Source organism: Candoia aspera, chromosome 2 (genome assembly GCF_035149785.1).
Source record: "Candoia aspera isolate rCanAsp1 chromosome 2, rCanAsp1.hap2, whole genome shotgun sequence".
Classification (NCBI taxonomy): Eukaryota; Metazoa; Chordata; class Lepidosauria; order Squamata; family Boidae; genus Candoia; species Candoia aspera.
The window spans coordinates 75218986-75363164 of record NC_086154.1 but is presented as its reverse complement, the minus strand read 5'-3'; positions in this window follow the sequence as shown (position 1 = coordinate 75363164).

Genomic DNA, 144179 nt, shown 5'->3' with positions numbered 1-144179 from the left:
GCTATCCGGTGGCCTCTGCCCTTTGTGAATGCGGAGACATGCAGACAACAACACATACGGACACTTGTCCTTTGTGCCCTGATCAGTGCTCATTTGAGGATCTCATGACAGCACGACAGAATGCAATTAGCGTTGCCAGTTTCTGGGCAAGATCTGTTTAACTTTTATATATTTTAACTTTTATATTTTACATTTTAAATTCTATGTTTTATAGTATGCCTTATTCTAACTGTGATGCTTCTGACACAAATAAATAATAAATGTGATAGCTCTGATTGAAGAGCCAGTTTGGTCTAGTGGTTAAGGGAACAGGCTAGAAACCAGGAGACTGAGAGTTCTAGTCCTGCCTGAGGCATGAAAGCCGGCTGGGTGACTTTGGGCCAGTCACTCTCTCAGCCCAACTTACCTCACAGGGTTGCTGTTGTGGGGAAAATAGGAGGAGGAAGAAGTGTCAGGTATGTTCGCTGCCTTGAGTTATTTATAAAAACAATAAAGATGGGATAAAAATTAAATAAACAAAGCTATGATGGGCAACAGAGGTCAATATCTATTGCCTCATTGGGTAATAACCACTGCATATGGAAGATTAAGACTTGGAACATTAGAGTAAATGATAAAGTACATAAAATTTTAATAAAGAAAGAAAGAAAGAAAGTACATGGATAAATGAAATGAAATGAAATGAAGATGTGTGTCTGTGAAACTAAGAGAAAGAATAAGGAGGTAATAGATCTGAATGAAGGTGGTCTGATTTTGTATGAACTGGCATCACCTAGGCTGTTGAGCTGGCCACTAGGGAACAGGAGATCCAAACTGGGAATTGGGAGAAGGAAAGGTTAAATAAATTTTCCCTTTTCTTTCTGGCTCCTGATCTAGACCACCTTCACCCACATTTGCCACCTAAATATTTTAAATACACAAACACACATATTATTACTAACTGCATTTAAGATCATATTTAATTTGGCCCTCAATTACAGGGTTCTTTTTATACTATAAAAATAGTAATTAGGATTCTATACTTCATTGCCATTGTAGAAAATGACATAAATGCCATGTATACTAAATGAGAAGTTCTGCACCCACTCATATAAAGCTACAGATGGACATAATTAGTTTCCAAAATAATCTTCTGTCAGACGATCTGTTGTCTCCAAATATTTTGGACTACAATTCCATCTATGACTTTTGGCCATGCTGACTAGGCATATGGGATTTGCAAATTAATGCATCTGGAGGACATCAAGTTGATTATCCTAGCTCATGTTATTGAACTGCTGAAGCCTTAGGCAATGCAAATTGTAAAAGAGGGGCGGAGAACCTATGATCCGCCAGATGTTGTTCAACGGTAATTCCCTATATCCCTCAGTTGGCTGGGTAAGGCTGCTAAGAGCTATAATTCAGTATAATTTTGAGGGCTACATGTTCTCCATGTACATGTTTTAAAATAAGGAAAACACCTTTTCATATCAGCTTGAAGCAGGCAGCTAAACTGACTAGATCCAGTTGATACCATCCTTTTACATAAAATTAATTCTTCAATTAGAGGAATTCCTAACACAGTCACTACAATCGCTGATACATATTGCTCACAAATTCATTTCTTTATACCATCAAGATGTATTCCTAAGCCTTAAAAGAAGTCAGTTAACTACGCTCTTTTTCAAAACAATAAATATGCAAATTTAAATAAAAAAGCAAAGCAAAGCAAATAAAATAAAATCTCAGAGATCTAATCACACCAACTTGACCAAACACCAGATCACGGTGTGCTTTATTAGCAGCTTTCTTACACTATGAGAGAGTATATCCTTTTACTTGTGTCCCCTTCCTTAGAGGATCACAGAACATAAATGAATAATGGAGTTGGAAGGGACATTTAGGACAATGAGCCCAATTTCCTGCTCATTCAGGAATCCAGACTAAAGAATTCTCTAATGGTGCACTACACTCTCCCTGAACTTATTCAGTGAAGGGGAGCCCACAATCTTTTTGGGAAATTGATTTTTAAACATTGCCTCAATGCTTATTATTTTCCCCCTAACATTCAGCTGGCATTACCTTCTTGAAACTTCCTTTCACTGTTTTGTATTCTGTACTCTGGAACAATAGGTAACATGTCTTGACTTTCTTCTGTATGACAGTCTTTCAAGTACTTGAAGAGTACTATCATATCTTCCCTGTCTTTTCTTCCTAAAGCTAAAATCTCTGAATTCCTTCAAACTTACCCTTAACATTAGGTTATTAATCAAAATATCACAGGGAACTTTGTCAAATGCTTTGCTGAAATCAATATTTTATTTACTGTATTTTATAATAACTGTTTTATGAGATTTTAATGTTTATATTTTGCGCTTGATTTTATTGTAAACTGCCCAGAGTCCCTCTTTTGGGGGAGATGGGTGGTGGCTAAATTTGATCAATCAATCAATCAATCAATCAATAAATATATATATATTTTACCTGGTCCAAAAATGGGATAAGGTTCATAAAACTTCTTGACAAATCAGTGCTGATTTCTAGCTATTATCACATCATTTTCAAGGAGGTTGATCTCCTTATGATCTCCTCAGGAATTTACCTATATAACTAAGTCAGGCTGACTGGTCTGGGTCTTGTCTTTTTCTGTGTTTAAAGACAAAGTCATTTGCTCTCAAGACATCTGGCACTTCACCCATTCCCCAGACTTTCTCAAATAAATTTCAGTCAGCCAGATCCTCACTAGCATAGTTCAGTATCCTAGGAGGCAATTCATTTGGTCCTGGAGAGGACACACCTTCTTGAGGGAGAGACCTGAGCAAAAACTGGAGTTGAGTAGCTCTGCCTTTTCTTTGCTACTTGTTACCAGGGGGGTGCAAAATTTTGAATCTGAACAGTTTTGAACTCAAAACACCCCATTACAACGTTTCAAGTACAAAATAATTGTTCTGCATTCTGCTGTCCTCTTGGTTTTTCATAATTATAATTGTTTGCAATTGTGCCTTTTGTATTTCTGTATTAGAAGACCCCACTAATTGTATTTTTGTATTAGGAGACCCCATTAATTTGAGTCAGTTAACTTTTCTTGCTTACAGAATCCTACTTATCATTGCTCAGTGTTGATTAAAATCAGCTTTTTTGAAGTCCAAGGTATGCATTTGCCTATATACAAATTTGGTTTCCACTAAAATTGAGTCATTACTTAGTTACATTCCTCCAGTGTTACTGCTACTCAATTTCCTCAGCTAAGTTAATAATTATTTGGTCAGGCACAGATACCTACTTGTGCCTTCCTCCATTATCTGATGGATAAAGCTATCAACAAGACAAACCAGGGATTTCCCAGAAGGATCATGCTTGTCAGAGTGTCTCTCAATAGATGTTGGGATAATAAATTATCAAGTTGAGATAATTAAGTTCTTAGTGTACAGACTATGGCGGCCATGAAGTTTATGAAGTCTACTCTACTCTACTCTACTCTACTCTACTCTACTCTACTCTACTCTACTCTACTCTACTCTACTCTACTCTACTCTTTGAATTTAGAGAGCTGCCCAACTCTGTAAGACTCTGGGCAGCATACAACATTAAAAGCAATAGAAACCAAAACAGTAAGAAAAGAGCAATGTACATTTTGGAAGGAAATATTCAACTAGCACATTAAATCTTAAAAGAGGCTTGCTATCCACCCCAACCTAAGCCTGAGGAAAAGCTAGGCTTTCAAATACTTTTTAAAATTAATCAGGATGGGTGTCATACAGATCTCTGGGGATGCTGCTGCAGAGGGCAGGCACCATGATAGGGGACACCTACTTCCTGGGTCCCATTAAGTGACATTGTTTAATCATTGGGACCTAGAGCATGCCCATTCTATCTGATTGTACAGGACTGACAGAAACTATCGGACATCTGTGTGCCACAGATACCCAAGACCTATGACATGAAAGGCTTTATAGGTGGTAACCAGCACCTTGAATTCCACCAAAATCTAACTGGCAACTAGTGCAGTGCAGAGTGCAGTGGTGTTACATGGGCATACCATGTTACATGGGCATACCACTGCCACGTTCTGGACCAGCTGCACCTTCTGAGTAGTTTTCAAGGGCAGCCTCAAGTAGAGTACATTGCAGTAGTCCACATGTAAAGTGATTTCCATACTTCCCAAAAAGTGGACTTCAGCAAAGGATTGTTACCTTGCCGTGGTGCTGGAGCTTGAGCACCTCAATGATGCCATGAGCTAAACCGTGAAGGGCCACCCAAGACGGGAAGGTCATGACAGAGAGGTCAGACTAAATGCGATCCCTGGGGAAGGTAATGGCAACCCACCCCAGTATTCTTGCCGTGAAAACTAAACGGATCAGTACAACCAGAGATATGTCGGTATACCATCGGAAGATGAGAACCCCCAGGTCGGAAGATGGTCAAAATGCTACTGGGGAGGAACAGAGGATGTGTTCAACTAAGCCCCAGACATGATGACGCAGCTAGCTCAAAGCCAAAAGGATGGCTAGCGGCCGACGGTGCTGGTGGTGAACGGCGAATCCGATGTTCTAAGGATCAACACACCATTGGAACCTGGAATGTAAGATCTATAAGCCAGGGCAAATTGGATGTGGTTATTGGTGAGATGTCAAGATTAAAGATAGACATTTTGGCCGTCAGTGAACTGAGATGGACTGGAATGGGCCACTGCACATCAAATGACCACCAGATCTACTACTGTGGACAAGAGGACCACAGAAGAAACGGAGTAGCCTTCGTAATTAATAGTAAAGTGGCTAAAGCAGTGCTTGGATACAATCCAAAAAATGATAGAATGATCTCAATTCGAATTCAGGGCAAGCCATCTAACATCACAGTGATCCAAATATACGCCCCAACCACAGATGCTGAAGAAGCTGAAGTAGAGCAGTTCTATGAGGATCTGCAGCACCTACTGGACAACACACCTAAAAGAGATGTTATTTTCATCACAGGAGACTGGAATGCTAAGGTGAGCAGTCAAATGACACCTGGAATTACAGGTAAGCATGGCCTGGGAGAAGAAAATGAAGCAGGACATAGGCTGATAGACTTTTGCCAAGACAACTCACTCTGCATAACAAACACTCTCTTCCAACAACCTAAGAGACGGCTTTATACATGGACTTCCCCAGATGGACAACACTGAAATCAGATTGACTACATGCTTTGCAGCCAAAGGTGGCGGACATCTATACAGTCGGTAAAAACAAGACCTGGAGCTGACTGTAGTTCAGATCACAAACTTCTTCTTGCACAATTTAGGATCAGACTCAAGAGATTAGGGAAGACCCACAGATCAGCTAGATATGAGCTCACTAATATTCCTAAGGAATACGCAGTGGAGGTGAAGAATCGATTTAAGGGACTGGACTTAGGAGATAGGGTCCCAGAAGAACTCTGGACAGAAGTTCGCAACATTGTTCAGGAGGCGGCAACAAAATACATCCCAAAGAAAGAGAAAACCAAGAAGGCAAAATGGCTGTCTGCTGAGATACTAGAAGTAGCCCAAGAAAGAAGGAAAGCAAAAGGCAACAGCGATAGGGGGAGATATGCCCAATTAAATGCAAAATTCCAGAGGTTAGCCAGAAGAGATAAGGAATCATTTTTAAACAAGCAATGCACAGAAGTGGAAGAAGACAATAGAGTAGGAAGGACAAGAGACCTCTTCCAAAAAATTAGAAACATCGGAGGTAAATTCCAGGCCAAAATGGGTATGATCAAAAACAAAGATGGCAAGGACCTAACAGAAGAAGAAGAGATCAAGAAAAGGTGACAAGAATGTACAGAAGACCTGTATAGGAAGGATAACAATATTGGGGATAGCTTTGACGGTGTGGTCAGTGAGCTAGAGCCAGACATCCTGAAGAGTGAGGTTGAATGGGCCTTAAGAAGCATTGCTAATAACAAGGCAGCAGGAGACGACGGCATCCCAGCTGAACTGTTCAAAATCTTGCAAGATGATGCTGTCAAGGTAATGCATGCTATATGCCAGCAAATTTGGAAAACACAAGAATGGCCATCAGAATGGAAAAAATCAACTTATATCCCCATACCAAAAAAGGGAAACACTAAAGAATGTTCAAACTATCGAACAGTGGCACTCATTTCACATGCCAGTAAGGTAATGCTCAAGATCCTGCAAGGTAGACTTCTGCAATTCATGGAGCGAGAATTGCCAGATGTACAAGCTGGGTTTAGAAAAGGCAGAGGAACTAGGGACCAAATTGCCAATATCCGCTGGATAATGGAAAAAGCCAGGGTGTCATGTTCACTGTTTCAATGTATAGTATACATCGTAACGTTTCACATGCCATGGCGCTGATGCACGTTTCTGTTTGGGAGGGAACTGCTGTGAAACCTTGTACCAAGCTCTGTATCTGTGTTCATTACAATGGAATGTGTTTGGGTTATGTTCTCTGTTCAAGGACTTTTCCCGCAGACCATCAGAAACCATTAGGAGCACCTGGGATTGTGAACTTGGGAAGATTCTATGGGGGGAGGGATCTCATGTACACCGAGGGTTTTTAGTTTGCATTTGGTGCACTTTTATCATTCTCAGCTTTCTCTGTGGCCCTGCATACTATTCTTTAATAAATCAGATATCTTTGAATTCCTGCTCATGAGTCTGATAGTGTTTTAAAATAGGCAACCATTACACAGGGAGTTTCAGAAAAACATCTATTTCTGTTTTATTGACTATTCTAAAGCCTTTGACTGTGTGGACCATAACAAATTGTGGCAAGTTCTTAGTGGTATGGGGATACCAAGTCATCTTGTCTTCCTCCTGAAGAATCTGTATAACGACCAAGTAGCAACAGTAAGAACAGACCACGGAACAACGGACTGGTTTAAGATTGGGAAAGGAGTACGGCAGGGCTGTATACTCTCACCCTACCTATTCAACTTGTACGCAGAACACATCATGTGACATGCTGGGCTTGAGGAATCCAAGGTTGGAGTTAAAATCGCTGGAAGAAACATTACCAATCTCAGATATGCAGATGATACCACTTTGATGGCTGAAAGCGAAGAAGAACTAAGGAGCCTTATGATGAAGGTGAAAGAAGAAAGTGCAAAAGCTGGCTTGCAGCGAAACCTCAAAAAAACCAAGATTATGGCAACCAGCTTGATTGATAACTGGCAAATAGAGGGAGAAAATTCTGAGAGTGCCTTGGACTGCAAGAAGGTCAAACCAGTCCATCCTCCAGGAAATAAAGCCAGACTGCTCACTTGAGGGAATGATATTAAAGGCAAAACTGAAATACTTTGGCCACATAATGAGAAGACAGGACACCCTGGAGAAGATGCTGATGCTAGGGAGAGTGGAAGGCAAAAGGAAGAGGGACTGACCAAGGGCAAGATGGATAGATGATATTCTAGAGGTGATGGACTCGTCCCTGGGGGAGCTGGGGATGTTGACGACCGACAGGAAGCTCTGGCGTGGGCTGGTCCATGAAGTCACGAAGAGTCGGAAGTGACTAAACGAATAAACAACAACATGTAAAGTGACTTGGCATGAGTCATGGAGGGCTCATGGCCCAGGAATGGGCACAACTGATACATCAGATAAATCTGTGCAAGGGTCCTCCTGGCCAGAACTGCAATCTGCTCTTTGAGCAGAAGGTGCAATTCTAAAACAACCCCCAAGCTATGCATCAGTCTCAAACGTGGAAGGGTTGCCCAATCTAGGACTAATGATGGAAAGTTTTCAGGGTCCACAGCTTCTCAGTCTTACTGGGATCTACTTCTCCCCATCTGGACCCTATCAGCCTCCAGACACTGAGGCAAGACTTTTGACAGCATCATTTGGTTGACGCAGTGATGAGATACTCATTTGAGTGTCACCTACATGACCTCACCCAGCAGCCTTATGTGGATGTTAAACAGAAAAAGAGAGGGTTTTGAACCTGAGGTCTCCCACAGATTAGGGCCCTTGGCCTCAATCTCTCACTCCACAGCCAACACTAGAACCAACTATAGAGAAAGGAGAACAACCACTGTAGAACTGTGCCCTCCATTCCTAATCCCATAGGCAGTCCAGAAAAATACCATGGTTGATGGTATTGAAAACTACTGAGAGATCAAGGACAACCAGGATGGTAGGATCACTCCCATCCAACCTCCACAGAGGTCATTCACAAGTGTGATCAATTCCCTTCTCTCTCCCTCTCCCTCTCTCTCTCTCTGAAAAGCTGAGGGAAGGGAGGAGGGAAAAAGGTGGTGGGCGATTTGATAGGTAAGCAGTGGTCTGGGTGATTGCTAGCAAATAGCTTTGAGAAAGAGGTAGAGAAAGTTAGAGCCTTTCCAGGCAAGAGGGAGGAGGAGACTTTCTATTGGGAAGTCTGGACAAGCTGCTGTAAATAGTTCTGTTTTTCCTTAATTCCTGTAAATATACTTGTACACTGCAAAAGAGCCAGAAAAAGCCTCCATGGTTTCTGTCTTTGAGAAGCAATTGTTCTACTTAAAGTCACACATACACACCCAGCTGTAAAAGGACCATTAGTCACACTGTGACACATTTCCTCTTCCTTCTACATTGTATAACTCTTTAACAGACTTTCTTACTTCAGGGTTTCCAATCCCTACAGGATTCAGTTTGAAACTCTCTTGATCAAACTCACCAGAGATCCAGGTGGGTCCCACCCTGATGATGTTCTGACAATCCTTGAAAACCTGCTTGTCCTCCCAGACCTTGGGATAGGGTGATTGTTGAACCCCTGGAGGTTGATTTTCTTGTTGCTATATATGGTTTTCTCTTCTGGACATGTACAATCTGCTTGTCAATCTTTATTGTCTCCTGTTTTTAAAATGTAAGCTGCCCAGACTCATTTGGAATTAGGCAACCTCTATATTATATACATTATAAATATGTAAGATGTGTTGGCTGAACTAATTTCTTTTCTAGTCATAATGAAGTGCAACCCATCCTCTGCCAGCAGTCTACTACCCAGATATCTCAGAGTACAGTCCTGGAAACATAATCTCTCTAGTTGGCATCATTTACTTAGTCCTTCACTTGCATCATTCTATCTTCCATTTTGGACTGAAAGAAAAATGAGAATTCTAGCTTAGCCCCCAGGTTCTTGAGTGTTCTTTCTTGATCTTCAAAAACCACAACATGTGTGTCTCTGTATCTGCAGTATCATTTGTCCAAACATGGATTAGCAGGAAGGAATAATTGTGAGTGGATTAGATAAATCTTGGATGTTGCTTTCCTGATTTGTATTCCTGGCAAACAACCTACTGTTTACCAACTACTAGAACTTGTCCTTTAATCATCTTGCAGAGCACAGCCACATTCCTCGTGCAGGGATCCACCATCCTATCTCTGTGTCTGTTCTTCTCCTGAAGACTCAGAACTTGTTTCCTCAGCAATGGTTGGAAAGCTGTTTCAAAATTCCAGTGGTGCAGAGTACCTTCTACATCCGTTGCTTCTGATTATCATTCCCATCTACTGGGCTTACTCCTTTATCTGACTGTCTTCCTCTGTCCTTCTGTAGTGCCCTCTTTTTGTGATCTGCTAGTCTATGCTATATATGCATTTTTACTTCATTATCAGTTAGATTAGGGAGACAAGGACTATGATGCCACTGCCAGACTTTCATTCTCTGATACCTGGCTTGAAAATAACCAAACAGGCACTGTGACTGGCATCATGAATTAATCAGTCTCTCCTGGACTTCTGTAAAAAACTGGTTTTGCCATCACGCCTGGGGCAGAGAGGGGAATAGTCATTCTTGGGGATGGCTGGCGCCCTAGAATGGCCCCTTATATATTCACGGACTGAAGTAGAACCTTACTGCCATCTGGATTTTATTGCATTTTATATTTTTATCTTCTATTTGCATCTATATTTAATGTATTATTTATAGTTTGTTCTGAATTTTAAACTTTGTTTCTATTGTAAACCGCCCAGAGTCCCTCCTTAGGGGGGAGATGGGCAGCAATAAAAATTTAACAAACAAACAAACAAACAAACATCATCAGGCCTGTTTTTCATCCCAGCATGCCCAAACATGCTGCATGTACAAACATACATCCATGTAAACTCATCTTCTTGAAAATACTTTACCTGTTTTGCTCTATACTTGCCACTTTGGTTGTAATCCTTGTTGATTCATATCAGAGCACAATTAATAGGTCATTGTAACAAACACAATGATTTGGTTAAGTGATTAGCTGCAGACTTCTGGGATCCACAACAATCTGTCTAATGTGCTATTCGATGCTTTACAAGTGTCTCTCTTGGGTTATATTGCTATATTCAGACAGCCAGTTGTGACTGAGCTTATTTGCTGGGAGAAACCCTTTAGCAAGTATAACATACAAAGTTTCAAGGAAGGTGATTTAAATTAACAAGTTGAACTGTGGCTACCCCTGCATTTTCTTCCCCTTATTTTGAGCACTATCACATACTACTTCCTTTAAAGGGTAACTTTTACTTCATTGGCCTTGTCTTTTCTGAAAATACAAGTGGAGTAATGTGGGCTACATGAAGACAATACCAAAAATGGACGAAGTTATAGGGACTTCTGTTTGATATCCACTTATTTATGTGAGGCTTAAGGTTGATAGTTGATAGTATAAACAAATTCTACTGGTATAATCTGACTGAATCAAGAGCAAAGAGTATAAGTAGAATTAAGATGAGAAATGGAATAGAATGATGATCCACTTTCTCTACTATCCTGTTAGCAGTGACAAGCCAACAGCTATGCCTTCCTTGTGCTGCTTCCAAAACTGAAGAATTACTCCAATATCACTGATGAGCCTCTGCAAGTTAGAGAAAACCTACCAAGCATTAAAAAAAAGAATGTAGTCATCTTGGAAAATATCACAGTTAATAAACCATTATCATCACTCCTTACAGGAAATGTGGCTAAAGGACTTTGTGATTAAGCACATAAGAAATGTTTTTATTTGTTTCCTTTTTTTCTTTTTTGTACAAAAGAAAAAGACAGTGAAATCTTGCAGCCATGCTGAAAGTTAGAGATTTAAGATGAGAATGTTTCCATTCTACTTCTGGGCTCCAGTCCAAAGCATCTCATTTGATATTTGCCAAGAACAGTACTTTATTATTTGCTTTCATACCAAAGGGTGAGCTTATGAATGAATGTAATGTATTAGTAGGCCTAACTATGCATTGCTCTCTTACCAAGGACAGATTATAAACCTATTATCAACCAATAGTATGTATTTATCAAATTCGGTGCATTCTAGTGCTTTTAAGAATTCTGTTTTATGGATTTGTGAATAAAAAATGGACCTTTGCACTATAGTAGTAGTAGTCTTTCTTGTGGTCACTAACCAGCACAAGGAAATTAGTATTCAAATATCCAAAATATCTGAAACTAAATTTGTAAAAAGAAGTTTGAAATAAAAAAATTCTTCTTTTCGCGAGTTAATGTATGCCATTCAATATATTTCTGTATTTCTATATTTAAGTCCTTTTTAAAAGGGAAATTCTCAGTGTTGGTAAATTGATTTGTTTTTTATATTCATTACACCTTTTTTGCCTTTGATAGTAGTAAAACTAAGAGATGTCAATAAACCCTTGCTGTTTTCACAGCAACAACTGCTTTTTAGTTGTGATTGACCAAAATATATAAAAGGTGGGATAAAATAACAACATGGCTCACTTACACCACTGTTTGTAATACAAACATTAAAAGAAATACTGTAAGGCATTTGTTTCACTTTATGATTCCCACACACTCATAGTGCTTTGCTATGGGATGGGGGGAAAGTGAGGAGTAAGCCACTGTTCATCCTTTAAAATGACAACAACATAATTACTGTATGCATGAGGAAAATATATTGCCATGGAGAAGAGAAAGGAAACTGTCAGTACACCCCCCCTCTCCCTCTCTCTTTGAAAAGTGTTATGATGCTACCATACTGGAGTAGGTCAAATGATGGTCTTAACAACTAGACCTACTCAGAACTAAGTCCATTGGAATTCATGGGTCTTACTCCCAAGTAAATGTAAATTGAACTTAAAGCTAATATACCTGAAAGGTTATTCAGTAAAAAATTGAAAATGTCACAACATGATATAGGCAGCAGGAATTCCCATTCCTCCTCATTTGTATCATACCAACATCAAATAGTGTTCATAACAACTGTTCAATGCATTTCAAAAATTGAACACATCAGTAACATATGTGCTACCTGAGGAACAAATGGCATTTTTCAGGATATAAATTGTAGAATATCATATGCTGGGAAACGGCAAAGTCAGTAATAATGGTCGAGCACTAGGGAAGCTTTATGGAATACTTCTGGACGATAGTCAATAAATGGGATTAATGTACTGGAAAGACAGCTTTCAGGTGCTAATTCTAGCATTTATGCAAATTGCATGATACAAAGAATACTGGGGAATTTTCAATGGTAAGGTAAATCGTAATACAATTATTGCTATTCTTTTCAGAAGAATAAGTAATATTGCCATTTGTTATTATCTGTTAATAATTAAATAAATCTCAAGATATCTCAGTAGAATTTGATCACATATATCTGAGCTACACATATATTTTCTATTGGAGTAAAGCCTTTGTCCAACAGGGACATACGTTTGGTTGTATGTAGAGGAGTGCTGCTCACAGTGACATTACTAGGAACCCTACGCATATGGGAACTTTATATACACCCTAGAGTAGGCACAGTGCTTTGAATAATAGTTTAATAGTTCATGAATTGATATCAGTACAGTCACCTGAGACCTAAAAATAGTAAACATATGTTCAATTGGTTGAAATTCAAATAGTTTGATACTTTTGAAGGGGCAAGTAGAATATAGAGACTGAGAATGAATTAAGCAGGATAAACAGTATGCAGGAAAGATTACAAAATAAAGTTACCGGGTAACCATCTCGTCCTGACTGCCCCTGTGATATTAAATAAAGAAAACATAAGATCAGTCAGTGGCACTTAACAGCATTCCAGCATTCTTTCACTCTAGTTTCATCTAGTCAATATCACAGTCAATATCAACATTTAGGAGTTGATCTGAAAGACAAACTAATGTTTGTAGGTTCCACCTACTACAAAATCTGTATCAGGACAGCAAAAAATAGGAGTTTGTGGCAGGGGTATCTCATTTTTAAAAATTTCATAACAATCCTATGACATAGATAAAGTAGAGAAACAGTTATCTCCACAAGGCCATTATTTAAGCATTATGCCTCAGCAAAATTCACTAATCCTCTATAAATAGCTTTTAAAAATAAATATTTTTCCTACTAAAAGGGAAAACAGACACATTTAAGAGCTTTTAAAAAATCTAAACCTCAAATGTTTTTAGCTAATGGAACCTTTATTTTCCCCATAACTCTTCTCATAATCCCTTTTCACTCTGCAGTCCATCATGTATTACTGTGTGAAGATGACTGTGATTGGATATGATTAACTTTAATATGGAAACATATAAGTTTATATTCCAGTATAAGTGCCTTTGCTCCATTGTAAAGTTATTCAATTACAGTGGGATTCTCGTTTACTGGTGAGCTTTGTTATAGCTTGTTGTTTGGTTGGCATCTCACTTTTTTTATTATGATTGAAGCATCTGTGGGCAGTAGGAATGGAATGACTTCAAGAAAATAAATTTCCTTCCCTCCTTCCCTCCCTCCATTATAGGGGTGCCCAATTTGAAACAAATCTGGGTTTACAACAAATTAAAACCAAGATTTTAAAATATCTTGGATAAAAATATTACAGGGAAGAACAACATGGCTGACTCTATATATTCCCTTAAATTGGTTTATGAGCCAATATCGTTGCTGTCTCTAACAAGAAAGGAGGTGAAAAATATGCTTTACTTTATCTGGTTACTTCTCAACTGAGAGATGAGCAACCTCCTCAATGGGAATTTCCCTTCTTCGTCTGCCTAGGGACAGAACCAATATTTGGGCCAGCTGTATAAATAATAATATAGGATTGAGTATATGATGGGTAACATATAAACCTCCTGTTCTCTCTACCTTAACATTTGAAGCATTTTGTGCTATTTGATATGGTCACTGCTAAATTATAATTGCACAGTAAATATTTTCTTCAGTTTGTGGAAGCTACCTACTCAACATGTGATTTAAGTATCTTCTGTAGCCAACTTTTTGGAGAACTTTGGACTTATTCTGCAAAGAATATGGCCAGTGATATGACAGCCAAGATACTGCATCACCAAGTCTAATATTGAAAACATGAACTAAATTTATGACAATGAAAAAGTAACAGGATGCTCTGGTGATACAGTGAGTGAAGAATGAATTTTTAGCATAGCATGTGGCTATAGGATACATGTAGTAATCAGTTCCTATGACTAAACAAACAAAAAAGAAACCAATAGTCCTAAACACAGAGTTCTTCAAATACAATGATACTGCGTTGTGTTTGGGGAGGCATTTTGACTTCAGAGGAACATTCTCAGGCCACATATATAAGGCTTAGAAAGAAAACATCTTTCATAAGGGAAAACAAGTCAATTTTATAGACCTTCTCTGGATGGAAAAAGCTCCTTTGCAATTTTATCACAGTATGGCTTATCTAAAGAGTCAAATATAGAAAGTAAAAAAGCTGAAATCATGTAAGAAATAGAATTGCCTCACAGTTGACAATATGACTGCAATCTACTGTAGCCAAGCATAAGATTTACAATATGCGGCTCCATGTGAAAAAAGAATAGTATTTTAATCAGAGGCATTGCTTCTTGTTAAACTGAACCCAATAAGGATATTTTTAAATTTGTTTATTGATATTTTAGTTTTATTATACCCAAAAAGTTAATGGGGCAAATTACAACACAACATATAATTATACCATTCAGAATTAGTTGACAGCTCTATTACCTAATACTCCATAAATAATTGATTCAAAACTTCCATTGTCAATTTAAATGAAAATGTGCTATGAACAAATACATCAAGTCTTACACTAGCTTTTATCATTTTTCTTCCTCTTTTGATCCATAAACTTCAGGAAAGTAGTTCTTTCTATTGATATTCCTTTGTATGCTTAATCTTCAAGATAAAGTGGCAAATTGTTTTCCAAATTGGGTCCTCTGACAATTCAATATAAGAAATAAGAAAACCCAATCAAACCTTAAAACATACAAAATCTGTATTGGTTCAAAACGGACAGAGAAGAACATTAAAATGTCACATTTTGTACAGTGTCTATACCATTTCACAAGTTTTTCCAGGTTCTACAACATTTAAAATGGTATGTCTCATTTAAATTTGAAAATTGAATTTAATTTTTGAAACATATCAACCATCAGGGTTTCATATTTGAATCTATACAATTTAGTAGAAAAATATATTTCAAAGACCAGGGTAGCACGATTTGCTGTCTCTGCTGATGTTAAATCTTCCTTTCGTTCATACCTCTAGAGATAAACTCTGGAGGAAACTTGTGTTACCATTTTAGAGCCACCTATTTTATATTTAATCTGGAAGCTCCATGAAAATACCTACTTATGGGTAAGATGACTGGCCATATACCAACACAAAAAGGGTTCAGACAAGCATATGCCATTGTACCGCTCTTATTCAGCCTCTGTATTAACTTGATGGACTACTCTGACCTGTGCCTATTGTTACCTGCCTACATTGGCTAACATACCCAGATGATGAGGTGGTCTTGTCTATTATACCAATAGGAGAGAGAGAGTTCTCCAGGCTCTCATTCCCTCTGTATTGCAGCCTGAGCATCTTTCATGACAAGACTAAGGTTATGATCTTTGCGAAGTGAGCAAGACAGAATAGCTGGCAAGCTGTTTAAATAGTTCGTACAACTGGCTCAAGGAAGGCACATTCTATCTATGTAGCTGAGAATACCCAGAGAATAATCACTGCCTTCTATCCTTCATCATGCAACTGGCAGAAAACATACGCCATGGAAACTTACAACATTTAAAGTAAAAAGTGCAGCTCAGCTACTCTTTAGTGCCCACCTACCTATCAGAACTACAGCCCACTAGGAAAGGTTCAATCTAAATTTTTGATTTAGATTTGAAGGTTTTTGAAAACGGTTTTACTATTTTTTTTTCAGATGCAATATTGTTTTGCTCTTAATTCTCCAGGATAGCTTTCAATTGACCCAGAAGAGGACCATGAACAGAAAGCTTCATTCATATTGTTGTACCTAGAATCTGTAGCTGCAATGTGATTTCACTAAGCCAAGACAATGATTAAGCAATAGATTAAAATCACAAATCAACATAGCAACTGAATCTAATGTCTAGTGGTCATCAGAAAAAGCTGCAGTGTTAACTGATAACCTTTTCAATCCCACTGTCTTTAATCAGCGGAAGGCCTTGTTATGACTCATTTAATGTTCTTTTGTCAATCCTTACTGAATTCACCTGTCAATGTAGTTCTGAGGAGGGAGAGGCAATGGACCATGAGTTGCTTGCTGTTCTTATTACAGGACTCCTTCTTGAGCTTATTTCTCCCCTTTTAGCCAATATTCAAAGTTGGACTGAAGAAGCCTAATTCTTTTACACGAAATTATTTAAGAAGCATATTAATAAAATGCTTATGAGTACCCTTTACATCTTTTATGTTTTGGATCTATAATAAATCATTGTAACAAAATCTTTGGCAATCAGATCTTTAAAGTACTAAACTGCATTCCAAACATTCATAGGTATATATAAATGCTAGCAGATAGAAGAGAGTGCTACAACTATATGCACACTTAACATTACTTTTGTGATCTCCCCAGTAGTATTCAAGAGAAATATATTCAAGAGGAGGATTCAAGAAAAATATGTTTTCTTTTGTGCCAAGATTCTATATATATTTTATATTTGTACTGATTTTTGCTTGATACTTGAGAATGAGCTTATTAATTTGAAAGGAATATTTATACAGCTAAATATACAACAGATGAAAGGGAGGCAGAGAGAGAGAGAGAGGAAGGGAGACTTTGTTGGTTAAAAATAAAGCTGTAGGAGCATTTTGACACATCCTCTGTAGAGAAGGCTGAAAGTGTTGTTTAGGATGCTGGCTGCCTCAGGTGAAAGTGAATGTGGGTTTGGGTGTGCATATGTGTGGTGGTGGAGCAGTTGGTTTATTGGAAGCTGGGATTGCTTTGTGCTGGGCAGATGTAACTGAAAGGGCCAGATTAGCTAACTGGTTGGATTGACTGACCTTGGATGTTGGATGGGGACCTGGGGGAGGGATGGCAAGGGTCAGTGGCAGAGGGTACAGAGCACGCAATAACACCACAGTGGTGATGGGCAGAGGGAGAAGGGGGTGGAGTGCCCTCAGTGCATTGTAACAATTCTGTGTTCCAGACCTCTGTACTCTGCCATGATGCCTGGTCATTGGACCTTCAGGCTTCAGTTACCCTGAGCAGTCTCCTGTTGCTGCTACTGAATGTCAACCTGCCTTCTTCATCCAAGATCTTATTCTGGATGAGAAATTTATTTGGCATGTATAACAAAGACCTGGCTAGGCACAAAATGGTGGTACCCCTCTTAGAAATGTATCCATTTGGGTTTTGAGTGTGGTACCAGCCATGACCCTAGGGTAGGAGTGGTGGAGTGGCTCTAGTAATCTGGTGGCTTTCTCCACAGTTAATTGGATGTGAGACCCTATTGGTGAAATTAGGCTCTAGGGATTAGATACTTGTAACGTGAGTGGGTGGCCCAAAAGTCAATTCAATTCAAGTCAAATCAAATCAAATCCATTTCCTTGGACCTTTGGATAAACTTACTAGGCAAAAATGAAACATTAAACTTGCTGCTGGAGAAGAACAAGGTTCACTGGATTTTTTTGCCATGGGAGAAAGTAGAATATTTAAACAAGCTCTGTATAGGCCTGTCTCTGGCAATCAGGAATTGTTTGCAGGCAGCCAGATGAGATACAGATTCCCATCTTCCATGACACTGGGAATCTGCCCATTTCCCTTTGCATTGTCAAAAGATATTGCTGCTTGAATCAAGACAGAGTAATCTAGGACATTATTATGGTGATTCTTGATTTCCCTCCATACTTCTTTTTGTTCATGCAATAGTAGCAAATTTGAAAAGAAAGAACATGAGGGAAAGTGGAGTGGGGATTAGAGGATTATCTTTTGGAAGTATATCTACAAGGTGCATTTGAAGTAACAAAAGTTGTTCGTTCATCTGGACAATCACAGGCTGTTGTAATCAGCATTTGTAGGATTTACTTCTCAAACAGGTTCAGAGACCAAAAAGCAGCAAGGCAATTAAATATTTATGAAAATAATAACAGTAGGACAAGCATATTTTTTAAAAGTTGAGACCAGCAACAAAAAAGCACATTCTTAAAAGGAAAAAAAAATGCTTTTACTAAGTTTAAAATTGCCACAAAACCCTCCAGGCAAAGAAATAAGTATTTCAAACTACTTTTTCCTCTTTAACTGTTTCCCTACATCAGAAAGAAAGAGAAAGAGAAAGAGAGAGAGAGAGAGAAAACAGCATCTGGTACCAATTTCTGGACCAGACCCACCTCTACTGAAAGGCCTGTTCTTATGAAATGAGACAGAAAGGAAAATAAATGCCTTAACTTTGTTGACTCATGACCAAGAGTAATGTCAATGTGACTTACTGGAGGACCTGAAAAACAAAACACAATACATTGATCATTAATTACATGGAACAAACAAACTAAAAACATTATAATACAAAGTATTAATTATGAAGAAGAGTCTTTGTATAGCAACTATTAAATACATAAAAGTAGTTCTGGCAAGGAAAGACTGCTTTAAAGCACATGATAATGTGATGTCACACTATTATATTATGGAGGTTTAACAAACCTGGAATTAGAAAAGAAGCACCCCCCACTTCTGAAAAGACAAAAAAAACAAACAAAGAAAATTGTATTGCAAGATTATTTAGCTGGAATAATACCAAATTCAAAATAATATTTGCCCATTGTCAAGATTTAAGGCTTATGTTAAAAGTAGGAGTAGTTATTGAATTTGGCCAAAGTTTGGATGATGAGGCAGAGTGTTCAGAACAGATTTTCATTACCAGGATGGAGAGGATGGGTTTTATTCTAGCTTCACTCATGATCTGGTCCTACTGTGGATATATTTTCCATCCCTCCCTTCCATTCCTAGTTTATGTAGAATGTAGTTGAGAGTATAGAACTGAGCTTTCAGTGGTTATTATCTGTGATAGCTGTATATTACTTCTTTTTTAAAAAAATACTTTTTATTGAAAAGTTTAACAATACTAAAAGAAAATACAAACTGAAATCAGAAGTAAAAAAGGAACTAGAAAGAGAAGAAATACAAAGTGCAAAAAAATGAAAAGAGAAGAGAAAAAAGATAGAAAAAATAATATTTAAATAAGTGTTTCTCGATATTCTTTGCAACAAGCACAGGCAAATCTGGATGCACCTGGTTGGCCACTGCATGACATAGAGTACTGGATCAGATGGGCCCTTTTCTTGACTGAAGTATCCATCCATCCATCCATCCATCCATTCATCCATCCAATTTATATAACCACCCATCTCATATATATGACTCTGGGTGGCTTACAAACAGTTAAAACAATGCAAAACAGCCAACCAATACAACAATTAAAAACAATACAAGAGAATTCAACAGCACACAAAAAATCATCATAAAAATTCATAAAATTCACAGCCAAGGTAATCACATCTAGCAATAGCATTCTGCACAGCCATTGTGTCAGTTCCACCACATTCCTGGGTCTCCCATGCCCATTGGCAAAACCATGTTCTCAGGGTCTTTTGAAAACCCAGCAGGGTTAGAGCCAATCTAATCTTTGGGGAGATGATGTTCTTAGGTTCTTACCTCAGATGTGACCTGGATTGGATAAAGCTGTTTCCAGAACAGGACTCTTTCTACAACCAAATTGGAAATACATGGGATTTAGAGGAATCCTTTGGAACTACTTTGAAACAAAGGATTCTTTGTCTAAGTAATTAAACCCCCATCCTGTATTCCATAGAAACAATATACAGTTTAATGTAGCCTCTATACTTTTTCCTGTACCATGAGAAAGCTAAAGCTGAACTGGAATCCATTCCTGTTCAAACATTGTTGCAATGAGGAAGGACAACATAACAGATGGCCAGTGATGCTGCCAGGGTGAAGGGCCCTTAAATAAGATACTTTATGTTTACAGATTACAGGAACTCCATTCTTCCCCCTCCCCCAATTCTTTCTTCTCTGTTCCTATGGTGGAGTGTCTTGGAACATGGGGAAAGAACAGGACCATTGTAGGAGAGATACCTCAGCCCAGGGGAATGGGGAAGCACGAGAAAGAGACTCAGAATCACTCCCCTTAATCATACTAAGTCAGTGTTTCTCAACCTTGGCAACTTTAAGATGTGTGGAGCACCCTGGCTGGGGAATTCTAGGAGTTGAAGTCCACGCAACTTAAAGTTGCCAAGGTTGAGAAACACTGCACTAAGTATACGGTGATCTGGAGAACTGCTTTAGCAGGCTTTCAGGATTCTGTTACTTTAGCAATAAAGATTTTCCCAAATGATCCTTATTGTCAGAGTTTGCCAGCCTCCAAGGTCTTGACATTTTTCCCCTTCCAGAGGGAAGAGCAAAAGCATGGGAGAAAAAGAGACAGTGCTTGTGGGAAAGATATGAATTAATTGATATGAATTCATTGTTTTTTTAATGTATTGTAAGCTGCGCAGAGTTGTATTTGAGAGGGGCGGTGGAAAAATGTGTGAAAGAAAGAAAGAAAGAAAGAAAGAGGTAGACCTTCATCTGAATTTTGAAGTATAAGGGATAAGTGTGGTTGATGACCATCATTACATTTTGAGGCAGTGAATTGCACAGATTAATTATGCACAGTAATTTGAAATACTTCCTTTTAACACTGAATTTCATGGAATGGTGCAGGAAGAAAAGAGAGAAGAGGATTTTTTTCCTTTTTATCTTCTTTCTACATATTGTGCATGATTTTATTCATCTCTCACCCTTTTTTAACTGGAGGGTCCCAAATGCTGTGATCTTTCCTTCTAAGGAAGTTGTTCCACCCTTTAATAAAACCGCTTGCCATTTTATGCACTTCTTTCTGCAGTAATGTATACTTTGGGGTCAACATGACCAGGACTGCACATGTGTAGCTGCACCACAGATTTAAAGATATTACAGTACTGTTTTATTTTTTATTTCTTTCTTAAAGATCTCCAGCACTGCATTTGTCTTTTTTTTAAATCACAATTGCAGTAAGTTAATGGACATCTTCGTTAAGGTATTCACAATCGCAGGAAGAACCCGATAGCTCAGATCCCATCAGTACATATGTCAAATTATGCATATTTTTTACCTTTCAAAGTCCATCATTTAACACTTGCCTACCTTTAATTTAATTTCATGCATTAGATTTATATCCTCCCTTTCCTCTGGGACTTTAAGGTGGTGTACATAGCATTCCCTCCTCCAATTTTCCCCCAAACAACAACCTGTGATGGAGGCTGGGTTGAGAGTCACTGGTCCAAGTCACTCAGGGAGCTTCTGTGGCTACGGATGGACTTGAATCTGGGCTTTCCCAGTCTTAATCTAACATTACACCAGGTTGACTCTCCCTGAATGTCATTTACTATGTTAATACTGTTATGGAGAGGTATTTTTAAAATCTTTCATTATCATCATTTGCTTTAACTGCCCTAAATAATTAGGTATCATCAATTTACTTCTAGTCCCAAGCACACAGAAATAATTCAGAAAACAACACTCCCAATCTGGATTGTTGGGGGACCTCACTATACATGCCCCCATTAAACAAACTGACCATTTATTCTTATTCTCTGCTTTATGTACTTTATTCAGTTACTGATGCGTAAACGGATCCATCAGGTCCACCTTACTGCTTTCAATAATCCTGAATATGAACTGCTGCCAGGTCCCTTTCTGCGGAGTTTAAAGATAATTATAGCAATTTTCATTACAGTGAGAATGTCCCATCAGAAACTGATACCACAGAGTGCAATTGTTCTCACTGTATAAACTATAGGCAGCAGCACCCACAGGAACTTGCTGCTTTCATCAGAATGATAAAAGCAGTGCTGTGCCGTTGTGCTGAAAACTCAGTGCCTTTTAGGCAAGCTTGCAATATCATGACATACATAGAAAAGGGGAGGGGCTTGCACTGCGACACTCTGATCCCTCTTGCCCTTTGCGTAGAGGATTGCAGCCTGAATCTTTTCTGGACCAGCATGCTGTATGGGAAAGATCAAACATTTGGATTCCACAGAAACAAATGTATCAAGAGCAAGACTGCCAACTGAATAGAAGTCAGCAGTATGATACCACTGCAAAAAAGGAAATTTTGGGCCGCATCAACAGAATATAGTTTCCAAGTAGCAGGAAATAATAGTTCACTTTTTTCCCATGCTGCTCAGAGCCCATCTTGAGTATTGTGTTCTGTTCTAGTCACCACATTTTAAGTAGGATTTGGACTAACGGAAACAGGTTCAGAGGAGAACAATGATGATAATCTGGTGAACAGAAACGAAATTCTATGGAAAGAAAAGGAAGGAATTGAGAAAAGAAGACTGAGACTATGATAGCACTTGTCAAATACTCGAAACTTTGTAAAATAGAGGGTGGTGCAGACCTGTTTTCCATCATTCCAGAATACAAGGCAAGGAATTATGAATTCAAATTATAGGAAGATTCAAACTAGACATCAGAAGAAAGCTTCTTATTTTAGTGTAAACCGCCCAGAGTCCCCCTTTTCCAGGGGGATGGGCAGTGATAGAAATGTGAATAATAAATAAATAAATAAACAGACAGACAATAAGAGCCATTTGGCTGTGGAATCAATTTCCTAGAATGGTGGTGAGCTCTTCTTTGCTAAATACGTGCAGGGGCCTAGGCAACCATCTGCCAGATACGCTTTTGCTTGGATTCTTATACTGAGCAAAAGGTTGTGCTCAACAGCCTTAATGGCCTCGTCTGACCCTATGATGTCTAGACTCTTATGATTACAGGTTAGCTCTCACTGGTGCACAATCATGCTCATTCCAAGGGCTACGTAGTTGGCGTTTCAAATGGTAGAGCTACGGACAAACTTAACAGAAACTTTTTTTTAATATACTTACGCTGGCTTTTAGTTGAGCAAAGTAAAATGCGGTATTTAGTGTTCTAACAATTTTCCCTTTCACAATGTTTCCAGAGAGTCTATCATATTAATTTCTTACAGAAATATATTCTTTAAATATTGTTGTTCACAAAGCGTCATAATTTGTGAATAGTCCACTTCATTATGGTGGATTCTTAATCTCTCCGAATCTTCTATACCCTTGTAAAGACTATGCAAGCAACAGAGGCAAGCATTTGGTCTGAACAGACGAACAAATCCATGTTTTACTCCTATTTAAAAAGGCTTTTTACACTCTTTTTAAAAGCTTCTTCATGCTCCATTTCCTATATGATTAAAACCAGAAGGATTAAATGTGGGAAAATGTGGGAAAAATTAAGGAAAAACTGAACTCCCTGGAAAACAATATAAAATGAAAAACATGCTATTTTGTTTCTGCAACTATCTTCAAACACTAAATCTATTTTAAAGCTGTTTCTAATTTCTGAAAAACAATTGTCTCAGTTGTCAACCTGAGGAATGGGATAATGATAATAATAATAGATTATGAAATCCCATGATTTCATTATGGCCTCTAGCATGGTCATGTTCTGATGATTCAAAGCCACAACTCAGAGTGGTGTGGAAATCCTTGTGTGAAAAGCTAGCCCCAAAGTTTTTTTAAAAAATTAATGATTACTTATATACAGCTTAGTGGTGCCATACATTTGGTGGTGGTGGTAGGGCAAAGGGAGATGTTATTTTTTCATAAGATCCTATTACTTTTTCACAAATTTAATATGAAAGTAGAAATTCAGTTATAGCAATATTAACTTAAAGAGGAAATTAAATATTTGGAAGAACTGGATTTTCTTGCTGAAACTTAGCTGGATAGTACTATCTTCACTTCAAAGAAGCAGATACTGTATACCTGATCATGTTGTCAGTGTTGCTTAGTTTAGAAAATGGAGAGCTTCTGCATCAAATGTGGAGGACCTGTAACACCAAGGATGTTGCTGATCTCCAGTTCTCATTAGCCTAGTGTTTCTCAACCTTGGTGTCCTAACAACCAGGAAACACACTGAGACAAGGAACTGGTCTCTAATATTTATTGCTAGTACTTAACAGGAATCCTAACAAACTGAAGAAGCGTGGGGAAAACCCAGACATATAACCCCCAAGGGTTAAGGCAGTCCCGATCTGTGTCTCTTTGAATGGCTGAACAATTCATCAGTGCTACGCATGCGCTTGACAGTCTGGATGGGAGCCCCCTGCTCGCCATCCTTACTCATGACACTTGGCAACTTTAAGATGTGCGGACTTCAACTCATAGAATTCCCCAACCAGCCTTGCCTTAAGTCCACACAGCCTTAAGTCCACACATGTTAAAGTTGTCAAGGTTGAGAAACACTGCATTAACCATTGCCAGAATATTCAGGAACGATGAGAGTTTATTGTAACAGTATCTAGTGGCCTACCATTTCCTGTTAGATGTGACTGCTGAAATGCAGTTTGTAAAGAGTCAAAATCAGAGCTTTTTCTCTTGATTCTTTATAACATTCAAAAAAGTTTATTTTTCATCTTACTTAGATTCCAGAGAATAATTTGGGTACTTGTAAAATTTGCTTCGTTTTCAATGTGCATTTTTTCCCCCATAAGTATTCCCAATTTTAGTTAGTGAAAAGAGAATAGTTTTCACTATTTAGAATTATAAAATATGTTGGTTAGGAAAAGGCACAATTGAGAGAACAAACCAGAAGTGTAAGATATCTGAGGAGACAAGGTCTTGTCCATGGTCACGTGCATTCTGAATCAACCTCTGGATCAATATCCATCAAATCCTTTTTTGGTGTAGTTTATGTCAGAAACCAAATTCACTCTTCCAGAGACTTCTTCTATATAACTTTGGCTGTTTACACTTTGAACTGCATTTCATGCTTTATATCACTGGGGTTTTTGATTCATGCATTTGCTCTGAACTACCTTCAATATCAATGTGGAAAAGTGTTGTGTACCCACTCTGTTATGGGGAATTTTTCCTTATTTTTCTTTCTTAAAATTAAAGTTAACCCAGGAATATAACTAAAGGATCTACTGCAGTGTTTCTCAACCTTGGCAACTTGAAGATGTGTGGACTTCAATTCCCACAATTCCCCATGCTGGCTGGGGAATTTTGAGAGTTGAAGTCTATCTTCAAGTTGCCAAAGTTGAGAAACACTGATCTACTGGTTTTGCTGCCACTACTGGAGTAGGAAGGGGTCATTTAGGCCACTGAATCCAACACCTTTCAGTGCAGGAATACAAATCAAAGCACTCCCAGAAGATAGTTGTCCAGTCTCCATTTGAACAGTTCCACCACTTTTCTGGACAATTAGTTGTACTGTTGAATTGCTTTTACTTTTAGTAAGTTACTTTCACCTTAACATTCAGTTGGAATCTGGCTTCCTGTAACTTAAATTAATTATTCTGTGTCCTTCACTCAGGAAGAATAGAGAACAGATCTTAACACCACAGCTTTGGAAACATAGCACTCCTACATTTAATTGCAGCCTTTTAGTGCTGCCAACATTAAATCAACCTTTTCAGGAGTTAAGAATGAGAAACTTGGTGCATTAGGAGGCATCTTACATTTTTAAAACGTGGATGAAAATAACTGCAGAAAAAACGTGATTATTCTTTCTAGGAATACCAATATCATTAGCAGATTACTAAAGTGCGTTATTCTGTAGCACCACCTAATGGGATGACGGTCCTTCCTTTCAATACATATTTGCATGCATTATTAATACGTGAAAATGGCCAGAGGTGATTGTTGTGATTCTAGATAAACTAATGCAGACTTTAAGGTGAATTGAGAAAATATTGTGCCAGGAACAAGCATATTATCTCTCTAGGCATATTATCTTTCTAGATGTTCCTCTCATCTAACATATGCAAATTTTGAAACCTAATAGATTGGTATAGTGGAGAAGTGGGAAGTGGACGGCGCATAAATTTGGAATGAGGCTCTTCATATCTTGATACATCATACTTTAGCAGGATGGCCAAATGTGCCCTATGGGTATTCAGTATTATGAAACAGCATGTTTAATAGTAATTAAGTTGCTCTTTGCAATCTTATTTCTTGTGAAAAGTGCAAATATAGGGAGTTCTAAAAGCATGAATTTGGACAGGACTGGGACTGATAGAGGCAGAAACTCAACTTAGATTCAGAGATAACCCTTTGGAAACTAGATGGGTGGGAGGCTCATCTATCTAGCATTATGGAAATGTTTCTACGGAATACGTTTATTAGGAAGCTTCCAGCAGCATTTGTTCAATAAATGCTAAATTGATAAATAAATAATAAATTTGTTCAACTATGTCAATAGAGTTTCCTTTGAATACCAAGACATTGTTAACCTATTCTATGCCATCAGGAAGAACAGACATCAAATGATTGTCTCTGTCTGTACAGATTATGATTTTGGATACTCAACTTTCGGCTATTGTTCCATACTTCAATTTGGTTTCCAGAAAATATATTTTCCTCTGTAGAATTTTTTTGCAACCAGTATTATTAACTTGGAATTCTCTGTCTTGTCTTTTTGCAGCCAACCAGCATCATCTTGTCATATGCCCAAAGCGTTTTATTTTCTTTTGGATTTTTCTTTGCTTTATGTACATTCCGGATGTTATTTCTTTGAGCTGGACAACTCTGCAATTTATCATTATCAACACTGAATATTTTCATGTTAATATTTAAATACTGGAAAGTGCCAAAAGGAACTTCAGGACTTTATGACAGAAGGTGCTTGATTCCTATCAGGTCTTTCCCCACAAAATGAAAATGGTACCTACCTGGCATAAATACGCGGGAGCCAACACTATCAAGGACATCATTGAGCTAATGCAGCCGGAACAATTCATGGTGCAACTTTATGATCAAGTCTTCCTAATAGGACCCAAGACCATAGAGGCAGCAGGAGAGATGGGTCAAAAGTTGGCAAATTTCAGGAGATGGTAGAAACCCACCAACATGATCACCCTAAGATATCCTTCAGGCAGGAGGAAACCCAGCCAATCAAAGCTAACCTGGGGCTGAACCACATCCAACACCAACAGCACCATGTCAAGCCATTCCATCTGCCACCATGGCAAGCTGTCTTTCAAATATGGAGAAGCTATATATTTCAAGAAAGTCTGCCCCAAAGTAAAGGCTCAAGTAATCCAATTTGAAGCCAGAGGTAGTGGGCCAGAGAAACTATTTGAGATCATTCTGAGTCTTCAGATTCCAAAGCTGAAGTGCTTAAACAGAATGAGCCTCAGATTGTGCCACAGGAATGATCAGACTGGTCCACAAGAATGATCAAGAGAGCACTCTTGAGAAGACACAGATCTGAGCTGGGAAAAGCCTTGAGCTAGGACCTAGGACCACGGACCACAAAGCTTGAGCTCAACAACACATGACAAATTACAAGGAAAAGAGCAAAGAAAGTCAACCCATCTACTTGAAAGAAGTGTGACTCAGCCAGTTTCTCAAGCTGATAGTCAAGGCTATAAAAAAGAGATGGCTTTGGTGACTAGTTCTTTGTGGCAAATAATGTCCTGATTTCCCACCTGTGATTCTCTGTTGTTGGATTAACCTGAACCTGAACTGGAAATTGACTATTCCTGGATCTTCCTGAACTTGAGATTTGACTCTCCAGACTCTATGCAGAAAGCTTTGAGACTGTAGCATGCTTTGCGTTACTTTGGTGAAGATTTACAACTGCACTTAATGCTTAGAGTTTGTTGGCCGTGTGTCTAACTGGCAGCACTAACTATTCCACCCATGAGCTCAATGGATGCAGTAATAGAATTTGCCATAGACTAAATGCAAACCAGTTAACTTAAACTACCTTAAACTACCTTCTCAATGGAAAGGCCAGAAAAGAGAGTGGAAGGCTGAAATATCATCTACTAATTATGAGTTATCTAGACTATCTTACCTTCCTCTCATTATATAGTACCGGTATTTCAACCTATTCACTCAGTTGTTTTAGCTAAGATATCTCTTATCTTCCCTTTAGTCAGTTGCAAATTGTTTCAGGACACTGGAACAACTGAAGATACTTGTATTATTGTGTTTTGTGCCAAATATATCTTAATTCAGGAAGAAACTATTTGAAAATAGGATACTGTTAGAAATAGAAAAATGTATATTAATTCTCTTTCAAGCATTGCAGTTAATTATAAAGGGGATTAACATGTTTATGATTTTATTTGGAAAACCAGTTTTTGAGATTTAGTAATTAAACAAAGATACTAGCATTTTCATTCTCTCTGTATTTTTTTTCTGGCTGCATTTTTTAGTATTTATATTGTAATGTCCTCTGGCTACAAAAAAATTAATGCTAGCAATATGTGTATTTTTATAACTTGTTTTGGCACTTTATTTTTCACTGTTTTAATATATGATTTTTATAGATTCTTCTTTACGTCTAAAAACTTACTTGTGTGCCTGGGTCAACTGTGAACAATTGTTTTGTACATACTGCTACTAACTTACCATTATGTATATTTATTTTTTCTTTTATTTATTTAATTCAATTTATTCAATTTAGAAGCCACCGGATTCCAGATGACCCCAGGAGCTTACATTAAAAAAATAAGAACAATTTAAAAAATGAGAAACAGATAAGGGACTATAATTTGATGGTAACATTGTGGTTAAAATAATTTCCAGGCTCTTCCTCTGTTTGAAAAGAGAGGAAGGAAGGAAGGAAGGAAGGAAGGAAGGAAGGAAGGAAGGAAGGAAGGAAGGAAGGAAGGAAGGAAGGAAGGAAGGAAGGAAGGAAGGAAGGAAGGAAGGAAGGACACATATAAAATTGCATTTTTAAAACTTACCACAAATGAAAGAATGAAACATACATCTGTATTATTCCTATTTTAAAAGATGAAAAATTCCACTGAGAAATGGCAACTTCTTGCAAATGATTAAATGTATGACTATAGTAGTTCAAGCTGCAGCTTCACGGTTATTCCATATGAAGTTTTTAAAATGCTGAGTTGATCATAGGCTGTTTTTAATTTTTTTTCTCCCTTTTGAAAGCCATTTGCCATGAGGCTATTTGAGAAAAGATGTCTAAAAGAACTTTGTAATTCTTGAGCTAATCTATTTATATGAATCCAGCATAATGAACATGTATGCCCTCATTAATTTAATTTATTAAAATTGTCAACCCTACAAAATTATTAAAGGAAACCACAGTTTAACCATCTTTAGAAAATATTATGCTTCTAAAATATATAAATGAGGAGGAGGAGGAGGAGGAGGAGGAAATGAAGAAGAGGAGGAGGAGGAGGAGGAAGTTGTTGTACAACCATGAAGTTCTGAATCCAGCTCCTAGCTACTGAACCGTATTAATTCTTCAGAAGAGTGGATGAGTGACAAAACTGGGACTGGAAACTTACAATAATTTTCCATTCAATTTTCTTTTTAAAAATTATGACTTACGATCCCATCCTGTTCTATGTCCTGCAGATATGAAAGGGACCAAGAGTGAAAGGATGAAAATTCTTTCCACAGAATTTGTAGCCCTGGAATACAGTTCTGCCAGCATTTAAAAAAGACTCAACTTTGCATTTGCTGGAATGAAATAGCTGAATAAAAAGTCTACAAGAAACTAGGAAAAAGACTGAATGGTAGTACTGAGAAAAACAGATGTGTACTGATTTGCTATCATACAATTATATGACTAGACATCCTTTAAACTCTACTTAAAATAAGTTACAACAAAATAAACAATTTACCATTCCTATTCCGTGTTTTTTTTCACGAAGATGAAAGAAAAATAGTCTGACCTTCTTGAGAAAAATCTGAAATGGAATGGGCATGTTCCATACTGAAGAAGGCTAACAGAAATTGAATCTCAAACATCTGTTTTTAGGCCAGACAGAGAACAAAGTCCTGTGAAGTTGATCCTCCCCACTTAAGCCTATTTAACTAATTACTTTTTGTCAAAGTCCATATTATGCACCTTCAAAACTGTACTACTTGCAGAGGCTACTTGGTTTTTGTTCATTTTCAAAAATACAGCTATATTTGGTGTTTGTAAGAAAACATTTGTTTTGTATGAGGCTGCAACATGGCTATGGCTTGGAATTAAAGGATTTGAAGTGCTGCCTTCACCAGTATCAAGCGCCAATATTTTGGGATTAGTTTCAGAGACTTTTCAGAGGATTACAGTTAGGCTTGTAGAGACAAGGACCTTCTCAATGGTGGTACATGTTAGAGAATTCAAATGCAACTGAAGGTCATGTACCACCAGAGATATTTAAGCAGGTTCAAAAGATCCACCTGTTTTAAATAGTTTTCTCATTGTTTTGCTGTTTGATTTTGTGCTACATACTTCAGTGTGGCTGGTGGGTCAGTTATTCTAGGCTTAATGTTGGTTCTGTTCTTGATACTGCAAATCACTGATATTTTATCATTATGATGCTGGTTATCATTAGATGCTGATCTGATGGATTTGACTGATACAATGTAACATGAACTGATATTAAATGACAAAGAAAGTTAAATAAAGTATGGAGGAACAATGAATAAAGGGTGGTGCAGGGCAATCTAAATTAAGCAACAACCAGTTCCTAAGCATGTAAGTGTGAAGCGAGCCAAGCAGATATAGGGAGGGCCAGAAGAACCAAAGCATACAAAAATGAATTCCCGTATGTGAAGTATGTGAGGGTCACATCTACTCCCGCTTGTCTTTCTGGCTGGTGGGTCAGTGGTGCCCTGCCTCATGCTTAGTTCCCAGTGCTTCTGGACTGGCAGTACCCAGTGGCTTCAGCAGGACTGTGTTGTTGCCCCTTTGCCCTTCTAAGTGCATTGCCGGTTATGTCCCACCTAAGGCCAAGTGAAGACAAAAAAAAAGTTAAAAGTTATTTCCAATGTGCCCAGTGTGATAAGCCTTAGATTCTGAAGCAATCTGGGAAGAACTGGGCTTTTTTGGTTTATGATCATAGGAATGATGTGAATCAATGCCCCACCTAGATGTATCCATTTTCATGGCCCAGGAGATGAGTTCAGGCAATAAAAGTACAAGTTTGAGCTTAATATTTTCCTCCCTTTGATACAGTTGCTTCCAACACAAGCTAATTTGAGAGATATGTATTATTTATGGACCCTATGTGTAAAACTAAAACATTATGTTATTAATGTTCTGGCTTGCATTTGCCCATCTGAACTTTTGCAGTCTTAAATGTACATAGGACTAAATACTTTAAGTTTTGTTAGATAATGTTGTACAGATAATTTTATATTGGGAATGTTTTTAGAAATCTGCTGAAGTAACAACATTGCTGGAAATAATCAACATTTTGGAACAGTTATGGTTTATCTTCCCAAGTTTCTGCATGCTACATGTATAGTAACATATACATAATCAAACATCTATTATGAAGTGCACCCAGCTAGTCAATGAAGTAAAAGCAGCATATCGGCAAGTGAAAGCAAATCACATTATATTCAGCAACATAGCGTAAGATTAAAAAAAGAAAGAACTAACAATTTTAAATTGATCATAAATACAAAAGCAGAGATGGGATAAAAACTCCTTTCTTTTATGGCAGACTCTACAAATGATTGGCTTTTTAACTTCCTGTCAAACTTTGGAACATATTAACTAGCAACAACTACAGATGTGCTGTCACTTGGCTCTCTATAGACTGCAGCACTAGAACTTCACCCTGGCTTTACATTTCACGCAATTTACTTTTCACTTTTTACATGGGAAAATCACATTTTTTCCTCAACAGCCGTTCATTTTCTGGATCTTCTGCTACAATCTGGATCTAGAAGCGAGGATCTGAATCAATGGGGAAGTGTCACAGGCAACTTAATATGTGCTGCAGATTCACTTCTGGAAACAGGACATTCTCTCCACTTTTTTTAAAGGATATATTGTGTGCATTAATTTCACATCCCTAAAATATTAAGTGATGTACTAAAACTATTTATGTGCAGGATTATATACAGTATAAAGCAATTCTGATCCCATGGTGCTAGTAAGATTATACTGTATCATAGGGCTATATTTTCATAAACTATTAAAGTTTAAGAATTCTTGCACTCACTAAAGTCCACAGCCTCAGAAGGTCACTGATCTGGCAAGTATGACATAATGTCTGCTGGGGATGCTCTAATTTGGATTCTTACACTGAGAATAATGGTCTAAATAATAACTTCAGACTTTGAGATTCCATAATATAAAACTAATTTTAAAACATACATACCTATCCAAAACCGTAAAAAGTTGAAAATGTACAACTGGGCCCTCAAGGACTTAGGCATCTGATACAGATTATGATTACACATATAAGGAGAAACATGTATTGTGATGCAAACCTTGATGTACTTCTGTCCCATGAGGACGCAGGAATGCAAGTCACAAAATGTCTATCATGATGCACTTTTCATATTTATTCCCTTATGCCACTGATGCATGTCTATGCTCAAGGAAAGTAGTTAAAATTACAATAAGTAAATAAATATTTAAGGCTTTTTTAAACTGGTAATGATGGGGATTGACAAGGCTCAGACAGCAAGATACTCCACGTGTGGAGCCACTACAGAAAAGGACCACTCTTCTGACAGTACTGTCAAACCTTTGCTTAGTCAAACCAGAAAACTCCTTTAATATATTGAAACAGAGTTGGTGTTAGCACAGAAATGGATATGATAGCCTTCCAAGGGGTCATTTGCAAATCTTGCTTATGTTCCCTTGTAAAATCAATTGATTTTAAGGAGGTGTCTCATTCAGAAGAGGCTAGTTCATTATACTTTGTGCACTCTGAGATTTACCACCCAACTGGCAATGCCTACTATTTTCTGATATGTGGAATCAATTACAAGAAGCAATCAAGTTAATACCAGAAATGCACAGAATGAGTTCATATGAAATCATATGAGATCAAGTGATAATGTATTTGGTGTGGAAAAAACACCCTTAAAATTAGTGATCTTTCCTATTAAAAATGAAGATCAAAGACCTGATGAACATTCATACTGAACAAAATGGACCCGAAGAAGCACCCAATTTCTAGCTTTATGTGGGCATGTAGTACTTTTAAATGTTATCTGCAGCACTCGTCACGTGGGCACTTCAGATAACCTACTTCTCTGCCTCCAGCCAATGTCACTGTACTGACATCAATTTCAGCAGATGTCCTTCTATTTAGCGTGGAAGGAAAAAAAGTCTTCAGCCATAGGAACACTGGCTTCCATGGTAAGAATGCAGGGACCAACTGAATATGCAATTGTTTGGCACAAAAGTTCTCTTCCCTGCAGAAAGGGGCACTGAACATTATATCCTGAAACTTCAAAATAACCAAATGAAGTTTCTCACCAAGGATTCCTGGAGCAATCATGGGGTATGAAGATGAGTCCTCTAGACTAGATCCAGATTAAACTGGAAGCAGAAAGGAAGAATAATACACATTTCTGACCATGGACTCCCCGCCCCATCAAAAAAAAGTTAAATACCAGAGGCTCAATAGATTGCACTGGAACTAATTAGGAGTGACCAGTAAAATTGCCAGGTTTCAGATGATATTGTTAGTGACAAAACTCGAAACAAATTAGACTCCAAAAAGTCCTTGAGTTTAGAAATAGAAAAAGACTTCATTTCGCTCTCTCTCTGAGCTTCTACTGTTTGCAAAGCGTGGTGGACTTTCCAGGAGCACGATGCAACGTGTCCAAAAGAAAAGCCACACCATACAATATTTCAAGTGTATTTTTATACATTTTCCTGTCCCGTCGCTCCTCTTTATCTGTTTCCCCATTGGCTGGGTACTCTCAGACTTACAATCTTCCGGCCGCCTTTGTTTTAAACCATTATCATATTAGGTGATGTGTTTAGCCGTTGCCCTGATAAGTTTAGCCATTACCAGATGATGAGTTTAGCCATTGCCATGATAAGTGATGAGTTTTCCCCACTATCTCCTCCTGACTTCGTGTTGGTTTAAGTATTTAACATGGCGTTGCTTTTGCTCACTAGCTTGAACTTATTTACACATTAAAATCTTTACCTCTCACAATATCAAATCATTCAAGACAGTGAAAATGTAAAGCGAACTACAAACACTTACACACACACAAACACACCCTTCCAAATTGGCTCTAGGATTATTTTTCTTGAAAAACTGAAGCACAGTTGCATGTTGGATTGTCACAAAGGCTTGAAAAGGAAGAAAAATAACGGACTGTTAAAGAACTCAGACAAAAGTGTAAGAGCAGTTATCTTGTTTTAAGTTAAATGTTCCTTAAAAACAACGATAAAATCCAAGTTGCTATCTTGGCTATGTTTGAGGGCAGTAGCAGCAAGAATATAATGGAAACATCCATCTCTTTTCTCAAATATTTGAGAAAAGTGTTGCTCGTTGTCCTGTTCAGACTATGCAACCAGGCAGAGTAATATCAAAAATACTCTTTATTAAATAACTATTTACAATAAGTAAGTCCTTGAAGTACGAAGAGCTGGGTTCAACAAGCTCAACTGAACCACAACAAAGCAGCAGAACAGGACTTCCTAATGGAACTGGGAGGCTGGGTCTCGAACTGGAACAGTACTTGAGTTGCTCTGGCACTGGAACACCAGGTGGGGCTGGTGACCCACACCAGACTGGAAGCCAATAACTGGAGTCTGGAAGCAAGACTACGAACTGGAAATGAGGCTGGACTCAACTAAAAACTCTGGACAAGGTTGGAGACTTGGAGCAAGACTGGAACTTGGAGCAAGGCTAGACTTGACTGAAAGCCCTGGACTGGACTGGATTCTCTGGACTGAAGACTTGGAGCAAGGCTGGCAACTAGGAGCAAAGCTAGACTTGACTGAAAGCCCTGGACTGGACTAGATTCTCTGGACTGAAGACTTGGAGCAAGGCTGGCAACTAGGAGCAAAGCTAGACTTGACTGAAAGCCCTGGACTGGACTGGATTCTCTGGACTGAAGACTTGGAGCAAGGCTGGCAACTAGGAGCAAAGCTAGACTTGACTGAAAGCCCTGGACTGGACTGGATTCTCTGGACTGAAGACTTGGAGCAAGGCTGGCAACTAGGAGCAAAGCTAGACTTGGCTGGAAGCCCAGAATTGGGCTGGATTCTCTGGACTGGAGGCTTGAAGCAAGGCTGGAAACTCAAAGCAAGACTAGACTGGGATACGGGTTCACAACAAGGTAAGTGTGAAACTCCAGAGCAAGGCTGAGCACTTGTAGCACGGTTGGACTGCACAGAAGGCACGCCGCCGGACTGAGAATCAAAGGCACAAAGAAACTGTGTGGAAGATTGCAGAGCTTCAAGGCTGGATGCAAGGCTGAGATCGCTGGGCACGATGAATACAGAATCCTTGATGGCAGCAAAGGCAGGATTCGAGTCCTCTTCAGAGCGGTGCAAAGGCGTTGATTCCTCTTCGGCAACAGACACTGTCTCCAGTGCAGGTAGGGACTCTTCTGCTGAAGCTGCAGGCTTGGAGGATCAGTTGTCTCCAGCAGCTCACTGTTCACATGTCTGCCTTTTATCCCGATCCTTTGCACACCTAGACCCTTCTGCAGTCAATCGGACTGCCTTCTCTTTCGCGCGCTTTTCTGCCCTCGTGCTGATTGGAGGATTCAAATCCTCCCCCAAATCCTGACCAATCAGCACCTTGGACTCTTCCTGCACTGCTGACTCATCCTGGAGTTTCGTTTTCCTGGTTTCAGCCTGGTAAGTTTCTATTTCCTCCTCTGACTCAGAAGGAGTTTCGCTTTCTGAGTCAGAGGCACTTGACTCTGACGCTTGTCCATATGGAATAGGAAAGCATTCAGGCCAAGTATGAAAAGTTGCAGAGGTTTTTTTCCCCATGATTTTTTCATTCCCTAGTTTGATATGCAGCCTATTCTGATTGTACAAAAATCCAGATTAAATACAGATCCTGATCTTGGAAAACCCTAATTTCCTACTACCAGAAAAACCACAAATCGTTTCAACTCAGCCCTTCATCTTCCTTTGATTCTTCTTCTTCTTTGTTGCTCATTTCCCTTACCTACATGCTGACCTTTACAGTAGATTCAGTGCAGATCTAGAAACTGATGCCAAATGGATCTACCTATCAGCATGGCATCAAAGCCACATCTGGCAGATCTTTATTTGTTGACCTAACTCAAAAGGAAAAATAATATGCATATGGGCAAGAGTTTACAGTCAAGTCTCTTCAAGAAGGGAACAGCTTTAGCAAGACTATTACCTCTTTCTGCCTCAGAAAGCAGCTGTGCTAAGTCCAAGGGGTGGTCGTTCCTTTCATGTTACAAGAAATCTCTCTTAACTTTCATAACCCTCAGAAGAGAAGATCTGGGGATGCGTAAGGGAACAGAAGAGGGGAGGAGATATTCCTTTGAGATGAAAACCTATTTGATAGGTGCAAATTGCTTCTTACCAATAAGATTAGGCTGTTTTCCTCTAACTATTCTGTCACTTTTTTCTTTCGTTAGCCTATACCTCAAAGTGGCTTTGAAGTTGAAGAGTAAACTTAATAAAATCTTCAAAAATACTTTTATCATTTATCTAACAGAAATTATTTTTAAAAGTATAAAAGTTTTTAAAAATCCAGGGCATTATTATGAATTAGATCAACAATGTATAGCTGTTCTCCTGTTCTAGAGAAAATAAAACAACATTGGTGTATAAAGACAGAAGTGAAGCATCACTATATAGAGGAAAGAAAGAAAGAAAGAAAGAAAGAAAGAAAGAAAGAAAGAAAGAAAGAAAGAAAGAAAGAAAGAAAGAAAGTTCAGACATAATTTCAATAGCTGCCAGAGCAAAGATCCCGCCAAGCAAAACAACTGTTGAATATTTGGCTCTAAGTCAGCCTTTGTCTGGAAGCTGTGAAGTTATAACCACACAAGAACCTCTAGGGAGGATGCAATCATATAAAGCAAATAAAAATTTACTCCCATTTATCAACTGTAGCAAAGGAGCAAGAGCTTGGTTTTCTGTGTGGTAAGGCTCAGAAGAGATTCACACACACACCCACACACCCACACACAATTTATGATAAGAAACCCTCAGCAGCTAGGCCAAAACTAATATACTGAGGTCAATCTCCTTTTCTCAGAGCAACAATGCAAAGCTTATATCTAACTGGAATGCTGTAATTAAGTTTTGAATTGGGGTGCCTCTGAGTTTGTCTGTTTATATGTTTATATCTTCCTCTGTTTCAGAAAGTGCTTCATCCTATTTTCTGCTGAAAAAACATACACTCTGCTGGCCTTCTGCCAAAAATAATTCTTTATTTTCCTCATCAGTAAAAGAAAAAAAAGATATAGTTGAATTAAATTAATTCTTTATCATTCTTCCTGTATTGGTAGTGTTTGCAATATGGTTCCAGAGAGCCTTTTACCGCTGTAATCGAAAAATAATTTTGTGGCTCAGGCAAAGAATAAAAAAATGTGAATTATATATGTATGGTTCTGTCTTAAACCCAGTTCCTATGTAATATTTGGTCTGTAAGACAGCATTCCAAAAAAGTAGAAGAAATTATGAACCCTACTGACTGAATACTGTAATAGATTTAATGAAAAATCAAATGATCAAGGTATTTTTAATTAACAATCCATATTAATCTTGATACTAATGTGGAAATATCTTATTCATAACTTCATTATAATCCAGAATTGCTTGGAGTTGCAAGATGAAAAAGCTATGATTTTTATTCTGTGAAGCAAAATTTCAGATGCTTTTAGATAATATTTGTCAAGATCAGTCATAACATTCAATTCTTTTTTTTTGTCTTTTTTTTAGTGGAAATTAATTCTGGAAAGGCCAAAAAAACCCACCAACCATTTTGTTACTAACATATCTTCTCTCTTCACTTGGCACATCCATTTGACAACATAGCATTCAACCTGCTGTTCAGACCCACAGCTCTGGCAATGTAATGTATTCTTTTCTCTTCTATAGCCAGTTACCACATTACTTCACCCTTTGTTGAATTACAGATACTTATGCTGCCTCCTCCTCCTCCTAGCATTTTCCCACTATCGCGGGGTCTGCTTTTTGGATCCTGAAACACCACTTTGCCCCATCATAGGCATCCTCAGGGTGCAGACCCTCAATTTGCATGTCCTTATTGATGGTGTCTTGACATCTCTGTTTTGGTCACCCATGTGGTCGCTGGCCATCAATTTTAAGATGGTAAACTATTTTGGCGACAGTGGAAGTTTCCGCTCTAAGGACATCTCCATACCAATGAAGCCCGCTTTCTCTCATCTTCTTACAGATACTTATGCATTCTTCTCTATATCTTTAGATTGCAGGACACAATTCTATCAGCTTGGAGGACTGCACCAGGTTTTGTGTGACATATTTGGGGCCACATTGAAAAGTGCATGACACTTCACAGAAAGCACAAATAATTGTCAATGGAGATCTAACAAAACACTGTAAGATACAAAAAGGGACAAGACAGGGATGCTCATTGTCTCCTCTCTCATTTAATTTAGATCTTGAAATATTGAATAGAGATATAAGACAAGATGAGAGAATTGTGGGAGTAAAGATTAAAACAGAAACCTATAAGTTAAGGGCTTTTGCTTATGACTTGGGTTTGGAGGATCCACTAAAGGGAATAAAAACATTAATGGGAAAATTAAAGGAATTTGGTACACTAGCAGGTTTTAAGAATAACAGTCAGAAGACAAAGATGTTAACAAAAAACATGAAAATAGAGGATCAAACAGAATTGATGAAGAAAACAGGTTTTAAGATTGAGAAAAAAGTAAAACATTTGGGTATTGCCATGACAAATATGAATTGTATGTTATTTCAAAATAATTATGTTAAGACATGGAATGAAGTTTAAAAAGATATGTTAAGATGATAGAAATTACAATTGCCATTGTTGGGGAGAATTTCTGTGATAAAAATGAATGTTTTGCCTAGAATGATGTTTTTGTTTCAGACAATACCAGTTTTGACAACTGATGCACCATTTAAATAGTGGCAAAAGGATATATCTAAGTTTGTATGAGAAGCGAAAAAAATCACGAGTTAAATATAAGATGTTACAGTTGCAAAGGAAAGAGGAGGACTGGGTTTACCTGATTTGAAATTGTATTTCGCAGCTTGCTGCTTTGGTTTGGATGAAAGAGTGGGTGTTGCTGAAAAATAGAAGACTTTTAGAGTTAGAAGGAATGAGATTTGGGTAGCATGGATATTTGTACTGCAATAAAAAGATCAATTTAAATTTGGACTTCCGATGGGGACATGGACTAAACAGCTGTGCCTGTGGGCTCAGTGGGCAGAACTGACAACACGGCAGTTTTTTCGGGCTCAGGCAGGTTTTTCCTGAAGCCCAGGAGAGTTTTTCCAGAAAAAGAAAACACCTGGAATCACTCCGTCTATCCTCTGGACAGCTGCTTGCAGCCAGAAGATTGCAAACAGCATTTGCGTTCAACTGGTAAGAGCTAGCCAGGATGCTGGGATGTCACCATTTCCAAGCTGCACTGTTGCCTTAAAGGTACACTAAGACCGGGCACCCCATTTCTAAATCATCCAATTTATATTTCTTTTAAGTGCATGTACCCTAAGAAAGGCTTTCTACAGCAAGGAGAAGCAGGTTCTCTTGGTACTTATCATTATTTTGGGGATCATTTTTTTTAAAAAAATCTTTTTAGTTTTGGACTTTGTTTTCCCTCCAAATATTAAGAAGGATTGAGAGTAAATAATTGTCTCACTGTTATTATTTTTGTACTAAATTTGAAAATATTAGCATTTTCCTACACACTGAATTGGCTGTTTTGAACTTTCAGTTTTCTGCTTCTACTTTCCTTGGGGAACTGTCTGCATATCTCACTTTCACTTAAGTAAACACATTTCGGAATTCTTTCATATCTTCGACTTTCTCTGGTTAAGCTCCTAGGGGGCGCCATAATCTACTGCGTAGGACATGGAGGATTTTAAACAGACTTTCTCTGACTTCCAACAAGATTTTAAACAGATTCTTCTGATTCCTACCAAGTTTTTATGCAAGGCATTCAGGACATTGTGGAAGATATGAAGTCTAAAATGTGTCAACTGGTTGGGGATGTTGTGGATGAAACTGAGGAATTTAACAGTGACAGAAATGTCTTTTCTAAGAGTGAGATCAGGGCTTCTGTTGAAATGCTGGATGAAGATCGGATAGTTGAGTTGAAGAAATATTAAAGGGAGAGATCAAGTTGCAAGCCATAAGTGATGGAACGCCATGGAAAAGAAAGGGTTATTATGTATGGGAGAAGTCAGAATTTTTTAGCGGGGCAATTGGGCTGTTCGATTTTTTAAAGAAAAAAGCTCTGTGCGCATTGTGGGGATATGTAAATGTTCTGGTTTATTTTGAAGTGCGATAAGGGTTTAAGAATATTTATCTGGCTTGCTTTCAGGGTTTGGCTGATTTCATTTATCTTTAACAATTTGGATTAAGATTATTAAAGTACAATAAAAATAATAATAAATGTCTATCTGGATGGTTTTGGGTTTAACATGATTAAGATTATTAAAATTGTTGTATTATCAAGTACAATGGCAGACAATTTATATGTTTTTTAGTTTGATCTTTATTATAGTAGACAGGAATGCATAGAATAATAGTAGGAAGGAAATAATTAAATAAATGTGATCTTTGGGGGACAAGTTGATTAGGAGTTTTACTTTATTTTTTCTTTTAATATAAGGGGCGGGAGCAACTGTATTTAGTGATTTTTTTATAATGTGCCAATGGAATAATTTATAGAAATAATGTGATTTTGGTTTAATATAGAGCAAGGGATTGATTATGGAAAATTTTTGCATATCCTTGCTGTTAAAAGTCAGAAGTCCCCTCTTTTTGTAATTTTGAAAAATTTTCTATTGTGTTTCTACACTTTTTTAGTTTTTTCTTTTTTTCTTTGTAGTTTTTTGTTTTTCTGTAGCTTTTATCTTTGCATGTTATCAGAAAGATTCAAAGTAGATAAAAGAATTTATGGTATTGAATATTCTAAGACTGACTTTGAAATGGAATTGTGTACAAATGATGAACATGTGATTGCTAAAATATATAAACTTTTATTGAAATTTAAAACAGAAGAAGAACAAGTGAAAGAATGTATGATAAAGTGGGCTAAAATTTTTGGTTATAATATACAGATGGAACAATGGGAGAATATGTGGCTGAAAGGATTGAATTTTACACTGTGTTATAATCTTCAAGAGAACTCTTATAAAATGATGTATTGTTGTTATATGACACCAGAAAAATTGTCTAGAATGTACAAAGGCACTTCAAATCTATGTTGGAAATGTGAACAACAAGAAGGGTCATTTTATCATGCTTGCAAAAAAGCTAAAAGATTTTGGATTCAAATGCATACACTGATTCAGCAGATTTTAAAGATTAATATACAACTGAAACCAGAACTTTTCCTCTTGGGACTGATGGATCAACAGTTGGAAAAAAGTCATGGCACTTTGTTTTTATATATGATAACTGCAAGATTATTGTATGCACAAATTCGGAAAGATTTGGCAATACCTACAACAGAGGGATAGTTGGTGAAGATGATAGAACTCGCTGAGATGACCAAATTGACCTGTTTGATAAGAGAAAAGACAACATCTACAGTATGTTTATTGCTGAGGAAGGGGAAACCCCTTATGGATTTTTACGTAAAACAGAAAAAAATGAACTTATGATCTATGGTTTTGACGATTAGATAGGATAGCTTATAGAAAGAAGAGAGTCACAATGTAACTTTAGAGAAAGAGGTAAATCTACAATTGTACTTATAATTGCTGTAAAGAAGATTGGAAGCCACTTCTTTTTTTCCCCCTTTTTCTTCTACCTTTTTTCCTTTTTTCACTTTCGCTTTCTCTTTTATTTCTTCCTTTTCCTTACTTTATTTTAGTCTGTATTAATTTTTACTCGTTTTAAAACTTTCAATAAAATTACATTAAAAAAAAGAAAAGTGCATGACTCTCCTTTTTTGCTTCATGTTTTATTTTAATAATCTTTATTTTTCTTACATTACATTTATATATTATTCTATTTATAGTATTTTATAGTATTTTTATAATGTAATTTGAAAATTTACAGCTTAAAATGTTACATTACTCTACGAAGACTTACAAGAGCAACATTTTTAAAAATAAAGGAAGTTGCAGTATTTTTCTTGATTCAAAGGGGGGTTATCACACTGAGACATTTTCATGCCTTTCTAATAACAGGAAAAATAGTTTTTTAAGTTGTTCCAGAAAAGGGAGGGGGTGGCAGCACTTTTTCTTTCATTAGCAGAGAAGGTAATGAAACAGGGACATTTTGCTGTTTCCCCTCTATTAAATGCAAAATTAGACAGAGAAGCTAACCTTTCTGCCAGTGAATGATTGAGGGAGGGTGGAGGGAAGGTTTGGGCAGGAGTTGGAGAAAGTGTATAAATGAGGAGGAAAAGCTTGGGCAAAGTTTGGATGGTAAAAAAGTTACAAAGCCAATTGGAAATGCAGAAGGTGGGAAAAATATGTAGAGAGGCCCAGGTGGGACCCGAAAAGAGGAAATGAAGAACAGTTAGGAGAGTAGAACTGGAAAAAGAATTTGGGGTCATGCAAAAGAAGGAAAGCTAAACACAAATGGAGGGAGATGGAGCGAGCAAGATGGAGACAAGGAATGGAAATACAGTGGAGCCTGGGTGGGCAATGCAGCAGGAGGGCACAGGGCAATGGTACCAGCAGGAAGGTTGAGCAATTTAGGGGGCCCAAAACTGTTGCAGACCACACTCAACTCGCCATTAGGCTGCACATGGGCTGAGACTGCAGATCTTGTGTTCCTGTCTTAGATAATGCTCTGATTGATGCTTTCATCATCTCCCCTGTCAATGATTGAAAGCTGCTTCTTGCCCGTCACACTTCAGTTCTCCTACTCAATCCCTGCTGCTAAAACAATTAAGCTCTTCTACCCTTCAACTCATCTGACGTCATCCTCAGATCTCTTCACTAGCTGCCCCTCCCACTTATAAGGAAAGCATCAACTTTACGCTTTCAGATTCTCTTGCATTCTTTGTATTTTAATGAAACCAGCAGATGAATCATTCTCTACAGAAAGAGGTACAAAATAGTTTTGTTGCATCATGGTACTAAATTTAAAAAGAAACAAAAGGCTCCACGCTCTTTCTATTAAAACTTTCTGAGGTCTTGGAGCAACGCTAGGACATTTAGCATCACAGCCTTACTCTCTGCTCCTTTACCTCTGCCTCTGCATATTCGGCTTGTTATTACAGCAACACGCACCTTCTTTCTGCTCCCAGTGTCTTTACACTAGCCATTTGTCCATCTGTTCAAGTCAAGTCTTCCTTAGCCCAACAAACAAAGCTCTAGGGAAGGCATGTTGAATTAAGATGGATGAAAATGGTGGAAAAATTTTGCTCCATGAAGGATGCTTGGAACTTTTGCTGAATTATTTGACAGCCATAATCTGATCCAGACTGGGGCTGCACTGGAAAAGGCATATGAGATAGAATAATAAACATTCTGTTCTGAAATTAATGCAGATAATGGAAATGACTCAAAATGAAGAAAATATAAAAAGATATGGACATGTCATTGATCTATATAAGAAGAACCATTTCCAGTAAATTGTTTTCCATTTCTCTTTATTTGGCTTATTCAGGTCTACAGTAATTGTTTTCTGCATGAAATGCTAGCTGCTTCCACATGTCATAGGATTTAATGCAGTATGTTTTTGATTTTGGCTTAGCATATTTTAAGAACCAAGTCATTATAGTTAATATGCCATGGTTCATATGGCAGTGCAATGTGTGAACCTTACCGACTGTGCTTTATTCAACAAACCATGATTAAGCAAGCTATGGCTTAACTCAATGCACTGGGTATAAACAAACCAATTGTTTAACTATAAACTTGATTCTCTGTTCCTATTTCTTCTACAAATGCATCATATAGGTTTCAAACAGTAAGCCCTAACTAGATTTAAGTAAACATTGTTAATTATAACATAACTGCATGTTATATTCAATATGTCGAGTACGATTTCCTGTTCTCAAAATGAGCATGGGGGTGGTGGTATAATATGATTTGGAGCCATGTCCCAAGCAGATCAACACTTTTCCTCTTTCTTCCTAGGCTGCATCTCCTCTCTCTCTGTCCAGTGGCACCAATCTACAATCAGAGGAAGGTACTCCTACTAACTGCCGCCTGGGATTGGAAGTTTTCAGAGGGAAACTAATAACTGGGAAAGAAAGGAGTAGCACTGCCCTTGCTGTGCATGACTATTTACAGGCTCACCCTATTAAAAACAATGAAGGAAAAAACAGCAGACTAATGAAAAAGCAAGCCACACTTACATGCGAAGTAGAAGCAACTTTTCAAGAGAAATACCTTATACTTTGTGTATATAATTTACCAACTTTACTTCACAAGGTGTACAAGCAAATTACCTGGTTCTCCCTGTCGTCCAGGCTTTCCTCTTCTTCCTGGAGGACCTGCGAAGGAAAAATGAGATTTATCAAACCCATTTCTTACTAATATATCTTTAACTAAAGAGTATTCCATTCAAACCCTGGTTAGACAAAGAGATTCCATGGTGTTAGCAAAATAATGGCATCATACATTCCGTTATTTTTTAAACAACAAGCCTATATCTAGATACAGATACAAATTTTATTTCAATTTATATGGCCACCCATTCATAACAGCCATATAAATCGAAATGAATGAGTGGCTAACAGTGTTAAAAGAAAATGTAAAAGTGTAAAAAGCAGAAAAACGAAAACAACACACATAAAACAGCAGCCAGGGTAAAAACAGACCTATCCATCAATGTTCAGGCTCAGCCCCACCTCCTGACCCCCAGGTGCGCTGATTCAGTTTTCCAGATTTCTTCTTTTTGAATATTCTATATCTTTAATTTGTACCAACACTAGGATAAAATAAATTAGGAATGGCAGAGAGTCTGCTGGGCTCTGCCGCATCATATAAATTAGAGTTTTCTACAGGGCCCTATCCAGGATCCTTACGTAAGTACCCATCACGTTGTTCTCTTTTGGGGTAAGCAATGTTATGCAAAGTGCAGAAAAGAAGTATGACATAGTAACCCAAGGAAACAGAAGCATGGGATAAGAAAACAAAAAGAAATAATTTCAACACTAAAGCCATTCTCTGTACCCCCCTATAACTTTCGGTCCTTAAAAACCTTCTTTGCAAAGCACTTATACACTGCTTCATCTGTTGCCTTTTGCTCCTTAATATTACCATCCATCTGAAGATCTCACTAATTCTATCCAGCCACAACTTTCTCAGTTTTCCCCTTTCTCTTGACCTCATGTATTTGTTTTGCAGTTCAACATTCATTCATTCCCTCTACTGTACATGACCAAACCATCTCTATATACCATCTTCATATTGGTCACTCAGTTTGGCATTCAATTCATATTCATTCAGCACTCATTGAACCTATCTCTTGTATTTTGACAAATATTAATTCCTTGCAATAAACCATACTACACTGTTCTACCAGCATGTGCGCATCTTGAAATGTCTGTATCCATGTTACCATTTTAGTTAATATTCTACCAAGATAAATACAATAATCTACTGCTCTCATGTGCCATCATTTTAATATGCAACCATTTTCTGTGTCAAACACCTTGGCACAATATAATTCTAAGATCCAGGCTCTTGTTACATCATAAAAAGCATTTGGTGCAGTAGTAATAGTAGTAGTAGCATTAGTAAAAGTAGTAGACTTTATTATGACCATTGACCAGTTCAAAAACAAAAAAAAAGCCACATCTGAGACACCAAGTAAAAACCACAGCAAAACCTAATTATAACACTCATGTGTCAAACTATGGCATATTTTACAAATAGTAAAACAAAACTGAGCCACATTCAGAGAAATAAAATCACACAAAGTAGATAGTTACAGCTGTAAATAAAATGGGTCTAGTTAGCTTGGAAATTTGACCAGAGGAGAAGTAATTAGCAATAAGGAACAAAAGGTATGTCAGAATTTACCTCCCTTATCATGCAGAAATACACACACACACAAACACACAGTTGGAGTCAAATTGTGGCTAGAGAATGATTAGACTTACAACTTCTGAGAAAAATCCATTTATAAATTACAACAGAAAATAAACATTTATCATAGTATTTTTTAAGATGAAAGGAAATTATTGAATCATATCAACCTGAACCAATGCACTTTGCAAGTAATGTATACTCATTTGGTAGATAGATAAGGTTGGTGGCCCTGCTTGTTTAGCAGGAATAACTGCCATCAAAAGCCAGTGGGAAAAAGTCAAGTAACAAGTGTGCTTCTTTAAAAATCATTCTAGGCGTAGAGCAGTATCACAGTTTCCGTAGTAATTTCTGTCTTCTAGCCTACATTGTTGTTAAATTGTTTTAGCAGCAGAGGAAATAATGCAAATGTTCTGGACTACAAAACATTCCCAGCCTATGAAATATTTGAATTGCCAAAAACGTTTCCATTCTACATATGTGACTTTATTACCCAAAGCCTGGAGATTCCATTTGAAGTACAAACAACACTTGGTTATAATCTGCATGCAATTCTCTCAAGAAGGGCAAAGCAGGATTCCTTTCTCAGAGAGCAAAAGGAGAACGTTCTTTGTAATCCCACAAGCCTCCACCATGGCAGGTCCTGTGTAGGGGATTAGCAGGAGCCTACTAAGGACACTTCCTGGCATACAAGTCAGGATACTCCTGGTTGTCTTTCTTTTCTAACCTTAATGAGCCTGCAAGATGTCAGATATAAAACGTTACAGAAATGCACTGCACGGCAGGACTGGGCAAATTTTCTGACAGATTCATTTCAGAATTCAGGGGGATACACAAATTATTTCTTTACCAACCGTTGAAGCAGCTGCGTCTTTTCAGGGATGCACAGCTGAAGGTAAATGGGAATAGTTTCAAAGAAGACTTACAAACTCCTGTGAGTCCTGAAACACCCCGTAGCATTTTTTAAAAAAAATAATTGGTAGTGTGCCCACTTGTCCAGCACTGCACCACCCTGTGGTTGCTACACCACAACCATTTTTATTACGACCAGATCACAGCATCAATATATCACAGACTTGATCATAAAATGGACTGTATCAGAATAGCAGTCCATATGATTTGGACATACTGTAGGTTCCCCCAACATATACGTAATTAACCTTATTTACAATTGCATGCAATATAGACCCTCTGTCTATTCACCATGTGAATCTCTGTAAGATTTGCATGAAGCCTTTGCATCTGGCTAAATCTAAAATTCTGGAGGTTAAAAAGTATGCAAGTGGTTCACACATTGCCTTATGATTCAAAACAGCTCCATTTTGACAGATGTGGAGCATCAAGCTTTGGAAAAGAACTGCACATGTCTTTGTCTAAAAGCAGTTGCAACACAATTGGCTGAAGTAGGGAAAAAAGTCCTCCTAAGTGAATCCATATGAAAGCCCCCCTTTTTCCCCCCCAATACAGAGACTGAGACTGTAGTTGCCGGTTGGTTCAAGAAATCACTAGCTGCTTCCCACTCACCCCCTACCCTCCTTAAGGCTACCTAAGGCCTAGATATGGTGGTGCATAGGCTATTTGAGACCAGAGGCCATAGAGCAAGTTTTAATACATTTTTGACTGAAGTTGTCCACATGTATAATATGGGGTTGGTTGGGGATGTGAGAGTAGGAAAGCCACTTTTGTATTCTGTAAATGTATAAAGCCCATCCCGTTCTAAATCATAGGAACCATGTTCTTGTTCTTAAATTGATTAGTGAAGGAATTTAGTCCTGTTCAACATTCCTTTGGTAAGTGTGTTTGCCAGTTGAAAACAGAGGTATTAGAGTTAAATTTGGTACATGTGTTCTGGACATTATTCTATATCTCAAAAAGAAACTCAACTTGATTTTTATTTCCATGTGGAGCAGAGATGTCGTATACAAATAATATGCGATTTTACTTGAAGACTGAGACTTCACGGTGGAAGTTGACATGTTGGGCCCTGCTCTATTTTACCATGAAAAAAGCCAGTTTGATGACATTCGTAATCAAGCACAACCCTTGCCCGTAGTTCTGTTTCCAAAAGGGCCATGAGGCTAAACACTGGCCATGACCTTGCATGATTCATTTGTAAGTTTCTCTTCTGGAAGCCTCTAAGTTTCAGTTTATACAGTTGGGAGAAAACTGTGACAGAACTGTGTGGAGGGACCAGGGTTAAGCTCCTTCCATCATTTGTGCAGGGAGGGTTTAATCAAGAACTAGATGATCTGCAATTTCTCTGAGAAAGGGACATTTCTACTCCTGAAAATCAAACCCTTCCCAAAGGCCTGAGAAGCACTACAAAGTTTCTGTTCCACATAATTTATGAACAGGGCTTTCTTCTCAGGGATGGGAATTCCCAGCACCCTTTTATTGAAACTTTCATTTCTATGCTGTTCGTCATCTGATCCAGATAACAGTCCTCTAGCTGCTTTGGTGTAGCACCTAGAGAGCTTCAAATATATTTATTTGTATCCATCTTTCTCCATGTTCTTGAGATGGCTTATGTAAGAATCTAATTTTATCTCCACAACAACCACCTAATGAGGTAGAGCGGGCTGTGAGAGTCACCCTGGGAATTTCCGTGGCAGAGACTGGACTTGAATCTGGGTCTTTCCTCTGTAATACATTAAGCATGATACCACCCTGGTTTCCATCAGATGGCTTTGTCCATCTGAATTAAGACACTTGGGTCTTATTCCTGATGACAGAATTATTATAGTCTTATGTTCCCTCTCTTTCTGCATTTCTTTTTGCCTGAACTCCCATGTGAAATGAAAAGCTTCTTTGATCTGGATGAGGCCTATAAAAGTGGATGACAAAAATGAGGGGATTAGAACACTTATTAATTTGCTGAAATTAAACTCCTAAGGGTAGAAGAGGAAAGAACATACCAACAAACTCAATATGAGCAACCTGGCTTCCCGAGATTCATTCAGCTCTCAAGCTGCCTATCTGTATTCCTTGGATCGCTTTCCAACCAAAGCTTTTGCAAGCTGATAATCATTTTTTTATTACTTTGAGGAAGAAATATATGAAAACTGTGGTATAAGCCCTAAAATCATGTTTTAGTTTAAGTATCAAGAACCCCCATTCCAATTCACCCACTTTGCAACTGTCAGCCTCAAAAGATGTTAAGTATCATCTTTGGCCATCAAAATAGAAGCTATTGAGTCAGGGCAGACATTTGGTGTCTACCAACATATGCCTGCCATCTTGATCTGTACTGATTATAATCCATTGCCATGCCATGCCATTCTCTTTGATCCCATCCATTCACTTTGCCTATTGTCTTCATCTATTGTCTTACACTTCTATTTCCTTCAACTTTTTTTTCAACCTAAACAAAATAATTTTTTCCAGTCAATCACACTCCCAAAACATTTGAATTTCTGCTCGCTAATCACAGCTTCAAGGAAGCAGAGGATGTTTATTTTGGTCCATGATGGATTGATTAGTTGTTCTCATAGTTGTCAGTGCCTCACTGCAATAGCAATTGGAAGACATCTATCTTCTTTCTCTCACTCTTTCTCAATTTCTAACTTTCAGAGCTGCACATGACCTGGAAACATCATTGTTTTAGCTATTCCATTATTTATTGCCCTAAAAATATCCTGATCCTTTATGATCCTGTCCAAGTTTGCCTTCCTCCCAAGGATCAATTTTCTCTTTACTTCCATAGCACACTGTCCATCTTTAATCATTCATGACCCCATGCCCAAAAGTATCTATGATATTCTCTTTGTCACTGTTACTGCAAGATCTTTAAACATGCCAGTTGAGATTTCCTTGTCCTTTTAATATTTGACATTAATTTAACCTTCTGATATTTATTTCCATAATGAACTTTCCTGAATCACCTTTGCTTTCATCTAAGAAAATAATGTATTTTGCATATCTCAAATTATTAATATTTCAACCTCTAATTTTGATTCCAGCTGACTTTTCTTCCAATCCAGGCATTCTTACTATATTCACTGTATAAACTAAAAAGATATAGGGACAATACACATCCTTGTCTCACTCCCTTTCCTCTTATGAAATGCTCTGTATCTCCAAGTTCAGTTGTTACTTGTTCACTGGAAAATAATCAGCTGCTTTTACCCTTAGTACATTCCACATTTTGGCACAATCTACCCAGTGAAAGATCTTGCACTAACTAACAGAGCAAAGCTAAATCTCCTCCATTACTGCCTCTTGTTAGCTATCTGATCTTATGTCCCTCTGCTTTTTCTGAAACCTGCTTACATATTTTTTTATTTCTGTTTCAGTGTATGGCTCTAATCTTTGTAAGATCTCAAGCAAACGTGTTTGATAAATCAATGCAAGGATATACTAATTTGCACATGTCTGGCATCTCCCTTTCTATACCCCAATCTTTTCCAACTTCTTGTTTCACAGCAATTGACAATGACTTATTAGTACTTGAACTGCATCTTCTCCTACAGTGTTAAAGGGATCAGTGGTGAGTAATTCTGAGGCTGTCTCTTTGAAACTGATATATTGCCTTTGTAATTCTGAATATATTCTCTTGTTACAATTGTTTCTAAAATCAGAAGCCTGGCAGCACCTTTTGAGACTAACATATTTTATTAACCAGCATATGTTTCATGAGCTGCTTACGCTTTTAATAAAATGTGTTAGTCTGAAAAGGTGCTGCCAGCTCCTCCTGATTTTTGGCTGCCACAGATTAACATGGCTCTTCTTCTGCAAGGTTGATAATTGTTTCTGTTATTCTATCATCTGGCATGCAAAGGTTTTTTTTAATATAGTCCTTCCAGTTTTCTTTAACTGTGATTACTTTTGAGTAGCCCTCCCTCAGCTTGTTCTGAAAGCTATTTGGATCTTTTCCTTTCTGAAATTTTCTCTGTGCTTCCACTTCCAAAATTTCTCTTTCACATAAGTTAAGCATATTAAATCTATTCCTTGCGTATTCCACCAGATCAAAACTTATGATTCTCCTTAACTTTCTAATTGTGGCCTATATTTTTGACACCAATAATGTATGGTGTGTTCCACAATCTGCATTTGTAAGTTCCCTGGCTTTCGCTTTTCCATCTTCTTCTTCTGATGGGTGATGATTATCATCCCATGTTGTTCATCTAATGATGTCCAGGTCTACAGTCTGCTTTTATGTTGCTTGAAGCAGATGTTGGCATCTTCTATTAACTTTTCTCTGTTACTGCACTTACCTATTTCAAATCTTCCTGCAATTTTATGTTCTTCTATTTCTTCAGCTTCTGCATCCTAAGCACTTGTTCCAGTACTCCATCCCTTTTAGATACCTTGCATTCAGCAGTTCTCTGGAGTTGGCCACAGAATGTCTTCCACTCTTGCATCTGTTGCAGGTACGTACAGTTACTTCATTTGCCACTGGCTTCTTCTGGGTTTCATTTTGGAATTACTTCTCTTACGTAACTTGGCTTCTGAATGCCTGCACAGCTCCACTTGTCCTTACATTTCTTGGTATTAGAGAGCAACTAATTTATGGGGCTTATCAAACCTTTCTTGTAACATTTCCAGGCTCTGAAATACTTCAGGTTTTCTTCTTTTGTTATTATTCATAAGCTCCCTGTTGTTAAGGAATGCAATTATTCTCAGCTGGAATGGGGTAAGATATTTAGGGGTAGGTTGCGTTATGCTCTGAATTTAGACTGTCCTCAGGGAGAAAAATGGAGAAAAATGTAAATAAAAGGATCTTGTATGTTATAGAATGTTCTCTGTAGGTTGAGTCATGGGAACTGGATTTCTTCCTTGTTGGTTGAAACGTTTCGCTGCTTGTCCAAGCAGCTTCTTCAGTAGGGGCAAAGGCTGGTGAGGGGACCCCATATACATCTTCCAGGGTGGCTGCATTGTCCCTGCACCTGAATGGCTTGTTAATTGTGCCATGGAGGTGTGGATTGTCTTTGGGATGTCTTACTCCTAAATCCCTCGCTCATCCCCAATTTAGGGATGCAGGGACAATGCAGCCACCCTGGAAGACAAATATGGGGTCCTCTCACCAACCTTTGCCCCTACTGAAGAAGCTGCTTGGACAAGCAGCGAATCGTTTCTACCAAAAAGAAAGAAATCCAGTTCCCATGACTCAACCTACAGACAATTCCACCTGGATGACTGAGAATCTTCATCGACATGTTATAGAATGGTTCAAAGGGCTTTGATAAAAATAACATTTGCTATATGATGACTTTAATGAGATAGAAATCTGAACCAGATTGGCATAAATGGATGTATCTCTTAATGTACATTAAGAGCAAATCAAAATCCTTCCCCCTTTTCTGGTTATGCAAATCATAACAAATCATTTCAAATCATAGCAAATAATTTCAGCAAGGTAAGGGCAGAGACTAGATTGCTTGCTTTACAATGTGACAAAAAAGTAGTAATGTAATGCCAGCACATACTGTATTTTCCTCCATGAGAGACACCTCCTAGTTTTATCCCTGACTTTTAGCTCCCTTTTCTACCTGTCAGGCAAAGAAGATTACCATGTAGGACTAAACCCAGCTCCACAACCAATGAATCGGTCTCGCATGAGTTTGTGTGTCTGCCTTTCTGGGTTACCTGATATTTGGCCAGTCTTGGGAGGCAGCTAAGACTTTTTTTCCATGTCAGAAGTACCTGCCAAGGTGCTTCTGTGTTGGAAGGATTTGCCGGTGACATCACTGTTGCCCGGGGGACACCTGAGGGGGCTCCTTTCATGCCCCTGTTATTTTCCCACCTAAGTGGTACCTATTCATCTACCTGCATTTGCATGCTTTCGAACTGCTAGGTTAGCAGGAGCTGGGAAAAGTTGACGGGAGCTCACTCCATCACGCGGCTTGTGCTCTTGGGTTTCGAACTGCCGAGCTGCCTCCCTTAATGGTCCTCTGACTCAGCTTCTTAACCACTGAGCCACTGCGGCCCTTTGTCAGCTAAGATACATTCCCAAGACAGCTTGGGAGCTGCTGGTTTCAGCCTTGTGTGTTTCAGCCTCAGAGAAAGGATGTCACACAAAAAGCAAAGACCTTCTCTCTCTTGTTTCATAACGTGAGATGCAGAGTAATAGGTTTAAGTTACAAGAAAGCAGATTTTGACTGAATCTTAGAAAAAGCTCCTTCGAAGTAAAAATAGCTTGTAACTGTCTATTCTACAGGCCATATGGAGATCTCCAGGTCACTAGATAAATGCCATGCAATCAACAATTGAATTTTTAGAAAAAAATGGAGGTAAAGAAATTGAGTAATATTCACCTGTGTTGTACAAAACATGGTGCCCCTGGATAAGGATTCTACCTCAATTTACTTTGCCTCCCCTACCCCACTTTTAAACTCATCTCATATTTTTATAATTAATGAAATAAACATCCAAATGGAAGGAAAATGTTTTTTCCCCCCCCAGATTTGGAATCTCTTCCAGAGTAATAATCTTTGACTCTGGATGGAATGCAAACTCCATTATAAAAGGTATTTCTTACTTGGCTCCAAAAACACCAAATCCAAACATTTCTCATGCAATGGCTAAAAAGAAAGTTACAAGACCATCAGCTAAATCTGAAGACAATTTGTGTAACTACGGTGAGACTGCCCAAAAGTTGGTTAACTTTTAATTTTGTATAAACTAATCTCTAAAATCAGCCAGGAAAACAGATCTTTCTATTTGTATCGATGGTATTTTATTTAATTAGATTGCATAGATTTATTAAAGAAAAGAAGTCTCTGCATAATCACATTTGATTTCTCTCTTGTTGTGTCCAGTATCACTGAAAACAGCTCTCCACTGGAAGTCAGCCTGTTGTGGCATAAGTGCATCATGGAGAGTGTGGAATTTGGATCTAGCAGAGAAATTGTTCTCATATATTAAAAAAAGAGAAACTTGAGAATATTTGGGCCCCTTTTATTTCCTCATCCAACCAATGGCCCACCATCTTCTCAGCTGTCATTTTAAAGAAATTGTTTTTGATGAATTGTACCTTTTTATTTTGTATTCTAAAGTTTCCCCTTTATGGGGATATAACTGCTTTAAAAGATATATAAATAAACACATTCCAAATAAACAAATACATTTCGTAGCATTTACTTCAATTTTCCTCTGTTAGTATTACATTTTTACACAAGCATAGCCTAACAGGCCAACATTTCCTCTTCCTTTTCATATATACAGTGCATGCCAAAAACATTGCAAACTGCACCTCAGAAGCTCAAGAACTTCTGTGAACATATGAAATACATCATTACAAGAATTGTGAACAACCAGTTAGTAACTGAGAACAGAAGTGTTGGTGGCTGAACAGTTCTCAGCATGACATGGAGAACATTTGGCTTTTCTAAGCATTTAGAATATCTACTTCTGCATTGGAAGTTATATTCTACTTAAGAAGATGTCTGCATATTTTTTCCTCTAGTTCCATCCACAGACATTCTCTGCTACCATTTCTTCCACCTCTTTGGAAATATAAGCTTGGAAGGGAAAAACTGGATTTGACATTTCTTTTAAGAACCACTTCTACACACAGAATATGATAAATTGTATAATCCATTATCATGAAATAACTTGGATCACTTTAAGGGGGATTAAGTAAATTCACACAGGACTGGTCTATTGGAGGTTATATTCTTGAAGATTCAATGTTATCTCCAGATTGGGGGTGTGTGTGCCTCCAAATAACAGTAACACCAAACAATGATGGGAAAGGGACACATCCCCATCTCTTGCACAAAAGCATCACAGGTTGACCACTGTGAGAAACAAAATCCTGGATTAAAGATAGGCTGTTCCTGTGTTCTTACAAGGCAAACTACTCTATGAACCAGGCCCAAATTCAGAAATCAATCAGAAACTAGTAAGCATCTTGCAAAGTCATTAAGAAATGTGTTTAAAATGCCAGCATTTTTCAGCTGAGAAATGACTATGTTCAGGGGTTAGAGAAATTCAAAACCAATTCATTCCAATATTTTATGTAGTTGCGTGACAATGAATGAATGAATGAATGAATGAATGTCTCTGTTTTATATATGTTTTGAAGTGGCTATTTTGAATGTCTGAGAGCACTAAATATTGAGAAGCATCCTTAGACTTTGTCTCCCTTTTTCTTCCAAAGTCAGAAAAACCTGGTCAATTATTCCAAAGGTCCATAATATTCATTACACTTAGTGGTATAGTTTTCGAATGCTTGTCCTTTGCAAAGTATTTAGCTAGGGAAAACTTTACACTATATACTTTCTGAAGATTAGGCCTCCTTCATGGTAGATGACAAGTTTTGACAAATCAAGAATTGCTTAGCTGGATCTATATTAGGGCTGCTACTTATCCAACAAGGTCTTAAAATTACTATGAGATAATTTTGATACAAGTGCCACCATTTAATTTCATTAAAAATGCACAGCTAAATATTAAACAATAAATCTGGAGCATCAAGCAGATAAGTCACGGCAATTTTAACACAGAGACATACACCCTGCTACTTCTGAGAAGTAATTAATCTATTTTGACTTTATGTAGAAAATGTGGTTGTGTACAATACATGAACCCAAGAGCTCTGGTAAACTGATACATTACATTAAGCACCTCCAGAAGCATTCCATCAAAATTCCCAAAGGATTAAACAAGCAAGGTGTCTAAAATGAATCCTCTCTGGGCATTTGACAAACAGTCAAGAGAAGAAGCATGTTTAGTAGCTACTTTACTCTAAAATCCTTTACCAACAGATGAAACATATCAGTTACAAAGCTGGTCTCCACTGAGCAGCAAGGGAAGAATTAGATTAGTTTTAATTGCTTAGGCAACATCTGGCTCTTCACTGGGGGAACATGAACAAACACTTCGATGAATAGATCCTGGAGGTAAAAGTCTTACCCAAATTGATGCCCTCCAGATGTCTCAGATTACAAGATGAGCCAATGTGGACTCAACTGAAGTAAAGCACCAAATATTATTATGTGTGCATTTATCTGTTGTGGAGTGGATTGAATCAATATAAAGGAACTCCTGAAACTGATCCTTCTACACATTAACTACTCAAAAGGGATGGCAACCCAATTGCCATGGGCTATTATTGGGCAGAGATGTAAAACAGAGGTGAGGAAAACATGCAGGAAATGGGTTGGCCTGCAGTTTATTACAGGAGATTTTGGACTGACAGAAGAACTGTACCATTGTGTCTTCATCTCTTCTTTCTAATTGGTACTTTCTTAGCCAGTTGTAACCAGATACATGTTGTTTGAAAAGAGAAGGAGAATAATTGTCTTCCAGTTCTTGTTTTGTCGGTATTATTATAATTATTCCTGCCTTTGGTTTTGGGCAACTCAAGGCAGTGTACATATCTAATGCTCTTACCTTCTATTTTCACAACCCTCCTACATACTGTTTATTTGCTTTTTGCAGTCAGGATGCAAATTAGAAAGGCAAAAACATTTCACTTTGTGAGAGATTTTTTATTCCATCTTGCCAATTTCAGACCCTCCAAGTTTTGGACATGTCCAGGCAGTCACCGAGAATCAGACATGATTGAACAGATTAAAAAAAAAGTTTTGGTAATAGTTTACATTAGCAAAAAGGGGAAAGGGGAATACATACCTACATTTTCCATTGCTGCCATGTAAAATCAGACAACTCCACCCTGCAGTTCTTGCATAAAAATACTCTATAAAGGAATCCTCTTTGGTTAACCTCTATTTGCTTTAGAGTTATTTTACTCAGTGTGGTAATGAAGAGCCCCGTTGAAGGATCTGCAAAGCCCTAAACTGATTATCTAAAGCTTTGCATAAAATTTTATTATATTTTCTGTCAGTCATACTTCCTAACAATTTTGCAACTGTCTGCTCTAAAATTATCCATTATGATTATTTCATAGAACACAGGAACATGCCTTATACCACATCAGACTGTTTATTCACTAAGACTAGTGCTTTTCTTTTTCAATCTCAACACACAGAATATTTTCTGCCCACCAAAGTAGTGGCAGAAATTAAATAATGGCAGTTCTTCCTCTTTCTGCTCCAGTGTAAGTAAACAAAACAAAAAAGATGCTAGCATCTTCAAGGTGAACCAATATATTACAGTCTAATCATTTGTAGACTGGAATCCATTTAATTAAATGTAATGTCTTCAACTGGCACCTGTTCAACACACACACAGAGATTTAAATAAGTGAAATCAAAATCATCATCAATGCCACAAGTACAGTCTGCAAGAACACTTTTCTATATTTAATGCTTTATATAATAATTCACAGGTTGTCCTTTTTGATATTACTCTCCTAGGAAGAGAGCATGTAGCACCCTATTTTCCATTAGCTGCATTCTGGAATTCCACAGAGATGGGGATTCCCCATATCATAGACAAATCTTATGAGAGGTTGTCTGCCTTTGGCCTGAGTCAAATGGAAAGAGCAGCTGAAGCAGAGTGCCAGTCCCTGGCTTCCTTCGCCCTGGCAGGAACTGTGGGCATCTTATGTTGCATCATTGTATGCAAAGTGTGCTTTGGGCAGCTACAGAATCGCCTCTTCATTTGTATATTATTTTTGGCGGTGTTACTACATGTTTTGTTGTTTATTCATTCAGTCGCTTCCGACTCTTTGTGACTTCATGGACCAGCCCACGCCAGAGCTTCCTGTCAGCTGTCACCACCCCCAGATCCCCCAAGGTCAAGTCCGTCCATCACCTCTAGAATATCATCTATCCATCTTGCCCTTGGTCGGCCCCTATTCCTTTTGCCTTCCACTCTCCCTAGCATCAGCATCTTCTCCATGGTATCCTGTCTTCTCTTTATGTGGCCACAGTATTTCAGTTTTCCCTTTAATATTCCCTCCAGTGAGCAGTCTGGCTTAATTTCCTGGAGGATGGACTGGTTTGATCTTCTTGCAGTCCAAGGCACTCTCAGAATTTTCCTCCAACACCACAGTTCAAAAGCATCTATCTTCCTTCTCTCAGCCTTCCTTATGGTCCAGCTCTCGCAGCCATATGTTACTACAGGGAAAACCATTGCTACTACATGTTAGAAGGAGAAAAAATGCATTAAGGCAATATATCCGTTTATAACATATGCTTCTGGATAATTACTCACTAAGATTTCCAAAATCAGTAAAGGAAAAAAAGCTACAGTATTTTGAGGGAAAAAATAAATTCTCTTCTAAAGATAAAATGTACATATAGGTTGATAATAATTTTCCTTGTTTATAAATATGTACCATTGGAAGTAACTTAACTACAGGTAATGTAGCTGAAAAATTATATATTTATCTTCTATTATAGTAAAAACCCAGGCTCTGATAGTTATTTTGGCTATTAACGACATAATACATTTTAGTCATTAATTTTTTTTTAGAATTCAGAACAATAATTTAATTACCTTGGCATTAGAGATTGAAGGCAAACCAAAAATGTTAATTGACTATACAGTAATCTGAAACTTAAACACCAGTGGGTGTAAACACCCTCAAATTTGTGAGCTGTGGCCCATCACTGTATATCAGTCAATAATACAGCTAATGAAAGGGTAACACTAATATAAATATGTTTCCATTGGAGCTTCTTGTTGGAAAGACAGATTAAAAATTAAGCAAAAATAAAGGGCCATACCCACCACTGTGTAAGCAGATCTCTGCTCACTCAGTGTAACTTTCCCTCTTCTTCCCTCTCATCTCCTTCCCCATCTGCTCCAAAGCATTTCCCATTCCTCTAGAGGAGATCTGAGGCATGTATAGCACATGGTAAGGAAAAAGTAGGATCTCCTTCACCAGTAATATCTAATCTACTGGCACAGATACCACAAGGTACAGATTGCATAAATTATACATGAACAATCTTTTTCTTTTTTCTTTTTGCTCTGCAACTAAAAAGATTTCCAGAGACAACTTAGACAAAACATGGGCACCAGTTCTTAAAATTACAAAGTTCTTAAAGCAAGGAGAACCTGTTGTTCAGCATGAAGACATTTAAGGGAGAGAAAAACTCAAAAAGGAACTGTCTCTTTGTGGAAAGATGAGGTGGCTTTCCCTTTCTCTCTTTTGCAAACCCAAATGCCCTATGTCCTCTGAAAAGCAAAAACTGGAAATCAATCATTATGGTAAATATTCCATTTAAGAGAGCATTATTTTCAATAGGAGTTATTGAGATAAATTCAGAAATTGTATTGATAAAGAAATTTGCCAATGTTAAAAGTATAAGTTTCACTTCAAGGTACACAAATGGATCAAGGTAATTCAGAAGACTATTCTTTTCCTTGAACAATTCTGGGGCATTTCTACAGGAGTAAGATGATAACATGTTTCATTCAAGATGTTAGACCAGCCTTCTATCATCTTTGATCACTGGCCATGGTGACTAGAGCAACAGGAAGTACAGTTCAAACATCTGGAAAGAATTACCAATACAAATTAAGAACTTCAGCATAATTATTGCCTCAACCTCACAAACAGAGTGAGTATCTAGGAAACTTATTAACATACCATCCATACAAGCAGATTAAATATATTTAGTCCATTGCTAATTCATTATAGCAAGTATGGTTCATTCATATTCATATGGCAAGTGATGAAAGGTCTCTGATGTTGACATAAATAGACATAAAGTGGAGGAAAGTGGTCATTGCTCTTGATGGTGAGTCTCAAATGGCTGATGCTAATATCTAGATCAGTGTTTCTCAACCTCAGCAACTTTAAGATGTCTGGACTTCAACTCCCAGAATTCCCCAGCCAGCATGGGAGTTAAAGTTCACACATCTTAAAGTTGCTGAGGTTGAGAAACACTGATCTAGAATATACATTAGAAAAATGCAAAGGATGTTCAAAGATGCAAACTTTCGGTTTCACAGTACAAGCAGATTCATATTATTTTAACATGATCCTTTCAACTTATTTGGAAATCTATTCTCTGTTGATTTATTTAATGTATTTCTTTTCTGCTCAAGTATTATCTTAATGATCTCTGCATATACAGTGGTCTCCCTTTTACCTTTAAAGTAGCAAAATACTGTAACAATACAAAAAATTAACAGCAAATACTTTATTTTAGAAGAAAGCATTCTGAAGTCTGATTCTGAACAAAATACTATTCCAAAAAATTTGACAGCGATGAATATACTTGTAAAGAAAGCTAATAGCAGCCTGTTAATTGAGCAGTGTCATAACTCTGTAACAGAATATGAACTGTTAAATATCTTCTACCAATTTCAAGGTACAGTAATTTATAAATTAAGTGGATCAGTCATTTGACATTATCATATTCTCAGAGCAAGTGGCAGAGTGCATATACAAGTTATTCATTTTAAGGATGAATAGTATCTTAGAGTGGTGCATTAAATATGAGAACATTAATTAAGCTATGATATGATAAGCAGTATATTATTTCTGATGAAGCCATGTATATATATGTGTATTTGACACATCCACTACAACTTTTTGAGTTAGAAAAGACTAGTAATACTAATCCTAATAGCAGTCATTTTAAACATAATGAATGAAATATTAGTTGCATATCTGTTGCTGAACTTGGGTTAAGGTGAGGAAGTTACATACAAAACAGTGAAGGTATTACAACCAAAGTTGGGTCACTCAACAAAATCAAAATTGTGATATGAAAATCATAACTTTGATGGAACTGAGCTTCAGATTTTCAGTGCATGGAGTCTAAATTCCTGGAATCTTCAGGCAATCTTTGACAAATTTCACAGCAAAATAGAACAGCCGTAGACTGTAGGGTAATCACTATAAAAGGTCCAGAATGTGCTTCTTAGGATATCCTTCTTAGAGACTCAGACTTGGGAGGAGATTGTTTGCTTGACGAATAAGCAATGTTGTGGTAGATTTTGTACAGCACTAGTATTAGTGAAGACTGAAGAGGCGAATAATCTCAGTACTCTAAGATGAGCTGAACTTCCCCAAATGGACATGTATTCAACTCAACTGTTTGCTTTTATGTTCCCAAATATAAAAACTTATTGGCAAATAAAATACATAATCTTAGCACACTATATAGCATACTATGCAAAATATGGCAGGTACCAAAGGTTAGATTCTTTATCACACTAGTAATGGATGGATATTTCTATTGTGTGGGCTCTCTCTTTCTCGTTCTCTCTCTCACCACCCATCTCACACATGACTCTGAGTGACATAAAAGGATTAAAACTCAGAGAAATCCATAAACTATGACCCCTCTCACAAAAAAAAAGCACATCAATAACAACGGAGCTCATCTACCCACCTGACCCAAAGGCCTGGGGAAACAGCCAGGTCTTCAATGCCTTGCGAAAGGCTAACAGGGCTGGGCCATCTGAATCTCTGTGGGGGATGCTGTTCCACAGGGCTGGCACTGCCACTGAGAAAGCATGACTCCAGGGTCCAACAGGATGGCATTGTTTGATAGAAGGGATTTAGATCATGCCCTCTCTACTAGGTCTGGTGGGGTCAGCAGAAACAATGGGAGAAAGGTGGTCCCACAAGTAGCCTGGCTCTATGCCATCGAGGGCTTTATAGATGGTGACCAGCCTATAAAGATATGATTATTCTCATATCAACACATAATTTCTCATATCTGATGTCATGACAAACACTCTCCAGGTAAACTTCTGTTCATTTTTAATATATCTCACATTTTTTATTTAAACAAATATTGTTGCATAATTAAGAATATCCCAACAATCACTATATTTTGTTTGTGTTCTTAAAGAAAATAAAAAAAAAATCTTTAAAAAAAAATAAATTTAAAAAATTGTTCTTAAATAATAAAAGAATAATGAAAAGTAGTAAAATAATGTGTACACTTTTCAAACATTTACAGTTTACAGGAATATCTCCAGTATATAATGTCTGATGAGTAGGTGGCAAATCACTGTAAATAAATAATAAAAATCATCTGTAAACCAGATCAAGCTACAGCAGGTTCAACTCAAGCAGCAAATGTTTGCATCTTCTATTTTTCATTGCTTGGAACATCATGTTTATAGTATGCCCAACCTATTTCCTCTAAGTCCCAGCAGTTTTAAAGAATCTAGCCTTTATTCAGAGCTCAAGCTTAGACCATCTTCTTTAGTCAACAACTGGCCATCTCCAACTTGGACTATTTATTTATTTATTTTAATTCCTATAGCCGCCCATCTCAACCAAGTGACTCTGGGTGGTGAACAATTATAAATTATTTTCTATCCCGCCTTTATTATTTTAATAAATAACTCAAGGCAGGGAACATACCTAATACTCCTTCCTCCTACTATTTTCCCCACAACAGCAACCCTGTGAGGTGAGTTGGGCTGAGAGAGAGTGACTGGCCCAAGGTCACCCAGCCGGCTTTCATGCCTCAGGTGAGACTAGAACTCTCGGTCTCCTGGTTTCTAGCCCAGCACCTGAACCACTAGACCAAACTGGCTTTTACACCCTAGCCTTCACAAACCCTTTAAGAGGTGATAGTTCCCTGATCCACTTGGTCTCCAAAAAGAAATGAATATCTATATTTTTGTAAAAGTGATGTGAAAAGCTGTTCCTTTTCAAATAGGCTATTACATTACCAAATTTCTTGAAAAGTTTATCATGCCTCAGCAAGGAAGAAAAAAATGATTATTATGGTTAGAAACCACTATAAGGTCTATTGTAGTTATAGCAACTATAATAATAATGTTTAAAAGTGTCTGAACTTTTTTCTTTTGTGAAATGCAATTTGATGTATGTTTATGCAGAAATAAATCCCACTGGATCCAATAGCAAGTACTCCCAGTTGTATAGCTTGACAAGCAAGTGAAAAGCACATAGAAATCTACTTCAAGATCATTCAGGAGCACAAATGCCTATTGCTTCTGTCTGCATTTACTACCTAAAGCTCATACTCAAACTGTTTATGTATACAGTATCAAGAAAATGTCAGAAGAGTCTAATCTAGGCATATAAGATTAGCCCAGAGTCACTTGCTGAGATGGGCGACTATGGAAATCGAATAAATAAATAAATAAATAAATAAATAAATAAATAAATAAAATTCTGATCAGAGATTCATTCTTCAGTGAATCGTGAGCAAGATAATATGTGCATCTTTGTCACCTTCTCCTATCTCTTTGTATATGATATGAGAGGAAATCTGTATAGGATTCTTGTTTGATTTTCCCACTACTGTTTAGAAGCACAGGAAGGAGGCAAGTGAGCTCAAAATGTCTTTGGTTGTCAGAATGAAGCATCTGCTACCCAGAAATGAAAGAAAAAAAAAAATACTGAGTGCAGAAAATAATGTCCCATACGCTTTACTCTGACAGATTGGGACCAGGTAAATTGGCACCTCATCTCTGGCATAACAGTCATTCATCTCAAATTAGAGATTATAGCACTGCATTAGATTGCTCAGTCAAACCTAAGCTATAAACAGCTGTTTGGCTTTCATTTCACATAGGAGCTTATACAGTAAAAGGAATTCTGGCCCAAATTCAAAAGTTGCATTTGTGCCTGAGTGGCGTGCTCATTTTATTCTTGATGATGGAATGAAATTTACAGTGAAAAGGTCTCGACAACAAACACTGAGAGAACATCGTCACCACAGATGTACTTTAAAGTTTTCACTCTGAACTTCGGAGCTCAAATATGGCTTCAAATTTTCAGTGTATTTAAGCAGCCTTCTAGCTGTTATATTTTAACAATTTAAATTTAATGTAATTACACAGAAGAAACACATTTGAACATGGGTTTGAATTAAGAATTAGTAAGGAAACTCCGGATAGTTAAAGCAATGGTGTTCCCTGTAGTAACATATGGCTGCGAGAGCTGGACCATAAGGAAGGCTGAGAGAAGGAAGATAGATGCTTTTGAACTGTGGTGTTGGAGGAAAATTCTGAGAGTGCCTCGGACTGCCAGAAGATCAAACCAGTCCATCCTCCAGGAAATAAAGCCAGACTGCTCACTTGAGGGAATGATATTCAAGGCAAAACTGAAATACTTTGGCCACAAAATGAGAAGACAGGACACCCTGGAGAAGATGCTGATGCTAGGGAGAGTGGAAGGCAAAAGGAAGAGGGGCCGAACAAGGGCAAGGTGGATGGATGATATTCTAGAGGTGACAGACTCATCCCTGGGGGAGCTGGGGATGGTGATAACCAACAGGAAGCTCTGGCGTGGGCTGGTCCATGAAGTCACGAGGAGTCAGAAGTGACTGAATGAAACAACAACAACAAAGGAAACTTTATCTCAGCATTTCTTCCAGTCTCATCGGATCAGGTATCAGAACTTGTAGCCTGCCTCTGAGTCATGTTTTGCAGCCTGCAACATTACATTGTAGACACTTCTTCCCCCAGAGGTGAGACAGACCCTTCACTCCTGGACTTCCGTAAACAATTAAAGACCTGGTTTTGTCACCATGCCTGGGGCAGGAGGGAGAATAGTCACTCCTGGGAATGGCTGGCTCCCTAGAATAGCCCTGTTTTGCTTGTGGGTTTATAGAGAACTTTTAGCTATCTGGTTTCCATCATATTTATATTTTATTATGTATTATATTTATTCTATAGTTTTATATCACATTGTTTTAATTGTGTCTTATTGTAAACCACCCAGAGTCCCTGCTCGGGAGGAGATGGGCAGTAATAAATTTGATAGATAGATAGATGGATGGATGGATGGATGGATGGATGGATGGATGGATGGATAGATAGATAGATAGATAGATAGATAGATACATACATACATACATACATACATACATACATACATACCAGACTGCTGATTGTGGAGTCCTTGGTGCTGTCTGAGCCTGTTTGTTTTCTTGCAGACATTTCATTGCCAGACTAGGCAACATCTTCAGATGTTGCCTAGTTGGGCAATGAAACATCTGCAAGAAAACAACCAGGCTCAGAGAGCACCAAGGACTCCACAGTTCAACCCTGAGCTACAGATATTCTCTTCCATTGCGACTGCTGATTGTCCTGAAGACACAGGCTGGGCCATGGAAAGCACTCCAGGAAGCAGAAGACATGGTAGCTCACCTTGGCCCAACCCTACAGGTCTCCTGGCAATATTAGGCTCTGGTTGGCTAGTTTACACAGTTAGCCCCCTGAGGCCTCTCACTCCAAGCAGCACTGCCCTCTGTCAATACCATCCTGTCTTGGACTTCAAGGGAAAAGCCAATCCTTTTCCCACCAAGAGAGTGGGAAAGACAGTGAGTAAGGCAAATCTCTGCTAGGAAAAGCAGGCAGGTCAGGCATCGATGCCCTACTGTGAGGGTCTCTCTGCCAGTTAAGGAGCAGGAAAGACAGTGAACAAGCAAGTCAGACCTCTCTATTAGTTGACGGAAGAAAGGAAGACTCTGTGATGCAAGGAAGAGAAGAGAGGAGAGTGTGAATGAGAAAAAGACCAAAGGAAAAAAAGATCTCTCTGCTCAGCAAGAAAAAGAAAAAGTAGAATTTGGGCAGCTCTGGCGTAGGTTTCCTGGGTTACATAATCCTATATTCAATCTTGAAAAATGTTATGTCTCAGCCTAGTAGTAAAACCAGATATTGGTGTTCTGGTTATCCTTGCCAGCTAAATAATAAAGGAAAATGACTGTTTTGTTTTGCAAGTTGCTCTCTTTCATAGTAAAGCTTTCTTATTCAAGAATTTTATGTTTAAATGGCACACCACAGTACTCCTTATCTTTCAGTTTTTTGACTCACAAGACGCTTTAGTATCAATATATGAAAAGACTTCAGCGTTGTGGCCTTTGGGCAAATGAGCTAGTCCTCATGTGGCCCTTGTGACAATTTGAGTTTGAGATCCCCACTTTAGATGGGCAGCTGAAATAAACAAAATAATTTGCCCAAAGCAACTTAGAATGTTAATTAATGGTGAGCTTTGAACCAAGAATTTAGGACTTAAAAAGTTCACAGCTTTAATACATAACTATAGTATGTATTTGGATTATTATTGTTGTTTAGACAATCTAGTTGATTAAAAAATTATGTGGTCTTAAGTATTCTGAGTGAACCTTTCTTGTTCCCATGAAATACGAAAGGAGAGGACTTAATAGTCATACCTGAAGACATGTCAAGACAGTAATATGCAAGTATACATACATATCAAAGCACTAATATGCATTCGTATCTTATATTTAAAATATGCACATGGTTACAAGTTCCTTTTCCATTATCATGGCTGTTGACACAAATGATATAGAGAAGATTTAGCTCCAACATGCTGTGTCAACTTGGTTCAACTGGGATCTCAGCTCTACCTGACAACAAGATGTTGGTGTCCGTTCAGTACATGTTGTGAAACTTCAGATTATACTGATGTAGTGCCAATTTCTACAAGTCTCTGAACTTTAAATAAAACCAAATTTAATTTTTTGGGCACATAACAATTTGCATTCTCTTCTGGTTAAACCCAAAATAAACTTTACAACAGGCTTACAGGTGGCATTGCCTTGTGTTTGGCATCATTCAGCCTATAGCACAAAAGAAAACACTTCAGCTAAACTTAACACAAATGTGGGTGCATTTTGACAACAACTTTTTTTAAAGAAGGCAATTGCTGTTCCTGCATATAGATATATTAATTGATGACATACTTTTGACTGAAACTTTCATATACTATAAAATTACACATCTCCTGTTATATATGCTTTGTAGGGATCCTACTTCTACTCAATAGAGGAACAGAATATCCAGCCTGATTTTCGATTTGCAGTCATTTTCAGTTTTAAGGCATGTCTGCAATAATATAAACATCTCTAAATTCTTTTTATGTACCAGCCGCTTATATAGCCAAATGAAAAGGAAATGTTTCTATAAGAACAGTAAGACAAATAAAGCATAGTGAAATAACCCTTGCAGATAAAGCAAAGCCAGCTTGTAATACTGCAGGCTGACCTGCATAAGAATTGTAACTGGAAATGCTATTTTAAGGGTCATCTATCATTGCATTACAGGCACAGAGCAACCAGAGATTAGGCTTTATTAGTGCTGGAACCCTGATTATGGAATTTTGTTTTAAAAAAAGTTTGCCCGACACTTATATCGTAAGTTGAACTTCATTTTTTTATGCAAGTTGGGCTTTCCCCCTGTGCAACTGAGAAAGCATTCTCTTTTTATTTGAAGATAAAAAGGAATGGGCCTGAGAACAGAAAACAAAAATGTCAAAAGCACACAGTCTATTCAACTTGGGTTATGGATCATGAAGCCAAAGACAGTTTCAAGGTTTAATCTCCAACATATGGTTTACATTTGCTTATTTATACGATGATTTACAGACCGCCCACTTCATAAGGACTGGAGGCAGCTTACAAGAAGAAGAATCAATAAAAAAAACAGACAACAACATAGTCTAAATTAAGTAACATGGCAGCCAAGTATTATCAGCGACCAAAAGCTGGATGGAACAAGAATGTTTTTAAAACCTTCTTGAAGATCAGGTGATAAAAGGTTGCAAAGTGCAGGGACAGCCACTGAGAAGGCACATTGTCAGTCCCCCACCCTCTCACCTTCGGTGGTACTGGGACCATCAGCATTCTTTCTCTTACAGATTGCCCAGAGCAGACCATGTCTGGCTGTGTAGGTATCTGGATGCCAAGCCATGCAGGGCTTTATCAGTGATAACCAATACTTCGAATTGGATTCAGAAGCAAACAGGTAAGATGTAGCACTAAACCTATTGCCCCAGTTAGCAGACAAGCTGCCACATTTTGGATCAGCTAAAACTTCCAAGTTGTCTTCAGAGTCAGTCCCATGTAGAGTGTTTCACAATACAATACTATATATATCAGTCACTGGACCTATGACATCTCAATTCAAAAAAAGCCTGTAATTGGTATACCATGCTGGACAAAGGTACCCTGTTCCTGGCTTCTACCTGCTGCTTGATCAATAGCCACAAATTCCCCAAATTATAGGTATGGTATCCCCAAAGGTATGGATGGCCCTGATCTTACTGGTCTTTTGTAAGGCACTGAAAACCTGGTTCTTCCCCTGGAATTGGGCCAGGTGGTGGGGTGAGCCCAACTTGTTTTGTTTTATACAACAGATGACTTGCCCAAGTGCACTGGCTTGTTTTAAAATTGTTTTGCTTTCTCCTAATCGGTGTTTCTGTTGCTTGTAAGCTGCCCAGAGTTATGTGTCAAGTGTGCAGCCATATATATTAAATAAATAATGCTTCTGAGAAAGTTTTTCCATGCAGGGGAAAGTATGAAACCTGCTATAAATTGCCACACAGGTGATTACAGAAGATGTTTATATTTTGTGACACTTTTTAAAATCTTCACTTTGAGAAAACATGGTATGCGATAAGACATCCTCATACACTCTCAGAGGAATCTGTCAGCAGTGCCCCTCTGGCTTCTACATAGGACAAATGAGAGAAACTTTGTGCAAAATAATTAATGGGCACAAATTTGACATCAGGACTCAAAATAAGGACAAAGTAATATCAGATAATTTCAGCCTCTCAGGATACTCTATGGCAGACCTCAAAGTGATTTGGAAAAGCAGGATTTTATTTCTACCATTGAATGAGAGGTTACTGAACCTGCAAACATCTAAAGGTTTCAGGCAGGTCTCAACAAACACAATCCGTCTCATCACTCTACGCTAAGTCAGCTACAGGTCACACAAGCAGGGCTGCCACTGGGGGGGGGGGGCGCAACTGGGGCATGTGCCCCAGGCACCGTGCTGGTGGGGCACCAAAATGAGTGCTGGGGGGGCGCCAAAATGAGCGCTGGGGGGGGCGCCAAAATGGGCACGGAATCCATGTTTGCCCTGGGTGACACAGGCCCTAGTTGCGGCCCTGCACACAAGCTTATGCCTTTAAATAAAATGTATTAGAAAAGTTATTGCCAGACTTCTCCTGATTATACTGTACATAGGCAGAAGGAAATCATTGTACTAGATGTCAAACAATGGACTTAAGAAATGTGTTCTTTGTTGATTTATTAAAAATGTCTTTATACTGTAGAAATTAAAAGATGGAGCAATGTTTTTTGTATAGTCAAGATTTAATATATTACATGACTAAGCTAATTGTATATTAATACTATTTTATTTATTTATCAAATTTTATCACTGCCCATCTCCCCCCTAAGGAGGAACATAGATTTTTAAAGGTTTTCATGTACTTTTATTAGTTTTACACATATTTTTAATTGTACTATCACCATTGTATTGTTTTTAATCTTAGTTCGTTAAATTTTATTAATAAAATGAAAACAGATTAAAGTAGTACAGAATTACCTTCTTTGCAACAGTCCAAGCTTGACTACTGGTTCCTTTACTGTTGATAGACAACACTAAAAAGCAGAAGCTATCCACCACTTCTGTATCTTCAAGGTCAATTCTAAGGAAGGTGCTTTCATTATTGTGGTCTTTTTTATAGTTAATCTTAGTCCCATTTAGTCCCTCTTCTAAAAAGTCCCTGAAATTTTTTGTTAAGTTCCTTCCCAAGATATTTGTCTTCCTTGGCTTTGATTTCTCCTCCCCTCCCCTCCTCTGTCCTCTCTTTCTCTTTCTCTTCTTGACAATTTCCATAATCTACTCTGACATCCAGTTTGCTTTCTTCTGTTTCTTGGTTTTTGACAGTCTCTTTTCACATTCATCCCTAACGACTTCTTTGATTTCATTCCACAGTTCCTTTGGTTCTGTATCTATGAGGTTCTTCCACTTTAGCCTGCCTTGGAACTTGCACATGAGCAGTTCATGATCTGTTCTACAGTCAGCCCTGGCCAGGTCTTTCCTGCTATAACTGAGCTCTTCCACCTCCATGTATCAATTTGATTTCTGTGTATTTCATCTGGTGATGTCCATGTATTTGGGTGTCATTTTAGTTGTTTAAAAGATGTGATAGCAATGAAGAAATCACTGAATTAGCAGAAACTGATAAGTCATTCTCCTGCTTCACTGCTGTTTCCTAGTCTGTATAGTCCAATTATGCTTTTTCCTTCTTACTACTTTTAACTTTGGGATCCCAGTCTCCAACCACAAGCAGCACATCTTACTTGCATGTTCTGTTAATTTCAGACTTGAACTTGACCATAAACCTTAACAACCGCCTCTTCCTCTGCATCAGTGGTTGGAGTATAAACTTGGATAATGTCATATTAAAGGGTTATCTGTGTACTCTAATTGATATTATTCAGTTACTGACTGCATTGTGCCCAAGGACTGTCTGCAATATCCTCCCTACTATGAAAGCAATGCTGTTCCTTCTTGGTTTTTCATATTCCAAGTAGTAAACAAGACGGTCTTCTGAGAAAAGTGTCCAATTCCAGAACATTTCTTCATGGTTCCTGTTCCAATGTTCCTGAAACATCATAACAAGTCTCCATGCCATGTTGGATCTGACATGTGTTGCTGAACAGGAGGGGGCTGCTGTTAGTTTGTACCAGGCAGAGAGATGGATGATGTGAGTACAAAGGAATTAATGTTTGGGCTATCTTGCCTGGCCAAGGTCATTACCCGGAGATTGCCAGCACCCGTTTGAACACCTGCAGAGGAATGGAGTTGCACTGAAAATGGGGGGAGGGGTCTGGGATCGCTTGCGGTTTAATTGGGAGAAATCCAGCGCTTTTAGTATTCTCAGCTTTGCCTGTGTTTCTGCATACTATTCATCATTAAATTAGATTTCCATAGACCTTTATGTGAGTCTGGTTATTGATTTGAATAGGCAGTCATTACAATTTCAATTCTCTGATGCCTAAGATGTCAATGTATAGTTGATTCATTTCTTCTTTCACCGTGTTGAGCTTTCCCACGTTTATTCTTACATTTCATATTCCCACTATAATTCTGTATTTGCAGCTGTACGTCAACATCAGCAACAAGACTCCAGAAGGCTTTAAACTAGCCCTGTCATAAACACCATTAGTATTTGAGAGATCCTCAGCTCCTCCTCAGTAACATGTTGAAGGCTGTCTATGGCTTTCTTGGTAAAATACAGGAGTGGTTTGCCATTGGCTTTTCCCATGCAGTAGGCAATTTTCCATTTGGTGTTGTCATCATAAAATGATTATCCACCTCCAGCATCTTATATTGCTGCTGCCAGATATAAAGCTTGCTTAAGCTGGGCAGCTGGGATGACATTCACACCTTGGGTGACCCTGCTGGGCATACAGTATATGCTGTTGGTGTATGCTCCTGGAATTCATTGCTCATCCCTCCCAGGAGTTTGCCCACTGCAATGTGGTGGCACAGTAGGACATGGGGGCAGGGGTGGTTCAAATCCAATACTGCTTTGAACACAGCTTTCACAGCTAAGCTTTCCTCCTCCTGCATGGCTATGAAAAGGAATACTAGAATTCCACTTCCACAGTTTCTGGGCTACAATCTGTCAGTCAGGAATTCTGTTTTAAAATAAATTATAGAGTGATTTAAAATAGGTTTTAGTTTATTGAACAATTCAAGGTTTATGACTGGATTGTTGAGTAACTAGCTAGAGTATGTTTTGAACCAAGAAGGCAGGAATTCAGAAACTGACACTATTATAAAAGAAAGAGAGGGGATGGGGATGAGTCTTTATGTAGCCTAAAATCTTCATTTGGTCTGCATTCCACGTGTTTACTATATTTGAACACTCCCCCTGCATACAGTATTTCATCTTTTGTATGTACATTATAAATACTTTAAGTTTTTGAAAGGAAAATATGTAAGAATGGCATTGTTGCCTGAAATATTTTTTTTATTCTCATTAAGCACCAACTAAACCACTCAATTCTGTGATAATCTTTATTTCTGAAAATGTCTCCTCCGCCTTTCCCAATTAACCCAACACCAACCCAAAAAGCAGCAAGATTTAATCCCCTTTCTGAAATATTTCCAAAAGATCACTTCAGTGGCCAAGATAAAGAGTCTATTTTCCTTTGTTTCTAACACTCCCCGCTTTATTGCTTGCCAGCTTCCATTATCCAACTGTAAATATATAAGTGTTTTAGAAATATATCCTCTGGAGAGAAGCTTATATTATTTTACAGTACAAATCCAAGGGACTACCAAACCAAGTTCTTTGAATAATATACACATGAGATATTGGCTCTGTGATTTCATCTATATTTGTTTTACAGAAACAGAGGATTTTTCCCTAGCCAAACCTGATGCACTGGGGATTAATTTTCTCACAATAGCTGGATATTAAACTATGGTGAATTTAAATAAAAACACACCTAACCCTTTCTATCCCATGCATCTTGGAAGAGTGTTCTTACCAGAGGCTTCCCTAATTTGTACCTTCCAAGACAGATGACTTAGATTACAGTTCTCAGGAATGCTGAGTTACCACTAAGACAGTTCACACGTAGCCCTTTCAGACATTCAGCTGAACTGAGAGATGGGAAATATGTGTCTGTGAGGGTGGACTCTACCTTGATCTATGTGCTTTCAACATAAAAGCTACACCCAAATTCTGTGTTCACTTTTTACATGTAGAGAATCATCTCTGAGAAACTGGGATATTTTTTTCCTATATTCATATTTATCTCATTTTTTCCTAAGCCTCTGCATAAACTCCTATTGAAGGAAATCTTACAATTAAAAAAAAATAAAGTAAATCTATGTTATATGACTTTCAGCTTTGTGGAAGCTGTGAAGACACTTCAGAAGAACTTTAATCTCCTGACTACGCTGTAGTTTTCTATGCTTAACTTCTTGATTAGTTTAAAAAATGATGAGGAGAAAGCTAGATTCTATAAATTGATTCCTGAATCAAAATAATCCATTTCGGTTATCAGATAACATCCCATGAACTCTATTTTACTAAAAAGACAAAGAATTTGTCAGTGACCTCCTTCAAAATGTTCCCAATTTATATATGATACCCAAGAAAAGGAACAATGATATGATAAAACTATCCTTAGAAAAAGGATATAGAAACATCTGGAATGTTAAACCCTCCCTCCCTTCCTCTCTTTTCAAACAGAGGAGGAGCCTGGAAATTATTTTAACCACAATGTTACCATCAAATTATAATCCCTCCTTCTGTAAAATAACAATAACAATAACATTTACATGCCACCTGACTCCCAGTGACACTCTGGGCAGTTTACAAATTATTAAAAACATTAAAAATGTTTAAAAACAAATAACAATACAAAAAAACACAAAACAAAGAAACAAGATGGCAAAGAAACAAACCTGGATGGAACAAGTGAGAAGAAGAAAAGGGCATCAATCGCCCCTCCCAAAGGCCTGGGAGAAGAGCCACATCGTTAGGGCCCTTCAGAATACCAGTAGGGTGGGAGAAATCTTGGGGGGAACCTCATTCCAGAGGGCAGGCATTGATACAGAGAAGATGTGCATCTGGGATCCTGAAGGATGGCATTGTATAATTGATGGAACCCTGAGTGCACTAACCCTCCAGATAGAACTGGCACTGCAGATATTATGGGAGACAGGCCCTAGGCCATGTAGGGCTTTATAGGTGGCAACCAACACCTTCAATCACACCCAGAAGCAAACTGACAACCAGTGCAGCTCATGAAGCAGAATTGTTACATGGGCATACCAAGGCATGCCCATTACTGCCTGTGCCACTGCATTCTGGACCAGTTGCAGCTTCCAGGTGGTATTCAAGGGAGCCCCATGTAAAGCACATTACAGAAGTCAAACCGTGAGGTGACCAGGGTGTGAATGACTGTCTAAAGGGCCCGTGATCTAGGAAACGATGAAACCAGTGCACTAGATGAAGCTGGGCAAAGGCCCTGCTGGCCACAGCTGCCACCTGCTCATTAAGCAAGAGGTGTGAGTCCAGGAAGACTCCCAAACTGCACACCACCCTTGAATGGGGGAGTGCCATTCCATCCAAGGTCAAAGTTGGATATCCATGGGTCACTTGGTCTTGGTAGGATTGAGTCAAAAATGGTTCTTCCCCATCTAAACCCACACAGCCTCCAGGCACTGGGACACCTCACTTGGCTGGCCCAGAGTCAAAAGTTATAACTGGGTATCATCAGCATACTGATGATATCAAACCCCAAACTGGTGGATGACATCACTGAATGGTTTCATGTAGATGCTGAAAAGTAGGGGAGACAGAATAGAACCCTGCGGCACACCACAAATGAAGGGCCTAGGGGACAATCTCACCCCACAAACCAAACACAGACTGAAACCAGCCTCAAAGAAACCACTTTAACATGGTGCCCCCAATCCCCAATCCATGGAGCCAGCTCAGAAGGATATCATAGTCAACAGTATCGAAAGCTGCCGAGAGCTCAAGGAGCTCAAGGATGGATGCACCATCAGCATACCGGCTCTGCCACAGGTCACCTACAAGTACAATGAAGGCTGTCTCAGTACTAAATCCTAGCCTGAAACCTGATTGAAATGGGTCCAGATAATCTGTTTCCTCCAGGGTTCTCATCAGCTGCAGACTGACCACCTTCTCAACAAGCCTTCTCAGGAAGGGGAGGTTGGAAACCAATCGATAGTTATAGAAGATGGTTGGGTCCAAGGATGGCCTTCTGAGGACTGCACACACTACCCCTCTTTCAAGGCTGGGAGAACTACCCCCTCCAACAAAGAGGTTAACACTACAGCATGAACCCAACTGTAAGGTGAACTCCCTGGCTTCATTCATGACCCAGAAAGGACCCGGATCCATTCAACAGGTGGCTAAGCTGATAGCACAGAGAGCCCTGTCCACTTCCTCAGGAGCCACTGGCTCAAACTCATCCCAATCATACCACCAGACCAAGCAATGTGGCCTGCTCTGCCCAGTCAGAGTCCAAGGCAGAGCAAATCTGAGCGATCTTATTCACCAGATAGCCAGAATAATCATCATACAGTAAAGTCTCTTCAGAGATATTTCATCCAGAATGGTTACATGTATCATGCATGTACACTACTATATACAATAATAATAATATATTACATCGACCCGGGCATGCAGAGAGGACATGCTACGGATCTCATCTGTTAAAGAATTTTGTCTAGTGGGATCGCAGAAGCGTGCCTTCTCTGCAATAGCGCCTGCCCTTTGGAACGTTCTCCCCCTGGAGTTGAGGCAGGTCCCCTTGCTCCCGGACTTCCGAAAAAAATTAAAAACCTGGTTCTGTCAACATGCCTGGGGCAGGAAAGAAAATAGTTCTTCTTGGGGATGGTTAGCTCCATAGAATTGCCCTGTTTGCTTGCGGATAGAGAGAATATCTTAGCCATCTGGATTTTATTATATTTAATATATTTATATTTTTATGTCATTGATATTGTTGTATATTATTGTATATTTATTGTGGTTGAATGTTTTTATTGTGAACTGCCCAGAGTCCCTCCTTGTGGGGGAGATGGATGGTGATAAATTTGATAGATAAACAAACAAACAAACAAATAAATATGTATTTATATATTAGTGTTTTCACATTGCACTAATATGGCAAAGGAACTACTAATATGTTTAGCATATGACACCTATACATGTGTTCTTCTGTTGGATACTGCCCTTATCTGAAGGAAATTCAGCGCCAGTCTGGTAATAGTGGTAATACAGTACACAGGTCAGAATGTTCACTTCCTTGGATATTTATATTCTCTTCTCCATTTGTGTTTATTTCCCCTTCATTTATTTATGATAATGCAGAACCTCAAGTATCAGCAAAAGTTTTTAGCCAAATTGGAAATGTTCTCGGTGTTAAGTCACTCTGGACTGGTTTTGGGAACAGCAAAGGTCAGCCAAAGTTGTATACTAACACACAGCATAAATAATAAAGATTAGGCACTTAAATATTGATTACAACAGGTTTTTTAAAGGTTTTACAACATTAACTTAAAATTGCTTTGAATTATTTGAACAACATGCCAAATTATGCATTCTTTTTTATATTTCTGTTTGTGATCCATGCAAAAGAACTGAGAAAAAACAAAACAAAATTGATACTTCTAATTGTCTTCCAGGTATAGTTCTGTTCTACCCAACAATATAATAGATGCTTCATTGTGCTGTGAAGATTTAACAAAACAGTAGGATAATTTTGGCTGATTCTTAGATATTCTTGCTACCAAGTTCCTTATGGTTCCTTTAACCTTATTTAAAAATTGCCAAAAGCAATGAAATGTGGTTAAAACAACCTCCCTCAAAAATTTAAGACTAGATGTACACTTTTCATGACTGCCAACCATTCAGAAATTCCCAAGCCAAGCATTTAAAATTGACAGGACTTATTTTGATTCATTTATTTTTACAGGGAAAATATTTTGGGGCTCCTTTTATGTGAATTCTACATTTGCAGGATACCCTTTCATAGATTTCTTAATTGTTACTAATTTGCTTTTTAAAATTCAAATAAATTTATGATCATTTTGTTATAATAAATATCTTCAAACACAAGGTATTAAGAATATCTACTTCCATCCAGATCAAGCACTACATTTTGCTTACTTTCAGATATTCACTTGCAAATAAACGTTGCAAAATATATATACACCCACATCTACCCACACATATCACAGAGAAATAGATGGCTACGTTAATGACCAAACATTTAAAATGATTACAGGGTTGTCAGAGGCAATAAGGAACATAATTCCAATATTTTAAATTGTTTTATACAAGTCAAGATGTGCAGGCTGGGTTCATATATCGTTCTGTGTCATAACCTTTTAAATTATGATTTGTTGAATAATTATTTGGCCAACTTCACACATTAGCCAAAACAAACAAATTATATTGTGGTTTAAAATGATTTTTAAAATCTATGCAATAATTATGGTAGCAGCACCAAATGAGAAAAAACTCCATTTGCTAAAATGCCCCTACACAATTTTAAAAGATCTTGTCCCCAAGAATCCTGCACGCTAATGTATCTGGCAACTGCAGCTCTGTTTATAGTATTTCTAGACAAGAAAGATATTTGTCATCCTGGGATCATAAAACATTCACATAAATTGACCCTCAGTGAAGGAACTGTATGTTGACAACATAGAAATGTCCAGTGAGGCCAACCAGAAGTCTACAGTGTTCTGAAATAAATACGATTGAAATAATCAAAATGTACTATCCATACTTTAACAGGCAGCAAGAAACCGTGGAAAAATGGACATGGAAATGATTCTAGATTTCTTCACAGCTGCTTTAAATAGAATGGCACATCATGTATTTGGTAACTATTGAACATAAGCAAGGCTTAAATGAAAGGCTAAGGACAAACACTAAATAAATATTTTGCTTAAATTTTAGGGACACTTTTCTGCTCTCATGGAAATAAAAGGAACTGAAGATGTAAATTGATATTTGTGGAGGAGTTACTATTACTGAGTAATAAAAACAAGACAAGACAAGACATATACAGTACCTTTGCCAGAATCCAAATGGCGTGCTAAGATGGGTGTTCTGCATGGCTTATAAGGGGAATGTTGTTTTCCACAACATAAGCATTTTCTAATTTTATTATTACTGTTATTACTTGTCTTTTTTTTGTCTGTTACCTTAATGTTAATTATTTATACTATGTACTTTAAGCCACCTAGAGTTGTGGCTGCCATTAAGGCAGCCTAAAGGTTTTATCAAATAAATAAATGGCAAATCTCAGTCTGTACTATAATCTGCATCCCGTGCTAGATATACAGGACCAGTAGTGTAGAAATCCAAGCCTTTCTCAGATATAATTATTATCCTTAAAATAGGAGAGGGAAGCTATTTGATGATTCTAGTTTAATGCCTTGCACCATTAGGCTTTTGTTATAAGACATAGAGGTTCACAATCAGCTGAGATAATACTTTTTGTAATACCAAGAAAACACACCATAAGTTGTTGGAAGGGAATGAAGCACATAAAGCATAAGAAATGCTTGGTGATGTCACCACCTGGGTGGCATGCTACCTCCACCCTCTGCCATCATGTTCAGAGTCACATTAGGTAAAATTCAGCATAAAAATGTGCACCATGGATTTCTGACATATGAGGCTGTTTTTAAAAATAAAATGAATCTGTTTGCTTCAACAGTCTTCAAAAGAGGAAATTAAATTTGAGAGGCGCACCCATTTTGGTGGTAATACAATTTGCACTTTCATGTAACTCACAGAACATAGCGACACAGAAAGTCATGGTACATAGCAGAATTAAAAATGAAAAAGCCAGATGTCAATAGCATATGCCAGTGCTAGAGCAACATTTTGTTTAAAGATGTTAAGGTTGTAAAAGTTCATTATGGATAGCTGGTATAAAAACTAGATAGGATTTAATGTAATAGTGGGTTAGGCCATCAAAAGATATACCATTTCAAAACAGGTTTGCAGTCGTCTGTCAAGGAGTGTGTCTTTTGCTTTGGTTCTGCATAAGATTAATCTCTGTTGTATTTCTATACGTTTAAGGTGTAAAGTATGAATAGAATTCTCCTAAACATCTTTGCTCTTAAGTAGCTTCAGATTTACTTTGACTTGAGTAGCTGAGCACATGTCCTGCTTACAGAACCAATCCACAATACTGTTTAACAATGGACCTGAAAATTAAGGGATTGTACTCATAATCTTATTTTAACCAATCTCAAGCCCTTTCATTAATAATGATATTGTTCCCTATCTTTTATAAATGGTCCCAGAGAAGGCTACCTAAGACATTAGAAAACCACTGCCAGCTGCAGTAGGTCTAGTTTGCTATCTGGCTCTTTGTTATAGAGCTCTGACAACCTGTTTTCATATTAGTAATTGGTCCTCTGGGTTTTCCTGAATGACAGAACTACCCTGGGAAGTGCTGAAATAAATATATAGGAGTTAATGCTGGCTAAGAAAAGTAGGAAATTAAAGAACTGGGTAAGATATTCCTGGAAGTGAGACAGTATTTTCATGCCTGTGAAGACATTTACATGATAACTTTTATTTAAATTACAGGGGCTATATTCTATAAACTTCAGTATAAATTCTATAAACACTGTACAACAGTATACAGCAGTGTTTCCCGACTCCCAGTTCTGGGAGTTGAAGTCCGCACATCTTAAAATGGCTACGGTTGAGAAACACTGGTATAGAGACTAACAGTATAACTTTACAAACTTAATTTGAAGACCAGCTCTCTGAAATGTTAACATGTCACAGTCTACATCTATATGATTCATGATCAGGACAGGGTTACCAGTTATAAATTTCATGAATGAGGAACGCTCCCTTTGCAGCACAGTGTACTTGTGATAAAAATTACAGAGTCAGAATTTACAACTAGTGTTTTCTGAAATAAAAGCCATATCTTTGAATTAAAACAAAAATAAAAACGGGTCCTTAAAAAAGCATCTTGGGAATTAGGTTGCATAGGTATACTGACATTAGGATGCTGAAACATACTCCCAATACATCGTATCAGGCGTTTTGTTTAGTTAAAGGAAGTAACTACTAATTGTGAACACTGTCAAGTGAACTGCACTAAACATATGCCGAAGTCATGACTTTTAAACAAGAACTCTGCTATGCATGTTAGCCAATACACTCGATTGGTTCGATACTTAAAGAACGTAGAGTAGAACTCTGCTATTTGGCAGGGTATAACTGGGGAATCCAAGACAAGACACTAAGGTGGCAGTGCAAGAGAAGCTTTGAACTGAGCAAAGTAGTCAGAGAAGTTTAGTTTATGTCTAAGCAACACTTTGCTCTCATTGAAGACTCAGGCAAGCTTCAGCAGCTCGACTGATGAGCAGTTGCATAACTGTAACTAAGTTGTAAGTATACAGGGCCTTCCCTTGTGGTGGCCCTAAAGCACAGCAAACAGCAGAAGAGTTGCCACCATGGATTCCACCATCAAAATCATGCTGAAACCTCTAGTAACTTACAGACTATAAAAAGAGATGGTAATAATTATTACATTTTTGGAGAAGACCTTCCTACCGTCACACAAAAACCTAAGATATATTTTGTATGGGAGACAGAATAGGCCATTTGTAGAACTACTGTCCCTTTCCAAATGTATTTTTTAAAGAAAAGTAGTTGCCATTTCTTAAGAATAATTCTGTACAAAGGCTATACTAAGCCACTGCTACAGCCTTGTAGGTGCTAATTGTGGCAGAAAGCATTTCCTCACCGGAATGCTTCAGTCATGAAGTTATAATCTACAGTGCAAATGCTGTTATTTAAAATTTGAGTTTAGTAAAATGCATTTTACACACTGCTGATTTTCACTAACATACTGATATTTCTTTGGCCAAGTATATTAAAAAAAGTATATTATTTTTCAAGGAAATACAACCTTGAGCCGCTGGAGGAATAGGAGATATAATACCAGAAAATGAAATGAAATGAAATGAAGTGGCAAAACTGCAAACACTTGTCCCATATATACATTCTATATTTTGATATCATATGGAATTTTTTTTTAAAGAAAACCACTATAGAATGATTGAATATGAAAACATTTTAATAAGCAAAACACATTGACCTAATGGTGGAAATCAGGCTTTCAGAACAGGGACCTTCTGCATCTTTCCCTATAGTAAATAAGACTGACAGTACTGAACAGGCACTTTCAGTTAAGGACCCTTCTCTGGAATCAATCAGGTGTCACTGTCAGGTCTTTGCAGAAAGACACAATGACTGCTTATTGCAAACATGTTCCTTTTTAACTTGGTTAAATGTCATACTTTTAAGTAAAACCATCAGGTTACAGACCCAACCAATTATTTGTCACATTTACATCTTCCCGCTCCTGTTTCTACTTAAGCAAAATAAATTGTTTCCTAATACCAGGCAGCTGAAGCCATTTCTTATACGCAATAAAAGAGACACATAATTTTTTTTCCATTACCTAATGCCTTCAGAAATCAGACTGCAGTAAGTTAAACAAGTTGATAATCTTGACATTTTCCTCCGCAACTTAGTAAACGTTTTTGGCTAAGGATATTCTGCACGTGACCACAACCATCAATCTGGAGCTCTCCAGATGTGCTGGGACTGTAATTCTCCTGGATATGCTGCTTAGGGAATTCTGCGAGTTGACTACCGTCACAGCTAGCAATACATCTGCCTATAAAAAGGTAAAAGGCAAACACCTCTCCATAGGCATCCATGGGGAAGGGGAGAGGGCAACTGAAAAAGGTACACTGTGGAGCTGCAACACAAACTCTGCCCCTTACGTACTTGCATGTAACATTTTGTCATTTTGGTGTCACTGTGCTCAAGAACAGATGTCTACAAACCAGTATTTAGTGAATTTCATAGCCAGTGTCTGAGATCCAACACTACCAATACAGATTCAGATAAGGAAACCAAAGATGTAGTTTAACTAAGTTCATTAATAGCTAACTAATTGACTATTAACTTTATCATCCATTCACAGAAGAAAATGTACTGCAGGTTTAAAGGTACTAGGAAGAAGAAATGGATAAATGCAAAGGTCATTCTCTCAAGCAACTATAAGGTACTCTTCACAACTTGAAAAGTAATCACTATATTTTATATTTTAAGAAAAACCTCAAAGCTAAATTACTACCATAGACTAAGACAAAAACTTCTTTTTCAATTTTTTTTCAGAGAGGATAAATGGTACAAGGTACATGGGAAAGGACCCTTTTTGTTGAAGGAGGAATATCTTCTCTCCATCACTTTTATAGTTTGATTTTAAACTGGAATAGTAGATTTGATACCTTCACTGTCTTCCCAATGTCATCCACCATTGTATCTCTCCCTCTTATTGTTTCCTTGTTTTTTTATGTTTTTTAAATCTTTGGGTGTTCTGTATCCCCTACCCACCCGCTCCCAAAGTGAGTACAATGAATATAAGTTTCCATGGGAGAAAAGCCTTTGAATGTACATATAACTGCCATATGTTGGCATTCATAGGAGCTGGGAAACTGATTGATACAGCAAAGGTTTTATTAAAGCAGTCTTGCATCAGGGAAACATCAGTCAAGTTCTCCTTGAGGCCTTGGTCTGAATGCACAGAGGTGGAGAGCAACATGCACACCACATTCCTTATCCAGCTTGAAGCTTTCCACATGTTCAGCTGAATAAGACTATAAACTAGTGCAGTGACCTTGACTCCTAACAAGTACAGGATCATATCAAAGAAGCCTTCTTAGCAATGAAGCAGAATCGATGCTATTACCTTCTTCTGGGATATTTTTCCAATTTCCCAGTTCAGAGTATAGTTTTGCAATTTCCTAGTGGTCTCCCATCCAACTACTAATTAGATCCAACCTGTGGATTAAAGTTATCTAGCTGCTGTCATCTAGCTGGGAAAATAGGGCTATTTTATCACCAGTTTACCTAGCTATACTGTAACTCATAATGCCCAGTCCATTGTCCCAAGTACTTTTTGTCAACAGTGACTTTTAAGACATCATAGTTAACATACACTCAATGCAAATTAATATCAAAGTAACCTTCTGACCAGTCTTTCTCATACATATAATTTTGATAGTGGAACCAATTATTTTGGGAGATGGTGGGCTCCCCTTTGCCTGAAGTATTCAGAGGCTGAACAGGCAGCTGCCTGGGATGCTTTAATCTGGATTCCTACACTAAATATGAAGTTGGGCTTGATGATTTAAATCTGTTAGTTCTATGACTTCATACAATTAGTAAATTTCTTTAATATTTTGCCAACAAGCCTGTGGCTTTAGATCTTGTTATATCCCATTTTTCTCATGAAGTACAACACTATTGAAATGTATTTCCAAGTTAATACTTTTTATATAAAATGCAGCTTTTAACAATATATACTGGCAGTGCAACTGGATTGTACAACATTTCATTACCTTTGTTTTTCCCAAAATTTAAAAAAAAGTTGGTGGGAGAAAAAGAATGCAGCATTGGATTTTTATTTACAGAAGGCTGGACTGGGAAATAAACAAAAACAAAGCACTTTGAGAAGGTAATGGAAAATGACTTTTGTACCATGCCCCAAAATTGCATGAATCTGTCTGGGTAAGTCACCAGAAGCAGAAATGGATCTGACCATTTTTTCACCCCAAAAGACAAAAAAAAGTTTCCTCCCGTTTTTTAAAAACAGAACTAAAACCATTTGTCTTGTCCAGAAGTACTATATATATTTCAACTATTTAATAGTTTGCCAACCAAAGACACGTGCAAATGAAATCTAAATCTGCAATAACACAAAGAAACGAAAACTAGATAGTTGTTTCAATAGGTCCTTCTTTTCCCTGCAACATTTTCTGTTATCAAGAAAGGTGTGAGGAATAGTGTGCCAAGCTTGCTTTACAAAGTCATTGTTGGAACTAATTTTCAAAAGTATATTGTAGCCTTCTGATATTCGGTTGGGATTTAAACCTGATTTGGGCACTGAAATTCTCTTAGTAGCCTTTTTTGCCCAAAGAGAGAAAATGAGACTACAATTCCAATTGATTCTCCTGGATCTCTCAGTGGCTTTCAGCACCACAGATCATAATAGCCCTCCCAAAATGGTTATCCAAACTAGGTATGGGTGGAACAGCTTTGCAGGCCATTCTACTTATATTTGGATGACCATCTCCAGAAGTTGATGCTTTAAATTTGAGATTCTATAAGACCTTACTTTATCCCTCCAGCCTGAGAATGAAATAATTCAGATTTAAAGTGCAGCGTCATAAGGTTGCTAATGACACAGAGCAGTAAGGAAAAGTAAGGCCAAGGGAAGGTTTGTAAACCCTTTAGAATTATCTGCAACCCTGCAGATCTTGTGGCCTACAATTTGATCAGAGCTTTGTCTAAGCCTATTAATAGATAAGAAATTCTGATTAAATAAACAATACCAGTATCTATTAGAAAGTCTGCCAAGAAATTCCTGTCTTTAGATTATTATTTTAAACCAGCAATTTCCCCCCAAAGATAGAAAGGATAAGAATCCTAAGTCTGCAGAACTATGGTGCAATATGCTTGTGTGAACACATTTATGGGTAAAGCAAGGGCAAAGTCATATTTCAACAACTCACTTCTCAACTGATGCACGCTGACTGAGCAGCAGCTGATAGAAACAGGTGCCTTACTAAATCAGGAATGTGTATGGTTTTCAAAGCCTTGTCTTCTCACTCCTTCCCCAGTACAGTCCTTTATTTTAAATTGTGCAGAAGCATTCCTTCTCTTAAGGCTAGCAGTGCCAGAACAGTAACTAAATGCATTGATAGAATCCCTGTTTGGCCAGCTAGACACACAAGTCTCCAAGTTAGATTTGGCAACGATTTTTCTAATTGCTTTAGAAGGGCAGTACAGTATCAGAGTAAGTCACGAGGCTATCTTAAAGCAGAACACATACCTCTTATTTAAAGCTGTTCATAGCTGTCTGCCCCGCAACTGTTGCTGGAACACATCGTTTTAGAAAGGGACACAAATATGCATGGTTATTAAAGTGCCTATTGGAAAAATATGCCTTTTTTCAGTATTCACTGAATTAATATATATGCATACATATACATGTGTGTGCCTATACCTATACTGTGTCTACATATATATATGCACACACGTACCAAATACTGTACAGAAATTATGGAAGAAAACAATTATGATGCTCTTTCAGATCTATTTAAATTTTAAGTTGGTAACTATATGCACACCTTCTCCAGGATACAGATGTAGAAATTTTTAAATAACTTGCATGATTTGTGGATCATAGTTCCACAAATGTGTAAGCATGTAAGCACAGAGCGAAAACAGCCTCCTAGAAGACCACTGATTTCTTGCTGGTGCAGGGATGTCCACAGGACTTGGTCAAAAAAGCCATGTGACAGAAGTTGCCCCTGGTTTTTACGAATGTTGTATGTGTGGCACATATAAAAACCATCACAGCTGCCATATGGACTGCTTTGCCCATACTCTGTGGACACCCCTGGGCGAATGCTTCTTCTTACCAGGTCAGCTTGGAGCACAGAATTTGGCTTCCTAGTCACCCCAAAAGTCACCTTTCCTGTCACCCCTAGTTACCTGCTTCTCTCAGAGCGGTGCATTGGGAATTTTTTTTTACTCCACAGATCCAAGCTCCATCAGGGCCATTTTCAATCTTGATCTTTCTTTTGCCAGTTGCTGATAGACAAAGGGCTGAGCTCCTTTATGTAGTCTCTTTCTAGCATTCCCTTAGTTTGGATGGAATAAGCACTCACTTCATTCATTTTTAACACACAGTAGCTGAGTCATACATAATCTACACTATAATGTTTTTGTTGCTGCTGTTGGTTTGTTTGGTTTAGGATGATATGCAGATCCACCCATTACAGTTTTGGGTACTAGGCTCCACAAATTAAATAACATCTTAATTGGAATTTGTAATTCTTCCATTTTGGGACTGGATTTGTCCTGTTCAGACTATGCAGCCAGGCAAGGTCTTATAAAACACACTTTATTAAATAACTATTTACAATAATTAAGTCCTTGAATATGAAGACTCAAATCAAGAAGCCCAACTGGGCACAACAGGCAGTGAAACAGGACTCTCACTGGACAGGTAGACTGGCTGCAACTGGAACACAGTGTGCTGGATGCAACAGATCTTGAACTGGAACAGTGTGCTGGAGCTGTTCTGACGCTGGATCACTGGCAATCTGGAACTGGGTTGGGTCTGGACATGGCAACTGGAGCTTGGAATCGGGACTTGAACTCGGGACACAAAGCTGGTCTTGGCTAGGAACTCTGGACTCGGGTGAGACTCAATGCAGAACTGGTATTCGGAGCAAGACTGGACTTAACTAGGGTCTCTGAACTAGATTGTAGCTTGAGGTAGGACTGGAACTTGGAGCAAGGCTGGAAACTCGGAACAAGGCTGGACTTGGCTGGAAGCCCTGGGCTAACCTGGATTCGCTGGACTGGACACGTGGAGCAAGGCTGGGAACTCAGAGCAAGGCTGGACTTGGCTGGAAGCCCCAGACTCGACTAGATTCTCTGGACTGGAGACTTGGAGCAAGGCTTGGAACTGGGAGCAAGACTGGACTCGGCTGGAAACCCCAAATTAGGCTGGATTCTCTGGACTGGAGATTTGGAGCAAGGCTGGAAACTGGGAATAAGACTGGACCTGGCTGGAAGCCCTGGATTGGACTGGACTGGAACACAGATCCAGAACAAGATAGGTGTGAAGTACCTGAACACGGCTGAGCACACAAAGTGCAGATGGACAGGAGCGAGAACACATGGTGGCGCTGGAGTTTCAAGGCACGAGGAAGCTGCTTGGAAGATCACGGAGTTTCAAGGCTGGAAGCAAGACTGAGACTGCTGGGCTCGGCGAGCAAAGGATCCTCGATGGCAGCAGGCACAGGATGCAAGTCCTCTTTGGAGTGAAGCAAAGGCGCTGGTTCCTTTTTGGCAACAGACGCCATCGCCGATGCTGGTAGGGACTCTTCTGCGGATGCTGCAGGCTTAGAGTATTGATTGTCTCTGGCAGCTTGGTCTTCGCACGGCTGCCTTTTATCCCGATCTTTGGCGCACTTGGCCCCTTCTGTAGCCAATCAGGCTGCCTTCTCCTTCACACACTTTTCAGCTCATCATTGGTGCGTGCTGATTGGAGGATTCGAATCCTCCCCCGAATCCTGGCCAATCAGTGTCTTGGACTCTTCCCACGCTGCTGGCTCCTCTTGGAGTTTCATTTTCCCAGTTTCAGCCTGGTAAGTTTCTAATTCCTCCTCTGACTCGAAAAGAGTTTCACTTTCCGAGTCAGAGGCAGGCTTGACTCTGACAGGATTCATACATCTCACTAAGGCAAAAAGTTGTGAATATAGCCAATTAGGATTTATTCTACTATGTGTGATTAAATGATATTTAAACTTACTACTTGTATTACACTAAAACTATTTTTAAGGAGCACAGAATTGATTGGCTTTTAAAACAGTAGTGTCAGCAAATAAACAAAATGTGCCTGTTATGTCAATATGATGTATTAGCTATCTCTTGAAGTGCATCTGGATTTTTACACACTGAGTTGCAGTATTTAGCTGAGAAAGACACTTCCAGAGAAACCTGACTATACTTTCCTAAGTGATCATATTAGTGACATGCCACTACTTCATATTTGTTTCTGTTGTTTGCTGATTTTGAACCCCTTCTGCAAATTAATTTGATCTTATATTTCATGTCTCTACTTCTGACCTTCCTTTCCTTTTCCTTCTCTTCTATACTGAAAAGCTGTATATATATTTTAAAAAAGACATGTGACATATAAATTAAAACACAGCATCCCTGAAAATGCGACTCCCACATACTCATAATGTTATGCTTATTCAAAAAAAAATCTGTCACAAATCAATCATATTAATGTTGGAACAAGATGCACTTGTAACATTTTATTTAAAAAAATGATTTGAATGAGTTTGATGCTTCTGGAGAAAAAATCAACTGAACCTTAGTTATGTGAGAATTATTTATCCACCAAAGCAGGGATTCTCAAACATTGTGATAACACAACTCCCTAAAATTATACATGAATTTGTGCAATTCCCCCTAACCAATGAATTAATGTATTGATTTCATATGGGTTAGGATTATGCAAGAAATAAATATACCACTTAATTTCAATAATTAAATTTTAAGTTGCATATGACGTTTTAAAATGGTAGAACCTTACAACTGTTTGCATGATTTGTTTACAGATGTTTTAATCTGATTGGCTTCATTATCTCAATGGGCAGCATCTCCTGATAAAGAAACACACAGAAGCCAATTTTCTCCACAACCACTTCTGAGTGGTAGGCATCAGTGGATCCATAATATGTGAAAACAGCCTGTCAATGATCAACACATATCAGTTGTTATTCTCCGCAGAAATGAATACTAAATCCCCCCAATTTTAATTACTGAAAATTACAAACTTTTATCAATGCTTTTGACATAACAGTGGACTATGATGGATGAATTTAAATATTTTGTAAAATATACAACAGCAAATTATTAAAGCAGTTCCTTTCAAAATAATGTTCAATAACATAAGCAAACATGTAATGGCTACAATATTGTTGGCAGTTCATGGAGCCCATGTGCTTCAGCTAAGAAAAGGAAGCAGCTGGACACCCAATTTGTAAGCTTAGTAATATTCAAAGTCTAGCTTTAATACCATACCTGAGGCAACCTTGAAACCTCCTCTAAGTTGCTTCCTGTCATCTGAAGGGGTCCTGTGCCACAGTGTGAGAGAACTCCTGTTCTAAGTAAAACTTTGGAAATGCTACACTTCCTTATTTTTTTATTTTAACTGCAACATTGAAGAAATCCCTCTAATATATAGGAATAATGGTAGAAGTAAAAGAACCTCATAGGAAGTGCCATAACACTACAGTAGTGCTATGTGATAGATGTCAGCTCTCTTGGAAAGGGATTCTACTTTTGTTGCAGCATTCGAATGCCACTTAGCAGTGAAAGGAGCACACTGTGAAAAATGATACTGAATTTAAGCCAATTACAGTAGCGGTAGTTAGGTTACACAGTAGTGAGTTCAAAGGCCAGAAGTATGGTTACCATCCAGCACCAACAACCTGATGTGGTTTTTGACTAACTGATACCCTATGTTTCCAGCAGAAGCATAATCTAATTTAATGGGAGGTTGCATTTCATCTTTTTCATAGTTTCAGTGTTAGAATATAATATGTATCACGTTGGGTACTAAGCAGTAGAAGAATAATGAACTTTTAAAAAGTAATAAAGTTACATATTTTAAACTGAGTCTAAATGCACTGGAATTTAGAATGTGCCTTTGTGGAGCCATAGCTAAGCAAAATTAAGAACAACAACAACAACAAAAAATCACATGTTTCCTCCCAACTTGGTAGCTAAACCCCAATAACAAATCTAATGTTTTGTAAATAAAAATATTTTTGCCTGTTTGTGGAAAGATGGGAGGAGCCACGGAGAAAGCTCTCTTGTGCATTTCCATCAGCTGTACCTTTGATCATGGTGAACCCAAAAAGAACCACTGCTAAACATCTATTAAATTCCAGCCTGAAATCTGACTGAAACAGGTCTAGATAATCCACTTCCTCATGGATTCTCATCAACTATGGACCAACCTCTTTCTTGACAATCTTCCCCAAAAAGGGAAGGTTAGAGACAGGAAATAATTATCTAAAATCATTGGGTCAAACGATAGTCTCTTCAGGAGGGGGTGCATCACTGCTTCCTTCAAGACAGGAGGTACCACCACCCCTTCAAAGAGCTGACACCACAGTGTGGACCCCACCACAGATAACCTCCCTAGCTGCTTTTACAATCCAGGAGGGGCCTAGATCCAGTAAACAGGTAATCAAACTGACAGCATGGAGAATCCTGTCCACTTCTTCAGGAATCACTGATTCAAACTCATCCCAGATCACATCACAAGACCAGGTACAAGGCACCTTGGCAGACCTGCCCAGGCAGAGTCCAAGTTAGTTATATCTAACCCCTCAAAAATTAAAATCATCCTGTGTTCCCTACCAGGCAACATGTATATACATTTATTTACCACTTTATCAGAGGAATATGTATGGGTGCCAGAAACTGCTCCATTTTTTAATCTCTTCTTTGTACCACCTATTTTATTAGCAGATAACTAATTTGCATTCAAGCAATTTGTAAAGTGCTTAAAGGCACCATACATATGCTATGAAGCTATGGTATGTCCAAAACCCTCTGCATTCAATTCACCAGCTGTGGGCTGGACAATCATCTTCATGTGAAACCCTAGTTTGCACCGAAATCTAGTAACCCTAATTCTAACTCACCCTAGAATCATACCCACTTAAAAGAAACAAAGCATTCAGAAACTCGAAGTGGGAATATCTTCCATTGTACCTCCAAACAAAGACCTATGGCACAAAGTTGCCTTCAAACACATACATGAAAAACACACTATACAAACATAAACACACAGTCAAAACTATTTGGCATATGGTAGAAAAAAAGGAGGGAAAACAATTCAGGAATTAGCCAAAACAATTACTTTGTTTGTCTGCAAGACAAATTCTTGGCTTAGTCTTAATATGAATTTAATCATAGCCTGTAACATCTCTGACTTATTCTCTTCTACACATATTAACTGTTGTTTGAAAGGGGGAAAAAAATATGCACAATGACTCTTGCCTATGTGAATTCTATGGGGCTTGACTGAAAGAGAACACCCAAAGATTTAAACTGAGAGGTTTCTATAATGACAACCATGTACAGAAAACAATATACACAAGCAGTCTATTGTAAATGCACACATACACTTGCCCTCATGGAGCAAGCCAATAATTGTGCTTATATTAAAGTGACATATGAAATTTACACTTGCTTGCAAACTTGGTAGTCAGCCAGTCTCAGTATTCTGGTTCATCAGTGTTCTGGACACTTCAATTACTCTTCTGCAAACAACTTTAGCTCCAAGCAATCAGACAACTGTAACCATTCCCAATTGCAGTTGGGACAGCACAGCTCTACACTACTAATATAAACAAAACAAACACACACTACAGATGTAAAAATTGCCCAACTCTTACACTTTGGTCTGATAAATTAGTTCAGTTTACCATATACAAGGTGACAACAGCCCTTAATTTTTCTCTCCAGCAATCAAATTCAGCTCTCTAATTACTGTTTCCCTCCAAATTTTCACATGCATGAAGTCTCTGTCCTTTCAAAGCTAAATTACTTTAGCCAGAGAAGGTCACTGTTCGACTCTGAACAAGTTATTATCTCCCAGTTCTACTGATGGTGGATAATTGGGAAGAAGGAATGCTACATACAGGCCCCTGACCTCCTGACAAGAACAAAACTAGAATATAAATCAAATTAATTGTCAAGGGTCTCCCCAAATATACCCTTTGAATGGGCCTGACAGGAGGACCAATTGTGATTCCAAGTCCATGTCCTGGTTCTTCAGCCAGAGTTGCCTTCTAATAGCCAAGTTGGCTGTCATGCCTCTACCTGAGAACCATCCCAGTTACTATTTGTCAAGAAGGTATCAGCTTTGAGTTTTTTGTTCATGCCATCCCTGGGAGTGTTTTGAGAAGGTCTAGTGATGAAGGTGTAGAATTTGGGAAGGGAAGGGAAAGGAAAGGAAAGGAAGGGAAGGGAAGGGAAGGGAAGGGAAAGGGATAGATAAAACTGAAGATCATGATTGAAGGAGTCCTGGTAAAGCCAATGGACATGTGGGCTGTCTGGAGTAATGAAGGGCTGGATCTAGGAAAGAAAATAGCTCCCTCCACAGAAAACTAAGCCTGTTAGTGGACTGAGTAAGAGTCACTTTCAAGCATCAAAAGCCCATAGGGTTATAGGACTCTGCAGTGCTTTCCACGTGATGATGTGAGAAGATAAATTCATCAAAAGACTCTTTTATCTGTTTAATGGACACCTCAGCAGATATTTGAAAAAGATGAGTGTCAAGACATCATCTGATGGGGTGAAGAGAAACAAGACTAGGATGCAGTGGCTCTACTGTACAACTCAATACTTACTTTCTACAATGTTTTTATTTCTATTATATCTTTGATTTAGCCAACATTTCTGATTTTTGTTTGCAGATCACACCAATAAAAATCTTTGTCTGTCTAGAATGGCCAACTGGGATGGCTGGGAATAGTAGCTGTCCCAACATTTCTCTCAGCAATTTTTTTTCTTCTTCCATGGCAGAAGAAAATGGTACTTTTACTATAGGAAAATTTGTTGAGATAAAAACAAAGATTTTTAAAGGTGGGTCAATAGGAGCAAGTATATAACTTGCACTGTTACCTTTGTAAGAAAAATATCTGTTCCAGGCTGGGAAAAGCCTGTACTGTATTCAGCACAGATTAAGCATGATGAATGTTGGTCTGACAGCCCTTGGCTACTTTGGCTATTTAGGATTAGGCAGGTACATTACCATGGGCAGGAAATGTCTCCTACCACCATGATTGTTTTGTGAGACTCTCTGCCTTTATCATCAGAGACTCATCAGTGCTCCTCAAACACAAAAACTTACAAAATTGTGACAGTGACTCACATGGAGATATGTCACCAATATGGGATAGCAATAGTTGCACACTGTAGAAATGAATAGGTTTTGTCAATGGTTTTACTGTTAGTAGCAGAACAGATTAAGATTGTTCAATGTTTATAAAAAGAGCAAATCTTAATCTATTTTAAATATTTTTTCATTACTACAATGGAGAACAAACATCTCAGTATGTATAAACAAACTATACACACAGAAAGGCACGCACACACACACACAACAAACTTTAGAAACTAGATTACATTGCAAACTTTAGAAGCGAGATCTTTTCTTTGAATATTATAAAAGAAACAGATGCTTCTCTTTCTGCTCCTTTTTATTTTCAGACATTTCTGGTTAAAGGACACTTTGTTCCACAACTTGGACACATTAGGTACAGGGGTTTGGAAGTGAAGTACCATTTTACTGTATTTGTTTTCTTACAGAGACTAAAAGCCATGCAGCGTGCTTAATTAGCTGAGATTGGACTGTTTTTCAGAAACCAATACAATATTAAGAGCAGACAATCTCCTTAGGACAAAAATGATGATGTAAATCATCCCCACATGATATAATTGTCTGGAAATCAAAGCTCTTTTGATTGGAATATGTCAATTACAACTTTTGTTTTTGGCCTAATCTATGCATCACTTGTGACACTGCAATATCCTGGACAAATGGACAGCAGATGCTAGTGTCTTTGTTATTAAGATAACAAGGAGATGTACATAGCTTTGGACTGTGGGGCAACAGATCTACTCCCACTATTAAAAATGTGAGCAAAATGTAAGTGATGTTTCTGACAATTATTCAATGTTAAATGTACAGACATTTAAAGTCACATGAAGGTCACAATGGGACTTGAACATTTCACTCTTCTTTATGTATAAAGTTCTCTGAATACGTTAAATTACTAACATGCTGATTATCACTACTGCTTGCCATATCACAAACTACTTCCCTGGAAAAGGTTTTTTTGGGAGGGTTTGAGAACCATGCAAGGTGGTGCAAATTAGCTTACATGTTTCCACTGTGCTTACTTTGATTCCCAAGAGATGTGCACATGAGGCAGTATAAGAACAGGTGATGGTCTTAAAGCAGAACAGATAGATATTTATTTGGTTCGTATTTTATTAGAGCATATTTCCAAATTCTAATGCATGATTCAAGAACAGTTCCTGTTAAGAGGAACACAGTTATGCACTCAAATCATTCTTAATTTCAAAATATGTTTTACAGTTTTAAAATTCACTAAATATGTGCACTAAATACATACATATTACAAAACAAAGCTTGCTAAAATCCACAAATTAGGGAAAAAGCATATGACTTTCCATTGCAGATTTTTAAAAAACTACAAACTCATGTGCAAATGGATTGGAATGAACTTAATCTTGCAAAAATCAGAAACTGAGCACAATCAATATTTTCTGTGTATTAGAAATATTTGTATACCACCAATCCTGAAAACTCTAGGTAGTTTACAACATGATATAAACCTCACAAATTCCCTCTATCCTGCATATTCCATGTCTGTATGAATTAAGAACAACTAACAATTAAAACAGATCGATATGGAAAAACCAAAAAGAGGCAATCTGATGCTACCAGCAATGTCCATTGCCCTGCCAAAACAAGATTCTTTTAACAGATTTATGAAAAATGAGTAGGTGGGGGCCAAGCAAATTCCAAAGGTTTATTTATTTATTTATAAAATTTATATGGCTGCCCATCTCACATGAAGTGACTCTGGGCAATGTAGAGCAATTAAACAAAACATATAAAACAGTCATTATTAAAAATACTAACCCCCAGGTACAGGAGAGAGTTATTTATTTATCAAATTTATATGGGCACCCATATAATTAATCAATTTCCTTTGTAGGGGCTGCTGTCATCAGCATCACCTCATTGTCCTTATTATCCTTATGATTATTATGCTCTTCCTCCCAGAGGAATGGAGAGGAGTTCTTTAACAACCCAGGATATAAAGGGAATACTCGGACAGAGTAAAATATCTTGGTATAATGTATTGCAGTTGGAGTCATGGACTAAGAATTGGGTAAAACAATATGGGAAATGGAGACAATTAACAAAATTTGAGGAATTAATAATACAATTAAAGCAGAATGGTACAGACAATGTAATAAAAGGGTTAGTAAGTAAAATTTATAAAATACTGGTAGAATGTAATTTAACACAACAAGGAATGAAATTTACTTGGGAGAGTGATTTAGGTATTAATATTACAGAAGAGGACTGGTCAAAGATTTGGACGTAAAGAATTATGAAAAATATGTCTGTTAGAATTAAAGAGAATTGTTGTAAGACAGTTTCGAAATGGTATATGACTCCAATAATGTTAAACCACTATAATAGAAATAATTTAAAAAATTGTTGGAGGTGTAAAAAAGAAATTGGGACTTATTTACATTTATGGTGGGAATGTGAAAAGATTTTAAAAAATATGGGAAAAGGTTTTTGCTGAGATTAATGAAATGCTATCTATTAATTTGCAAATAAGTCCAAAAATTGCATTATCGTTAAATTTTGGAAATATGAAATTAGAGTGGCAAATGAAAGAGATGACAATAATTTTTGTTACTGCCTTAAGATTAATAATAGTTAAAAAATGGAAAGTGGATTATGAGTATGAGCTTGAAGATTGGTTTAAAGAAGTATGGAATATTATTATTAATGATAAATTGACATGTGAACTAAAATATAAAAAGTGTTTGGTGAAAAGGAACGATTTTATATGGGGTGAATTTCTGGAATATGTTTTTGTTAAAGGGAAGGGAGTAAAACCAGATCAGTATATATTATCTTTTTGGAGAAGAGGGCTTATTAAGAATTATTAATAATAAAAATGTGTGATAAAAAGTAAAGAGATAAGGAGGGTTATAGGTCCCACGGGTGATGGGTGCACGTAGAGGTTAAGTTATAAAGTTAAATGTGTTATGTTTTGGTTGTTTGATTGAATTATTTTATGGGTTTTTTTTTGTTATTATTAGTTGTGTGTTTTGTAATTTGTATTTTAAATAATTAAAAAAAGGAAGGAAAAAAAAAAGAATGGCTGCCTTTGGGCCCTTGTCCCTTTCAACCTAATGTGAGATGGGAACCTTGAGCATCTCCTCCCAGTCCAGGTGCACAGGAGTGGTCAATTCTAGTTGGAGAAGACAATCCCTCAGATACTGTAAATGAGCAGTGAGCCACGTAAAGCTTTATAGCCCTTTGAGTTGGACTCAGAAAGTTATTGGTAAACTGGGCAGTGACCAAAGTAGCAGTATTATTTTGTTTGTGGACTCCCACCCCCACCCCTTCAGGAACAAGACCCTGTCTAGATCCTGTCTAACTTCAGGATAGAGCCACATTGTTGACTAACAACAGCACCTTCCTGGGAGCAATCTCATCCACTAGCCTTGTCTCCCAATTCCAGAGCTTGGTAAAGGGTACAATCCTCAAGTGCCTTCAGAAAAGGCTCATCAGGTATCTGGAACAGACCATCCTAAAAGAACCTCTACTCCTGAAGAGGCCAACAAAAAGCGTATTAAACAGAAGGTGATCCAATCATGGCAAAGGACTGATGATAGTTTCCTCTATTTTTAAATCATGTATCATCTGGTTTAAGGTGAAAAACATGTCTAATGAGTGTCTACCTATATGTGTTAAGCCCAAGATGACCTGGAACAAGTCTATGGTTGGCTAGGGAGGTCATGAAATCCTGAACCTATTTGGATCCCACACCCTGGGTGTGGAGATTGAAAACTCCCATCACTAGAAGTCTGGAGGAGTCCAACACCAGCCCAGCTCGAGATCCAGGAACTGAGGCAGGACCACTGCTGGACAGCACGGACAGATTTTCCCAGTCTTGCTGAACGTATATGTGGTTTGCATACTAACTCTTGGACTGAAATCCCTTTGTGATTCATAAATTTCAAAGGTAAAGTGATTCAACCAGTATTCAAAGTAGCAGCAAGGATGACTTTTCTATTTATCAAAAATTTGTTTTAGAAATTTGAAGAACAGACTTTGTTGTTCAACTGAGATCAAACCAAAGTTTGCCAGTTACAGAATTTGCCAACAAATTTCAGGCAGATGTCAGACCTCTTTGAGGGTAGAGGGGGATAATTCTTTGGTGTAATAAGGTAAAAAATTTTACACTGTCAAATGAGAGAATGTTAAAAGTGAAGTAGAACTGCAGAAGAAAACTGCATAAATCGTCTCTCCTTACCTACACAATGGTTCAAGAAAGCTCCTTTTCAAAGTGTGCTGCTGTGATGTCCCAAAACTTCACAGATACAGATCTGATTTGGATTGGTCTTGCTTTGTCCCAGAGCCCCAAATGTAAGGCAAAATTAAACCTCATTTCATGTTTGGAGCTGCAGTTGTCTGAATTTGCCATGCATGGATATCGTGATTTTTTTTCATATATTTTAAGTGTCCTTTTTTTCCTGACATATGCACATAATAAATGCTATTTTTAACAGGAAAAAAGAAAACAAGCAAAATAGATTATTCAACATGCAAATAAGATACCTGAGAAGTTGACCAACCACCTAGAAGATAATGACAGTCCTCTTCTATAACACTGTCGAGAGAACTGCAAGGATACAGTCACCATTATTCAGCTCAAGGGCATCTTTTTTAAAACGTTTCAATAGACATAAACAGGCTTTAATATTTACACCCTGTTTATATTTCCTTCACAATGAGTCACAGTCTAGCCCCGAAGTCCTTAATTTATCCTGTGGCCACTACAGAATCACTACAGTAAACAGTCTTCTGTTGCAAAACAGCATTGCATGAAAAAGCAACAATGGTATAGTTATTAACATAGTAAATTTCATTCCTAATATGAGTCATCAAGAATGAACAGCTGGCTTTTGATAGCTCTTTCAGCTCTTTCACTCTCTTCTCTGAAATTAACTTTTGCAAACTGTCATAATGCCAGCACAGATATTGACCTGCCAAGATCTGTAACCTTTCCAAGATTACTGACCACAGCATAATTTGTGATTCCCACTGCTACTGTTAGAAAAATATTGATTTCCTTTCATGTTAACTAAAATGGGCTTTTAAATAGCAGGGAACATATCTGCCCTACGCTGGTTTATCAGCATTTACATTTCAGAGGCAAAACATGGAATAAGAAGCAGTCGACATCATAAAAGCCACAACAGAACAATGCAACTACATTAAATGCTACAAAAAAAGAAATCAAAATATATAAATCTTGTACTGTCATGGAAACCGACCTCTTACTCCCTTTCTGCATTTTGTATAACATCACTTATTCCACAAGAGAACAGCATGCTGGATACAAGTCTGTACACATATGTACCATTAGGGGTGATACACACACAGGGAGATCAAGATAGCCAGTTTTCATTTCATTTTAACTGTCTAAGAAAGATGCAAAAAAAAAAAAAAGCAGAGTTTAAAAAGACACTTAGAGGCAGAGTGGTGCACATCATGACTGTACCACAGTTCAGAAAAAGAAGAGAATGGGATGTTTGGTACAAGAGTAAGGTTTCTGAAATCGTCTCCTTTCCATTTTGAAATTAAAAATCATAGCCATTTCTAATCTTTATGCAAGTATGCTTGAAAGCATATAATAATTCCTCCTAAAACTTCATGAAATTCAAGATGCTCATTCAGTGATTGGAGGCAGACCTTTGGGGATCATCAAAATTCTCTCTGTAATGAGAAGAGTTAGTAGAGCTAACCCAGTGTTTCACATGTGGGGGGACCAACATAAACCTGTCCGCAACTCTTTAAGGCAGCCATGTCCTTTTCAGGAATCACAGGGCAGCTGCAGAAGGCAGCTGAGTGATCCTGGCTGCTTAAAAGAGATGCTGTGTTTACCTTCCTATGCTGTCTAAAGCACTTTTCCCACATTCCTTGCAAAGCACCACATAGCTATAAAAATGCTATATAGTATGCATCTGTGCTTAATTTATGTAGGTCACAGAATTCAGATTTTTGTTTGGTAATGAACTATATAACCCCTAAAATAGGTTAAGATAATATAGCTCTGGATTCTGCGCTATGTTTTTTTTTCTTTTTTTATTGCCTCATGTCCTGAAACAGATGACTAAGGCTTCAACTTTATATGTAAGTTATCTGGCTCTAAGCCTTACTAAACTCAGTTTAGATTTAGTTTTGGACAGACATTTATAGGATTGCATAGCAGAGTTAATAATATTTTATTCCAATATGCATATGCCTTCATTTCTGGGCAGGAAACATCAAGATGTCAAACACAAATCAAACATAAATATTCAGTCATATCTAAAATCAGAAATGCAAGTGAGCTCAAAAACAATACAATAATACTATGTACCACACCATTCATCATAAGCCAATGCAACAATATTTTTCAATAACCTTAACCTTACAATAATAAGTATTAACTTAAGCAAATAAATTGTAAGAATAATTGTCTCCAACCGGAATGTCACAGGAATGCTATCAGAAAAATAGGCTTTCTGGAATGGTTGTATCCCACTTTCACATGGCATACTGACTTTCTAAATGATTTCTACAGTGATGAGGCATAAATATGATTGCAATTGCTTAATACATTTACAACAGCAAATGATCACATTTAAGTACTTATAATGGAAATATCTATATGGTGATTTCTGTCCAGCATCCTGTGAGCAGACTTTTACTTATATAATGAGATACTTTGGTCTTTTCTTGGCTGTACTTTTCCAAACATCTGAAGCAGATTTTGAGGGCAGATGCACATTGGGGGGAATCCATATACATGTGAATAACTAAAAAAGCAAAGTAAGACTGAAACAAAGAGATCCAATAGAACTGAACCATGCCATGCCATGCCATGCCATGCCATGCCATACCACCAATACAGAGGATATGCACAGCATGCTACACAATTCTCATATTCCTACTAACAACAATTATTCATAATATTGATCTTTAATGTTTTGGAGAGGCAAACCTGTCAGATTTAACAATCATCAACATGGAAATTCCCCTATTTCACCATCATTTGAATTGGGCACATATACTGACTCCACTCACAATTCCTGCACCATTTGTAAGAAAAGAGGAGTAAGTGCAAGCAAGTGAAAGAGATACAAAATAAGATGAGCCTTATTGTGTTTATCTAACAGTCCTCTGTCCATTCCTCTCTCCACCCCTATCGCTTTCCCTTCATTTATGACATTTGAAACAGTGGCTTCTAGCCAACTAACTATAGCTAGGAGTCCATATTCAACCATGAAATTTCAATTTCCAGTTAGTAGTAGAATACAATTTCTGTCATTGCACTGTTTCTGCAGTGAGATCTGTCACAGAAGAAGCAAGACTCATGATAATCATGTTAGGAATGAGACTATCAAGACTGGAAATATCAGTTCCCAGGCTTGAAAGAACCATTATGTCAATAGATCTGAGCTGCCTTCCTGAGCTTGGAAGAGAACAGTCAAATAGGAACAATGTTCAATCATTCTTTTGTGTGTTTCTTCTTCCTGCTCTAACTAATGGACTTCCCTACCTCTACCCCTATCTTTCTGAGGAAGGAGAAAGAATTTGAACTATGTGTTTTGGACTCTTGGCATGGGAGGGGCAGGCTAGAATACTTGACTGACTGGAAGAGATACCCAGACACAGACCAGTTGTGCTAAGTGGCAGAGAACACACACACAACACACCTCTTTTGACAATTCCATATTCCAATACCCAAGCCACCTGAGAGACTGTGCAATCAGGCTTTGGCACCTGCCAACATCTAATGAAGAGGGAGGAGGATTTGTTTGGGGAGGATGAGAGAGACATTTGTATGACTGATGAGAAAGAGGCAGACACTGAAGATGAAAAGGAGAGTTATGGAATGAGGGGAGTTCTTGACAAAGAAGTAGAAATGAAGATTTCCTTCCCTCCTGCTTTCTGGTGTTGCGGGGGAGATCTCTCCAGCTTCAGGTTAGAAGAGATAGAAATTTCCCACTCTTGATTATCCCCTTTCTCAGAAGTGAGGGGTACAGAAGATTGAAGGGAAAGCTTGTCAGTTCCATGCAATGAGGCAATAGGGTAGGGCAGAATGCCCTCCAGCTACCCATGACTAGATGGAGGAATTGGAAGAAGATCCTGCTACTTCCAGTCTCAGAGGGGGAGGAGGTATAAAATAGAGAAGGAGGTAGTGGTTGGAGAGACATAAACCAACAGTTTCCAGGCTTGAGAGAACTGTCATGTTAACAGAGCTCAGCTGCCTTGTGTAGCCTTGAAGAAAATGGCCAAATATCTTTTGACTCAAAAGAATGGGAGGAAAAAGGCTTAGGATTTAAGCCTCAGAAGACAGAGCTATGTCAAACTGTGGTTGCTGTGTAATGCAGTAGGCAGATCTTCTGTTGTTGATGGGTTCATTCCTGTTTGCAATGAAGCCACATCAAAGAGTCTCCTGTCAAATAAGCTTATTTCAAGATAATGGGCTGAGAGTCTGGAGAACCTAGATGTAGAGTCACACCAGGCTAAAGTGTGATGGATAAGAGGAAAATAATCAAAGGCAGTTTAATGAAACAAATTCCCATCCCACCCCAGGAATAAACTAGGTGTAGTTTACTCATTTTTAAAAACTTGTAATTTCCTCCTGCTTTATGGTGTTGGGGGGAGATTTGTGTTGGTACATATTTAGCTGTAGTAAAAATGTGAACCTCCTAAGTTCAAAACCTATGTATCATAATTTTGCTTTTGGGATACTATATGAAAGTTTCTAAAACTAAAGTACATTTAGCTATATTAAACATTGATCCCATTGCTATGTCTTAACATCAATGAAACTGGCATCTAGCCTACTCCACAGCAGTAGCAGCAACAGTACACATATAAATGTGCATTTTGGGCACAAAGATGAATCAAGTTGCATTTGAAAGCTGGCTACTCAGAAAATGACCAGCCAAGAGTTGAGGGGGAAAGGATGTGTGAGCACTGGGTTAGAATCATCCTCAGATGTTTCACAGAAAATGAAGTGAGACCATTTCATTCTTCATGAAAAAATGCTGTTGTCAACAAAGGCTTTCCAATGTGGCTATGTGGTCAGAAATGCACATTTCTTGTTGCAGCTGTACCATCAAAAGAAAGGTTTCCCACAATGGAATTGTGTACGTTGAATGGCAGGGAAAAAGCTGGTCTCCAGCCAAAACCACAGGATAGAATGACCAGCATACATAAAACAGGTTGTCGTGGAATTCATAACAATCCCGTTACTGCTAATAAGGACACGTCTCCACTGTATGCTTCTTTGGGTGGTTGCAGATCGGCTTATTGGTCCATCAACCTGCACAATGCTGTGGAATCACACCTTCTGTCACATTGGTTTTAGAGGTGACGAGACACAAACAGCAGGTTAATTTGTTCCAGTTCATATTTCCGAACAGGAAGGGACCTGTACAAGCTACTCTATTTCAAACTGTGAAGACTTAATTATTCTCAGCTGATCCCAAGAAAGTTCAGTTTTAGAGAATGTAATGATAACAGTGAAAAGATAGGAACCTATACATTTCAGAAAACTAAGAATGAGGAAGGTTTCTTTGAAAAGGATAGATCTTAACTGTCAATTTGACCAGTTTAGGATGAGAATCACTGACCTACACTAACACAGCAATATCAACATCTTAGCAGGTTGTAGTGACAAGCTTTTTTATCACATGAGGCTCAAAAGCTCTTACAAAACAAAGGGGGGAATGAGGTTCCCCCTGAGATCCAGATGGCTCCCATTCTGTTGACGTCTGAAGGACCATAAAGCCCAGGCCCTCAGCTAGGGTGATTGGTGCCCCCTCCACTTGATGTTATATGTTGGTGGGATGTTTTGGGGTTTGCTGGGTTTTCCATCTTGCTCTTCTTTCTTTTTCTTGTTTGGTTTTGTTGTCTGATGTTTCCATTATATTGTTTGATATTATTTGGTGTATCGTGAGCCACCCACAGTTGGGCAGCACCAAATCAAATAAATAAATGCAAGCAAGCATCAAACACAAAAGATGGAATACAATGTTGGTAGTATAGCTGTAGTATAGTGGTCCTTTCCTCTCTACAAGTTGTGAAAGCCTGCAATAGATTCTGAAACAATGAAGTTTTGGTGTGATGGCTGAAAATGGCAGTTGGGGTTCTCCAGAGAAGGAATCTTAACATTGGCAATACAATGAAAAACCCAATGTAAATGTGGGGATCCACAATGGGCCACAAGTGGGTAACTTCCTTCCTCAAGATGAGCCATAATTTTCAAATTTTCAGTTTTTATTAAAAAAAAAAAGTTTCATGCCCTTCTAGAACCAACATATGAGGCAAATGCATAGCACTAGCCTACACATTTTGTAAGAAAAATCTATTCCTATTTTAGCTGATAAATCAACAGTCCAAGCAATGGTATAGATAGATACTGTAGATAGATAGATAGATAGATAGATAGATAGATAGATAGATAGATAGATAGATAGATGACTGACTGACAGACAGACAGACAGACAGACAGACAGACAGACAGACATAATCCAGAGGAGGAAATCCTTAGTTTGTATATGTATAAAATCTTCCCTAGTGGAAAGTCATAGTATTTTATGTGGCAGCAGCTCTAAACAATATTTATTTATTAATTAAATGTATACACCACCCATCTCACTATAAAAGTGACTCTGGGCAGCTTACAAATAAAAGTCATAAAAATACAAAAAGGAGAAGAAGATAAAAGAGGGAAACTAAAAGGCAGAGAGAGTGTCTTTAAGCCACCAAGAATATATACTTTTGGTGTAGCTATGAGCTCAATACTACATACAAATAGACTTAAGTACTGCCACCATATCTGAGAAATACCAGTTGGTGTAACTTGTAGCTAAGATAGCAATGTCATAGTATATGTGAAATTTTATTACTTAGGGACCTTTTCAGTGTTCCAGGCTAGGCCTATGATTCTTATAACATGGTGTAAGACAGCTGATGCAGAAGGAGAAGAGGTATAAAAATGTGAGTTATATATATGCTTTGATTTGTAGAAACGAAAATATTAAAAGGGTGATGTATTATAATGGCCAATTTTTAAGTGATTCACAAAACAACCGTTTTTCAAAAACATTAAAAAAGAGTAGTAACATTTTCCAAGCGTTAGTTGATGATATCACCAGCAAGAAAGTGCGCAGTGTTCCACCCTGACTAGAGGAAAGGGGGTTTGGATCAGAAGGCAGGCATCTTCCATGGTTGGGTCTGTTCTATGCTTTCCTGGGAGATGCACTTGGCCCCTGCATTTCTGGCACTTAAGAAACCATACTTTTCAAGTGGACATTTGACAGTCTTACTGGACAACCTTTAATTATGTTTGAAGTAGTTTTGTTAATTTTAATGGAGATGGAGTTGGCAGGTTTTACTGGTTTTTATGGTAAATGTTTGTTGTATACCATCTTGCATCTTGTGAGAAGGCAGTACAAAAATGTTGCAAAATAAATGTAAAAATAAATAAAATATGGGGGCCACTGTATGAGATACTCCCATCCCAAGCTGCCTAGATGCCATATCTTGTTTATTTTTCATTACATTCTATTAGCTCTCTCAACCAGTAATTTATGTTCTCTACAATTTACTATGGATGTCTTTAGTTAGGCTGTGGGAAAATTGCACAAGAAACCCCCCCAGAAAGGATAATGATTCTTGGCTGACTTAATAATGGCTTTACAATGTAGTATGCTACCAGCTGTTTCTCCAGAAATGTTTAAAATGGCTTTTTAAACAAGGTAACATGGAGTGAAGCTGATCTGAAACTGATCTACTATCGATTTAAACAACGAAGGCCCATTGGAATAAGTCAGCTCACATAAAATGAAAACATGAATTTGTGGTGTCTATAGAAGTTCTGTTTACTTTCTAGGGTTAGAACCCTTACACGGCTTACCCATGAAAACTGGCTGAAAAATTTGGTAAACCCTCTATCACAGTGTTATGATTTAAAATATGCCAACCTTAATAAGATGAATCAGAAGACATATAATCTTCCATGTTGTTAGAAGGCAATTTAGAATTTTACGTGTGCTTGTGTTGACATGATGAAAATGAACTTAATGTAATGGCTGGTTACTACTCCCTTAGGTCTTATTCAGAGCCAGCTTCTCCAAGGGGCATTCCATGTTTTCTCCCTTTATTATGATTATGAAGCTGTGTGGGTCCACCAGCTAGCCTGAGAACATGGATTTGTAAGGGGGATATTCTGGAAAATCCTGCAGGTCTTTTTTCCTCCAGCTTATAAAGCCCAAATGCCTCAAACTTAAATTTTCTTCTGGAGAGTGAAGAAAAACACCCTTGGTGACTGCTTGTATTATGAATCAGAAGGAGCTTGGTAGCACTTTTTCCAACTAACCAATTCTACAAAAAGGCATACACGTGTAGCTGATGAAACCTTATGCCTTTTAATAAAATATGTTAATCTAAAAAGGTGCTACCCTTTTCTTTCCTTCTAAATTTTAACTTCTATTAATGATATACCAAGGACTATAAACATGGCTCTCCTCCTACAATGCTTGTACCATAGTGGCCAAGATGACCTAATTCTGAGGAAGGACACTTCAGAAGGAGGCCTTGAGGGGGACAGAATATGGGGGCATGCAGGTTGCAACAAATTCTCACACTTCTGGCAGCAAGGTATTTCATTTCACAATGACTTTACAACAGTTATTTCATTAAATATTTTAATTTCAAAGCAGACGTTGGGTATTATATGTGCGAAATGAATGTGACTTAATAACATCAAATACATATTGCTCCCTGTGTTGTAGAGCAGGGATATGTAACATATGGTCCTCCAGCTGTGGACTGTAACTCCTATTACCCCTCATCATTCATTCATGTTAAGGCAGCTAGGAGCTGGAACTTCTGGAAAGCTATACAATGCAACCCTAATTTAAATGGTAATGCATGTAAATAAAGGACAATTATGTCCTAAAGACAGCAATAATCCTTGGCACTTCCTTCAATCACTGGATTAGCTGCTAAAAATGTATGGAATCATTTTTCGAATTGTTAAGGTATCTGAGGCGGTGGCATTATAGGAAAGTAAACAGCTTGATCTAAAACATTGCTTGGAAGGCTCCAGTGGCAAACCACTTCTGGACTGCTGCTGCTGAGAACATGCATGATGTGTCCATGTAGTCACCAGAAATGGAGCTTGACTTGAGGGCATCTTTAACTTTAGTAACTGGTAACTGCATGGATAAATATATATTGAGTAAGATAGAAATAATCAGAATGTTTAAAGTTGAACATGGCTTTAAGAACTACAACTAATTAATGTTACACATTTTACTATTATATTTGATACATACAAGATTCTAGTCAAATTGGAAAATAAAACAGTTATTGGCATTATATTGATATTTGGACAAACTCAGTAAGTACAGATACTCCTGCTAAAAATGCTATTGAATTATAGTTTCCAGTTAATTCTTACATGGAAGCCCTTCAAGATCCAGAACATATCAAATCAAATAGAAGTACATTATACCAACAGACCTATAAAATACTAATTCAACGAGTTTTGATCCTAGCTGTTTTAACAGACTCAATAATTTATTAATGATATACCAAGGACTATAATCAGTGGCTTTCCTTTGCTTCTTCTTTGGATCTTATTGCATTGTGTTCTTCCTTACCTTTTCGTTGCCTGTTTTTTCAAATGTTTCTCAGTTTTGCATGTTAAAAAGAAATATGTATGCTTCCTATGTGTCCTTAATAGCCATAGGAGACAAGGACCTGTATATGAAGGTGAATGAAGATATAGAGTATCATGCTTCTCTCCTATGTCTAACACAGGTGAAATAAACACTTCCCTTTGAAATGCAGTTTTTTGTTTCTCCTTTGCTCTATTCCCCCCACACCTATAAGCTGTAAAGTATGTATGTATGTATGTATGTATGTATGTATGTATGTATGTATGTATATAGGCATTAAATTGTATTGTACTTTATACATGCAACATACATATGTAATACAAACACACACACATGTATCTCAAATCATTTGGGACTAATTAAAATGCTGAGTTACAGATATGTGGAAGGAGATAAGTAGCAATATGAACAACATACATAATCTAGAGAGAGATAATAGATTTTCACGTACCTTTCATGGCAGTTAAATTATTTTGCATATAAAATGGTTCAATCCCTATCTGCAACCCTAGCAGGATGCTGCAGATTGATTCAGAATATATTTACCCACTTTCTATGAAAATGTCTTCCAAGATACTTACTATTTTTCAATTAGAAGGCAAATATCTATTTCTGAAAAATGAATATATTTCCCATATCTAATATTTCAAGAATAAACTCACTGAAGGTTCTTTTTTTCTGCAAGTTCCAATTTAACTGATTTATTTTAAACTGATATATGTAATTTTACATAATTACATTAGAACAGTAATTATTATGGGATTTGGATACATTATCTGCAATTAAAACTTGAAAACTATAAGAAAACTTAAAGTATGTTATAGGAAAGCAATGTACGTTGTGTAAGTTATTTTTGTCACTTTGGCAATACTGTGTATTCTCAGAGTTCTGGCTAAGATCAAGTGTAGCATACAGCAAAACCAGTGAGCTTTGTAACATTAACCAGCTACATGAAGCAGTGCAGAAGAGGGTCATGTGGTGTTTATTACCTGATGTATGTTTTAATTTAGTGGCATTCCTTTACGTGATATTAAACTAGGGAGTCAGGAATTCCATGAAAACACTCTAGCCAAAAGCCGAATCAACTACACTGATAAGGCTTGTTCTATTAAAATGTTAGTTTTTCTCCTTTGGTATTTTAACTCTATAGGTTTCCAAACATGACCAAAGGAAAAATCTTCTCATGCCATCGTTTCTGCAAAACCAATTCAGCTAAACATGTATGCTTTAAAATTGCACTTGCTTATCAGTAAATCAAGCTACTGAAGGCTAGATACTTGGAAAACCAATATTGTGTCTTTGATTTTTGAAAATCAGAATTCTCAAAATAAATAGGTTGAAGCTTATTCAGTACTACAAAGGTGAATTAACAACTGAAATTAATTTCTGACTGATAGTACCAAAAGCAAGCACTAGCTCGTTATTTTTTTAAATAAGCCTTTGTTTCACATATCTGCTCTGCTTTTTAGGAAGTGATCCCTGACTAACCTCCAATTTACTGGTGAAGTGACTTCCGGCACCTTAGCAGCTGTGAAAAACTGTACTCTATGACCTCCAATTTGTTTGTCTTGCCTCCCCATAAGTCTTCCCCAATTTAGACCCCCCAGATGCACTGGGTCAACTTTCATAATTAGTCGCGCTGTCTTGAGACTGAGGCACTGAAGCCTCACTGAACAACAAGACCACCTCTCCACTCCCCTTCCTCTCCATGGATGCTCCGATCCAAATGTCTCTGTCCCTTTCCCACACTAGAATAATTCTTTTTACTAGCAGCATCTTCTCCTCCTCAAAGGATAGTACCGAAGGATAGTATCTCAGATAAGAGATAAAAGCAGTGGTGATAGGCTGGGCCACATCAGATGTGTGGCCCAGCCCACTACCACTGCACTTATCCCAGTTCCTTATCAGGTGTTTCTGTCCCCTCTTTCAGCCCTTTTGAGAATTATACTTCTTTCCTCTCACTGTTTGGTATCATGAATAGATTTCACATCTAGAAACACCTGTTTATTCACATGTTAACCTTGAACTTTCATGTGTGTTTTTTAATTTGTTGAGATTAATTCTGTATTATGAAATATAATTTATTTTGGCAGACAAATCTGTATGTATTAGCTTAAAGGTACAGCAACCCACTATGAGATTTTGGAACAAGAATGGACTACTTTAAACAAACATTAACTTGCGTGTGGTTTGAAATAAGTGCTTGAAGTATTAAGCTGGTCAGAACAGCCCTGCATTTCCTAAGAGTGTAAACCTGCATGAATGGGTAAAACAAACTTTTAAAATATAATTCACTGTTCATACAAACATGACCTATGTTACTTTTCCCTCTACACTTCTTTTTGGAACAATGAACAGAATAACAAGAGTTATTCTCTACTAGAGTTCGGTATGCATAGCAGATTCTTTTACATCACTCTTAATCATGATTGCTAAAATCCAAGTCACTTCCATTTACCCACTTTTAAACAAAAGAGATTTATGATACTAGCCCTAGGGCATATCTACCATGTCAGGTTTCCCCATCGCAAGTACAGGACATCAACCATTTATGGAAGACAGGAATGGATGTTGTCATGTTCTACTTGCCTCAGCCCACCGCAGATACAGCCCTCATCCACATTTTTCCACTTCAAGTTGAAAGTAGCATTTTCCAGCTATCCAGTTTACCTGCTGCACTTTATTTTCTTCCAAGGAAACCCCTGCATTTTTATTGGCTACTGCAGTGAAGCAGGAATGCCCCTTCACTTGGGTGCGTGGTCACTACCCTGTAGATCTCTAATCTCTGCGGCAGCTGCTCTTACTAGATGTGCTTTGGTAGCATAGCGATTTTAACACTTGCTTGACATGCAGGAATTTACCATTTCAAAAACTGGCAATTAAAACAACCCCTAGTTTTCTATCTACTGTACTTTTCTGCTGGGCTTGAAAAAAAAGTCAACCACTGTGCTGTTTCATTGTTTTCTCACCCAACTGAAGTAGAAGGGTTTCTGTCAGATCTTGAACTGCTGAAATTCTGCATCTCAGGTGAATGTTATAACCAGTACAGCAGACCTGATGAAGCTAAATCTGGGAAAAGACACATTGCAACTAGTTGACCCAAATCTGGCTAGTTGCTCAGTGAGAAATTTCTAAGAACCCCAATAGACTCTATTTAATTTGCATGATAGGATAAACATAGGCTATAGATGAATAATTCACTTGTTAATAATAATTGTTGTATTGCCAGTGCAAATGAAACTATTTGAAAGGCTGAAACAGTACTGAAGAACTCTGTCCAGAAAGCTTTACTTTTGTAGATCAGTTTTTCCGACTTCTACACTTAGCTTTCAGTGCAGTACCAAGGGGCACAATTTGTCCATAGTTCCTTCTTAGTGCCCACCAAGGCTCCCTACGTCACCTAACAATTAAGGGACATCTCCCAAACAGGAATCATTGCATCTACAACATGCTGTCAAAATTCCAAATATGCCCATTAATACACACACCCAACAAAAGTTGGGGATTCTGAAGATAAACTATTGATAACTTCTTTACAAGTCTGTTAGCATGAAAATTGGGTTAACTAATCTAAGTGGAAGTTAACTGAACAATCCTTGCCTACAGAAGACTATGACGCCAGAATAACTGTATTAAGGTGTGTGTGTGTGTTTTTTTAGCGATATCACAACAAAAATGGCTAGATATCTCAGCAAAGATTCTTTGTTGCTTTTGTGGCAGTCAGTTAACTTATTTACATTTCTATCATTTATTTCTGTCAATGTCAAATAAATTAGTTAATTAAAAAGGCAAAATGGAAGCAATAGCTGTCTTGATAGATAAAAGGCAAATTGCCACTCATGTATGAAATCAATGAGCAAATTAATAAGCTGTGAAGAATCCATTTCATAAACAACTACAGTCTGGGAATAAGTAAAATTAAGCAAGCAGTTTAGACATGCAGAAGTAATAACTCATTATTTCTAGAAATGATAGGTTCTTACAAAAAACATCTGTCAAATGCATATTTTAAAAAAACCCTGTATAAGTGCTTTGGGAAGGTTGCAAATCTTGAGGTACTGAATTCCTCTCCTGATCAGTTTACAGGAAGTGACCTGGTGGCCTCTGGGCCCTAGTTGTTTGCCCCTTGAAGTTATGGAGCCTTTTTAAAATGTTGGGCAACATATTTTTCTGAACACTGGATTGTGACCTTTCCTAAGCAATGTAGTGACTAAACTGGACATTTCCCAGGCTGACAGTATTACTCTGCTACCAGACCAAAGTTAACTGAAACATCACCTATTTTCTAAATGCCAGAAGTAACAGATTAAATGGTTCATTATGAAAGTCTCTCTCCTTCTGTATTTTAACTAGCAGCTGCAGCCCAACACCATAGGCATGATGATGCCCAAATGACAAAATGTGCATTGTGACATCATGATGCAAGTTCTGCCCTTTTATACTTGCATCATGATTTCACACACAAGCATGTAAGGGGCAGTTTTTGCATTATGACACTGGACTACTTGTCACTTGTCCCTCCACCCCGTATGAATGCTTATGTCACATGAACAAGCATATCACTGAGGAAGGTTGTTATGCATTATACTCATTTGTAGGCAAAGCAAGAGGAAACTTTTACTTACTAAATTAACTAATCTTCCACAAAATGTTTCACAAAAGTACAAATCCCTACCAGAGGTTTTGTGAGATATAACACCGGAAGATCAAAGATAATATTTCTGGCTTTACTGCTGTTGGAAAAAATAAATAAAATGTAAGCAGACATATTTTCTGATTTACAGTAAAGGTTAGAAACCCATGAGCATCAGCTCTTTAACTCATCAGCCCACACTAAGGGTCCTTAGTCAGCTGGGAGAATAATTCCCAAGTGAGGAATGTGGTGTAAATTGGTATCTTTAACCCATTTCTACATGTGCAGCTGAGTTGAAACACACACATTAACTACACATTTGCTGGAGCAGTCACAGGAACATAGTATTGTGGAATACAAGAAGATTCCCAAATGCCTAGCAGAACAGGCATTAAATGAATTAACCTTTGTCTAAAAAAACATTTGCCAATTTAAACAATTAGAAAAACATGTGGACCTTGGAAGACATAGTTAAGAAATCATGCTGATTTCTGATGGTTTGTGATTTCAAACTATTAATTTTTTTTTAAAAGTTCCCCAACTTCATTAATTTGTATTAAACAACTCTCCTGGATTAAATTTCCAGGCTTCTCTTGGCACTTCCTATCTTCTTGTCTTCAAGAACACCCAGATTCCTGAAAAATATATTTGTGTAAAACAAACCTGTTTAATTATAAAATTGAAAAAGTATATAATTAAATCCCTATTGGAGAACTGAAGGACAGCTCTTATCTGGAATAGAGTAAAGCTCAAGCCAGCCTCTCCCTGATTTTGCACAATTATCAGATATTTATAAGTCAATTAGCAAGGCCTGATTATCAACGCTCCTCTTCTATGGTTGCTGCACCTCCCCTCCCTCCACAAAGCTGCACCTGGAATTCAGATGCCTCAAAACTTGAGGTTTTATTTAGCTGTCATAGCTGATGACAGATGACATGTCTCGTTCCATGTCTAATTGCCCTTTAAAGCCATCTAAACCGGAAGTGTGTTTAACTGTGTGTTTTAAATAACAAACAATGCCCTAACGTAGGGAGATATATTAAAATTCTACTGATAAATATCAGTTGTTTGCTTAACAAATCTTAGAGCTCTTGATGTATTACTTCCAGATTTACAGCTACAAAAGTATTCCCTTTTTATTTCTTTTCAGCATGGATTTTGAACTGTTTAAACCAAAGAAATAGCGAATTCCAAATAGCTGAATTATGATAAGCAGGGTATATCTGGTAATAAATAAAGGAAGGAATTAGAAAACCTTTTCTTAAGCCACAGAATGAAGTGTTTTAAAGTTGAGTTCCTGGAGAATAACATGCAGGAAACTTGACAGTTGAAGGTGATTCCCTGGTCACACTGTAAATGTTAAAAACAGATACTATTTTTAGGCAGAGTGTGTAACATGGGAACCTCTTTCCTTACCTTGTCCTCCAAAATCCATATTTCATTAAAGTGGCAGTTAGTAGTGAGGCAATACTGAATGTCTTTCTGCTATTGAATTTATTATAGTGAGTTGTAAGAAAGAGTTTGCTGACTTGTTTGTTTATTCGTTCAGTCGCTTCCGACTTGTGACTTCATGGACCAGCCCACGCCAGAGCTTCCTGTCGGTCGTCAACACCCCCAGCTCCCCCAGGGACGAGTCCGTCACCTCTAGAATATCATCCATCCACCTTGCCCTTGGTCAGCCCCTTGGTCTTCCTTTTGCCCTCCATTCTCCCTAGCATCAGCATCTTCTCCAGGGTGTCCTGTCTTCTCATTATGTGGCCAAAGTATTTCAGTTTTGTCTTTAATATCATTCCCTCAAGTGAGCAGCCTGGCTTTATTTCCTGGAGGATGGACTGGTTTGATCTTCTTGCAGTCCAAGGCACTCTCAGAATTTTCCTCCAACACTACAGATCCAAAGCATCTATCTTCCTTCTCTCAGCCTTCCTTATGGTCCAGCTCTCGCAGCCATATGTTACTATGGGGAACACCATTGCTTTAACTATGCGGACCTTTGTTGTCAGTGTGATGTCTCTGCTCTTAACTATTTTATCGAGATTTGTCATTGCTCTTCTCCCAAGGATTAAATGTCTTCTGATTTCCTGACTGCAGTCAGCATCTGCAGTAATCTTCGCACCTAGAAATACAAAGTCTTTCACTGCTTCTACATTTTCTCCCTCTATTTGCCAGTTATCAGTCAAGCTGGTTGCCATAATCTTGGTTTTTTTGAGGTTTCGCTGCAAGCCAACTTTTGCACTTTCTTCTTTCACCTTCATCATAAGGCTCCTCAGTTCCTCTTTGCTTTCAGCCATCATCTGAGTGGTATCATCTGCATATCTGAGATTGTTAATGTTTCTTCCAGCGATTTTAAATCCAGCCTTGGATTCCTCAAGCCCAGCACGTCGCATGATCTGTTCTGCGTACAAGTTGAATAGGTAGGGTGAGAGTATACAGCCCTGCCGTACTCCTTTCCCAATCTTAAACCAGTCCGTTGTTCCGTGGTCTGTTCTTACTGTTGCTACTTGGTCGTTATACAGATTCTTCAGGAGGCAGACAAGATGACTTGGTATCCCCATACCACTAAGAACTTGCCACAATTTGTTATGGTCCACACAGTCAAAGGCTTTAGAATAGTCAATAAAACAGAAATAGATGTTTTTCTGAAACTCCCTGGCTTTTTCCATTATCCAGCGGATATTGGCAATTTGGTCCCTAGTTCCTCTGCCTTTTCTAAACCCAGCTTGTACATCTGGCAATTCTCGCTCCATGAATTGCTGAAGTCTACCTTGCAGGATCTTGAGCATTACCTTACTGGCATGTGAAATGAGTGCCACTGTTCGATAGTTTGAACATTCTTTAGTGTTTCCCTTTTTTGGTACGGGGATATAAGTTGATTTTTTCCAATCTGATGGCCATTCCTGTGTTTTCCAAATTTGCTGGCATATAGCATGCCTTACCTTGACAGCATCATCTTGCAAGATTTTGAACAGTTCAGCTGGGATGCCATCGTCTCCTGCTGCCTTGTTATTAGCAATGCTTCTTAAGGCCCATTCAACTTCACTCTTCAGGATGTCTGGCTCTAGCTCACTGACCACACCGTCAAAGCTATCCCCGATATTGTTTTCCTTCCTATACAGGTTTTCCGTATATTCTTGCCACCTTTTCTTGATCTCTTCTTCTTCTGTTAGGTCCTTGCCATCTTTGTTTTTGATCATACCCATTTTGGCCTGGAATTTACCTCCAATGTTTCTAATTTTCTGGAAGAGGTCTCTTGTCCTTCCTATTCTATTGTCTTCTTCCACTTCCGCGCATTGCTTGTTTAAAAATAACTCCTTATCTCTTCTGGCTAACCTCTGGAATTTTGCATTTAATTGGGCATATCTCCCCCTATCACTGTTGCCTTTTGCTTTCCTTCTTTCTTGGGCTACTTCTAGTGTCTCAGCAGACAGCCACTTTGCCTTCTTGGTTTTCTCTTTCTTGCTGACTTAGAAAAGTTATAACAAATCTTCCTTTGCACTGAAAGCAATTGGTAGCTATTCCTTGTTTTTTAAAAAGTCCCATACTTAGGTCTAATTGACAATGAAGAGTTATGTACTATGGCCAAATATTAATAATTTAGCCAAGAGCAAATTATTTGCCACGTGAAACTAATATGCTTGATTTTTGTTGTTTTGTGTATGTGTGCATGGGTAAAAACATTAATATATCTCAGGCCTGTATTGTTCTTTTCCATAGCTTTCCTTACGGAAAGCATCTCTCCCATCTACTGCACAATCAACACTGATTCTTCCATGTGGTTATGGACATATAACACAGTGAAATGCACAGGTATTTGAAATATGAGAGAGGATGAATGTATGAGAGCAAAACAGCCACCCCTGATCTCATAACAAAAAATTAAAACATGGAATGTACTAAAATGTTTACTTAAGGAATACAATACTGCAGTGTCATCTTCAAAGAAGACTAGCTTCATTACATTAGTAACGCAAAGGACTTAAACTGTAGCTCTGAAAACCTTGAGAGCTTTGGCGGGCTTTGAGAAACAAATTAAATGTTGTCATGTTGGTATAAATTCTGCCATTATTCTGGTATACATTCCGCTATTGGTATAAATTCTCCCTTTATTTTCAGTGGTTAATTTCTGTAACGAATGAGCTTCAGAGGAAAAGAAAGCTGCTAGTTGTCTCTTTTTTTCCCTGGGAACTTCTACAGGCCAACGAACAGAACTGATACAGCCATGGAGACTGGCTGCATCAAGATCTAGCAGAATATGGACTCCATTTCCAGAAGCCATACTCACTATGTTTTGATTTCATGTGGCCAGTTATTAATATAATTAATTCAGACACTACTGTGGTAGCTAAGATATACCATATCTACTCCAAAAGAAGATAACCCTAATTAAAGATGACCCCACCCAAGCAAAGAAGTTCAAAAAAGAAAAAAAAATTATGTGCCTCCTTTATCATATTCTCAGCAAAACTAAAACTGCTTTCTCATTTTAAAGGTAAATTATTTGGGCAAAATGTAGTCTTCCTTTGAGGAAAATACAGTATGTACAATTCACATATTTTGAATTCTAGCACAGCATAATGCAAATGAATGTCCAGCTGCTGCAGAGGCATGGTAAACCTCACTATAAGACAGAACATGTACAACATCAACCATCACAGTGATTGATTGATGGACTGATTATGTGCCATCAAGTTGTTTTTGACTCCTAGCAGCCACATGGATAGATTTTCTCCATGACGATCTGTCCCTAATCTGGTCTTTCAGGTCTTCCAACATTGTACCCATTGCCACTGAAACTGTGTCCATCTACCTTGCAGCTAGTCTTCTACTTCTTCTCTTTCCTTCCACCTTTCCCAGCATCAGAGCCTTTTCCAGAGACCTCAGTCTTCCCATAATGTGTCTGAAATATGATACTTTGAACCTGGTCATTTTTGCCTCAGTGAGAACTCTGGGTTGATTTGTTTGATGATCCATTGGATGTTTTGTTTTGTTTTGTTTTGGCTTTCTATGGTATTCTCAGGAGTCTTCTGTAACACCAACATTCAAAAGCATCAATACTCCTTTCTTGCTTCTTTAAAGTCCAACTTTTGCTTCCATAGAGTATCACAGGAAATAGCATGGCTTGCATGATTCTGATCTTTGTAGGTACAGACACATCATGGCATTTGAATATATTTTCCATGGCCTTCATGACTGTTCTACCAAGTCTAGTCTGTGGTGTATTTCTTGACTGTTTATTCCTTTACTGATGATGGTTGATCCTAAATAATAGAAGCTATCCACCATTTTGATATATTCATTGTCAGTTCTATTGTACCTGTTGTCATTTGTTTGGACTTCCTTATATTTAATTTTAGTCCCACTTTTTCACTTTGTCCTTAGTTTTTATTATTAGAGCTTGCAGATACTTCGCATTTTTGGCTATCAGGGTAGTGTCATAAGCACAGTGCACATTATTGATGTTCCTTCCTCCAAATTTAAAACCACACTCATCTTCTTCCAATCCAGCTTCCCTTAATACATATTCAGCATATAGGATGAATAAATAAGAGGAGAGTATGCAGCCTTGTCACACTCCTTTGCCAACTTGGAGCCAGTGTGTTTCACCATGTTCTGTCTGTACTGTGGCTTCCTGACCTGTATATAAGTTTTTCATGAGGGCAATGAGATGTTCTGGGATTCCCATCACAATGATGATTACCTGAATTCAGAATCCATTCAGCTTCATCACTTCAGAATGCAGAATGGGCACAGCCAAATTAGTTAATTAACTGGAAGACGGAGCAGGGCCGCAACTAGGGTCTGTGTCACCCAGGGCTCACTTTGGATTCCGTGACCATTTTGGCGCCCCCCCACTGCTCATTTTGGTGCCCCACCAGCGCAGCGCCCAGGGCATGTGCCCCGTTCCCCCCCCCCCCCAGCTGTGGCCCTAAGACAGAGGAGCAAACAAAGATCATGGATTCCTGCCTTGGTGAAGCAGAGAAGCTAGCCTCTCTAAGAATTAGGTCTTAGCCTTGCTATTCCAATAAAAGAGGAACAGGGAAATTCTATGAGGTCAGGGTAATAGGTAAAAATTGCACACAACAAAATAAGTAAGGTCTTCTCTCTGGATGAAGGAAACCACACAACTCTAACACTTCCTATTGAAGAGTAAGAACTACAGACCTAGGGGAAAAAATGAAGAGCCAAGAAACACAGCTGGGCTTCTTAGACTGATAAACTGCAGTTTTTTTTCACCTCTTTGTTTACCGAACATCACAGGGGTTGAATCTCAGCAGGGCAAAACAAGGGTAACTGAGATGGTCAGTTGCGCACATCCAAATGGATGAAAGATTTACAGGACATGTGCGTTTTTACTTCATATTTAAAAAATCATCAGAAATGGGGTCAGCCTAACTTCTTTTGGGAAGTAAAGGGTTGGGGAAAAGAACCTACCTACTGTGCTTCTTTTAAAGAAAACATCAAAGACTACTATAATCAACCAGGAAGTACATCTGGGGGAGAATGGCCTCTCATACATCCTGGCCCCTAAATATTTAGCATTTTAAGAGCAGGGATTATAAACCAGTGACCCTTCAAATGTTGCTGACCTATGGATTCAACTGCTGGTTATATTCCTGAAAGCATTAGTTAAAAAACATCTGGAGACCCACAAGTTCTCTAATTTCTATTTGAAAGATTAAGATGTAGCATACAGAATTAGACCCAGAAAAAAATCAGAAGCTAATGTGACCAATTCATTTAATCAGAAAAAAATTGCACACCAGAAACATATTGATGATTCACTTTGCATTTTATGTAACATCTTAACTTTCATCCTTAATATTTTATTTATTTATTTATTTATCAAATTTTATCACAGCCCATCTCCCCCCAAAGGAGGGACTCTGGGAGGTTTACCATAAAAGCAAAATTTAAAATTCAGTGCTATTATAAATACAATAAATATAAATATAAATAGACAATGAAAATATAAAATATAATAAAATCCAGATGGCTAAAAGTTCTTTATCAGTCCATGAGTAAAAGGGTCATTCTAGGGCCATTCTAGGGCACTAGCCCTCCCCAGGAATGACTGTTCCCATTCCCGTTCCAGGCATGCTGGCAAAACCAGGTTTTTAATTTTTTATGGAAGCCCAGGAGCGAGGGTGCTTACCTCTGTGGGGGGAAATGTTCCAAAGGGTGGGAGCTACTGCAGAGAAGGCCCGTTTCCTAGACCCCGCCAGATGGAATTCTTTTACAGATGGGGTCCATAACATGCCCTCTCTGCATGACCGGGTGGCTCTCTGATCTGGTGTACTGAGATGCATTTAAGCTATATATTATTTGCAATTGTGGGAGAAAGTATCCAAACTATCTTCAGTTAATTCAATGAACAAGGACAGAATTTTGTGTCATATATGTCAATTTCTATGAGTAGCACTGACAACTTTGAGAAGTTTACATAGGCAAAAGTTGACTTAATCATATATTTTCTATATTCATATCCATATCTCAACTAGAAAAAAACCCACTAATACTGGATAAGGTCCAGTACTGTTTAGCATTCTGGGGCTGGCACTGAAATTCCTAGGGCAAGACCAGGATGTCATCTAGTACTTGTAAGGAAGGGGGAAAACAAGATCAAATGATTAATGAATTTAATTTAATTTAATTTAATGTATTAAATGTAGATGCCACTCAACTTTCAGTCACTCTTTGAGAGGGATCATGCTTTCTTGCCTATGACTCTTCTCCAAGCATTCTTTTATTGAAACTAAAAAAAATACAACCCAGTATCATTCGACTGCGAATAAATAGGTTTTGCAATATTATTCCTTGTATTTACACTGAAAACTGATATTGAACACCACAATACACTCCTAGTTGAAAGGAGAAAACTAGACATGGGAGACCATGGAATACCACCGTCTGGTTATAGAAATACGCTAGCAAAAATCAGAGGACGAAAAAAGGAAACAATTGCCTCTAAAGTTTATTATTTCCCATTGTAGTGAATGTTTCTATTTTACACCACTTGTTTAGATGCACATTATTTCTTTTCCTAGAACATTAGATAAATAAGTTTATTCTGAAACCTCTGCAAACAGTTCTGGTTGTGAGTGCACATGCAATAAGTACCAGATTCCACCCTGGGTGGTTCTGAGACAATATATGCTCATCAAGGACATAGTTTTATCTGATGCCAAAAAGGAAAGCGTTGCAGGGGACAAAGAGTGTTTTAGATTCACATCTTCTCTTTTTCCTGTTTTTGCCTCTCAGCTATAATGCAGTAATTTTTCCTTATGCCAATTTGTGCCATGAGTTTCACACCGAAGACCATTTTATAAACCCAATGTGAAATTTAAACCAGCACTCTGCTTTCTTGTTTTACGTTTATGAGCTGAACCAAATAGGTTAAGTATGGTCATTAGAAATCTTACAAAATATTTTCCAGTTCTGAAAAAGACAAAAAAAAAGTTTATTAGGGTGGGAAACACATTTGAAATTACAGGAAAAAAACAGACCTGAAAACAGAATGGTGTATCACTGCCAGAGATCTAAGACTAGATGGGAAAAGGACACAGATTTTGCTGTTGGGGTATACGCATGTTAACATGTTTATTTCATCACTCCACTCTGGGATGCCATTTTCGGTCAGATGTTTTTCAGCATAAGGAGATTAACGTCAAATTAGATTGAATCAAAATATGTTTATCATTTTAAAAGGTTATGTACAACGCAATTCTTCTGGTGGTGCAGTCCAATAAAATAATTAGTAAATATATATCAGTGACCACAAAAATATACTGTACTGTATTTTGTTCTGCTTTTATTATTCTTATTGACTGAAAATAACTTACATTTCATCGGTTTTTCTTAAAAATAGGAATAAAGCAGATAAAACTGCTATTGGTAAGGAAAACATTAAGAAAATAATGGCAAAAACCTGACTATATTAAAAACAAGGTCATTATTTCCCTCTAAGAATGCCTGATTGGGGAAAATTTGAAAAAGCATGTGACAGCAAAACAAAGAAAATATGCTAATTTAAATCATGGGATAGAAACAAAATATTATACCATGATGAAGTATGATGTAGTACTAAAATCAAACGATGTGTCAGAAACAATTGTGAGACCAGTCTACCAGGTACCAAAATTTGATATATCAAGTATTAAGGAGCTAATTTTCTACCGTCTTAGAATATGGCATAGTCACACAAAGCACCAAGCCATGATTGACTGAATAAATGAAACTGGTTGAAATCACACATGTAGGTTATTAACTATGATGCACCAACTATGACATAGCATCACCTAACTAACTTTGGCTGCTGTTGAAAAAGCTAAGCAGGGTTGGAGCTGGTTGGTACTTGCAAGGGAAACCACCAGGAAATCTCAGAATGATAGCTAACCCCCACCCCCAAACCATCAACCTCTGCACACTTTATTGTAGTTATTTATTGAAGCAAAGCTGGAATTCTTGAAAGGTAAGGTTACACTTGATACTCCAGGGCAACACATTGTTCTGCATTATGCTGCCATGTAGAACACTCATATTGCTGGTTTTAATTTATCAGGTGTGCTTTTAAACTCCTAATGTTGCAGAATTGTTGTCAATGTTTTATCAGTTTCACACTAATATACTTTGTGTTATCGCTTATTTGCTTAGAGGAAGTGCCAAATGTTTTTATTAGGATTTTACTGCATCAACCCACACAAACTGCTAACCTTGAATGGACAGGTGCATTTATATAATTCTAATTATCCAAGTACAAAATAGAACAAGACTATGTGGTGGAATGGAAATAGTTTTAAGATTAGACACTACTTCGTTGTTTTTGTTGTTGAGCTTTGTGGGCCATCCCCCCTTAAATGCTGTCTTACTTATGGAAACAGAGCCTTCAAAACAACTGGCAGATTAATTTGGCACAAAATATAACAAAATGAACAAAAGATTTCTTCCACTTTATAGCCCATGGCACTTTGACTTTTAAATTTAAAAAAATCCCAGGAATGAAAGTAAGGATTATATGTCCTCACAGAAGTAGACCATGCAAAGTCTAGAGCAGACATGTCAGAGGATATTTCCCTGCTCCAGCCTGCCACCCAACCTTTCCCTTTGGGAGAAGGGAGCCTTTCAGAGGCATGCACCAAATCCTTCACTCAACTCCAGATGGTTTACATTCTCTTAAAAAAAAAAAGATGAAGCCCTGCAGTACTTTTTGGGACAGAATTGCTATAATTACAGTTAAAATTACAGTGACAAATTTACTCTCTTGTAGGACAGCATCAAACCTCCCTATCCTATCAGCAATCTGATGAAATCTCAAAAGTGAGTGCAAATAGTAAAGCAAGACTTCTTTTTCTAGATGACGTTGAGAGTAGACACTGCCACTGAGCCATTCCATCTTGAAGACAAGACAGCATAGCTTGTGCACAAAGTATATAATACCATTCCTGGATAGAGTTGGTGTATGCAAATAATTAACTTATATTTATTGCCTGCTTATATTTATTGCCTGGCTGGCTGGAGAGATTTTTCTACTCAACACAGGCCATATTCCAGAAGTACATCCAAGACTTGGAATTTAAAATTAATTTAACTTCAAGAATTAGAAGCTTCTGACTATGTTTTAGTAAAGAAATACATAATCACTTTGTAATGGAGATTGTTTAGGATTCAGAGTACCATGCAGATTATGGCGATATTGGCTTGTTTCTAAACTCCCATAATGCTCCCATAACTTTAGAGATATGCATAGAATAGTTTTGTCCTTTTTTAAAAATTTCAGGTAGTTCATAATAGAGCAGCTAGAGTGCTCACTGGGGCTGGCCAACACAAACATGTTGCTCCAGTTCTTCACCATCAACATTGGCTGCCAGTCCATTTCTGGACCCAATTCAAAGTGCTAGTTTTTGTCCAGTCCAGTCCAGTCCAGTCTAGTCTAGTCCAGTCCAGTCTAGTCTAGTCTAGTCTTTAAAACTCTAAATAGGTTAGGGCATGTTACCTGAAAGCTCTCCCCCATAAATATATGGGGGAGAGCATACATATATGCTCTCTCCCTTATATTTAAATCATCTCTCTTCCAGGTTCCCTTAGCAAAGGAGGTGAGATGGCTTCTAAAAGAGGGAGAGCCTTTTGGTCATGGCACCCCATTTATGGAATTCCCATAACTCGACTGGCATCCACATTAGCATCATTTCAATGCCAGGTGAAGACCTTTTTATTTTCCCAGGTTTTTAAACCGACTTTTAATTCTTAGCCTTTGAATGATTGCCATGCTGATACCTAGTTTATATGGTGTCTTTATTTATTGTATCTTTTACTCAGACAAGGGACGCGGTGGCGGTGCGGGTTAAACCGCTGAGCTGCCGATCGGAAGGTCGGCGGTTCGAAACCGCGCAGCGGGGTGAGCTCCCGTTGCTCGTCCCAGCTCCTGCTCACCTAGCAGTTCGAAAACATGCAAATGTGAGTAGATCAATAGGTACCGCTTCGGCGGGAAGGTAACGGCGTTCCGTGTCGTCATGCTGGCCACATGACCCGGAAGTGTCTATGACAACGCCGGCTCCAAGGCTTAGAAACGGAGATGAGCACCGCCCCCTAGAGTCGGACACGACTGGACTTTACGTCAAGGGAAACCTTTACCTTTACCCTTTACTCAGACTGTATTTTTTTAGTGCATTTTATTGTAAACCACCCAGACAGCTTTGCCTACTGGTCAGTTTAAAAATGTCAACAAATAAGTAAGTAAGTAAGTAAGTAAGTAATAAATAAATAAGTAAGTAAGTAAGTAAGTAAGTAAAGTTGAAATGGTTGCTTGGCCAAAGATGTTCACTGCTATTTTCAGAAGAAACTTGGGTACAACCTCTTAACGGCAAACTTTTTAATCCACAGTGTTTGTTTTCAACATTACATGTATATAAGTAACTGTTTTCCAAATAATTTAATTTATTATCTTCAGCTTGATTCATTCATTCATTGATTTCTAGGAAATCAGCAAACAATTTCATTCTCTTTTTCAATTTTGGAAACAGCTTTAAAGCAACCATTTTCTCCAATCTGGAAATGTATTTAGCATATGATTCTTCTGTAATGTTTTGAAGAGACTTCACTATTTTGAAAAAAAAAATGCTGAGGATCAAGGAAGAGTGTTGACAAGCATTTCTGAATAACATGCAGTGTTAATCTGAATTAATTCTGTGAGATGAATTTTCCTGCTATTATACTCTCTGAAGCACACTGGAAAGTGACTTGATGATGGAGGAAGAAATTTGTTCTGCTTGTGGCTGTAATACTGTTAGCAGACAGATAGACCTGAATAAAATCCAACCAATAATTTTATCAACCTAACACATTATATTTTTAAAAGGAAATACATTTACACTTTGGCATGATTATGGCAGGACCATTTCATTCCATACTGCAATGAAACCAGTAGTGTTTAGAAATGGAACACTGGAACATTCAAAGAAATAGCAGTGTTCCAAATTACATAAGATTTGACTTAATTTGTTTTGATAAATTTATATACCTCATTCAGGAGCTCCAAAATCTAAATTCAGAAAGTAAGCATCAGGGGTCTAAAAAATCATGCAGGTGGCATCTTATATTATGCCAACAGCATGCTTAACTTGACTTCAGTATCAGAATAAACTGCATTTGGGATAATCAAAGCCAGGCAATGGCCAATTTGAAATTGTGTTCCGACACAGCTTCTATTCAAATGTCATGCCATGTGTTGCAGCAGCCAGTCATCTACCACATTGGCCAATCATCACCATCATCCATCATCATCCCCAGTAAAGTTACAAAAGCACAACTAACTACAACGAAACAATTTACAGTCACCAAAAGAGCAACATTAACTGCAGTCCCAAACTTGACAAAACTGTCAATAAAACAATTAAAATGAATAAAAACCTATTACTTGCCAGGCCAAGGATGGTATTTTACAGAATTAGGCTTCCACTTCAGTCAAGACTGAAATAAATGTTGGGTTGAACTTGAAGAAACCTAAGGAGCTGATTATGTCATTTAACAGCCACATCCTAGAAAGCCCTCTGCCATGAAATGAAGATGCTACAGTCAAAAGTTTCCATGAGGTTTCACTAACCACCTCCCAAAAAGTATACCAAGAAATAAGATAAGAAAAATAATATGGAGTGTTGTAACACAAGACCCTGTTCGAAACCAAAAGTTATACTGAGCCCTTGGTCTTACAGGAAGCCAGTGAAGAGAACTGAGTCGCATACAAAGGCATAGGAAATTATAGAAGGTTCACAAACCGTTACAACAGTCCAGGCATGAAATAACCAAATGACCTCTTTGCACCAGGAGCCCCACTGCATAAATTATCAGAAAGTAGTGAATTTGACAAATATTCATTAGATGGAAATTACAGGATTTAGGCATTACTGCTACAAATGATTGCAAGGACAGCCCATTATCCACTGGAACCCCTAAGATCTTAGGAACTGAAACATGGGTCACTGAACAGCCCTGGTGACAGATGGGGAATTGGAAAAAATGGGAAAGGGTCGTTAGGAAAGTTTGGGGCACACTTTTCTCTGTAACAAGCCTGCATAATGGTATGCAATCATCCATATCACTATATCAGTTAGAGGGCCAGAGATGAATTTCCAAATTACCATAATCAAACTGAGCACAGGACTGGCACACTTAAATCAGGAGTTTTCAAACTTTTTCAGATCGCAGGACTTCTTAGTTAAAAATAAAATTTGCGAACAAGCAAAGCAAAGTTCTAGTGACAGAAAATTGGCTATACTTCCCCCCCCTCCCTTCCTTTCCTTCCCTTAACCTCTCACTGAACCCCTTCAAGTTGTTGTGGAACCCTAGAGAAGGAAGAACTCAACTGACTCTTGGGATATATAGAGAGATGGACAATAACACAAGGTTCTTGACCAACTCTGGGGAATACCTACTATGAGGGGACAGGCCCATCATATCGAGTTGCCAACCAAAAGAGGAAAAAAGTATAAGTCAGCGCTTTCACAGATAAAGCATTTGAAGCTCACGTGTAATGGAAAAGAATTACAGTATTATCTACCCCATCTCCCCCACCATTGGGACTGCAGACTCCATGAGTGATAACAGTAAAGGGCAGGGCTAGTTGTTTGGTGCAAGGGAAGAATTTTGGCAGTGGCATAGTCCCAGGCTAAAGTCTGGTGCTGATATTTTGGAATTCAGACAAGTGGTCTCTGAGTATTTAACACTCATTCCTCAACTCATCAAGAAGACTAACAATACTTCTTTGCTTAGGCATTGGATTTACCTAAAAGTGACAGGATTTACTTAGATTTTTACATTCAGCCAAGTAAAGCCAAAGTAAACAAGTGTAACTGTATACATATAACCTATTTGTTCAATTGAAAAAAAATGAATCTTCTACCTAAAAAAAAAAACTTTCCCTCACATCTTTCCCTTTATAAGCAAAATAAACCAAGGACCCAATATGGTTTCTTTTAAACACATTGAAATTGGTGTCCTTTGGGTAAATTAAATTGGATATTCAAGTAGCTTCTAAAAATTCGCGGAAATCAAGCTTGGAAAAGACTTTACCGGTACACAAATGAGCCAACATATCTTTTACAAGAGGCAAAGGGTATTTGTTCGACAGTGAGGCTGAATTTAACCCACGATAGTCTGTGCACAGTCTAAGGGTGCCATCCTTCTTTTCGCAAAACAAAACAGGAGCCCCTACCGGCAGGTTTGCCGGTTCAATGAAACCTCTAGCAAGGTTTTTGTCAATGAACTACCGTAATGCGCCCAGTTCCTTCTTAGTCATAGCATAGATCTTTGGCTTGGGTAAGGGGACGTCTGGAAGAAGCTCAATGGCACAGTCAGTCTTGCGATGGCGGGGTAATTGGTCTGCCTCCTCCTCCCCGAAGACGTCGGCAAAGTCATGGTACAAAGTCATGGGTAGATCTGGAGGCTGAGGGTCGACGATTTCAGCCCTCCCCGCCACTACACTGATGGACTTCCCCACAACAGGAGCCTGGTAGAAACCATCATCAAACGTAATAGTACGGGTCTTCCAGTTGACGTATGGATTATGGCTGGTTAGCCAGGGAATCCCCAGGATCACCCGAGGGTCTCCCACTGGAGTAACAATGAATTTGATCAGCTCAATGTGAGTTCCCATCTGCAACGTCACGTCCCCAGTAAACTGGGTGGCCGGACCCCCCCCCCCCCGCTGTGGAACCATCTAATTGCTGAAAAATTAGTGGCTTTGGAAGGGGAAAGCAAGGCAGCTCCAACGCAGCGACTAAGTCGGGGTGGATCAAACATCTGGAACACCCTGAGTCTACCAAAGCCCAGACTTCGACTGTTCTGGAGCGGGAGCCCAATTCGATCTTTACAGCTAGGATGGGGCAGTCAGCACTCACCACATTGGTATCGCGCCCATTCTTCACCACCTGTCCAGCAGCGCTGTTTAAGACAGGTGGAAGTTGTTTCCCGCTGGCACTTCAAGGGCAGCAAAAGCGTCTCCTGTGAGGTAGACATCGTCCTCCTCCTCCGTGGCTGCCTTTGCCCCCGCCAGCTGACGGGGAGGGTTAGGTGTCTTCTGCGGAGGTTTAGACAGGCGATCCGTAGTTTTAGTCTTGTGACAGTCCACAGCACGGTGACCTGGTTTGCCACACTTGATGCATTGCCCTCGGCAAAACGTCGTTGTTTCTCATCGGCCCACCCTGTGGCAGACAGCTGTCTCGGGCCTTTTCCACTGGACTGAGGCTTATCTCCTTTAGTGGCTTGCATGTAGGTACGCTGGGCATGTTCAGCCTTACCGGCGAGACAGATCCAATCATGAAGCGAGTCCGGATCGTCCCTGCACAGCGCCCATTTCAATACCTCTCGATTGAGCCCGTCCTTAAATCTGTCTATCAGGGTAGCTTCAGACCATTCAGGAACTTTACCTGCCAATACCTTGAATTCCAGGGCATAATCGGCAACCAACTTCTGCCCCTGCACAAGTTCCTTTAGCGCTTCCTTAGTCCTCGCCTTAGCCAGGGGATCCTCAAAGTACCGCCTCAAAGTGGCTAAAAAGGTGTCGAAGGCACCAAGCGCTGGGGCTTTTACCTCAGATAACTGTACATACCAGTCAGCAGCTCTGCCTTTCAGCTTTGTGGCAACCGCCATGATTTTTGCCCCTTCCGAGGTGAAGCAGTGTCCATATTGCTGCATATAATTTGCCGAGTTGGTAAGGAAATATGACAAATTTGTGGGGTCGCCATCAAACTTCACAGGAAAGTCCTTAGCGACCCCGCCAACTGGTGCAGCCCCAACCGGTAGACGAGCTGGGGTCCCTGACACCGGAGAGGGACCACGGAGACCCGGGGAAGAATCCCGTGGCCGGCCCCTCCCCCTCGGTGCTGGCGATGGATGAGGGGGGATGGTGGGTCCCATCGCGGCACCTGGACTACCAACAATCCTCACCAGGTCCCCCACTGTGGTCGAAATGGATCATAGCATATACTCCATATACTCGATCTTGGATTCAATGACTCTGATCCTGTCAGGAGTGATGGAGTCCTCCAGCCCTGGTGCCCCAGGTTGCTGGCTCACCGACACTTTGGTGGATTCCCTCTTGGGAGTCAGGGGGCAACGCAGCCTCCATGAGGTGTGAGACGTCCCCGGCCGGGGGTCTCCCATGGCATCCCACATCATCTGTTCCATCACCCCCCCTTCCGTCGAGTCCCCCAACTCTGGGCTGGAGCAGGATTCTCTGGAATAGGGTGTGAGGTGGGATGGGAGGGGGCTCGGGTCCCTGCTCAGAAATGCCGACTCCAGGAACTGTCTGGTCGCTTCCCCAAACCCCGTGGACTCTTTCCTCGATTCTGCCATCGCTAACTTCTTCTTTCGCAAGAAAATTTCTTGGTAGAGACTAGCGAGGTTTTTTCGTGAAATGATTCTCAGCTTTATGTAATGATTGCCTGAACCCAAATAAAACGCTCAGACTCCAAATCAAAGTTTAGGTTCTGATTTTATTTAGAATAGAGTGCAAACGGAATGAAAGCTGAGAATGAGAAAAGCGCACCTAAAGTCAAACTAAATAGCCCCGCTTCAAACGACGTCCCACCCCCCCTTCATTCATTACAATTCCACATTCCCAGGTGCTCCTAACGAGCTCTGCTGATCAACGGGCAGAAAGACCTTGACATTAAAGAGATAACCCAAACACATTCCTCCACGGCTGAGGCAAACAGAACTTTCTATACAAGGTTTATCAGCAGCACCCTCCCAGCCAGGAACACGCGTCAACACTCTGGCATGCGAACCGTTACGATGTTCAGCAACATTGAAACAGGGAACATGACACCTGTTTATTTATTAAAAGTCAGAAAGCAAAGTAAGGACAGCTACAGCTTTTAAAAAATTATTTTGTACTTTCTCAAGCAATATTCCTAGCCACCAATATTTTTGAAATGAGAAATCACATAGCCTCCCACATCTATTTAAAAGCTGCTTTTCTAAAGACCAAAAATAAAATCAGAGAAAGCTGGCTGCGCCCACTGAATGAGTGTTGAACATCTGCACAGAAGTCTGGTCACTATCTATTCAACACTCTTCAGTTAAGAAATCCCTATGAAAGCAAACATCAACTCCTGTCTATTCAAATAGAAAATGAGATCCACTTAGCATTCTAGGAAAAATGAAATTAACTGCAGTTGTTAAAGGAGTCAAAGGTAAAATAGTTTGTGTTTTACACACACATACTGTATATGAACCTTATAGCTACTAGAATTCCCATGAAATGGGCTAAAGCAATTACGATGTTACTTTCACACTATTATGTGTATTATTTGCCTTATTTGGTGTATATTATATTTTTGATAAGTACTTTTTCAAATGCCTGAACATTCTTCCTATCTTGCCATCATCCTAACTGACAGTTCTAAAAGATACCACCATTTGGAAGGCATAAGAAATAAAATTTCAAATCCAACCTGTTTATGATTTTAAAAAATGCATTAGAAGCCATCTCTTGCTCCAACCCCCAAAGGGGGTATGTGTGAATCAGACTAAGTAATTCTGAAATACATATAAAGATTTTTTAAGAAGGAAGATAAAAACTAATACAAACTAATATAAAGTAAGAAAAAGAAAAGAAAAAGAAAGAAATCAAAGAGAAAGCTAAAAGTGCAAGAAAGGAAGAAAAAGTAAAAAAAAAATAGAAAAGAAAAAAAGATACAAAGTAGCTTCTGATTTTCTTTACAGCAGTTATTAGTACAATTATAAGTTTACTGCTTACTCTATGGTTACAACATAACTCTCTTCTTTTTATAATCTTTCCTGTCTAATCATCAAAACCATAAACCATAAATTTATTTTTTTTCTGTTTATGCAAAAAGTCTATAAAGGTTTTCCAATCAGCAATAAACATAGATATTGTCTCTTCTCTAATCAAAGAAGTCAAATTAGCCATCTCAGCAAGTTCCATCAACTTCACCAACCAGTCTTCCCTTGTGGGTAGCCAAATCCTATAATAATCTCACTGCAGTTATCATGTATAAAAACAAAGTTCCGTAATTTTTTTCTAACTGCTTGTCCATCAACCCAAAAGAAAAACCTCTGGTCTCAATTGTATGACAATCTTTACAATCCTCTGAATCAGGGTGTGTATTTGAATACAAAATTTTCTAGCTTTTTTACATGTTCATCATGCATGATAGAATATCCGTTCTTTTATTTTCATTATCTGTTAAACAACCAAGATAAATTTATTTCTCTAAAAGTAGCAAAATTCTGCTATATTATGTATAAGCTTCACCCACAAATGGTTGCCAACAGTTACTGATGTTAGGGGATAATTTTGCTTGGTTTGTTTTATAGAACTTATTTTATTTTATTTATTTATTTAATTTTTATCCCGCCTTTATTACTTTTATAAATAACTCAAGGCGGCTAACGTACCTAATACTCCTTCCTCCTCCTATTTTCCCCACAACAGCAACCCTGTGAGGTGAGTTGGGCTGAGAGAGAGTGACTGGCCCAAGGTCACCCAGCCAGCTTTCGTGGGGACTAGAACTCACAGACTCCTGGTTTCTAGCCTGTTGCCTTAACCACTAGGCCAAACTGGCAATTGGTCAATGACCGAAATAAAGTTTCTATCTGTCTGTCTGTCCTTCTTGTTGTTTACATTTCCAACATAGATTTGAAGTGCCTTTATACTTCTAGACAATTTTTCTAATGTGATATACCAACGGCACATCATTTTATAAAAGTTCTCTTGAAGATTTTAAGTGTAAAATTCAATTCTTTCAGCCACATATTCTCCCATTGTTTCATCTGTATATTATAACCAAAAATTTTAGCCCACTTTATAATGTATTCTTTCACTTGTTCTTTTTCAAATTTCAATAAAAGTTTATACATTTTAACGATTACATGTTCACCATTTGTACACAATTCTATTTCAAACTCAGTCTTACAATGTTCAAAACCATAAATTCTTTTGTCTACTTTAAATCTTTCTAATAAATGTGAATAAGAGAAGCACTGACAGCTATATCCCTCTGCCACCAGTTCTTCTCTTGATTTTATTTTACATTCCCCTTGACAAAATTCTAGTCTCTCACAATAAGTTAGCCATCTGGGTTTGCCTATTATTTCTTTTGTATAAAATGCTTCTTGCGCTGAAAGCCAGAAAGGTGTTTTCAGGCACAAGCTGGGTTTGTATCTATTCCATATTCTCAATATGGCAGGTCTAACATAACTATTTTCAAAATCCATATTAACCTTGACTTTATCATACCACAGTAATGTTCTTTTAATTTCATGAAAAAGTGGCATATGGCATATCAATTTATTGCAGTCATTAAGGCTGCCAACTGGGAAATGAGTCCTGTAGGAATTCCTCCCTCAGGAAGATGTTGAGTTTCCATTTTTTAAAAGGAAAGCCTCAACAGTTCAGTCCTAACCTTCACCTCTTCCAGTGTCCATGACTTTCCTGTCCTAAGTTCCCAAAAGATCAAAAAGACAAGGGTAGAGTAAGATGTGATTCATGGTTGCCTGTTTGCTCTTCATTTCATGACTGACAAAGAAAAATAAATTAAAACCAACTGACTAGAACAAGCCAAAAAATTTCATGGATGAACCTGGAGAATCAAAAGCTTATGACAACATTCTCAAGAAAGCCTGTTTCTGCATGCAAACAGCCCTCGCTGTGTAAATGGCCAATTAATTTATGAGAGCCAGATGTTCTTGCATGCTGGAACTGTTTACCTTTCTGCTAGCTTCTTCGTTAGACTGATAGATGTCACCATGTCATAGCAGCAGGGAAGTAGGAGAACGAGTGCCTCACCTCCCTGCCCTGATCAACCCATTTCAAACTTTTTACATTTCTTTAATGGCCTCCATGCCCTTTATCTTCTATTTGTAAGTTATGGGGGTTGTACAAAAATAAATACTCATAATTAAAACAAATATATGCTTCCTTTGAACAAATCCTTCTATTTGAAGAAAACTTTGCAGTAATGTTAGACTAGAATTAGTTCCCAACTTCTAGAGCCAATATTAAGAGTTTTTAAAAAGTTTTTTCTAAACCACTTGAATAGATAAATGTTCTAATATTAAAGATTGAATGCTATTTACTTAGCAGTTCAGAAGATATAAGTAAGATGCAAAATGTATTCAATTAAGAGCTTTTGAAGTGCATAAATGTAGTTCTACTAGATCAGATAAAGAGTCCACTAATAACTGGTTATACAACTATTGCCTTATGTGATTTTTTTGCAATCCCATTTTAAAGCCAACCACTAAATGCTATTTCTTTCAGGTTGATTATGCATTGCTCAAAACAATACTTCATTGTTATCTGTTTCTAACTTATTCTGATTGATTTCTGCAGGTACATATTATGAAAAAGAGATAAAAAATATCTACTTTCTCTGAGCTGTTATAAAATGTCTTGATACATCCTCTCTTATCTGGCTTTTAAAAATGCATTTATTTGTTACATTTAAATCCAATCTTCCTAGTGACTGGCCCAACATCATCATTAACTTTCACAATTAAGTGGAATTGGAATATGCACCCCCACTGTCACTTGGACACTCTAATTAACATAAAAGCCTGGCTCATTTCCCTTTCTCCTTCCTCCAAAAACACATTTCAAAGGTGCTGATGCCACTCCAGATGTTGTTGAATGACAATTCCCCAAATCCTTAGAAAGTATAGCCTTCCTAGAAAACAGTACATATTATATTATGTATATTATAATACACACACACACATTACACATACACTTATATCAAACTTTCAACCCCACTAGCTCTTCTTAGGTTTACTGATGCCAAAATAGTTCCTGCCGTCACTCAGCAAATCTAAGCTAGGTCAGTATGACTTAAAAATAGCTAGTGAGAATGGAGGCAAAATGTAGTACTGCAGTATAGCAAACAACTGAAACACAAACTGCTCAGATCTTGTCTATTCTCATAGACCTGAGAAGTAGTTCCTCATCAAAAACTACAGAAAAAAACTTGTGTAGTAATATCTACTTATTTCAAGTAATCCTTGAAATAAGGTTCTGGTAGGGTTAACCCAGCCAGCTTTGATGTGCTGGATGAATGCAAGGACATGTAGTGCAATGTAACCTTACCTAATAGCTATCAAAGCAATTTTCAATACTGTTCTTAAAAGAAGGAGATTATAAAAGATAAGTCAAAATGTCTGATAAGTTTTAAGGACTTACGTCTCTACCCTTTGGTTTGTTTCACTTAAGTTTTATCTATGTTAATCTGGCTTTACAGAAATTGCTTCTCCCCAGGGAACCTTGCAAAATGTAATGTTAAGAAGGAGGTGAGAATCTCTGCCTGAGGATCTACAGTATTTACAGAAAATTATAATTCCAGAAACTCTTTGGAAATATTTTGTAATGTAAAATACAGCTAACTCCTGTTGGTTCTCTTGTGATCTGCCCCATCTGCAGAATCTCCTAATGGGTAAATTTGTCCCTGGTAATTTGGGAATAGAATAAAGAGTGCAAATTTAGCTGTAACCCTCAGGTAGGAGGAAACAGGTGAAAGGTGAATGGGGAAGAACTATCTTCTTTTCTTCTTCTTTTGAAAATACAGCTGCATACTTTAGCACTACCTAAATCCAGAAGACTCTTCATACTTTTCTCTCATCTAGTGGTCAACCAGATTTGTGCAGCTTATATCTAGTAGCCCTACCACACTTAAATGGATGGGTTAAAAAATGGAGTTTGGGAATTGGGTGTTTAAATCATAAAAGTTTCTTAATGATCACTAGTTGTTTGCTTGTTAATTATGTATTTTCATTAGTAACATTTTCATGTTACTAATCTATGATAGCATTCAATAGCAATGGTCTTTGGAGAAATACTGGTTTTATTTTATGCTTTTCTTCTGAAATGCTGTAATTTTAACACATTGTTATACAAAATTCGTAATAAATTAAATCTGTATCTAGTAGTATTTTTTTTCTTTTTGGAGTTTTCAAGTCATGCTAATTGCCTAGACAAATCCCTGCAGTTTTCTTGGCAAGATTTTCAGAAGGTGTTTGCCCTTGCCTCCTGCTTCCTAGGGCTGATAGAGAGTGACTGGCCCAAGGCCACCCAGCTGGCTTTATGCCTAAGGTGGGACTAGAAATCACAGTCTCCCTGCTCCTAGTTCAGCATCTTAACCACTACCTCAAACTGTAGTTAATTTTTTTTTCTCCTAGTCAGTGTTGACTCCTGGCAAGTCCCTGCAGTTTTCTTGGCAACGTATTTGGAAGTGGTTTGCCCTTAATTTCTTCCTAGAGAGTGACTTGCCCAAGATCACCCAGCTGAGTTCTGCTTAAGGCAGGACTACAACTCATAGTCTCCTGGTTTCTAGCCTGGTGCCTTAACCACTATCCCAAGCTGGCTCTTGATTTATTTAAAAAATAGGTAATTATTAACAGTTTAAAAATATTAATTTATACTAATAGAAACTGCTTTATCCTGTATTGAGTGTCAATGATTTTCTTATAGGGTATTTTCTACCATAACAAAAGATCACAGGATCTGAACATAGGACTTTCTGTGTACAAGAATGTACTCTATCATTAAGCCACATATGCTCCTTAACAAACCTAACTTACCAACAATGACAGTGAAGACTATTAGTAAATGTTATTCAAAATTTAATTTTACACCATAAGAAATGAAGCAATATATTTTTTTAAAAAAAAATTACTAGTGTATTAGCCTTCTCTTCTATTTTGCTTCTATTTCTGAAACTCCAGCATTTCACATAAGGCCATTTTTCTCACATCCATTTCTATATGTGATGTATGGAGATCAAATATCATTCTGATGGGAAAAAATGAAGTAGAATTCTATTTAGACTGTTGTCCTGAACAAAAACGCAATTAAATTGCATGTAAAATGGAACATACTTATTTAGTGAGTTAAATCATAATCATTGAGAATTCTTATTCCCCAGAAAACAGTTTTAAGAAGGAATGAAAATCAACTTTAAGCAGCTAAAAACTTATGTTTTTATTTCAAATTTCTGTTAGTAGTTTTACATTCTGACCATATCTATCTATCTATCTATCTATCTATCTATCTATCTATCTATCTATCTATCTATCATCTATCTATCATCTATCTATCTCTACCTATCTACCTACCTACCATAAGTCTCCCTGGAATTTGAGCACAGCTAGAGTTCTACTTAAAATAATACTTACATTAATCATGTTCATACAAATAAGCAATGGCTTGCATTTTACAGTGTACTGTTTCTTTAAAGTATCATATGCCACTTAATAATTTATAGCACAACTATGCACTCAGAAAGTGGGTATAGAGAACTTTAAGGGAAATTGTAGAATTAAAACAAATGATTATAACTCAAGAATTATTGCTGTAAGTTTTTCTTTTAATGAAGATATTAAGCTTTGACAGTAACAGAGTGTACAAATTTGGAACATTAGAAGAAGATGTGCTTCATGTCATCTGTTCTTCTAATCAGATAAAATATTAAGTAGCCAAATCAATATGCAGGAATGTGAAAACATATTTAAAGTTGAAATACAGTTATAACTGTGAAGTTATTCTGAACTGTACCCTGATTTATTTTTAAAAAGGACATTCCTTTTTGCTGAGTTACCATGTTGATATGCAACAGAAATATATTCATAAATAATATGTTAAGCCTATTCATCCTGAAGTGCACATGACCAGCTCATTTAACAAGCCAATAATGGCTTGCTTTGCTACAATTCCCTCTCCCCTTCTGCTAGGGGGTGTGGGCCATGGGCAGAACTTGATGGTCCCATGACTTAAAGCTCCTATGTAGCATCTCAACAATTGTTGATGGAATTTATCTTCATAGAAACTCATTTTTGGAGATTAGGAGAAGGGAGTCATCTATTGCTCTATAGAAACATTTTGTAAAATGAGTTGATCCAACCAAAAAAGCACTAACAAAACAAGGGGAGAGCATTAAATATTTAGTATTTCTTATGCTTTATGATAATTTTTCACAAACTTTCTGCAACCCTGGGCCATTAAAAAACATTTGGAAAATGTAGAGATAATCCAGTTAAACCAAGGCCCCCTTCCTATTTTATTCATCTTTAAGAGCACGAGAGTTCACTTTTTCAACAAATAAAAGAACCATTATAGCCACATTATAGTGCCCTACTCATTCCCTCCGTGTTAAAAGGCATTAAAATGTAATCCAAAGTTAAACATTTATTTATCATTTGAGGGGGGACAGGATAGTGAGCAGCCAGTGGCTTCTGAACAGATGATGGTGAACATGTGCTGAAGTGGCAAGTGGCCTCTGGCTCTCCACGTGCAGCTGATTATCAGTGACTGCAGGAGGTGGTGAATGGGGTTTGGCTGGTGAGCCTGGTGAAGAGGCTGCAGCAGACCATCTGGTGGTTTTCCACAGAACCCTGGTGGTCCACAGGCCACGCACTGAGAATCACTGCTCTAGGATAAGCAAACAGTAATTATACTTAAGATTATCATTGGAATGTCATTGGAAGAGATACAGGTTACCACTGGGAACAGGCTGCAATGGTCCATACGGTCACTAGGGAACGGCACTTAATGAATTCACTACAACATTGTAATTCTATGGTAATGGCAAACCTTTAGCTTTCGATTAAGGGGGGGGGTTATAAAAAACAAGTTATAATGATTGGCATAAATCCACATGGCTGGAATTCAGATAGTATGTTAAGCCAAACCATATTATGGAGTTGTGCAATATGCGAACTTAGACAAGATGTGATCCATCTATTTATTTTCTAACATACTGCAGATTAATCTGATTTTAATGTTTATAGTTTAATTAATAGAACTCTTGGTTCTTTTTTTCCCCCTAAGGAAAGACTAAACATTCACTAGAAATATAAAAACAATTTACTGAATAAAAATGATTGCATTTACTGTACAAAATTAATGAACAGAGAAATAGTCAGAAAAACAGGAAACTAAACACACATATAAGGTTTCAATGTCCTGGAGAAAAAAAGGGGGTACAGGCATACCATCTGCAGGGAACTTAGTTTTGAAATCCAAAGTTGCTTCTGTGTTGACGCCATTCTGTAGTTGCTGCTGGTTCCTCTCCCTCCGTCCTGTGTGATTCTGACTCTGTCCATTTAAATCCACTTTCCTTTTTTTTCCCTTCTCCTTTTTCGAACCCTCTCTTCAAGGGTGACAGTCTCCAAGTGCCAAGACAAGTCTTTTCCCACTGACCACTCTCCTCATCACCCTTCCAAATATTTTATTATTTGTTTCCTGTTCTTCTTTCCCACCTCCTGCCCCTCAGGGAAAGTTACTACAAAATTCTGTGTTAAACCTTTGTAACACTTTCCTAGAAAAAAACTTCAATAAGTTAATGTGTTCTTCCTATGTTTTATTTACATGGAATTGTCCCAGTGTGGAACCCTTCCAATGATTGTAGTTCTAGAGCTAACATACCTCCTGCCAAGCACACTGAGGGGAAACCACATAAACAGTGGGATTACAAAGAGATCCTTGTAGCACTAATGTCCTGGATAGATTAACTATTCTATGAAAGAAAGGACAGCTTCTTGGTTTTGAACCAAGGGCTCAAATGAAAAAGCAGAAAAAAAGTCACGCTTGGGAACTGTATTTAGAAAGGGGGAATTAGGAAACTACCATTGTTTTGAAGGACAATGTATACATTGTAAAATGCTATAAAGATAATATGATATACTAGAGTATGTTCTAGAGCAAAAACATCTATCTACTAATCTCTGTCTACAGATACTACCAGCATCTTCCAGGTATGAGATACATTTGTTGTAATGCTACATGTGACTAGCTCAGATTCTTACAAAAGGAGAGAGTCTAAAGTATTGCTAGTAACAAAGACTTGTGGAATATATTTTGACATATGTTTTCCTCATTCTATGGGGAATAATGAAGGAACTGCTGAAATACTTGAAAGACTGATTTCACTAACAATGAAATCGTAACTGAGTGACTGTAACTTCATTTTATTTCCAACATCAAACCATTATATGCCCCCAGAGGTGCTTGCTATGCTATTTTTTTTTACAATCTCTTAACAACATATGCATAAAATGTTTGACATACCTGAGTAAATATGGAGATGCCCCAGCCATCAGAGAACAATCAGAGCCATGCAGAAAGAAAAATAATCTATATTAGTCACATATTAATTCTATGTTTTTACGGATATGCATAATATTTACACTGTTTATAAAAGGAAGAGTGATGGTATAAGATTGTAAAACTTTTGTAAATGAAGCTAAATTTCAAACAATATATACCAAAATATTCTATTTTATACACTCCCTTATTTTTTCCCATAAGTTGCTGTTTCTTTTCTTTATCCCCCTTAAAGTACTTTACTTAGGATTCTGTTTGCATTCTGTTATGCTATACACTCTCTGGAATAATTAGTTGTTTCACTTTCTTGCTTTGTCTTTTGCTTTCATTATATATCAGCACTTGGTGATATATAAAATCAAGGGTTTCACCATTCCTCCCCCACTGATTGATTAGGTGTCATCAACTCTGACAATCTAATCTGATTTATTAGATTGTCAGCTCTTGGTAACAACATCATTTCTCCATGATGATCTGTCCCTAACCTGGTCTTTCAGGTCTTTCAATGGTGCACTCATTGCCACTGTAACTGAGTCCACCTGCCTTGCTGTTGGTCATTCTCTTTTTCCCTTTCCTACCACCTTTCCCAGCATTAGAGCCTTCTCAGGATATCCTTCCCCAAAAACACTTCCAATCTCCAACTTACACAAGCAATCTAAAAGGATACCATGGCCAATAATATTGAAAGGTCCTGAGAATTCTAGTGGGTCAGAAGGGGTCCTGCCCCTCCCTCCAAGCAACCAACAAAGGTAATCAGTCATGGCAACCAATGCCATTTCCATCCAGAGCCTAGGCTTGAATCCTGTATGAAAATGGTTCAGATAATCTGTTTCCTCTAGGACCCTCTGTTGTTGAAGCCCCACCTCTGTCTCTAGAATTTTCCTCTAAAAGGGAAGGTTGGAGATTGGGCTGAGGGTGTCCAGGTCAGCTGGATCAACAAATGTTATCACCTGTCCCTCAAGTATAGCCTTTTCCATAATTACATGTGAAGAGATACTTGATTCAGAGTCATTCACTTAATAATTAATTATTTGCTGAGTTTGCAGTCCAGCACATTCAAAGACAGTCAACAGCTGAACTAAACATTTAAGCAAACAAAAGTCTTCAGTGTAAGGTATTCAGTTACCACAAATGATACACAATCAACTGGTTTTTGAACAAACAATTCTGGAAAAATTGTCATGCCATATTACTGCATATGAGCTACAGTTACAGTGTTATATCCAGCATACCATAAATCTTTAGTTTTCCCTCTGTGTAACAAAATGGCCTCCAGGGGACAGTAGAAGAATGTCAGATTGTATGCAAAACAACTAGTAGCATATCAGAAAGAAGAATGACAAGCCACAAATAGCCTGCCCTTCCAATGATTATGATCATAATTTATTTCCTTGTAAGATGGCTGTGGGCAAATTCAAATAACGGAAGACATGATTTAAATGCATTATTTTCAGGATTGTGGTGCCTAATAGTAGTGTCCAGTCTTCTATATTTATTTACAGCATAAACACTAAATCAGTATAAAAATTTGAGAACTCTGTTCTCAATATGATCATCCATATTTTAATGAACAAAAAGCAGATTAGCCAGATCTTGTGTCCCTTTTCCAGAAACTCTACAAGGGAAATGTATTTACATTTTCATATGTGGACTGAGAAGAAACAGAGAAGGAACCCACATCTCTAAATATATCCTATCACTGGGTGAGAGGAATTAAGAAAATATTTTTCTTAATATAAACTATATTTCTTGCTCTCAGATTTTTAGGCATAACTGTATGTTTCCTATCTGCACATATATGTTATCTTTCAGAACTTTTGAATTATGGTGCTGGAGAAAACTATTGAGAATACCTTGCACTGTGAGAATGAATAATTCAATACTATATAAAATAAAACCAGATTGCTCACTGGAAACATTAATAATAATGCTAAAACTCAAATATTTTGGACACATAATGCAAAGGCAAGAAGGTCTGGAGAAATCCCTGATGCTTGGAAAAAATCAAGAGCAGCTGAAAAAGAGGTTCATAAAAGAGAAGGTGCCTAGACAGTAGCACGGATGACACAAGCCAGAGCTTACCAGAACTCAGAGAAGGAGCTGCTGACACATACAATAATTCTGCAAAATTATGTCCATCAGGTCACAAAGAGTTGAAAATAACGGAACAACTGCTATTCAAAATGTAAGGAATGGCTTACACTATTAAGACCAACCAATATATTAAAATGAAGATTCAGTATTAAAATAAGTTGAAAGTGTGGAAAATAACTTGAAAGGAATAGATTAAACACCCATATCTATACTTTCCTAAGTGGGCATTTAAAATCATCCACAGTGACAATAAAGGGCAAAACTAATGAAACAGTGAAAGCACTTCCTTTCTTCTTAAAGATATCGTTTTAAAAGATATTCACAATCAGAAGGCCAAGATTTGGATAAGATTAATATGTTTTAAACAACATATCTCTAAAGCTGTGGTTAAAATTCTGATGTCTTCAAGATAAAATATCAATATTAACTTTACCAACCTGTGGGAAATTTGAAACTGCACCAAGTGCTTTATGAAGTAATGAACATGAGTTATTTATAAAAATAATAAAGGCAGGATTTTAAAAAATCTAAAAAAATCTAAAGGATTTACTGTTTTATTTGCTAGAGACACAGACATGCATTTTGTTCCTGAAGCCTGATAATTTCTCCTTAAATTTGGGGATGGGAGGTGTAGAAATAGATTACAGACTTGCTTAAATAATTCAAATAACTTAAATATCTGAAAAGTGAGCAGATGAACAGAAATTCAATGAAATGGCTAAGAATTAGATGTGTGCTTATTGTAACAGACAGACACAAAACCCCATCCAAGAACAAATCATACTCCCAAAGAAACTGTTAAGGGGTCTAGTTTCAATGACTTTGATAATAACCCTTTGCCCACTTCTCTTATCTAGAACTTAGGAGTGGCAGTGAGAATAATTGGCATTTAAAAGAGGAGAGAATCAAATTTCCTCCTACATACATTCTTACCTCTATTGCCTCTTCAGCACATCCCTGAAACTATTTTTAGAGGATAAGCATGATAATCACCCAAGCAGGTGCTGACATTCAAAATATAACAGCTTCAGGTTACAAAATTATGTGTATGTGAGAGAGAAAGTGTGTAAATAAAATCCTTGGGCACATATAAGATGTATGTAAACACATGCATAATGCTTCACTGCCAGAGAATATCGGTATTCATAAATTTGGCAAACAAATGAGGAAAAGCTGGAAACACTCTAACCTGGAAAAGAAAATCACAGAGTACAAACTAAAAACAATCAGAATTACTTAACAAAGTCTCTAGCCCATAGTATAGAGCTGCTAATGTTTGATGTGTCACCACTGGTTAATGTGCTATATTACTATGTCAAGGACAAATCACTGCTGATTACACTCCTGATTTTTACTGCCAAGCTTATGAAATGTACATTTTTCAAGAACTTGACATTCATCACTTAATGTTTCATCTGAATATATACATTGCATATAAAGGATCAATACACACACAGACATTCAAATCATATTCATTCATTCATTCATTCTTTCATTCATTCATTCTTGACACTATATCTTCTTTATTACACACACTTCTTAACTACCTTCCTTCCACTGCACTAAACTTTCATGTTTTATGAAATTCTGGGTATGTCATTATATTCCACATACCTCCTAGCTGGTGGAATGTGGGCAATAGTATATAGGCTTGCAACGTGCTTTTTAGATTAGAGATCCTAAACAGTGCAAGCATGTTTGAAGTAAAAATTAGTTGAGCTTAAAGCATACTGATCAAAATATGCCAGAGTTAGGATCATACCTTTGGGATGCAACACTTCATGTGGCATGGATATGACTTTGTACCTTAACTAAAATTGTTACTTAGAAGCCTCAGCCTACCAAAGCCTTAATAAATAATATACAAGGCCTATTCTTAGCTCCTTTTGTTCATGATACCTCAAACTTCCCATCAAAGGTAGCTTCTATAGAAAGAACTTACATCAGGGGAAAGGATTGTTTATATACACATTATGATGTCTACAACTTCCAATGAAAATACAAACGTATTGATAACCCAGGATTAGGATACTCCTAATTAATTTTTAAAGGTTTTTTTTTCCTGAACTGTGTTAATATAATCAAATGGTTACATTGCTCATTCCTTTGAATGGCTTGGCAGAAACAATTCTAGGAATTGTATCTGCTTAGAGATACAACAGACAGCACAGCTCTTCTCCAGATTCAGAGAAACTCAACTACATTTCTGGTACTCTTTTCGCATTCTTTCTTATCTAGTTGTTTGTGTTCAAAGAAAAAAAATCTACAAAAACATGCCTTACATCCCTGCACCTATTTTCAGAGTACTTACGAGGTACTATTCTGCAGATCAGAATGCAGGTTTGTAGGATTTATAAACAAAACTAGACATGTTTTGTTGTTTCATCTTTATAGGACAAATAAGACAAAGTTTATAACCATATAGACCCCTGGCTTTTTTATTTGGCTTTGTTTGCAACTAACTAAGAGAAATTAAGGAAAAATGTCATTCTTTCCTTGATGTAATGTTGTTAAATTTTCATTTAACACCAGAAACGCAATGTTTTGGTTTATAATTATTTCATAATGCAGCTTAAATATACTGTAATTGCAAAGAATTTGAAAACCCATTCAAGACCAATGTTTTTAAATATATTTTTGAATGAAAATCATTGACAACACCTCAAGCATAAATATAAATATAATAATTACTCAAACTGTGAACAAATGACTACAGGAGCTTTAGCGATGCTGGCAGAGCCTCGCTGGCAGGCAACAGAGCAAGCATCTGGGCGGAAAATACACAGAGAACCACTAGTGGCAGCAGGTCAATGATGAACAGATCTAGCAACTGGCTTTGATTTTGAAGAAAGTCCTGTGTAAAAGATACCAGGAAATTAACCTAATGAAATAGTTAAATGTAAGAAAGCCCTTCCAAATGAATCACAGGGGTCATTTTGACATCTATTACAAAACATGCTTGACATTTTACTTCTAAACAGTATTACCCTACCACAATTAAATGCCAACAACATAAACAGAGAGTGGAATAAACTGGGAGCATTTTCAAATTTTATATTTTCCCTGCCCAGTAAGGAGAACTTGCATGAGGGAGGAGCCGAAGGCGAGTGTATGCTCTCTCTCTCTCTCTCTCTGTGTGAGAGAGAGATTTAACCCTTTACCCTCTTCCCCTCCCCCCGAAAGGCTCAGATCCTGATATCAGGGCCTGTCCCTTCGATCTGTGAGAAAGGCTCAAGGGTTTGATCAAAATCAGGACCAGAGCCGGTTTGAGTCTTTAATGCAGAGCTAACCAAAAATGATTGACTTTGCACATACAGAGAAAAAAACAGAAGAAAAAATCCATTTGATACACCAGTTTTTATTTATATCATTCAGCTTATTTCAGACTAAAATGCATTTCTTCTTCAGAAGCAGCATAAACGTAAAATTGAAAAGACTACTCCCCTTTTTCAACAAAGAATGAGAATTGGAAAATACATGATCTGAACCATACATTCTAGGTCCAATTTAAAACGAGAGGAATATGCAATCTTGGAAAATCTTGTGGTTGACCCTTTTATTTTCACTGGGAAAATGGATACAATAGTATAATTTTTCCAAATGGGCAAGAATATGTAGAAGTGATGCATCAATTACAAAATTTGGAAGCATTCAATTCTTGCTCACATGTTCCCAAATCTCATCAAGGATAAGCCCTTTTGTTATTGGCTCTAATACTATGCAGACTGCTTTTGAAAAAGGTGTCTTCTCTGTGATGCAAATGAATTATCATATTATAGTGACAGGTCAAGGAGTGGGACATTGTTCCTCCTTGACAGTTTAAAACGCAAACCTTTATGTGGAAGCATTTAAAAAAGAGTAATTGTTTGGCCCAAAAATCCATTCACACACTGTATACTGTATGTGTTTGACTGAGTTATTTATATGACATATTTGTCATCTGGCACAGGAACAGGGCAGAAGGGACTCTCCTGTTTTGTAAACTTTTTGACATGGTGAATTACCATTTGATAGCCCAACCTAAACTCATCAGAAAACATTACCTTTCGGGCTCTCTTTTACTTTACAAGCTTTTGACATACAGGCCTCTGAAATGTGAAAAGTACATCATTTATCTTTTGGAACTACGGAGCAGCCATTTCCAATCTCTTTATGTAAGCTCTAGTCTGTAGGTATGTATCTAAAGAGAAAACCTGAACAATCTCTTGTAGAGCTGCAGCCCTTCTAGGACCAAACTCTCTCTTCCATGGTGCAGGTTCTGTTTTCCTTTTCATTCAAGACTCTTAGATGGTTTGCTCAGGTGCTGTACCAGCCCACTGCTGACACCAAATGTGAGGGGAGTTCTTTTGGGAAATGGTACGGACCAGCAACAAACAGACTGCTTCCTTCCACATACTCGCAGATTAATACCTCTTTTACAAAAGAGGAAAGTACATTTAAAGTTGGAGACTCTAACTAGCTATGTCCTTAATCAAGGCATCCATTACAAATCTGCTACCACGAAAACTTGATGAAATTTCTCTGGTTCCTGCTATTGCAATGTTTACCTGCACTACGAAGTCTTACGTGCTACCATCTTAATTTATATTTCAATTAATGTTTTAATTAAATCATAAATATATACTTAAATTTTTATTTCATTAGCACATGGAGTAAAATAATAAAGTGAAATTAACCAATGCCTATGAACAACAGAAAAAGCCTATTTCAAATCAGAAGGAGTGAATATAGTGAAGTATAATGAAAAGGGAGAAAAAAAATGTAAAATAACTGTTTTATATACTATTGTTTTTCCCTCAATACTTTTACAGAATCTGACATTGTTGTTATATGCAAATTGAATGTTTAAGCATAAAACTATAGAGAAAGGAAGATAAGTCATGAAATAGTCGAGGTACTGAATGCTTCACTGTGAAGAAGCTCATTTGCACAAGCCTTTATCTGTACCCTAGGCTGTTTATGAAATCACACTCTCTTTACCGTTCCTGTTGGCATAAGTCAAAACTGCCAGTTTATCTGGCCCATGTTCTGCTTTTCTTCCTGGAGGGGAAAGGAAGAAGCAAAGCAGCAGCCAAGCTCCACTTCAGTTCTTTTCTTTTGATACTGAAATCAAATTCATAACCCAAAGAATCTCTTTTTTTAATATTATGTGAATGGCTTTTCAGTCCAAGCTAATCCAAAAATGAAGCCAAATTCTGACTTAGTACTGTCTGTGAACCCATTATACGTCTTTCCGCGTGCCTCTATCTGGTGAAAATTGAAGGTCTGATTAAATAAACATTATGCAGCCTTGACAAGCATCAAATTGATCTGCCTCATGTGATGGGAAAAGTGAGTGACATTATAAGAGTTGAAGTTCATCTATATTG